General features: G+C 37.7%; 1 protein-coding gene and 1 long non-coding RNA gene across 2 annotated transcripts; both read left to right on the plus strand.

Moving 5' to 3' along the window:
* The first annotated feature begins 825 nt into the window (after nucleotides 1-825).
* KCTD8 (potassium channel tetramerization domain containing 8) lies at nucleotides 826-94,973 on the plus strand. The gene is made up of 2 exons (XM_039551539.1): nucleotides 826-1,719; nucleotides 93,656-94,973. The coding sequence occupies exons 1-2, from the start codon at nucleotides 876-878 to the stop codon at nucleotides 94,114-94,116; spliced, it is 1,305 nt and encodes a 434-aa protein (XP_039407473.1). The 5' UTR covers nucleotides 826-875; the 3' UTR covers nucleotides 94,117-94,973.
* On the plus strand, nucleotides 46,031-49,778 carry LOC120409948. The gene is made up of 2 exons (XR_005601839.1): nucleotides 46,031-46,205; nucleotides 47,922-49,778. It is a non-coding gene; the product is annotated as an uncharacterized LOC120409948 (long non-coding RNA).
* Nucleotides 94,974-144,179: the final 49,206 nt, after the last annotated feature.

Here is a 144,179-nt window from a genome sequence, read left to right on the forward strand (position 1 = left end):
TTCTCTGAAAATCAAGATCCCAGTGTGCCCTGCCACTGTAAAGCCTCACAACATCAAATACAGCATTTGTGTCCCACCAGGACCCATTACATTTGTGCCACCAACACAGCTGAACGCTGGTTTCTTCTGTGCCCTCAGTCAAAAGTCCTCTTCACTCATATTAAAGGCATGCTGATAGAAAGAAGATGGGGGAAAATGCTGTCATATGCATCCTGCTGGATGCTACTCTTGGAAGGACGACCATCATTCTAGCACTGCAAGTGTCGACCGGAGCGACAGTGTAAGAGAGGCAGAGGCATTTGGGGGAGGCTGGGAGATTTTCATGGGGGGGAAAAAAATAATTTCAAACCGAAGCCAGTCAGCCAAAGCGAGGGGAGGAGCCGGGCAGGGGCTTGGCTCTTCCCTGGGCCGAGCCTGGCAGCGCGGCAGCGCTTTGCCAAGTGGCAGCCGGCTCCGGCGGCCGCTCGGCCCCGAGGCCAGCGCGGCTGCGGGCCCCGCGCCCCGCCGGGCGGAGCAGGCAGGGCCGGGGGGCGCTCGGGTCGGGTCGCGCCGGGCCGGGCCAGCCCAGAGCCCAGCCCAGCCCAGCCCGTCCCGCCGCCGGGGCAGCGAGGGGACGCCCGGGCCGGGGTCCTGCCGCCCGCTGCCGCGCCGGAGGGCGGCGGAGCAGCGGCTCCGTCCAGGCGCTTCCGGGCGCGCCGGGCGGCGGGGAAGCAGGAGAAGGAGGAGAAGAAGGAGGAGGAGGAGGAGGAGGAGGAGGAGGAGGAGGAGGAGGAGGAGGAGGAGGAGGAGGAGGGAGGGAGGGAGGGAAGGAGGGGTGGAGGGAGGCCGGCTTTTTTAGGAGGGAGACCCTCCTTCGCGGCCGCCCGCTCGCAGCCATGGCTTTGAAGGAGGCGGGCGGCAGCATCCTGCCCATCAGCGATATGGTATCGGGGCCGTCGGGCTCGCCGTTCCCCGAGGTGGTGGAGCTGAATGTGGGGGGCCAGGTGTACGTGACGAGGCACTCCACGCTGCTCAGCGTCCCGGACAGCACGCTGGCCACCATGTTCTCCCCGTGCCGGGGCGGCCCGGCAGCGGCCCGGCAGCTGCCCAGGGACAGCCGGGCTCGCTTCTTCATCGACCGCGACGGCTTCCTCTTCAGGTACGTGCTGGATTACCTGCGGGACAAGCAGCTGGCGCTGCCCGAGCACTTCCCCGAGAAGGAACGGCTCCTGCGGGAGGCCGAGTACTTCCAGCTGGGCGACCTGGTGAAGCTGCTGTCGCCCAAGGTCACCAAGCAGAGCTCGCTCAACGACGAGGGCTGCCAGAGCGACCTGGAGGATAGCAACTCGCAGGGCAGCAGCGACCGGCTTCAGCGGGCGGCGCTGGACAAGCGCTCGGGCTTCCTCACCGTGGGCTACCGCGGCTCCTACACCACGGTGCGGGACAACCAGGCGGACGCCAAGTTCCGCCGCGTCGCCCGCATCATGGTGTGCGGTAGGATCGCCCTGGCCAAGGAGGTCTTCGGAGAGACCCTCAACGAGAGCCGTGACCCCGACCGGCCCCCCGAGAAGTACACCTCCCGCTTTTACCTCAAATTCACCTACCTGGAACAAGCCTTCGACCGGCTCTCCGAGGCGGGCTTCCACATGGTGGCTTGCAACTCCACCGGCACCGCCGCCTTCATCAATCAGTACAGGGATGACAAGATCTGGAGCAGCTACACCGAATACATCTTCTTCAGTAAGTGCTGCCCGCACCCCGGTGTCGTCCCCCTCGTCCCCGTCCCCGGCGGGTGCATGGCGGTGTACCCTTAAGTACAGCCGCAACCCTCAGCCCTTGCTGTCCCAAAGCAACATGTAGCTGGAGAGAGTTGGGGGCTGCCCCCTTTCCTCTCACTCCGCTCTGGCACCGCCATAGGTCAAATTTCATTTTGCGCGTTGTGGGGGAGGGACAGGACTGCCTAAAATGCCCCGTCCGGAGCTCGGCGTGGGAGTATTTCCCCACACACACTCCGTGGGGCAGCCTGGGCTGCTCCCGCCTTTCAGTGCCGAGGGGAGAGCCAGCCCCCATGTGTCGGGGTGTCCCGGGGAAAGTGTCGCTGGTTACGGATCGGGGGGCTACGGTCCCAGGGGGTGTCCCTGCCCCTGGGCGGGCGCGGTGCGCGGTGCGGGGCGGGCGCGGCTCCGGCTCCCTCGCGGAGGGTCGCGGTGCTCCCCGCTAGCGAGGCGGCGCAGAGATCCCCGAGCAAGGAAGGGCTTTAATATTTTATCGCTGCGTTTCCTTCAAGTGAGCGCACTGCGCCTGGGCACGGTCCCCGTGAGGGAAGGGGCAGCGAGGGCACAGCCAACTTCCCAAGGAGCAAGAAAGAGTCTGGCTCCAAGGCAGACGAAAATTGGAAAAGAGAAAATAAACCACTCCGTAGCCAGTACACAGCTCCTAAGCAACTTCACTGGTCGGCTGTGGGTAGCCTTAAAGGTTTCGGGTCACTCGCAGATAGGAAAACCGAGCGATGACGAATGAGTTTCAATCTGGCAAAGTATGTAGTGCTATGTAGGGCACTGGCTGAGCAGCGGGTTCGGGTCATGAAACCGCAGCTGGATGGAGAACACCATCCCCTGGCAGAGATTTGTCTTTGAAAGGCAGAGGCAGCCTTAAACATTACAGATGTGTTTGAGAGTCGAGCGAGCCGCTGGAAGAGAGAGGTGTTCTGTATTCACTTCTTTCTTCTCCTGCCTCTGTGCGGTCTCGAGCTCCCTGAGCAAAGAAGGGATGAACTGGCAGAGCATCTGCCTGCCTCTGTGGTGAGGTGGGAGATACAGCCTCTAACTAACTTCACTAGGAAGGCAGCTCAACAGAAGCAACCTGTTTGCCCAGCAAAACTGAACTTAGGCACAGTATTTAATAGAGGAGGGAAAGATGAATGGTTTTCTACTGGGAGGAGAAATTCATTAGTTTACATTGATGTGTATTGTATAGGTGGTGACTGCCCTTTGCTGAGCAGACTTGAGTACTCAGATCAATCTTTGAAACTGGATTAAAACAGTGTTTGAAGATTCATTGCATAACTTATCACTGGTCATATTTCAATAGGATATGTGGAAACTGAGCTCTAGAGGAGCTTCACATTCTCCTGGATGGAATTCTATCAAGTATTTTACATAATTATGAAACCTTCTTTCTCAGAAAATTTAGCATAATTATTTTCTAAATAGTAAAAATTCCTTATTGAAATAGTATGTACTGTTTGCTTAGAAATAGATTTGAAAGTGCGTAATTTTTTCTGTGCATTTGTGATGCTCATAATGTTTTGGTTATTTTTTTGTGTGTATGTTGTGATGAGGTTGCTGTATAGAACAGTCCTCTAATTCACATCAGTGTTGTAAATTAATCCCCAGTGTAATACCACTGATTTATGTGGAATAATGCCAGGGAGGAACTGGATGTTGTATGTCATGATTTTTGGTTTGGTTTTTAGTCTTCAAGCTTCTGATGTTGTGAAAAGTAAAACAGTTAGTTAATTATTTAAATTGATACAGTTAACTAAAATTTATGGTTTTGCTTAATTTTTTGGGTGAGGTTTTGTTTTGTTTTACTTCTGAATGCAAAACAATGGCTAAGATAAAAGTAGGCTGAAAACATGTTAAGCATATTTTCATTTTGGTTGCTTGTTATGCATTTAGAAACCTTTTCATATAATGACTTTATACATCGTTGTATGATCAGATACATTTCTCTGAAATATAGCAAGATGGAAACAACACTTAAGAAATCACTGAAATGGGAACAGAAACATGTGAAACAGTGCCTGAAGTAAATGCTTTAGTTTTTTTGTTGTCTTTTTTTTAGTCTGACTAGATGTCCAATTGATGGAGACTGTTGATAAAATAACACTTTGTTATAATAATAATTATGATATGCCCTGGATGGATTGTGTGTGTGCTGTTGCCTTGCCTGACAGCTGCACAAGAATCCAGCAAAGGGAGAGCAAACCTTCAAAGCCTTAATGCTCTGCACCAGGAGTGGGAAGAGGGATCAGGGCTGGTGGTTGTAGGCTCTCCAACAGCATTAGCAAGGGCCGTGTTCCTTCCTTGCTCACAAGCAGAGCTTAATACACAAAGAAAAGAGCAGTTGCTTTTCAATTTATTCCTTGCCAAATGTCCCATGAACCCCAAAAAGGAAGCAGTTTTAGATGGGAAGTTGCTGATTTCAAGAGCTCATGTCCAACCCAGCACTGTGTCTTACAGGCAAAAAAATATCAAGACAAAAGACTTTAGGGAGCCTATTCCAGTTTTGGACAGTGCCTGAGACTTAATTTGGTGCTGGCAAAGAAGAAACCTAGTTTTATATCCCACTGGAAAAAACTATACCTGCATTTGCATTTGTTATTCACAGCATGAGCATCTGCAACCAACAGCAACTGTATTAAAATCCATAGCAGTCACATAAACTTCTTTTTCACCGTTTCTCCTGAGGACTGTGGACAATTCTGTTTCCTAGTAATGGTAGATAGGAAAATGATTGGAAACATACATGAGGATATATTCATTCTGTCCATTTTCTTAGATCATAAGTAGTTGAATGAGTTTCTCCCCAGGACCTACTAAAGAAAGACAAAGGTTAATCTGTGGCTTGTGAAATATATTTCAGGTCTGTTTCTAGAATCTTTCAAAATCTGGTAGGTTTTTTGAGTTGAAATGATTATCACTTTTCTAACAAATTGTAAATTACTTTATATTCTTAAACATTCTGGAAGATCAAATTCACCTGGAATATTGCATACGTATTTAACTCATTTATGAGCTGCTTAATATCTAGGGATGGATGAGTTGTTGCAGACTAATTCTGATTGGAGAACCAGAGGTTGTTTGAAACTGCTTACCAGGAAATAATGCTTCAGCCTTTGGCAACGTGTCATGACAAATACAAAACCAGACTTTCCTTCTTAGTATGTATACATCCTATAAAAGAAATATTAAGTTCTCTGCCCCCAGTAGGGCTATTGAGCTATCATGTATGCAATGACAGATTAATTTGTCTACACAGTTAGTACATGGCCAGAATTTAGCCTGTACCTTGCACTGGTGGCTTAGTCCTGAAAAGTGCTCATAGACTTGTTACACATGTCCATTAAAAATCCTGTCTCTGTCTCTTAATGGTCAGTTAAAGGAGTAAACTTCTATGTGGTAGTGAAAAGGCTCTATCAGAGAGTACCACAAACTTTTTTCTTTTTGTTTTTGTTTTTGGTTTTTTTTTTTTGGCTCCATGCTATTAACACTCTCACCTTAGTACACGAGGATGACTTGGTTAGTGTAACATGAAATGCATTTGCAATTTGGGAAGGATGCTCAAACTCCTCTGCTGCTTAGTTTCTCACTGCCATAGAGGATTAATTAATTACCTGTTGATATGCAATAGGTTATGGCCTTCACAAAAGTTCCTTTTAACTGGAGACAGGAGACCTTGCTTCTTCCTGTGGCTGCAAGCACTGTAACATGTCTTCTGTTAGCTGACATCTTGGAGAGAAAAGGGTGAAATTTACATGTTTAATGTTTTTTGGGGGATTTTTTTTTTGGTGGTTCATGGTATCTCTCAGTACTGTTGTGTAATGCAAGACTGCCTGTGCATGCTATCACTAGTTTTTTTCTTCTGTAGAATCTAATTGGTCCTAATGGATTTTACATTTAACATCTGCTATGCAATGTGACTTAGGGGTGTTGAGAGTATTGTGCTCAACTGAAAGCTTACTGTGCTGAACTGACATCTTTATTATAAGAAGAATACAGTAATATTTCCTGAAAACTTGACGTGCTTTCTTATGTTGACACTCCTGTTTCACCTATGACAGTTTCTGTTTTCCTTTTCTCTTGTTTTTGTTTTGTCACAGGTGACATTAGCATGGATTTATGGTGCTTATTTTCCACTTGAAATCACAGCACTCTGAGATTACATTGGGTGCTGTGGAAATTGTCATAATCAAGTGATAATAATTTTGTAATCAGATGGGGAATAAGCAGTTGGAAGCAATGAAGTTTTAGGAGACAATGTGGTATTTTGACAAAACAAAACCCCAAACTCAAACAAAATGAGACCAGTAACCCCCCCAAAAAACCCCACCCAACAACAACAATGAAACCTAACCAACATTGTTTGTGTCACTGCATGTAAAATACTTTGAGGTGTTAGTTGCTCTGTAAGTGCCAAATCCAGTTCAGTATCCTACTGGGATAGTGAGGGGTTGGGGGGTCAGCAGATAACCCTAATCTGCTCTTTCGAGGGTAGAGTGGTGTGAGAGCCATCCTGCAAGTGGTTACTGTGACCGTGTCAAGCTGTTCTCCATGAATGGCTGCATCTTTTGTGGAGTTTTTAATATGTGGAGTGTATTTGTGCTATATTTTTTAATCTGGATTAAATATATGTAAGACATTGAGGAGAAAAAGGAGACCAAGATAAAAAAGAGAAGGGTATTACTTCTCCATGACACATGGACATAAATTTGGACAATTTACTTTGAACCTGAACTAGTGCCTCAAAGAGTACAGGTGGGGCAGGATGATGTGAAGGATTAAATCAGTATCACAAGCACTGTGTAGAAAAGCTTCAGACTTCTAACAGTATCACGATCTAGAAATGTTGTTTCTGACAGGACTATTGAGCAAAGCCCTTTAAAGAGATATTTTGTTGGCAGTCCTTTGGCTTTGGAAAACTGATGCAGAACTTTAGGATATTCTTTCTTATGATTCCAGCTCAACTCTTAATGCAGCTTAAAAATAAATAAATAATAGACTGATCCTTATCTTGTCATTCTTCCAAAATATATGTTCCTGAATGCAAAGGGACGAACCAAAGTGTGCAGTCATAATTACTAATATGAGACTATTATTCTTATGCTGCCACTTGATATAACATGTGATAATCTAGTCTATTGAAACTGGTATTCTGATGTTAGTCATCATTTCAACCAATAGACTTTATTTCAGGATTATTTTAAAATATGAGATTAAAAAGAACTTTGAAAAAATTTGACTTTTTAATAAATAATGAAAATAACCTGCATTCCTCTAAAAATGGTATTAAGACACTGCTGCAGTGAAAAACTATGCCAGGAACCTCTTGATTTTTTTACACTTCAATCAAAATAAGCATAACTCAATACAATGATTTGTGATCACATTCTATTAATTGTCTCCAGTTTCTGGTCTTACTACAGTAAAATCATATTTTTAAGTATTGTGGAGCCTTTTTAATATTTAGAGCTGAGTGTTAAAAATTTTGTGTGGGATTTTAAAAATATAATCAGAGATTAACCAAGAAAATCAAGTATCCTGGATATTATATACTAGGATCAATGCCAGATAAGGAATAAGAATTGATGGAAGCAGCTCTTATTTCTGATGTCAGGAAATGGAAACACATTGGTTTTGATACTATCCCAGATTGGTACTTCTTGTGGATTACTTGGGGAAAAAAGTGACAGTGTTAGAAAAGCTGACTTTGCTGGAACTGTAGTATTTTGCAGGAAAACCGCTCCTTGGTGTCAGATCATTTCATAGATTTTCAAGGATTTATGACAGTAGTTGCAGGGAAATGTTTATTTTTCCACAGTAAGATGAGCAAATCATATTTTATTTTTTCTTTAGTGTCAACATGAAATTCTAGTTATCCACTGTTCAAGCACAGAAGTTATGCATACAAAAGCTTTCCTTTGAATATTGTTCCAGGCAGATGATTTAAAATTAAAATATTACTGCTAATAAAATATATTTTGCAATATGTTTGCTCTCTCACTATGATATGGCTGGTATTTCACTATGGCTGGTCTTCTCCTTTGTTGCAAATACCACATTCATTATACTCTGGTGAGAATTTGTGTGGCAAACAAAAATTCACAAAGATTTGCACCAAGAGGGAGTTTATTGATTGTCACATTATCCCATTTCCTGCCATAGTTCCACATTTTAACACAGGTCTCCAGAAAAAACTCCTCAGGCAGTTCTCTTGGAGGTCAAAAGCAAGATTCTGTGGGTGCGAGGAGAGAAGAGGCACAGGAGAGGCTCTTCCTGGTCCACCTGAACACCAGCATGGCCTGGACAACGCGGCCAGAAGCAATCAGTCATCTTCTGGTGTGTTCCCAGTTTAAGGGCAAGCTCTGAATACCCAGATGGGTCGAGAAGGAAAGTGCACGGGGTGGTGTGCATCCATCTCGCCCCGCTGGGGTCCTGAGCAGCTCGAGGCTGCTGTGGTGCTTAGTGGAGCTTGCAGCCAGCTCAGCATTGCCCTACATTGTCTCAGCAACTCGGCAGATCCTGAGTGTCACACACTGCAGGAGAGGCGAACGGCGCAGCTCTGCTCTGCATTTGCTCTCAGATTTTTCTTCAGATTTTCTGTCTCCAGTTTTGGAGTACTTTACTGCTAGAGTCATGTAAGAAGTCTGTAACAGAGTTAAGCTGGCCAGGGTCATGTTTGCACGGCTTTTTCACACTCCAGACTGGTTATTTGGTTGGTGGTTATTTGACTATGATTGAAGAAAGTTGGAGGCACAATACCAGCTAAGATCCTAACCCAACAAACTGATGTTATTTTCATATCTAAGGATGATTTTCTTTCATTTCTCCTTACAAGACCTTTATTTCTTAAAGCATGTGGAGTAGTAATGCCAGTCAAATCATAGCTCTTTTATAAACTGAGCCACTGGAAGTCCAGTGGAAAATTCTTAAAAAAAATTACTAGGCAAATTTCATTTTGCTTTAGCAAATCAAATGCTTCATGATGGATTTCCTGGGGAGGTTGTTCACTCCAGCTTGATCAAACTGCATGTTCTTTTTCAGAAGAAGTAATTTATACTCTACTTAAAACTCATATTGAATAAACGTTAGGAGAAAAAAGTGCTATGTGTAAAATATTATCAGCAGAGATGAAGTACTTTCATTTAAAATCAAATGTATTATTTTTATTTTTTATTTTTAAGCCAATAATGGCCATTGCAAATTTAGCTTTTACCTCACATAAATTCAAGAATATTCAGTGAATTAATTCCTTTTTCTTTTTTTTTCTTTGACCTAAATGGGACTAATCATGTATATAAGGACTAACAGTGTGTGAAACTCAGAATCAAGTTCCATTCAAAATTGCAACTTCAGTGGGACTGAAGCAACAAATAGTCTTGTGCTAGTCCCTCACATAAAAGTGAAATTCAAACTACATGAATAGTAGTCACCAAACACTTATTTGGTTTCATAACTGTTTTTAATACACAAAATCCTGTCAAGAGTTAAGCAGTGATGAGTTGTAATTTTTATGGCAACTTTAGAAACTAATGCCATCTATTTTGGTTGCATTTTATCAGATTGTAGTAGCTAAACTTGTCATGTTTGTTACATTTTGACAGTGTAGCTTCAGAAGACATACTTAAATTAAAGAGTGCATCTTGCTGCAAGGTGCAACGCCATTCATATCATCACATCTCTAAATATTTTGGGAACTTCACCAGTAAAAACCACAGTGGTGTTAATGAGCTTCACGTTTCTAGCAACAAGCATTGAATACAATGCTTTAAAAACTTTTGTTCAAATATTATTTCTTTGTGAAATTACTTATATCTTGTCTTTCCCAGAGTTGCACAAAAGAGGAGATATGGCTTCAAAGATATGGTACACAGTGTTTGCCCATTCTTTGTGCTATGAGGTCTGCCTGGCCTTAAGCAGTGTGAAGACTGCTCTCAGTTACCACTGGTGCAATGATTCCTTCATCAATATCTTGCAGCTGAGAGTAGCTAGGTCAAAATGTAGTTGTGCCCTTTCTCATTGTTCCCAATATGCCGGAACCCTGTAGCAGAGGCTCTGAGCAAAAGAGGTACAGAGACAGGAGCTGCTGCCTCTGGGGACTGCCACCGCCTCTGGGTTGGCTTTGTACTGCTCCAGTCACATACCCTGTACCTGACCTGTTTGCTGTCCCAATGACATGCACTTAGCAAATAAAGAAAACTAGAACAGCTTGTAGAATAAAAAATAATAGTACCTTCTTTTGAAGGGAATGGTACAACACTTTTTTAAAAAAATGCTGTGAATAACTCAGTCCAGAGGCAACAATTCAATTACAAGTGCAACTACATGTGGCAACCAGTGCACTGAAATAGGTATTCTGTGCACCTCTTCAGGGGTAGAAGGTGTGGGCTGGGAAACTGAGGGGAAAAATCAACATCATCATTGACTTTTACAAATGAAAGTAAATATTCCAAGTTTTCCCCTAGCATACATTCAGTTGTATTGTATTTAATATTTGCAGAGATGTTCTCTTTACATTAGCAGAAAGATATTATTCAGAAACTAAATCAGTCAGTATATTTTATTTTTTAGATAAGCAAACAACAATAACCTTCAGATGCATTTGTATCTTTTCTCTTTCATCCTTGCTGGGTTTTACTCTTTAGTATTAACAAATATTCCCAAAGAGAGAAGTGTTAGTGCTCAGGGACTCCTGTCACATTTTGTTGTAAACATTCTCCTGCAACTTAAGTTAATAGTGAAATTGTTCTATATTTTATTGAGTGTAGATGTATAGAGGTTCTTTTAAGGATTACAACTCTGTCACTGTATTCCACAGAAGTTATTAAAAGTGTACTATCATTCCAAAAGCTTTGTATCAGTGAATATTTTATATATGTCACAGGGATCTGTGAAACTCATTTTATTTAATGATAGGAGCAAAAAGGCCCAGAATTGCATATATTCATGATTACACAAATAATTTTTCTGCAAAAGGGTTACCTTCATAACCTCTTACTAACAGTTTAATTAAATTAGATTCCCCCTCTTTTGTTACTCAAATCATCTTTAAAACCACCATACCTGCAAAACTATGACAGCAATGACAAATGTTCATTTTGTGTATACAGAAGTGTTATTCTTTAACACTCTCGTTCTTATTCCAAGCTTTTTCATTCTCATTGAAACTCATGAATACAAAATAATATGAAAATCAACTACAGAAGGGCTGGAAGGCAGATAAAATATATCAGTAAAATTGAGTGCCAACAATTTAATCAGTGTAATGTGTAGATAATACAGTAGAGAAAGATTAAAACTAAACAACACTTTTTGCTAGTTTTTCTTAGTAAACACATTTTCTTTCCCTTTCTTCTCACAGTCACCCTTTTATAGGCAGTCACTTCTCAGTATTGTCCTTTTCAGACAGCTGTTACTATTTCTGTTGTTAATGCCTGCTGTGGCTTTTGAGCAGATCTGAAACAAAGCAGAGGCATGGCTACTCTTGCCTTTCCATCTATTTTTGTCTCTTTCTAGTGTTTGGTAATAAAAATATCACTCATTCTGTCCTTCTAAAAATACCATTACACAGCTTTATAGAAGTGTGATCAATATTGCTGAAGCCACATGGACTTCAGGGAGAAAAAAGCAAGAACAAAATAATTTAGCTATTTATGATGCAAGATAGAATGTGACTGTTGTTAAAGCAAGGTTGTTTTTGTCCTCTTTTGATTTCAGAATTTTGGCATCAAATCCCACACCTGCCTTTCTGCCTGATTTACCCATTTGAAGTACCCCTTCTTTGGAGCAGGAATTTTCAGAATCTGTATGTGTAGTTAAGCCTTATCATATTTAAAGAGTGAAACAAAACTCTTTAAGGAATGGAGCTAAGACCACTGTAATTAGCAATCCTGCTTGGAATTTTTACTTTCCCAGGACCCACAGACTTTAATTTTCTCTGTTACCAATCCCTCAGAAAGCTGTGCTTGTTCCCCTATCTTAATGTTGTCATAGCTTGCAAACATAAATTTCTCATCTTCACACTGTCAATTTGTTTCTGGGGATGCAGGAAATGAATATAACCTCTCCAAATCTTATAGACAGAGCTAGACACAGTCTCTGTGGTTTTGTACCCCACAAAACATATGGAGTAGCAGATAATGATATCCTTTGGCTTCAAAATAACCCTGTAATTCTTTAGGATAGAAGGGACGAACTTTTCAGAAATGCTTATTTAGATATTCGAAGATTATTGGAATTTTTGAAGTTTTACCTCATAACCTGCTAAGTTTATGTCTTCATATGACTTTTAGCTGTCTAGTATTTCAGCCTCTAGTCATAACAACACTCACATTTTTATTCCTCTACTTTCAGTATTTATTTTTCCACCTGTAGCTGAAGTAGTTTGGTGTCTAAATTGGTGGAATTATGCCCCTAAGTAATTGCATCTGTGATCACATTTGATTACAGGAAGCAGAATGTGCTTGTGGCAGAGGAGATTAGGTTAAATGCTGTCTGTCTAATCAGATCCCCAGTGACTGTCTTCTGGCAGCATTTCCTTCCTAAATCCCATTTCTAGGGATGCCATGAATAAAAGCTGCATGGCCTGTGCAAGTCCATATCTTCAGAAGATGGGTTTGCTTTTCTGATTTGAGGGGTCTGACATGGACTTAGGAGCAAGGCTGAACACTGGTCACCCTTGCCAAAAGCATGTGTGGGGCTCATGGTGCTTTTGGGTGGGCTTGGCAAGGTGGGTGTAAGGCCATGGGGAACTGGAAAGTGTCTGTGCCTAGGCGTTTGCCATCCCAAGTGGGACATCTGGAATGGCTTCTGGGCGGGTTGGGGAAACCCAGTGGGTCTGTCAAGGCTCATGCAGCCCTGGGGGTGTCCCTGGGGGCCATGTCTGCACTCTGTGAATACCAGCAAATAAGCCAAGAGCTGCATCCTCCAAGGACCTCTGGCCAGGCACCATAATCACAGGTCTGCTTCAGTGCCAGAGCAGTGAGTCGGGGTGGGGTATTAACACAATTTCAAAAACTTGTTATAGTGGAAAACACACAAGAAATAACTCATTGAGTTATTTTTATGCAGGAAAACCAAAGGGTTCTTGGTCAAAGGCACCAGTAAGACCAGTGTTGCATCTAACTAATATTTATGCAGTGGTATGGCACACTGTTTCTGTTCCTGCAACCATGCTGCTGAAGCAGCTTAAATCCTATAGTAACCTCAAACTTAATATAGTTAATCTAAATATTCTTTATTTGTCTGCAAACTATGGAAGGACAAAAGCAGCTGTTATAAGAAATTGATAACCTGGGATAAAAAAAAAATGGAAAAAATTATTTGCTTTTTAGACTATGGCAAAATGTTTCATTTATAATTAATATTAATGATGTATGCAAGACTTAAAGGTATGAAGGAACCTGGGGTGGTTGCTTAGCTGCATTTTCTGAACACAGTAAAAATATTCTGAACTTTGAGAAGATATCCTTTGTTTTTTGAAGATATTTTAATACATGATTTTGGAATCAGGATTATCCTTTGTCATCATAGTGAGATTACTAGCAAAAATAGTTAACCTTTTTAATGAACCATATAATGAATCACATTTGAGAATAATATGAGACTAAAATGACCTCCAAATCAATGCTTTCAATCTTGAATGTATTTTCAGAAAATCCAGTCAAGTTCACTGAAAATTTCCATCTGCACTTTGAGAACTAGGCAAGCAGCAGGGATAGACAAATTTGAATTTAGACTGCTGGTTTGGAAAATTTAGTTTTTCTTATCACCTCTGTGACTGGCAATAAACCTCACTTATTTCTTTCCTTCCTTATCCTGTGGTTATAGCGTAGGTATAGCAATCCAGAAATTGACATTTACCGAAGTTCACCTTGATTTCTAGCAATGGTTAGCTCTCATTCATTAATTAGCTTAATTAAGTCAGTTTGTAACAGTGAAAGCAATACTAGTAAAAGCTATTTACTCTATTATCAAGCAGTCATATAGCACGAGTGTTGCAAATTACGAGATAATTCCTGCTGGTCCAGAGCATGTTGCCATAATTTCTCTACAAAAAGGTATATGGTTTTAGACTGTGGATCAGGAAATTAAGAGTGTTAAATGTCACATGTGGTAGGCACATAACACTCAGCTTTCAAGCTTCTTAATAGACTTAAAAGTTCCTTGATAAATGGCAAAACATTTCCTCCATCATGGCAGTCAGGTGTTGGAACAGGCTGTGCAGTGATGCTGTGCATGTTGCATCCTTTGAGGCTTTCAGGACTTGTCTGGATCAAGCCCTGCTAAGTGTGGGTGCTTAAGTGACCGTGCTTTTGAGCAGGGGGTTGGACTACTCCTAAGTTATCCCGTGGTTCTCTTCTCTGATGTGATTTACATTGGCATTGGCTATTTGAAAACACTTCTCAGGAAAGGAGAAGTGAACTGCAGCAGGTCAATTAAGTAGATGCTAGAAAGCTATAAATTCTGATTATTCTCAAAGTCAAAAACTTCAAAGCTTTAGCTTTATGTTGTCTTTTCACTTACATCTGTGTGTCCTATCAGAATGGAAACAATTGCTTCAGGATAAAGTTTCTTATAGGATCTTCTGGCCCAAATTCAAAACCACAGAATGTTAATTAGGCCACAGTTAAGAAAGTACCTGAAAAAAATCATCAAACTGCACGTGAATAGCACTGTGGTTTTTGGTCACACATTGCTTGAAGAAAGGACTCTCACAAATTTAGCAAATCACCACTGTTTAAACCTTTAATCATTTTTATTGTCATTCTTCAGAGGGATTCTGGTGCTATCTCTCACAAAGGTGACAGACTGCCTTGGATTTCTTTGGGTTTCTCTCCATTTTGATGGTTTTAATCAGTGTTGAGTCCCCTTATTGTGACATATTTTTTGCTGCTGTTTTTCAGCCTCTGTATTTGTCCCCTAGCATAGCTTGAATCAGTTTATGTAGCAACTGCAAAAATGCTGAAGAGGATTATTTTGGTAGCCTGGAAAACTTAAAAAAAAAAAAAAATAAAGGAAATATGAACGATACAGAGTTACTTGTTAGAAATGCATTGCTGAATGGATGCATAGCATGAATACAAGCTAGTAAATTATTAGAATATTTCAACAGTTTGAATTTTTTCCTTCTTGAAATTTTAATGTAAGAATAGAACATGAGGCACTAGTAACTAGGATTATAAAAAAAAAATGTTGGATATTCCTCTTCCTTTTCCCCCATTACTGAAGAGATTGGTGAAGTGATGTAGCTGGAGGTTCTTTGTGCTGTTAAAAATTCCCTTATGTCAACAAACTAAAACAGAAGTATTGCTTGCTTTGACTGACACCTCATAGATAAATATAGGTACATGGTCATAGAGAAGCAGCATAATAAAAAGATCTTAAGTGAGTTCTTTTGTCAGTTGTAGGTTGTCAAACACTTTAATATGAATGAAATTGTGTCAGTTATGCCTAGTAATATGTTTCCTTCTCAAAAGTTATTCTTCTAGGTGGGACATATATTGTTAAGGTACAGTGTATTGCCATCACTATTTATTTTGATGGAGGGATTGGGCAGATTGGTACAGATGCCCTTGTTACGAGCTCACCTACATCCACTTAGAGAACATTTGGATGTCTTGATGGCATCAGCTAGTCCGTCCCTCTATGTCCACATTAAATATAAGTCAAAACTTAGGTGACACGATATTTAAAGCTCTTTGGCTTGGCTGTGTTTTGCTTGGTGGAGATGGCTTCCCTAGAGAGGCGACGAAGGGATGCTGAGGAACAGCAGCCACAGGGTTTCAGTGTGTCTCTTCTCTTCCGGATTGCTGCAGTGGCCTCTAAGCAGTGGCTTGTGGAGCTTGCTCCCTCAGGGATTTTCATGGGCAGCCTCATTACTTCAGGACTTCTCAGGTTCATCTTTCATCTTTTAATTAGTCTCTTACATTTGCTTATGTCTGCATCATGAGCTACAAACTTTGCATCACAATCTTGAGCACCAGATAACTGCTTTATATTTCTAAAGTTAAAGTCTGAAACTCATACATGATCATGTGAATCAGTAGCCTAGTGTGTACTGCGCTAAGTTTCATTATCTTTTTAGTGCCCTCTTTCCACCCTTACTTGTAGACTAACATTGGAACTATGATAGTAATGCAGCAATAAAGTATTCCCAGATATTTTCTTAAATCTAAGATATCAATCTTAAATCTATGCATCACATATAAATCTCTCTGTATGTAACAGTTTAAATATTTAAAGAAAAGACCACTAGATTGCGATATCCTGGCTAAATATTGTAACTAAGTTATATTATGGGGGCTTAGGGGACATATAACTAAGTTCTTTGTGGAAAGTATAATGTTATATATGTTATTATATAATGTTATTGACAGGCTGAATAATTGGCAGGATACCTTATTTCTTTTTACAACCTGCATGAAATAGAAGGTGTTACCAGTATAGCTCAGAATCACATTGGCATATGATATATAATTGTTGTCAATTTGTAGATTTTACAAAAGTTAAATTAATACCTCCTTGATCCGTGGTGAGTATTAGAATGTTTTTAGTGTTGCAATGTCTGTTTTGCTGTATGGCTTGCTATATGAAAGAATTCCTAAATTATTTTATACAAACTTGTGTTGTGTGAACTTTCAGTCATTGATAGAGCTTGTATTCTAAAGAGGGTTTTGTTCAGGATGATACAGAAGATCTGCACCAGCCAAACATAAAACCGTCTTGCTACAGTTCTGGAAAGAAGTAGACAATAGTGTTAACTCAAGTGTTTAAAATTCTTGATCATCACAGTAGTAATATAGAGATAACAACAAGTTGTAGAAATATTAAATAATACATAGGTGTATATAATCACTGGGCTTTATGAAGGCTCTGCAACTTTTGCAAATTTATCCTATCTATGCTCCATTGGCTCATGTCGTGTGTACTTAACTTCATCTGTACAAAGCTGGTCCAAGTGAAACAGGTCAAATCCTTTGCATGTTCACTGAACAATTGTAGGTAATTTCACAGGACACAAAACAGAGGAAACTGGGGCTGCATGGACAGGAATGTTTGGAAGGCAAGAGAAAATCTTCAGCTAGTACACAAAGGGGCAAAATCCAGAAATTTCTGATTTTCTGGTCTTGCAGATTGCCATGTTGCAATGATTTCCATATAATGTGATTTAGAGGATCAAGTCTTGAAACTGTAAATTTGCAGTAAAATATGTGGCCATTAAGAAAAAGCTCTTTTTTACCAAGAGATTCCTACCACTAAATACTGTAGAATTTTAGTTTCACAGAGTTACACCAAATGAGGCTACTGGGACTAAGGGCTCTGCTGGGTTTGTCTGACATGACACAGAACCATCTAATGGAATCCATTGCAGCCTATCAGGTCAGGGGTTTTCCTTAAAAGGGAGGGATTATGTGATTTTCCGTAAAGTGAAATGATGAATTTTGTGAATATCATGTGTGGGTATTCAAAATTGATGGAAGCCAATAGAATTTCATCTGCCTTTTTGTAAATGCTCTTTATCTGGTTTTTTGGTCTTTTTTCCTTTCTTTGTTATATTGATTTTCCACACTAGATGGCAGTGCCTTAGCACTAGTGCATGACAGGGGAATTGATTTAACTTATCCGGGGGGCGGGGGGGGGAATCCTTCTGTTTCATGTTTCCTTCTACATACATAGCTTAAAGAATTGCAGGTGGGAGACTGGATTTTGATGAGCCACATATGGATGGGCAAAGAAAAATGCTTTTTTTTCCCCTTTTTCTTTGTACAAATGGAAGTCTATTCAAGCTGATTGAACCAGGCTTGCATTGGCTGGATGTGAGATGAACTGGGGCTGTCTTTCAGTGCTGTCCCCAAGGAACTGCATTCATAGAAACTTCAAGTGAAAAGCTGTATTGAGTTAGAACTGAGAGTGCAGCCAGACTCTGAGCAGATTGCCTCACAGTTTTGAGCCATATGTTGTCTATACTGAGAAGTCAGTGAGAGAAAACACAGCTTCCTTCTCTTTCCAAGAAAACCAAGTGCTGGAGAGCTGGGAGGTGCTGGGGTGCACTTAGATATTGCTGGTTTAGTGCTGGAATACAGCTGGGGCTCATACATCCACCTATGAGCTGGGAAGCAATCCTGGATTGCATGTGAGTTGAAAGACTGGAAGTTTGCTGACTTGAAGTATTTTAACTAAAAGGTCTGTGGAATGAGGACTGAGGGGAGACCATGATTAGAAACAAATGGGCTCTGGAGGAGTAAATGTGGCAGTAATAGGTGAAAGCTAAAAGCTGGAAGTTTGTAGTTCGAGTTCAACTTAAAATTAGGAAACAATGTTCAATATTTCTGGATGAGGTCCTTGTAAACAGAGGGTTATTAAAACAAGCAGGTGTCTCTGTTGTTCATATTTTCAACCTTCTTGAAAGAAAACCTTCAGTTAATCCTCTGAAAGGAAGAGACAGGAGTTTTTAAAACAATAAATACCAATTGATTCTGCAGTGAAGACGAAAGAAATAGACATGTCATTATTGGGAGAAATTAAATACCTTAAAGTACAAGTAATAGTAGGGAAAAAAAGAAAGAGACCTGACATAAGATTGATTGACTGTATGAGAAATAGCTGAAAGATGAAGGTATAAAAGCACCTGGAAAAAACCCCAAAAAATCAGAAAGTCAAGAGTCGTCAAAGACATTTTCTCTTCGTAAAATTTATCAAGAGTATTCTCATTGTGTGGTTTGTTCAAAAATAAGATGGTTTCAAGTTTCAGTCCAACTTATACTTCACAAATGTAAATTTGATGCAATACCTTCACTTTTTCCATTGGAGTTCAACATTTAAGAATCTGTAAGGCTCTGTCTTGAGGCTGGGAAGCATACTGCCATGAATACATTTTCTTAAAGAAAATTTAACTTAACTTGGTGTCTCCTGGGACCTCGTTGCATGCAGCTTCTGCCTTATTTATTCAGTTTTATTTTTTGCTACATCCCTCCTGAATGAGCTGGATAAAACCAAATTGAAATACAGGAAAACAAATTTTCCCTTACTTTTTTACTGGATCTGCCATAGCAGCTGAAATTTCATTAATACTGCTGGAAGGAAGGCAGGCCAAATAGATGTTTATCTGTCTTCTACTGCAGCATTCACAGAAACAGAGTATTTTTTCAAAATATGCTGCTATTTGCTGTCATTTTTTGCATGTCACAGCAAGTGATAGTCCTTTATAATTTATTACATAACTCTGCCAGAGAAGAAGATGCAGATGGCTTACTATTAAAATGCAATTCAAATTATATTTGATAGTACTGCTTAGACAAGTCCTTACTAGTTAGGGGAAGCAACAAATGGTTCTAAGTTGGAATTCAGTGCTGGAAAAGGAGCCTCAGTCTTGGGGCAGTTATGTGGGAGGTAGAAGTTGCCAGTTCTTTAAATCAGAGAGAACAAATAATTGAGTGCAGACTTCCCACCTCCGAGATGAGTTTTCTAATTGCCAGGTCAGATTGTCAAGGGATGTACCTATTCATTTTGCAACACTAATTTTTTTTCTTTCTGAACTTGAATATAAATATCTTCCCTTAGAGATTTTCATAAAATGGAAACTTGCCTTCCAATTATGCTTCTTCACATCAATGGAAAGAATGACACAGAGTTATTTGAGAAAAAGTTATTTATATGGACAGTATTGCACAGAAATTTGAACTTGGGGATGTTACTTGTTGATTGTTTTTGTGTTCGGTTGTGGTTTGGTTCTCTTTCATCTGGTGATAGATGGTAAAAACATCATTTTCCCTTGGTACAAGGAGTTTCAGTGTTGCAGAGCATGCAGTTTTCCAGACTGGATTATAGAGAGTATTCAGAGATAGGGAGGCTTACTGGATACCTGTAGCCATTCTGTAGCCATTTTCCCTTTTTTTTAATCAGCCATGCCCAGCACTTTGCAAAACTAAAGGAACCCTCTTTTTTTTTGTTCATGCAACCTGAGAGAAGTTCACTATAATAGAAGATTCTTATCTTGCTCATGTGTTCTGATTGAATCTGAAGAACAAATGAATGCCAGGGTACTTCAAACCACCCAAATGATTTTTCTTTACTCATATAGATGATTTAATTGAGAGCAGGAGGTTTGTCTTCAAGAATTGGATTTTGTAAGCATAAGGATTACCCTTGTTTGTTAAATGTAAACACCTCTAATTCAAACTTCTATTCCCTAAAAAAACCATTGTGCTCTTCTAGATTGTTTTCTTGGCTTTACTCTGGCTGTGTTCCTGAAAAACACACCCAAACAAAATGCCAAGTCTGTCCAGTTTTGATAATCTAGCCTTCATGAGGTAAACATTCAAGGTGTTACCTTTAGCTAGTGCTGCTTACGGGTTTGTACTGCTGCTTCCCCTCCCCACTATTTTGTTGGCCTCCTGATTCTAAAAATGTAACTTCACCACAGGGACAAGAGAGCTGCCGCTCTTGCCAAGTTAATGTTAGCACTCCTCATTGCAGCTTTTATGCCATCCTCTTGGTCAAGTTCTGTAGCTTGCACTTGAATTACTCCAACCATTGCCTGGAAGATATCCTTCTGACTCACTGTACTTTGGAAAAGCATCTTAATCATAAATTCAATCTTGAATGGCTTTTCTTGTCAGATATTCTTGCAAAATACTCATTAAGTACTCCACTGTCTTCCTGATTTTGCCTCCTCTCCCTTACTTGGATATATACGGCTTCTTTTCTTCTCTTGCCATCACAGAACAATTTGCATTGAAAGTGACCTTAATGGGCAGGGACACCTTTCACTAGACCAGATTGCTCTAAGTCCCATCCAGTCTGGTCTTGAACACCTCCAGTGGTGGGGCATCCACAGCTTCTCTGGGCAGCCTGTTCCAGTGCCTCACCATCCACACAGTGAAAAAGTTCTCCTCAGTATCTCCCTCTTTTAGTTTAAAGCCATTCCCCCCAGTCCTATCACTACATGTTCTTGTAGAAAGTCCCTCTCCAGCTTTCCTGCTTGAAGTGCTAGAAGGTTCTCCCTGGAGCCTTCTCTTCTCCAGGCTGAATAACCCCAACTTTCTCAGCCTGTCCTCCCAGGAGAGGTGCTCCAGCCCTGTGACCAACTTGGTTCTGGGATTGTTCCAACAGGCAGTAAGGCCACTAAAACCTCACTTGATGAGACACTTAAAAGGGCTTACTTTTCTTTAAGTACTCTTGAGTTAGACTCATGGGAGAAATACCAACAGGATATTCTCAAGAGGTCAAAACAACAACAAAAAAACCCCTTTACTGGAAACTTAGAAAATCAGAGTCTTTTGACCAACATTCAATCAGCTTAAAACATTCCACAGAGCATTAGATTAGCCCATTCAACTTAGCAAACTCCATGCCCATCTGACTTTAAGTTTCTCAAAATACTGAGAAGAACAATTTAGAAGAAGAAAGACAGAAAAAATACAAAAAAGAACAAACATTACTACTACTGCTGGTTCCAGTGGTGTTCAGCTGATAGAAATTCCAAGAGGAGGAAGGGTCAAGATGTACTTACCTCATGTCCTGCATTAAATACCATTTGGCTTTCCTGTGCCCCACCCCCAGGTGGGACTTCTGGTCATCTGGCCACTTACAAGCTGGGTTAGGGGCCCCAGAGGTGGGGAGTGGAGCATTGCCTTGCTGGGCCAGTGATTGGCAGCTACTGCTGGGTTGGGATACAGGCTCTAGGGAAGGGGGGTGTAGAGTAGGACTTAGCCTCAGCAAAGGCAAGGCCTAACCTGCTCCTTTCCCTCACACAGACACGGACATGGACACATGCACACACCTGAAATGTTTTGAGCCAATAATCTCTTCGAGTCTCTCACACAGGCCCACATCCTTCTCATGCTGGGGACCCCAGTGCTGGATGCAGTGTTCCAGGTGGTGTCTCACAAGGGCAGAGTAGGAGGGGAGAGTCTCCTCCCTCAGTCTGCTGACCATGCTGCTTTTGATGCAGCTCAGAATCAGGTTGGCTTTCTGGGCTGTGAATGTGCATTGCTGGATCACGTTGGTCATACTCCTCTTCAGAGGTTTATACATTAATTCATTATGCTTTCCATTGTGATGCTGTTTTTCTTTTACATTTGGGGTTTTTTTGTGTACATTTTGGTGGTTTTGTTACTGTTAATTAAAAAATCTGTTTCCTCATACAATTTCTTCTAACTGGAATACATTGTTCTACCAGCAGTTGAAGACTGTGTACTCATGTGGGATTTTCGCATTGAGTCCACTCTATCACATTTTATTTCATTTATAGCAAAGTTAAAACCTTTAGAAGACATCAGCTTTGGTTGTTTCTTAATTGTTTTTTTTTTTCTCATTTCCATCATGCCATGCATATGGAAAACAGCTAGTTCCCTTGTTGGCATTCCTTAACTGTTACTTCCTATTCCTTAACTGTTACTTCCTTAGTTACATGCTGTTGTAACTAAATGCAAGTTCTTTGGGTGGCACAATAGAAACAAGAGATTGGTATTTTCTTTATAGAAGGCTATGCTTCCTTCTTTTTCTTTCAATTCATAGTTGTTTTTTTTTTTTAAATAGGGGCTGAATTATGTAATTTCACTGTTTATGCTTTCTTAATTTACTGATTTATGAGTAAAATTCTGCAGCATACTCAAAACCATTTACTACTCTTGTTGGCTGCTGTAGATACAAATCCTCAGTCCAGCTAAAAAAACTGAGTTGTTTGCTAGAGAGAAGGTTCAGATGCAAATGCAGAAGTGCAAAACTTCTGCTATAGTCTGCAGAGCTCTGTGACTGTTCTGCTAGGGGATCTACAACAATAGCCAGACTAGCAGTTTTCAAGCTGTCATTTCAACTGCCCTAGGTTGTTCTTAGTCAGTACACTTGGTTGGCAGCTTGTGCAGGTCCCTCGCTGATGGGTAAGGACAGTTTCTCATTGGATGTAGCCACTTTTCTAAAAAATTTAAAAGGGAGTTTATGGGCAGCAAGATGCCTTGGGATGTCCAAGTTCCCACCAACCCAGCTCTCTGGTGAATGTTTTCCTGCTGTACAGGCAGATGCCTGCACCAGCTACATCAAGGCAAGTATTTGGCCCTCCAGTTTCCCATGAGTGCTGTGGCTACTATTGAAATCTATGTGTAGGGGTCTTTTGGTTATTTAGCAAATGCCTGTTTACTTCAGATGTAGAGCAGTTGTTCACTTTCTTAATTGAAGACCTGAGGATTGACATGACATACTACTCAAAGGTTGGTGCATGTGTTAAATTGTGGCTGGCCTTGCAGTGCACAAGTAATAAATAGCTTTATGCATTTTTATTTTTTAAGACAGACGCACATACGAAAAATAGGCAAATGATTAAATAACAGCTAATAAGATATTGGAATCTCTATTTTGGTCCATTTTTTTTTTGTTGTTTTTTTGCAGTTTTTAAACTTTCTGCCTCATTTCAGAAATTCACCAGAATTTATGTAAGTGTAGTGTCTAATGGTAAGAGCAAAGGTACTGAGGTAGATGTCCTTCCCACTGTTAGAGGCAATAACTTACAAAACAGAAATGTAATAATATCTGTGCTAATATTGCTACATCATTATGTAGTGAGTTTTCTTATCTTTTAAAAAGTTTCTAAGAAATTAAAGGGAAGATGGCCAATTTTACTCAACTTGAAAGTTATTCTCTTAAAAGAATTTTAAAAGCTATCCTAAAAATTAAATATCCATTGGCTATTTCTGTTACTCGTACTGTATCCTGTGGACTTGGTTTTCCAGTTTTAGGTGTGTAATTTTAGCATTGCCTCATTGTCATTTTAGCTTTGTGAAATTTTATATTGAAGTGAGTGTTTGTGGAAAATACGCTTCTCTACAAAGATGACAAGAGAATCATGAAGCATTAAAATTCAAGAGGAGTTGTCTGACGGGGAAGGGAACATCATATTCAATCATGCTATTTCTTAAGAAGTCAACAACAAAAGACACAGGATATTTAGCTGAAATTATCACAGCAGTGTATAGAGACAGAAGGCAAAAACAGATCTGGCATTTTAATTTAAATATCCAAAATGGCTGGTCCTGTGGAATTTGGTTACCACTATTAAAATTATTCCTTTTCTTCCTTTGGAAGCTTGTTACAGTTTGGGATGGTGAATGTTGGCATTGGCTGTGCAGTTCCCCACTTCTCCATTTCTGTCATTTAGATACAGTGGGTAACCTGGGGTGGTGCTGTTTCTCCTGGCACTGGGATGGGCAAAGCGAGCTAGTGTCCAAGGAGGGGATGTGAGATACTTCCTGGAGACAAAAAGTCAGGGCAGACATAGAAGGCAGAAAACAAGAGCAGGGCAAGGTGAGAGAAAGTGTGTTCATTTTCTAAATGGCTAAGAATTATTTCATTGATCAACTGCTCATAAAAAACCCAGAACACAGTGGAGTGACAAGTACATTCCTGTTGGACTTTGATGGACATGCCTAATATTTATCATTTGGGGTCTTAGTGTACTCAGTTTCCTCTTTGACATTCAAAATATCAGTGGAATTAAATCTTGTAAAATGAAATATCCACCCTAAAGCATTCTCTTCCATTAGCTCTAATCTATACCTTTTAGTACCAGTCACTATTTATTTACTGTATCAGAGAGAACAATTAAAAATCTTAAAAACAGTGAGAAGATTTGTTTGACACAATGAAGAGACAAAATCCCAATTTCTGCATGTTTTTGCCAAATCACATTATAGATTTCCCTTCATTCTTAAACCACATATCATGTATTTTTCCTCTTTTTCGTTTGCATTTTAAAAATCATTTAAGTTGGGGATGGTGTTAATTTTTATTTGAAGCATTTGCCAAAAATCCTTAGGCACAGGTTGCTGGATTTGTACTCTGAGTAAGTAAATCTCTTTTCCCTGTCTAGAGGGTGGAACTTCTTTCTCAGTATGATGGTTTTTAGGAAAATAAATAATGAATGTTACCTCACGCCTCCTTCCAGCTTACAAAAGATTTTGAATCTTCCTGGAAGACTTGCCTCAGTGGTGGATTTGGCAGTGTCAGGTTAACTTTATGATCTTAAAGGTCTTTTCCAACCTAAATAATCAAGTGTTTTTATGACATTGTTTGATTTTCTAGCAAATGAAAACGTGTGAAAAGAAAAAGGAAGGAAAAAAAGAACTGCTTATTAAGTTTCCATAGTAACATGTATAGAATATTTGCAAAAGTTTGATTTTATTACATGCTTCTGTTGTCTGGTATGAATAGATCAGTCTGGCATAATGAATTTTGCTTCACATTTTACTGGGTTCTGACTCGTCATAGCAATATAGGCAGCAGTCAGTGTGACATGCAGATGAAGGCAATTTAACTTCTCTTTGTCACAGTTTTATTCATCTACTGTATTTATTTAATGGAAGAGCCTAGTGAAGAAAGCTGCAACCTTTAGCTTCATGTTGTTACAGTTCTCTTATGAAAAACATAGAATAATATGGAAGGTTTGAAAACCTATTTCTTTACCTTAACTATTGGTGTTGTATAGCTTTGTGTTTCAAAATTGCTAATATTTGTTGCCCATTTGGTGACGTAAGGATGCTCCTTATTCTGTTCTCTGAAAGTGCAATGGGGCTGGTCTCTGGAGCTGGTACAATTCCTGCAAATACAGCAGTGAGCCACAAACCCACACATTCATGATTGCTTGAGTAGCTCTGCTGAGAAGGACTATGAATGATTAGCTCCAAATGAGGTCTGCCAGGGAATCAGTCTCAGTCTGATTGATTTTTTACTTTAAAGAGTATGTAAATTAATGGGATACCGTAATAATTTTATTTCTGTGAGCTAAAATAAAATTGATCATATCATTATAATGTGGTCTGCAAAGATCAGAGATTCTCAGGTCTTTCTAGTGCGGCTGTGTGGGAGTGGAGTGATAGATACTCCTCTTATCACAGGATAGGTCTTCCTTTCTGCAGGTTGGCAGTGAATCTTACTTTTATATATAATACTGCATCTCCTTTTATAGGGAAACAATAAATTATCATACAGAATTGGATGACGTGGATTATTTCCTCTCTCAATCCTCATTTAGGAATACATTCCGTATCTTAAGACGAAGATAAAATAACAGATGTCCTCTAGTAACCCACTGAGAGACCTTTAGCTTTGTCTTTTACTGTTCTCTCTGTGTAACTTCCAGCTTTACTAGGTGGCTTGTAGGAAAGTAGGATGCAAGTGTGGGAGCGATGTTCTAGATGCTAAAGAGCTAATATTTTGCATTAGTAAGTAAATGTACATCATCCTATATCAATTTAAATGTGTATCTGCATGAATTTAAGAACTATCACTTCGTTCCCTATCACTACTTTTGTTGGTTAGAAAAGACTTTAAAATGTCCAGCCTTTGCTTTAGTCAGTCAATTTATTCTTTTTAAGTGCTGCTACTGCTTCAGTTTACATAGGTCTTCTTCCACTAAAAGAACAATCAGATATTTTATGTGTTTTGTTTTGCTAGGATGCACAAGATACGATTTTGTCATGTGCTGCTATTTGATTCCTCTGATCTGTAGTAGATTTATTTTCTGCATCTGATTCTGTTTAACTGTTCATTTTCTGAAGACAGAATTGTTTAGATTACATTTAATGAGTTTTTATTGCTGCTATGGCTTTTACACATTTTAGGATAACATTCATTATTTTCACAAAGCCAAGTCATTCAGACATTATTTAACCTGATTAAGATAGTTATGTCTTTCACATGCCTTGTTTTCTTCAGATGAGAAATTTCTTGTCATTAGTACAGCAATCAGTTTACTTGGTAGTAGCACTACATTTTATCCCATTACATTTCACACTGCTTTGATTCTTTCATGATCTTCTGGTCCTGCGTTACTGACTTGTCTGAACCCTCTGTTGTTGGGAAGGTTTTTATTGATCTCTTCTGTTTCTGGGTGTTTTTTCTTGTCTATAAGCTACTGTGTCTTTTTACCACCATGTTGTAACCATGCTGCAGCTCTCACAACCTAGAGAATACAGGACAGTGTGGCCAGAATAAATGCAAGGCTACTCTCCTTGTATTTTAAATATAAAATTCACACAATCACAGCATCATTTAAGTTGTAAAAGACCTCCAAGATCTTTGAATCTAACCTTTGACTGACCACTACTTTATTAACTAGACCATGGCACTAAGTGCCACATCCAGTCATTTCTTGAACACCTGCAGGGATGGTGACTCCACCATGTCCATGGGCAGTCCATTCCGATCCTTAACAACCCTTTTTGTGAAGAAATTTCTCCTGATGTCCAAACTGAACCTCCCCTGGCTCAGCTTGAGGCCATGTCATCTCATCCTGTTGCTGTCTGTGTGGGAGACCAGTTGCCACCTGGCTACAACCTCCTTTCAGGCAGTTGTAGCGAGCGATAAAAAAAGCCTCCTTTTCTCCAGGCCAAAAAACCCCAGCTCCCTCAGCTCACAAGCCTTGTGCTCCTGACCATTCCCCAGCTCCACTGCCCTTCTCTGGACTCTCTGTAGCACCTCAGTGTCCTTCTTGTACTGAGGGGCCCAGAACTGGACACAGGATTTGAGGTGTGGACTCACCAATGCCAAGTATAGCGGGACAGTCACTGCCCTGGTCCTGCTGGCCACACTATTGCTGACACAGGCCAGGTGCCATTGGCCTTCTTGGCCACCTGGGCACAGCTGGCTCATGTTCAGCTGCTGTCACCAGCACCCCCAGGTCCTTTCCTGGTGAGTAGCTTTCCAGCCACTCATCCCCCAGCCTGCACTGCAGGGGGTTGCTGTGACCCATGTGCAGGACCCAGCACTTCCCTTCCTATAAACTATTTTTTTAACACATGGTTTCAGTGGCTACTTGACTGGGGTAGTCCAGATACTTTTTCATATTGCTTTAGATCCACTGTTGTTTGTCATACTGTGCAGATGTTTTGACAGTCAGTCTTCATTGGGGATTTTTTTCATTATTTTTATAAGAACGTGAACCTGTATTTTTTAAAAAAATATAGGTTTAGTGTTGGGGAACACATTTAAGAATAAATTTTGGACATCATATATATACGTATATATATATACATCTATATACGTGTGTGTGTGTGTGTGTGCGCAGGTATACATATATATATATATCTGATCTCAACACCTAAGATTACTAAAGAAATTTGGGAAGAAGGAGTCTGTGAAAGGCAACAGAAAGTCACTGACTGATGTTTTTTGGTTGTGCAGCAAAACATCAATATGTTATAATGCACAGGCTCTACTTTTGGTGTTGTGTTTATTCTGTCAGCGTATAACACTGACAGGTGGGACAGCTGACATTCTCATTAATCTCACTTTATTTTATGTAGAATTAAAAGGAAATATAGATAAGAGCTGCTGACTGTGGGATTTCAGAAGTTTCTTTTTGACTGTTCTGGTGCATAAACTGCTGAGCACTCTGTAGTTATAAAATCTCCTTGCTCTTTGAAATTGCCAAAGCTACTATAGGAACAATGTAAGACACTTAGAAAAAAACCAAAAAACCCCAAACAACTAAATACTATAAAAGAAAATTCCTTACAATATGATTGTCATAAACATCAAATGCAAAACAAATATTTTTCAAATTTTGAGTGCAGTTTTGTTTTTCCGTGGGAAACATAGTTTTCTACTTTGATTTTTTTTTCATTAGACCAAACCCCTCAAGTGTTAACAGAAGGTACAAGAAGCCATGATGAATGCCAGAATGAACTGTGGGTAAGATTAAGCTGAGAATAAGGAACAGCAGAACACTTACTGTCATTTATCACAACTTCCTAATTGGCAGTTATGTTAGTTATGGAAATCTTATGATAAGTATAGTTTTGTGGGGGTTTTTTTCGAGATAATTCCTTGGTTGTACGATTTGGAATAATCTCTTAACTGAGCACAGTGTCCTACTATGCATCTGTGTTATATTTGATTTTTTGAGTCTGTTACCAAATAATGTGTTTTTTGTCAAAAAGAAAGCCTCTTGTCTTTGTGCATACCAAAAGGTGTCGAATGGTTATGTTGGGATTAGTGGTGCTCAAAGTGGAAGAGATAGCTGTGTCAGGCTTTTGCCCTTTTCTAGTCAAAACAGTGGTTTTTGTGTTCTAAGACTCTAGAAAGTGCTTAATAATGTCACTGATACTTTTTTTTTAAAGAGGCATCTCTTTTTTTTTTTTTTTTTTTTTAAAAGGATGGATTATAGAATCATAGAATAGTTTGGGTTGGAAAGGATCTTTTAAAGGACATCTGCTCCAACCCACTTGCAATGAGCAGGGACATCTTCAACCAAATCAGATTACTCAGAGCCTGTCCAACCAGACCTTGAGTGTTTCCAGGGAACTGAGCATCTACCACCTCTCTGGGCAACCTCTTCCAGTGTTTCACCACCCTCATTGTAAAAAAACCTCTTTCTTATCTCTAATCTAATTTGACCCTTCTTCAGTGTAAAACAATTACACCCTGTCCTATCAAAACAGGCCCTCCTTAAAGTTGATCTATGACGCCATAAGAAATCATGTAGTTTGACTTGGAATCTCAGTATAACCTGAACACAGACACAAGGGTTTCCCCAGGTATTTGGGTTTTTTCAATTTTTAGATGCTTATTTTTCTATTATTGGTAACTAAGAGTCTTTAATCATACCATTAAAACGTGGCTTGAATAATTTGTAACATTCATGCTTTTCATGATTTAATATTTGCTGCTCTGTGGATTATTTTGTCCCTTTGCTTAATATGAAATTACTTTAATTATATCTTGAACTCTACTTGTTCCTCTTACTTGGTGCTAAAGATATCCATTAGAAAGGGATGCTACAATTCTGACAAAAATTAAGCAACAAATTTGATACCTGCTGTGAGTGTTCAGAGAACTGCTCCCAGCTGTGATATTAATATTGCATTGTTTATCAGGAAGGTAACTTGCAGAGTTATTTCAAGTTAAAGGCCAGGGTTATCTCCCACTGAGATAACAGCAGCATATTTCTTTGTACAAAATTATTGGTCTAATTATGTTTTTAACTGTGCTTTTAACTATGGTAGCCATATAGCTACATGCATTAGGGTTAAAATGACCCTAAATTTTCCTGGATTGAAAATATATTTTTAAGTTTTTACATAGTAGCCTGTTGCCTTGGTTTTGGATATTGTTGTTACTGAAAGTACTGAATGTTACTTTAATGTTGTGATTCAGGAAAATTAACTGCATAGAATTCTTGAACATTTGAATGTTTTAAAAGCAAAGTATGCTTTTTTGGTTGATTAAAGAATGGTACTAATTATATTATTTTTTAAACATTAGAAATTTTAAGGGGAAGTTATAAATTTAGCATGTGTTAGAGGGAAGTGAGCACTCTAGGTTGTAGTCTGTCAGAATTCTAAATTTCCCAGGAGTAAATAAAAACAACATTAAAAGAATATTTAGTCAAATTGGCAGAAACTTCAGCAGCAGTCTTCAGTCATATTGTGTGTTTTCATAGTGGCTCCCAAAGTTTGTAGTAAAAATGTTTCTAGACCCTTTGACTGAAGCTAAACAGGTAGGCTGGCAGCAGCATCTGTCACCAGAGGCAATGGTATGAGAAGGTAAAAGCCAGCAATGTCTTATTTCTCTTGGTGAGTATTAGTAATAATATTTTCAGACATGTTTAGTCTCTCACAGTTGAAGATTTTAATGCACTTTAAATATATAATTTAGTGCTCATGTCATCTCCAGAACGTGTGGGATTACCATTTCCTTTAAATAAAGTGTAATAATGCAATCAGAGAATAAAATACAAATCTGCAAGGCATTTTTAAGGGCTACACTAAGCATGTGAGAAACTGGAAACTGTACTGCTTTTCAGAATCAAAACACAGATGAGGAATTACATGAATAAATTTAAGTGTTTGAAATAGAAAGAAAAGGAAAGAAGAAAAATACTTTTAGTCTTTTCAGTGCAAATTAGTTCTCCATTCTGAGCTTATGTAAAAAATCAAAAACTAACAGTATCGAGATGACAGGCTAAAGCAACATCCATAATACTGGGTAAAGTCATTATGAGAAGTGTTATCTCAGCTGAATAAGCAGCTAATGCACTGAAGATTTCGAGCATTTGAACCTCATTCAGTAAACAGCATATGGCAAGACATAACTTCCCTTTGCTTGCTGTAGCCACTGTTACAGGTGACGTGTTTAATAAATGGACTCAGCTCATCCAGATACAGTCGACTCTTGATTATCCAAGGATAAACCTTTCACACTCAGGGTTCAGTGTGCCGTTGATGCAGAGACACCAGAGCTGGCTCTGCATGAGCTGGTTTCATTTCAGGAGGAGTGCAGGCATGCCCAGGCTGAGTGCACAATGTGTTCTTGGCTGCTTGCCGGGTGCCAGCTGGGGGATTTCCCCGCTCCACACTCATCAGCAACGCTGACCTTTCCCCACTGCACCATTGCAGTGTGTTCTTATGACCAAGTTTTACATTTGTCTTGTGTCATATGTGAGCTTAAGTTATCCAGGTTATCTGGCCCCTTCAGAGTCTGAGAGTGTATAATGAGGACCTGATGGTTGCCTGCTGTTTTCTCTTTACATTTTTTATGTACCAATATTCCTACCAAAAGTAGGAATGAAATAAAAAATGCTAATTTCAAAGTTATAACTTACATGTGACTTCAAAATTAGGCTTGCTGCTGTGTTTTAGTAATAGAATTCATTTTCTCTTCTGGAGTCAAAAAGACATTCCTACTACTATTTACTTAGACCTTTTTTTGCCTTGGGCTTTTGGTACACAGTGAATTTAAAGCATTCCTGCAATGTAGTTCTTCTGCACAAAATTCATGACTGTCCACTTCAAAACTTTGAGTGGAATAGATGCACTCTGAAATAAATAGGAAGTAGTGTGAGATTTAAATTTCATATGGTTTTATTTCAGCTCTTTTTCACAACAAGTATTAAGTTCCATTTTATGGTATTTCCACATCTATATTCAGGATTTAAAAATTCTCATCAGTTGTTTTCAGTGCTTCACCATAACATGACATGCATTTTGGAGTGCCAATTGTACACCTACATTCAAATATGTAATTTTTGGCTGTGAACTATATTTATTTCTAACAGAAGGCATCATTGGCACTGTCAGACCAATTGATTCTCAACCACAAAATCCAGTCTGTGTCTTGTGAGTTGGCTTTCTATTTATAGATTATAATAGAAAAAATCATTTGGGAGTAGTCTAATGGAAATCTATTTATGAGAGGCACTTATGTTGCTATTAAATGAAATTGTATATTTTACCAATAATATGTAGGTTTTGAACTACCTTTTTTCTAAGGCAAACACTTCAAATGCTTAGCATGAGCATTTATGTTTGAGTTATAGTACAGCATGTAAGATCTAACCAACTTTATCTAAAAAGCTTTTGATTACTTTCATGATGGAAAGTGTGTCAAAACAATGCACAGGATGACTTTACCTACAAGGTTAAAACTTTGGAGTCATTGATACTCTTTCTGCGAAATGTCTATAACAGAATTCTTGGTCAATCAAAGACATGATATCTCTAATCATACGATGCCATTTGTTTCATCAATACCATCAACTGCCTCACGGAGAAATATGAAAGTGTAGTATTACAATCAGTGAAATCATGTGAAGTACATATCTGAAAGGTTAAAATCTACATTTTCACTATTTCTTCCAGGGAGTAGCTGAGCAAGAAAAAAAAAAAAAAGACTGAGCATTTTGAAAAGTAATCTTTTCCTCTGGCCTTTCGTTCCTCACAATATGCTACAATGATAGCTGCTTTTGAAATACCAAGCACATTTTTCTTTGAAAGATTTCCAACTTTTTCATCTAATATGTAATATCAAGCTCCTGTTGAAATGGAAATGAGCTGGTATCAGTATTTTTGCTTATTAGTCCACGTGTACTTCAACCCACCTGCATATGTCCCTCTGGAATTGGCTATAATATGCAAGCTGGTCATTTTGTTACAAGGCCAGGGCATTTTCTTATTAATTTATGTAACTGTACTTGTGATATATTCCCAAAGGCTTTTAAAAGCCTTCCTCTGTGTCTTTGAGCCAAATGGAAAATGTAATACTTCCAGAAAAATTTCAAAAGCTTTGATGTTGCTAATAGCACCATAGGTAGGATTTGTTTTTGAAACATACGGCAATAAAGATAAGTAGGTGTTTCATATTTAAATCGTCAGTTTTCAAGATTCCTCATTAGCAGCACACAACCACCAATAAAGTTTCTGCCTTTATAATGAACTATTTGTCTTTGATTTCCTAGATATTTCAGTCACAATCTTTAGCAAATTACTATATATAAAAAGGAGAATTGAGTGAAGATACAGATACTTCTGTTGTGAGAGCACTTCCCTGGTAATTCTCACTCATACAACTGCTCAGATTTTAGTTTTCTGACTGCTTCACAGCAGAATGTGCTCTGCTCATTTTTCCCATGCTACTTTAGGCTGTTGCAGTTATGACCTATTTTCACACTTGTTTCAAGCAACTTTGGCATAAATAATAAGTTCTCTTTGGCTATGTGTTCACAAAGATTGTCTCTTGCTGAGTAGGACTGAGTTATTGAATCATCATCCTTCCCAGGGACAACCAGCTGCCTTTTATCTATGCCCATTTATTTAATCTGCCTTTTCTCTTCCATCCCTATTTACAGTCTGTCAGCATTAGTGACTACTCTTCTAGCTTCAGCCTTTCCATTCCCATGTGTTGTTGGTAAAAATTATTTTGCTATGTTTTGCACCTTCCTGTGCTCTTCCCTCCTGTTGAGATCAATTTCCAAGCACTGTCCTCAACAGTACCCATCCAGCATGAGTATTTGCAACTTTTTGTTGTCTGAATACGTCTCTATGTCGTAAGATGGAAAATGAGGTGTCTAAGATGCAATTAAACACCACACAAGCTAAGTGCTACATTTGATCATCATGCAGCTGCTTCAGACCAGGCCAGACAGGCTAATTTCACTGTACACAAGATACTTGAGAGACCAAGGCATCCATCTCGAGTAATACCTCATCCTTTAGGAGCACCAAAATGCAGAAGCCGCTAGGAGCCTGTAAAGTGGGCACAAAACACATGGAAAGCAAGGGTGCAGCTCTCTGTCTCAGCAATTATGTAGTGAGGGTTGGGCTGTGTTCTCACTGATAAAGCTTCACCTTACAGACACTGCCCTAGCAGACTGGTGAGCTCCACAGCACGAAGATGTCACCAGAAGTGTACAAAACATGGCCAAGCTGATAGGAATAGGAGAAACAGAAAGAGGAGGACAGAGAAAGAGGAGGGACAAGGCAGGGTTGGAATAGGAGCTCTAAGGACCATGAACTGTTTTCCCAGTCTTTAGAAGCAGCCCATATAGAATTAATGGAGATATAAATTTTACCAAAAGCTGCCATCAGTGGCAAACCTTCCAAACAATACTTTTGTTCCTTATTTCTTGTGCTCACTCTCTGTACTCATATCTTCACCTTTAGTTGCAACTCCTCAAGCCTGCTACAGGGTTCTGCACAGATGACTTGATTTGTGATTGCTGTTTCCGTCTACTTAGGCGTGCAATAATCCTCTGCCTGCCAACAGCTGGTGAAGAGGGATGCATTCAACTCTGCTCATCCCTCCCGGCTCTGAAACTATATGGGGCTGAAAACTGTATTTCTCACCAGAGCATGTTTGGCAGAGGCCCCTTACTGAAAGAAAAGCATGTGGAACTAGGAAGAGACAACATTCTCTCCATCCTTGCTTCAAGTATTCCCACACTCGACGCAAATACAGAAGAAGAAGGATACAAATCATCTGGACAGTGTTTCATTCCTCTAAACCAAATTATGTGCAGAAATAAAGTTTCCTAAAATTCTTGCCCTGTGCTCCCAGATTCTTTGAAACTTGCAGTGCGCATGCTGATAGGTTTCCTGCAGTAGTGAGAATAAAATCTCCCCATCTCTAGCCTGTCCCTCTTAGCCAGGACCATGTCCATTGATGACAGAGTGTCTCCGCAGCAGATCCATAGAGCTGTTTTACTGGAGCAGCTTGATGGTTAACCCACACACAGTGAAGCTCAAATATCTACACAGGGTAATTCCATGCTCTCCACCACCACTGCAATTACCAATTACTCACAGCATGAAAAAATATACATACCAGGTATATATAACTTCCCATTTCCTGCCTCTACTGCCTGGTCTATCTTTGAGGTTTCTGGGACAATCTTTAAATCCAGATTTTACTCTTTCATCTGTATTTTTATTACCTCCCTACAAGCTGTGTAAACTTTCATTTTATTCACCAAAATTGTAGTCTCTCTTGTAAATACACATTTTTTCTCTTTATATGAAATACTCATTTCTTCAACATGCACATGTAGCACATATCTGCAATACATCTACCTCCCTCAGCTGGGCAAGTTTTCTGGGAGTCTGCAAGTCCCCCTGTACTGCAAGCACAGCAGCACTGTGTCTTTCTTGAGTAACAAGAGTAAGGAGAGTTGGGCTGTAAATCAGGACTGCTTGGTGGTGGAATAAAATCCCACACATTCAACAGAGACATAGGTGCAGTCTGTGTTCTCGTACTGCTGCTCAGAGATTGTCTTTGCCCAGCTGTGGATGTGACCTGCTACTTGTCAGGGATCTGACAAGTCTCACTGGCTGGTCTTCCTTGGCAGTTCTTTATAAGGCACTTTTAACTGTCTGCATCATTTATTCAGCCTGATCATTTGATGGTGTTAGCTTAAATGAGTGAGATTCCTAGCAAAGTCCTCAGATTCATTAGAAATGACGGTCTGTTGCTAGATATGACAGGACCTGGTAACTCATTAGTCACACCAGACAAAGAGCAGAAATTGCTGCAGTAGTTGTTTGTGATCTTGACTCATTTCAAGTAAGAGTCTGCCAGAGTCTGGGTGTTCTTTTTTGAAAAACACGGAAGCATCAATAAAGATTCGAAACAACAGCTTCTTGGATAGCATCTCACGTGTCACACAGAGTAATCAGTGAGTGATTCACTCATTTAATACTTTCCCCTGGATATGCTTTGAAATGCAGAATTTTTGGGGTATGCTGTAACATGGCTAATGTTGCTCAACTACTGTCTCTTCAAGAATATAGTGACATGATTTTTCTTCCAAATAATTTTTCAAACAGTTTTTTTCTCTTAATATTCAGGAAGAACCTGTTCTGGTGGTGGCTATGTGGTGGTCATTTCTAGGACTTGACTAGCCAAGGAGGGAAATGCATATCCAGACTTGCTACAGGGGGAATGGCAAAATCCTGCAGCATTTTGCAGTGGCAAATCACAAGGATGGTGATTGAAGCACTGCACAGAGGAAGTGCAGAACCACAACATGTGGTTGAAGGAATGGCCAATGTTGCAGCATTCAGAGATTCCTCGGACCTCAGCAGTGGAGGCAGAAGTACCTTTATCAGTTTGCTGAATTTTTGGAACTGAAATATCCAGTCAATAACAGAGGATGTAGGCAGAAATGTCTCAACAGAAAACTGGCTATGATTTCATCTTATATCTTCTTCCATACATCAGGTGCAATAAGTGCCTATAATGGCAAACATGGCCAGTTGAAAGAACAGCATGTTTTGTTTTGGGAACAATCTCTCGTTTCAAAATTATTCTTGAATTCAGAGAATTCTGAAATCAAATTCCATGATGCATAAGCACTTACATTGAGTTGCTCAATGCATCTCAGGTGTGCTGATCCAATTTCCAAGCACTCTATTTCAGTGACTGGAGCAGCTCTTTATGCTATGAGTGCTTGCTGCATGTTCTCAGGATGACTGCTGCTTCCTTGTCCAAGGAGCAGTGCCACACTCCTGCTGGTTCTGCTCATTCTTCTGCAGGATTACACACTTCCTATCAGAGCCCCAGAGCTGTCTGTGGAGTGGGACATGTCTTGGTGAAGAAGCAAGCAGCAAACGAGCGTGACTTCTGGTGGTTTGTAGTATGGACAAAGTTGCCTTCACAGGGAGGAGCTGTGTGTGATAGAGTGTCTTCATGGGCCAGAAACAATATTTTGCGGATGCAGTAATGGCATCTTTCCTGGATGTTTATACCCCATATAATTTATGCATACATAAATTTTTCTGCCTCCTGCTTTCAGTTTCATGATTGTGTAGGAGTCTGGTGTCTTTTTCAGAGAGAAAATCAACAAGTCCAACATGACCACTATTGCTGTTGCCTCTTTCTTTGCATTTGTCAATATCAAGATTTTTGTTAAGCTTGCTTTCTTTATTCATTGCATCTCTTTAGAAACCAAACTGACAGCCTGACATGGCAAGTGCTGACTTAGATTGTTATTTTCTCTTCAATTACCTTGTTGCCGGCTATCAGCCTGTCTGTTTTTATGACCATATGTAATTTCTTTGCAGTTTTGGCATTTCTGGCACTGAAGAGAGAGATTGTTTGCAATAGATAAATTGGCTGCTTACTAATTGCCTCTTGTAATTCTTGAAACTTTACAATATGTTTATAAATTTATGAAAAAACATTAATATTAATGTAACTGCTTTTTTTAGATGCTTAGCTAAAAACACCAGTAGGTCATTGCTATAGCTGGACACATGCTCTGCATGAAAAGTAACACTACAGAATTAAACAATATACAAAATACACCTAAGGTAGTACACGTCACCTTAAGTATATCACAAACAGTGATCCTTATAATAAATTATGCAGATGTCAAGTCTTGCCGTTTGTGTTTCAAAACCATCACTGCTCCTAAACTTCCTATAAGATGAACTACTCTGTTCCTAAATAACAGTATTTTGGGAAGACATTGCAATGCTTTGTTGTATTGTTGCTACAGAAAGCTGATTATTCCACCTGGGGATCACGTATTTGTGAAATAAATTTATCACGTATTTGGAAATGCTCCGAAATAAACTCAGTGGCCTTTTCCTTTTAGAAGACTAATTTCAAGGTACTTGACTGATTTTACTTGTTTTTATATGAAATGACAGTCCTAGTTGGGAATAGCTAATGGTTTCTGTTTCCAAGAGGTCTATAATAAATAAAAACGTTCTTGTATGGAAAGTATGAGATACCTAGGGGAAATTTGAAAAACATCAGGGCTCAGATGACTCAAAAATTAATTTAACTGATGGTTTAGAAAACTTGAATAACAAGGCTGTTCAGTACTATAGTAGCTTCAGGTTTGAGATGTAAGGTCTAGTGATAATAGTGTCACTAAAAACCAGTTTACTAAATTGTTTTAGCAAGAGTTTCTGTTGCCTTCATAAATGGTGTTTATAAAGATTTACTTTTAATTCTATTTATTTCAATACTGTATTGTTTTAGTGCTGCTATGGCTCTCTTTTTCACTTGTGACCATTTTTGCTATATTTTTCAAAATGTAAGTGTGAACCAGCAGAATAGGGAGAAAAATAGAAAGTACAAAGGAAATCTAAAGTTCAAAGCTTTCACTGGATGCCTTAAGGTTCTTGAAGTCTTTCAAGTAAAAAGTATGAGGAAAATTAATTACTTTCTGGTAACAAAACATAATTAAGAAATAATAATGCATAGCACAATATACAAAATATAAACAAAAGTCATAATATATTATTAATATCTAAAATATTTATCTAGAAGCAATTTTTCAACCACACCCCAATAGTTTGTTTTTTAGGCACACAGATACAATTTTAATGAATCAAAAAAAAGGTTTCCAAGTGAAAATTGATGTCTTTGGAGCTATGATATTCTTGCATTTAGATCACATTTCACATAAGACCTTCTTCACTTGTAATTTAAAGCCATCTCCAGGAGCAAATGGCTTCCTCACACATAATGGTAACTTGGGAAGACAAATGCTATCACTCCAAACATCCCCCTTCCTCCTCCTTCCCCCCACTTTATACAGTGAGCATGATGTCACGTGGTCTGGAATATCCCTTTGGTTGGTTCTGGTCACCTGTCCTGGCTGTGTCTCCTCCCAGCCTCCCACATACCCCCAGTTCCCTCACTGGTGTGGCTGTATGAAAAGCAGAAAAGGCCTTGGCTCTGTGTAAGCCCTGCTCAGCAGTAACAAAAACATCTCTGTGTTGTCAACCCTGTGTTCAGCACAAATCCAAAACACAGGGCCCACACCAGTCACTGTGAGGAAAATTAACTCTACCCCAGCCAAAACCAGCCCAATCTATTTTAAGATAATGACATGACCTCCTTTAGTGTTAACTTGATTTCAGCTGGGGCTAAATTCATGCTCCCAAAACTAAAACTTCATCTGAATAAAGCTGTAATTTTTTAACAGGTCTAAAATTTTTTTAAGAGGTGATACAAACCTAATTATAATGTTGCAATACCAAATGAGATGTTTAACCATTCCTAAGAAACAGAGTTTGAAAGTATCAAAATTAAGATCTGCTGGCAGAAGGTGTCCTGTAGTAAAGTGAAGTATACATGGCCTTAAGGCTTATGCTACGAAAGAGAGAGTCATGAGGAATAGGTAAGACCAATGTCAAATAGCAAATGCCCAGAAAGGTGTATGAATTCTGATGACCCCATAGTGGTACTTCCTCTACTTGTATATAAAGGTGTAAAAATATTTGGCTGTTAATATTTGAAATGTAGATGCTGGTGCACCAAAACATGAGACCTGAAAATAGATGTCTGGATACACTTTGGGAAATAATTTTGCTAACTATGTATTTTCCTTAGAACTTAATACATCTTGCCCCAAAAAAAACTTGACCAGGAAAAGGTAGACAATTTTGTTGGCAAATGATAAAACTATTCATTTTAAAGTCAACATTAAACTTTACCTATCTAAAATACTTTTGAAATAACTATTATTCACAGATCCTTTGTAATATCTTTATGACTTGATCATTAAATTTTAAAATATGATAATGTTTTATGTCTAAAGCAGAGGAAACTTGGAGACACCAAAGAACGTCACTTGGTGTCCTGAAAAAGAGCTGAGAAAATAATTCATAATTTATCTGCAGGATTTCATCTTTTTTTTCTCTCCTTCATGAATACTTCACATAGAACACTTTCTGAGTATCAAAATTCAGGTGTTGGTAATTGGGTTAGGTTTAAGTTCATAATTTTGAGCCAGTATGCTTTTCTTTTGTTAACCATTTTTGAATTTACAAATGCTTGACATGTTTGGACTGATAGGATATTTTTGGCCCTTAGTTGTGACTCTCTACACCCCTCTTCTAGAAGAAATAAGAATAAATAACAATTTTTTTTGTGGATGTTAGCATCTCAGTCTTCAGTTGTCTCTGTAATTTTCTGTCTGAAGTTCTAAGGACCCCTGATACTGAAATTCTTTCATTGGAGAATGCTCATGTAAAATAGAATATATTATTGTTTTATCCTTAAAAATGAAATACTATAAGGTTTGTGACAATGAAAAGAAGTGTTAAGTGTACATGTTTATAAACTTAGAATAAGTTTGTTTATTGGTGAATTACAACATGAAAAGTAGAAGAGAAAAAATAATACTCAAAGGATGGAGATAGAAATGCTTTTATAGAATGCAAGAGAGATGGAATTTTCCACCCTTAGGTTTTCTTCATCTTATGAAAGATAATCCATTGTCTAAGATATTTATTCTTAAAGAGCAATGGTGCTGATTAAAGTCTTGGTTGTAGGTAAGCATCTGACCCTGAAAATGAGAAATAGTCTCCAAGTTCTAAATAGTGTTGCTATGTAGTTCAGGTTTTAAATGGCACTAAGATGGTGAAGGACATTAACATAATTTTCAATAAAAAAAATTTATAACCCTTTCTGCATTTGATTGTAGAAATATTTGTCTAGTCTTATATATGTAGTTATGTAAATCTCTTTTCAGACACCTACTTTTACTTAGAAATCTAGGCATAGTGTTTGCTCCTGTCCTGTGTTTCCACTAGCACCGAGTATCTCTTTCTTCACTCCCAATCAAAGATTGTTTTTTATTTGTTTGATTCTTTGATTTATTTGTTTGCTCAGGGGCAAAGTGGAAAATAATTTTATCTTGCTTCAGCTAGCTGAAAATCCCTGCCTTCAGGGAAAGCTCATCTGTGCTGGAAGGCTTGCCCAGACCAGTAGTTTGCACTTTATGCTTTAATGATGATTGCAGCAGCAGCTCTTGCAAGGACCATTGTAATGTAATCTAACCCTAGCGTTCTTCAACATGTTGACCTTAAAACATAAAATATGCTGTACTACTGGTAATCTGAAATAATAGTAACATGCAGGGCATTTCCTCCTTTGTGAAATACCCTTCACTGAAAACAAAATCTTTTTTAAAAAAGCCAGCTCTGGAAATAGAAGACAAAGTGACTTTTGCTGTATGAAGCAAATAAAGCAAGGTTTCCCCTCTCACAGTTTAAAAGACATTCGCCTGTGAAAAGTGTATACCTTGGCAACTGGATTCAAATGAGAAGATACTAAAATGCAGAATCATAGAATGTTAAGGTGTTGGAATGAGCCTTAAAGATCATCCACTCTCTTCCTCCCTTTGCAGATACAGGTAAAGAAGTTAAGTTACTTTTGGGTAGATAGCTGAAAAAGCTGAAGTTGCTCTTTCTGCTATTTATTCTTGCTATGGTTGTGCTTAAGAGAGTGTGATGAAGATGGTACCAGTGTTTTATCCCAGCTCTCTGGTTACCAGCAGTTCCTTTGGGATCTCGGAGTTCTCTTGTGCTACAGCCAGCTGTGGAGTGGTATCACGCAAACATTAGTATGAGGTGCTTCAACTGACAGAAACGTCTCTGGGCTCTCATTCAGTACTGAGCACAGTTAGTTTCACAGCTGGTTTAAACGAACAAGAGAAATAAAAACTTATGATTGAAGTTTACGGGTTTGAAATATGCCTGATATTACTATAGTAGAGTATTTACCAAGCTGCTGTGCATGCATATTTGCCCTGCTATTGAAAATTTGTTGTCTCTGAATACTTAGCTCATGAGATTGCATGCAAAAGCCCCATTTATGACTCTGATTCTTTTGTTCTTTGCACCACTGTAACTTTACATTTGTTTTGTTTATTTCTTTGTTTGCATGAGGTGCTTAATATTGTCAGAACAATGCATTTTTTACCCAAATATTTTCTTTGATGTAGGTGACAGGTTATTCCATCACTTATATACCTTCTGTTTTCAGCTGCCTGTTTTTGCTATGCCTGCTGTAACTAAAATCATGATGTTGTCAGCCTAATTATTCCATATACCTTTTTCCATTTGCTCTAATTTTTAAATTAAAGCACACGAAAACTTTGCTTTTCTAGGATTTCGCAACACCTCATTTCTTGTCCTGAGAGCCAAATTCTCACTGTGAATAAGCTTATCTGCCAATAATGAATTGCCTGTCTTTCTGTCTTGACTGTTTTCTGGCTTAATTGCTGTGAGTCAGCAGTAGGAAATTAGAAACATGCTCCATAATGAATGGAAGCTGTTTATGAATATAGCCTTTTTCCAGTTCAGAGTCTTTGCAAGTATAAGCTAATTTTTATGCTTTATTTTATAGGACCATGCTTCCTTTCAATTTTTTTTTTCATTTTCAGAACTTAATGGCTTGTCATATGTGAGAGGTCAAAACTAGGCAAGAGTTGTAATCTTTAAATAATCAACCAAATGATCTTATATTTTGAAGTCTCTAAGATTTGTAAACATGAGCTGTAAATCTGAAAATTCTGATTATTTTCATGTCCAGCTTTTCCCAAGTGAAGTGTTCTTGTGCAGTTTTGGAAATGTTGCCTTGTTAGCCCATGTAGTCAGAGTGAGCTTCCCAGGCAAAGTTCCTATTCCAAAAATAATGAGAGCGATACATTTCTTTATATGGTGACACACTGTTTTATATCACAAGGATTAAATGGATGACTCAGACGTGATCCTGAAGATTTATGCACACAGTAAACTTTAAGCATTGTAGTAAATTTAAGTTTGCACATAAGTCTTCCCAGGATTAAATCATAAAATTTAGGAGCTGATTGCCAAATATTTGCACTAAATAGTGACAAAAGTGTTCTACTTGGTAAACCATGTCTCCTTGATTTTTTCCCATCGTTAGGGCAAAGACAGTGTTATTACCTTGAAATCATCCTTTCTTCTTTTCTCTTTTTATACTTTGCCTTTACTTAATTTTTTGGATGTCAGAGAGTCAAAGCAATTAGAATTTATTTGGTGTGTTTTCACTCTAATTGAAGACCTGGAAGCTTTACATATTCAGAAAGACAATATGAACAGGTATTTATATTTAGATCAGATCTGAAGCTTGCAGGAAATGGTTCTTATCATGTGGTTATGCTAAGCATAGAAACAAGATTTTTAGAAAAAAATGGATGAGAAAATTGCACAATACTACACAATAAGCTGCATTTTGTTCAGCTTGGACATTTTATTGTCTACAAGTAAAATGTGTAAATGTAGAAATGCCTCTTTTGGGATATTGTTGGGTAAGGATCCTTCTGATTTTTGAGCTATAAGGTCAATACAAGGGGTTTTCTGGCGGCTGCCTTTGTCTGATGGTTTCAGTCCTTTGTGTCACAGTTTTTCCATCTGTAAAGTAGCTGTTTCACCTGATAATTCAGAATTGAAGCTTTGTTTGTTGCTGTTGTTGTTATTACTATTATTACTATTATTACTATTATTATTTTTAAAGTGGTTACTGGCTTTTGTAAATTAGAAATAAATGATTGACAAGTGTACCTTGGTAGCATGAAATGAAGACAACAAATCCTTTTCCGCTCTTCCTTTCAAGACTTTAAAGCCAATGTCAAGATTGTGGGCTTATCTTTTGTATTTAAATGCTTGGAATGAGTATTATTTGTTTAAAAATTCTTTGTCTCCCTAGAATAGCCATTAATTACAGTTCACCCTTGCGGACTTATGTCTCCTTATGTTTCACAAATGAGACAGAGCCAGAAAGTTCAGCTATTAAGTCCATCTGTTAAAATATATTAGAATAGCTAAATCATTTATGGAGACTGTATGGAGAATTGAAATATTCCATAATGTTTTCATAACCCACAATGGCCGAACCACCATGGAAGAACAGTAGTTATTAGGAAGTAGATGCACCTTTAGGGAGAAACTCTTCCAGTTTACTAGAACAGATGAGGAGGCATGTGTTCAGTGATGTGTCTCATTCTGCAGAATTGGCAAACTCTGTCTTAAGTTGCAAGAAAAGTAGTAAAAATTCAGAGCTGTTTTTTGTTTCTGAAGAGTTATCAGGTTATTAACCTTTCTTAGTGCTACAGTTCTGTGGCTTTCAGCCTTCCCCCTGCTTTTTTGGCCATGTAGTGAGCTGTGAGTGATACCAGCTACTTGTCACCCACTGAAAACCTTGGTGAAATTATGCTAAGTTGCTTGAAAGCAACAAGAGGTAAAATTTAGCTGCAGGCATCCTTTTCTCTTTTATGTCTCTGTTGTCTCTTTTTGCTTCTGGCTCTCCCCACTAAGGGGGTGGAGAACCTACCTGTAGTTTAGTATTTATCCAAGACGCCAGCACTGGAAAGTTCAAGCAGCCTGCCCCAAGCTGAAACAGTAAAACCTGCTGTGAATTTTTAAAATTTTTATTGAACTGAAAAGTACTTGAAAAGCAACCATGTCCATATGGCTTCTGCAACATAGGAGTTTCAGGAAGGCCTGCATGCACATGGAAACAGAATTGGATATAGAGAGAGAAGAGAATGGTATAAAGAAGAGTTCTTGGAAAGGAAATCTAAAACTTAAAAAATGGCATTCCAGAAACCCTACTCAAAATCAAGGCCATTACACACAATCCTATAAAAGAGCACAGAGGAACTCAAGTTGTCACAAACTCCTGTGATGGGTGAAAAATGCAGAAAAACAATCAGGTTCTGAAGTCAAAATAGGACTTTTCCAAATTAATTAAAAATTTTTTTAATGTTCTGTTAATGTCACAGGATCAGCTCATTTTATTCCAGAAACAGATGTGAAAATAAACCAGAATCTCCAACTGACACAATGGTGATCCTCCCATTTTTACCAAGGTGAATGGAAGCCAGTCGCCTTCTCTTGGCAACTTTATTACCAGATTCAGCGCATTGTAAGGAGGTCTCATAATATGTATCCTATTACTCCAGCTGAGCTTCAGATCAGAGCATTTACTCTCACTGTTGGTCCTTGCCTATGACAAAATGTGTCCATCTGGTTCTCCTGCTCTTAATTGGTTCCTTTAACCTTCGGTTGCCTGCAAGTTCCACAAATTCAGCTTTTTATGGTGAACATGCAGAAGACCGAGGCATTAAAAGAAAAAGCTGGTTTCATTTGCTAGCAATTAATATTAGGTTATTCATGCATGTAATAAATTGCTCTTTTTTTCTTTTTCTGACTAATTATAAAGGTCTATTTTAGCTTCAAATCTAGAGCGTCTTCGTAGTCACTGGGTTCCATCCTCACAGGCAGTGTTCAGCAGTGCTGAAGGAATGGTCTCAGGGCTTGCCTTGAACCTCTTGGAAGAGTAAATCTTTACTAGAAAGAGATTGTATATTCAGTTCCATTTCTGTGTAAGTATGTTTCTAACTTGAGAAGTAGTCAGCATACATCAGAGCTGAGTGATGAATACATGAATGAGAAATATATTAGTTTGGAAAGTTTTGCAGCCACTAAAAAGAATAAAGTTCCATCTGCTGTCTGCAGATAGCAGGCCTTTGGGAGTTATTTCAGAATAAAATACTAACATAATGGACAACAAAAATACAGCGTGTGTATCTAATGTATCGTAAAGAAGCATCATTCACTTCTTTAGAAAAATTATAGCAAAAGGAAATTGCTTTATTATAAAACTGTTAATAATAACAGTAAGTGTAGTAAGATTAAATGGGATATAAGATTTTTCATTTTTATTAATGAAATGTTTGGCTTGTGTTGAGGAGCTCTGCAGTAAGGTTGCTGTCATTGGGACATGATATAATAGGCATTACTGGCTGGTACTATTACATATAGTTTTTTAAATTTTGTTGTAATGTGCAAGTTTTCAGCCTGGTGGTTGCTGCTAAACTTTGCATCTTACAAATGGAACAGAAATCTGTTTCAATATAATGATTCATGTATAGGAAAATGTATGTTCTTTTTACAATCTTTCTCTGATGCATACTTGTAATTCAAGATCTGTGGAAATACTGCGAAGAACTTGTAACAACCCTTATTGAAAAGGGTGATTTTTGTAGCCATTTTAGATAGTCAAGGTATCCTACATACTAAGCTAAGGGTTCTCCTTAACAGAAATTCCCAATCTTATGGCAAGTTACAGTACAGGTAAAATTAAATTAAAAAATTGAATCTCAATTACAATAAAAAAGAGTTACATGTAAAATCATGTACTTCTTTCCTTGGTCATCACTTTTTTAGAATGCACTGCAAATTTTTTTTACAAGAGACTGCAAACAATCCTGTGTGCATGTACTTTTATGTCTTTTTAATTCAGCAGGTGTTTCCGCATGGATGTGGAGATGAGGAGGAACCAAGAAAAAGCTGATTTTGCAGTTTACTTTTCAGCATGGCCCACAGTCATTTTATCTTTCTTCACATAGTGAGTTCAGTTGTTTTTTTAGGTTGTAGTGAATTTGTAGTGTCTTGTATTCAGAATACTTTACTGTACAATTTCAGGGGAACAGAAAAATTGTAGAAAATCACCATTTCTGGGAAGGGAAGAAGGGAAAAGGTGGGAAAAATCCTACAGGAATGCTCAAATACTGGGATACAGCAGATGATTGAGACACTGTTCACTGAAGGTTGCACACAGGGAGCAGACAATTATCATAGTATCTTCAGAGTCTTGTGTTACAGTACAAAGCTTGTACATTAATTGGGATCACTAAATCTGCAGCCCAGATCCATGGTTGGACATTATCTCCAGTAGATGATATGACACATAAGGCATTTGTTAACTGAGCACTCATGTCTAGCACTGACATGAGCACTTTCTTATCTGCTATGGATGTCTAGATGTCTTGTTAGCGTCCTGAAATCCAGAAGATTGAACTGATTGAATTAAACGTGGATAGGTCAGTCAAAATATATGAATGATTATGCTTTTTAAACCAGTTTTGGTAGGAAACCAAATAGTTTTATTTGAAATTAATTGGAACAATGGTATTTGCTTGTTATATAACACACTATAAAACACACTCATACCTACTCTGGAACCTTGTAAACAAAATCTACTGATAAATGAATTACTGGGAAGTTACAGGTGCTCAGTAGCAGTATAACTGAGGCCAGAAAGTGGTCATTTTTTAAAAGATTGGGTATAATAATCTGTTAGTTTATCAGAGTAATAGAGTGTTGTCTTTGTAGCAGGAACTATTTCCACTTCACTGTTTACAGGACTCTCAGAAGAGTATGGCCTGAACTCTGGGGTTCAGAGCCATTACTCTTCAGTGCTGTAGCGGCATATTATCAGTTTAAGGCTGTTTTAGTGGCCATACAGGCATCATGCCTTCACAGCTGACAGAGTACCAGTCTAACACCACATCTGTACTTCTAACCTCAGGAGTGCTGAGGGCTTTCCTATACCTCATTAGCTGTGAATAATTTAAAGTTGCTGACAGCTATCATAATTTAGAGGGATGAACCCCATTCACACCAAAGCAAACACTGGGAGAGTTCATGGAAACCTTTGCAGATGCTCTGTAAAAGTTTAATTGAATTTCATGTATAGAATGAGAGACAAAATTTTATATTTGGTATTAGCTTCATGTCATTCTGTTGTAATTATGCAAAAGCTCTTTTGTATCAAAACATCGTTAAACTTTTAATCAGATGTAATAAGGTGTTCAAAACAAATCATGCTAGGAATGGAAGATGTTTCATCTGTATGGAAAAAAAGATCTGTAGAGAAAGCTTGATTGGATGGGAGAACATTGTACATTGTTACAAGTTGCTTGCATGAATAATTTTTAAGTCAGACTATATTTTGTTCTGCATCTCTGTGAATTCTGCATGAGAGCTCATGGGAGGCTTTTTGATTATAGAGTTTTCCTGTGGCAGAAGCAGCTCAGAAGCATTTTGTTTCGAGCAGTGCTGGCCTGTTGGGCAAACACACTGATGATATATCTGGGCACAGCCTCTCCTGAGACTTGGCAGTGTGCTTGTATCTGCTTCCCAGCATCTGTGGGCCCAGGGTGGATGATGAGTTTATTATGATTTAGTGAGATGGGAAAAAGGAAATACAGAAAGAATGTAATAAGAAGAAATATAAATACATACGAGAACCTCCTTATCTTTTACTTTTTTGCCTTCGTAGCTTCAAGTCACAGTATTTGATAACCTGCTGTGACATACACCATGGATTGGAGAAATGTTGAGCTGCTACAGAAAAGGAGACATACGCCAAGGGACATGTAAACACCTAGGCAGAGAAGGAAGTATTCAGCTGAAGGAAGTATTCAGAAGGAAGTATTCATTGTCTGCTGCAATGATTGCTTTTAATGGAATGTAAAACTAGTATTTCTTTATCCTGAAAAACAAAAAATAAGCCTGACTTTTAGGGACAAAGTGCACACAAAATATTTCATTTAAATGTCATTCAATTAAGTATGTTGATAGCAGAATTGCACATTAGCATCATAGTTTTAATTCCTCAGGTGCAATTAAGGGAAATTCATCTGCTCTGTATTTGACGGCAAGACAAATAAAACAACTTCGCTTTTAATAATTGATTTGGTATTGTTAAGGAAACGTTTTTCCCCATGTTTTGATCTCCAATGTATTAGAAGATAAAGAGAATATAAATACAAAACAACTGTTCTTAACAGGCAGAAAGGGAAAGAGAAGCCAGTTGGGCAGTCCCATTCACCACTGTATCACAATGGATTTAGTCCATGGAAGTAGGAGTTTTCCTGGTCATAGCCACATAGCAGTTACTCAGATTTAGAGATCCTTCACTAGAACTCTCTTTTAAGAATGCATTGCAGCTTTTCAGTTCATTATCTTCTTCATTCAACAATGGTGCTATGTATTTTTAATGGTACAGTATCAACCCATGTTGATCCAACTGACATGTGGAAATCCATCCAACTGACAGTGGAAATCTGTCTGGCACTGCACTGTGAATGCAAACGCACCAAAGCAATGTGGCCAGGGACTCAGCTGAAGGAAATTACTAAAATCACTGCCTATTCTTGAAAAAGAAGTGCACAGAATATGAAAGGGCAGCATTAACCTTTTTTGTAGTTCTTAGTAAATGAGAAGTGATTAAAAGGTGCTACATAGGTACCCTTGGGATGCACGGGGAATAGTTATGTGGTTAGAGATATAAGTAAATTTTAAAACACCACCATAAATTAAAACTTTACTGTTGTGATTTTTGTGTCAAAATATTCTTTATCTATGATTACACTGAAGATTTTCAGTCACATGAAAATTCCTGGGACTTAAGAATATTTTTTAGAATATTTGTTGTTTAAAATTCATATAAAAATAACATTACTTGTATCTGTTATTCACTATGCAAGGTCTATAGAGGGGAATATGCACATCTTAAACCTTAATTTCAGGGTGCGTTTTGGTAGGTACTTCTTGAAAACCATTCTCTGCTTTCTGCTCCTTTATTTCATTATTGAAAAATAATTTCAAGAATTATGCCAAAAATAAGGAGCAAAAACAGTCCAGGCAGGCTGTTCTTGTTTTTTTCCAGCAGAAGTTTATCCAGCTAAACTGTCTGAATCATGAAAAAAATGAACACGTTTGGAAAACATGCACCTGCAAATGGTTCATTGTTTCCAAAGAGGCTTACCTGCATTTGTAATGCATGTCTTTTCTAATGAGTATTTAGCTCTGTGGTTTCAGCCACCCGAAGTGTCAGGCTGCTCTGCCCATGACAATAAAAGCACAAGGTAGTATTTTTCCCTTGTCTCAGCCAGATGTGGCTGTGTTCATTCCCAACACAGGGTGTATGAACACATTTAGTTTGTTCGTTGTATGATTCAACCTACTATTGTTCTGAGGGCCTAAAGGAGATAATTTTGTAATCAGCTTATTATGCATTATTTTTTTCTCCATAGTACAATCTTCATTCATTCTTCCTTAACGTTTTTCCATAGCTGACAGATGCTATGTGATTGTGAGATTAATTAATAAAAACATTACCCTAAAATAGCATTCCAAAGTGCCTTGCTCTCCCTTTCCTGGCTGTATTACACTTCGCTTTATTTTCTCCTCCTCTTTAAATTCTTTCTATTCATTGTAAAAATTCATATAATCAAATTATTTTTGACATATGAAGATGATACAAATGCAAGAGTCCATTCAAAAGTAAATGAACATACATTGTTGCCTTTCTTAGAAAGGTTTGAATATTTTTGGGTTTTCACTCTAGTCCTGTATCAGGAGAAAAGCTGCCTATTACCAGCATCAGTAAATTTTTGATGAATCTTTTGTGTAGGCAGTCCCAGAACCTCTGTCCTAAAAATGCCAAACCTGTTTTTACTGGTTGCTGTGGGAGGGTTTTTTTGTCAATCTGAGCTGTCTCATTTGCCTTGAGGGTAAATACTATGCTAATATTTAGAAGTGGTGAATTCCCCTTTATTTCAGTTAGTCAAAAACCAAACAATTGCCTCTTTCCTCATCTTCCAAATTTCCTTTCCCTGTTTTAGTGTACCTGGGAATTTATTTTTCTCTCTGATTCCTTTACAGAGAAACCAGCTAAAGGGGAAGGTCAGGCATATTTACACTTGACTGTTACAAGAAACAGTATTTTAACAAACCAAGCGTACCAGTTTACTTCCCTTTTTTTCTTTAGATGCCTTCGGAAAAATCCATGTCCTTTCAGTGACCTCAGAAAGGCACAGTGTGCAGATAATATGCACCTTAAGGAACATCTGTTGAAAGAGATCAGAAAATTCACTTCCTTCTGCCTTCCCAAGTATTTTCCGAGCAGTCCAGAAACTTCTCTCAGGGCAAAAATGCAGAAAGAACAGCTGTGTTATTCAGTGTCAGAGCTGCTGTTCTTCCCAGGTGGGTGCCCAAGAGAATCTAGGAGGATTTATTCCCTTCTGCAGCTCTATGCAGCTAGGCACCATCTGACCCATAACTGCTTTTTGAAACATATATCTAATGCAGATTTCTAAGCTGCCACATTTTTATTTGAAATGTTCATGTGTGTCTCCTGAAAGATTTGAAAGCAACAGGCAATACAAGTCTGCACTAAAAGAAAAGAAAAATCTAGAAGCATTAAAATGGTGTCATCATCAATGCATCTTTCCCCCACTAATTTTCTGATGACTTGTAATGACTAGCAGGTCAGTCAGGCAGACTTGGCCCCCGATTGTTCACAGTTCTTAGAAAAGGAGGAATCTTTCTTACCTATATATATAAAATTATTCACTTGATGAATAATTTCTTGAATCCACTTTCCATTTTATCTCACCATAGATAAGTCATATTTTCTGCTTCAGAAGTAGGGAGAAGGTTGTAGAATTGAACAGAGGAGACCTTGCCAGATTAAAAATGTAGAATACACCCAATAGGTGGCTACAGTTTTAAAAATTAGTGGAGTTACAGGTATTTATTATTTAAATAAATACTGTAAACAGCATGACAAAGCTGTTTCTTAAGTAGGCATCAGTATGGTAGCATCACTTATAGCTGCAAATAATTTTATCCTGTCATCTTAACTTCCTGGCATTTCACGTGCTCCCAACCCTCTCCAAATACCTATTTGTTAATCCATTCAAGAAGAACAGGGAAACTTTGTTACTTTACAGCATTTTAGAAGGGCTGACAAAACATAAATTCATAAAAATTATAAAGATTGCTCTGAGGTGAGCTTTCCTAGGTGTTTGTGACAAATATTGGCAGGGACAAAACGTGACTATGAATAACTATATAATTCACAGGTTCCAAAAATAGCTTTATGTGAAGAATTACTATAGCTTAAAGGTTTCTTTTTTGTCTCTACTTTATGAGTACTTCTACCCTATTAGGAATTGTAGTTTGCATAAACAGAGTAATCATAGCTACTTTCTTCTATTATATCATTGGCATATTAAAAGTCCATGAACATCCAATCAATCTCAGACATTATGACATTGAAATCTAACTTTCCAAAATTTGGGATGTTACATAATTACACATCAATTTCTAGTGGGTATGAGGTATTTATTGGCAGTTTTATTTATGGAAAGATAATAGTTTCAGAGATTCTTTTGACAGTACTTGTTTTGTAAAGAATTTTCTAAGTAGATAACAGAAAAGGATATTAGTAGATTTAAATCAAGCGAATTGTAGGCAAAAGCATCCCTTGCAGACTTGATGTGTGATCATGTTTCTGAAGATTTCCTTCCTGACTAATATTGTACCATACATTTTTGACTCTTCTCTTGAACAAAGATTTCTGTAAGAGCTACAGAAGAGATAATCCTTTGTTATTTAAATTCAAGTAGTTGTTCCTTGAATAGATTCTGAATTTTCTACAAGTTCAGGTCTCTGAAGTGGCATAAAATAGTAATTTTTGTAGCTCTGCTGTTAGGTTCCTTCCTGTCCCATAAGACTATGATATGACTTGAATGTTTCTTCCATTTTTATTTTTAAATCAATAGGACAGTCAGAACAGTGGTTTATAATTGATGCTTATGTCCTGAAGACTTCACTCTATCCAAAATCAGGACTGGTATTTTAATATTTAAAAAAACTCTCCAACAAACTGATTGATCAAAATGGCAGAACTAACGTTTAAATATAACTACACCAGAAATACCAATACTGTAAACAAATACATTTAAATGCCTGTCATGGTAATTTCGAAACCAAGTTCAAACTTAAAATGTAATTGCAGTTGCATCTTTTGGCTATATATTAATTTTTAAATTAGTTTTAAATGACTTTTCTTATTATTACAATGTTTATTCCTAAGAATTATTTTCATGAAAAAAAAAGTTTAAGCTTATATATTACTGTTTAAATCTTTTAATACTTTTCCTATATATATGAGGTGAAAGAATTTTTTTTTTTAATTCTCATTTATGTTGCTAGATATGTAATATGGTTCAGGCATGACATTTTACTCATCTGATAGAACATAAGATTTACATTTCATTAAAATATTATTCATAAGCAAATTGACTGAATCCCTTATTGGCCTTCCCTTTAATTTTGAGATTTCAGAAGCTTTAAGAGTTGCAGCTCATTCTTATCTTTCAAGGTCAGACATATCTGACCTTTATTCTGTTTCACATCACTTTTAATTCTTTGACTCAAAGAATCCCTTATAGTGAAATACTGCTTTAACTTTTACATCCCATCAGTCAAAGGTAATATCTGCGAACTATATTGATAAGAAAGCAAGGTCATTCCACAAAATTAATTTGTTCATGTTCATATTGTTAATATGTTAAGATGCTCCAGTGCAGTGCTTCTATATTCTGCTTATGCAGAATGAAGTGGGGTTTGAAATAACTGTGTCCTGAAATAACCTGAGATCTAAGAGTTGCTTTATCATACTTTATGTTGCTAAGACAGTCCAACATCAGATTACTGATGTTATTTTTTCAAATTACTACCCACAGTTGAATTCCTTGATTTTTTCTAGAGCATGATGAGTTCTGACACAGTATTTTGTTAAATCCTCATTTGAAAACTATGATTTACTGCATTACAGCAAAGCCCATTCCAAAGTCTTCCATTTCCTCTGTAGCTTTTGACAAGAACCAAATCATCCAATTTTGTGTAAGTATTTGCTCTTCTACCTTTCCTTGTTAGCAGTAAAAAAGTGGGTAATACAGATTGAATAAAAGAAATTGGGATGCATTAATTTCACTGCAGGTACCACTTCTGCTGCTGTCTGTTGCACTAACTTTGAGTGAATCTGCACTTACTTGTACCTCTGATAAGCCTTTATTCTTAGCAACTCCTTGTTATTCCTAGTGGTTAGCATTAGTTCAGTTCTCATTCTGCATTACAATTTTTTTCCATGCACAGAGCAAAATTTTGGTTCCAGGTTAGAAAAAAAAGTATCTTTTCAAACTCCTCTCCTCTGACTGTGTATCTCTAACCACTCATTCAAAGCATTCTAGCAGGACAATCACATCATTATTGTTATTGTCTTTTGATGAAATACAAAACCAGTACTCATTTCCCTATGGCTGCTTGCTCTTCCTCAGGCATCCTCAATCTGTCACAGCTATGTGTTACTGAGAAGGGGAAGTGGAAAACCAGTCTGCTGCAGGGCATTGAGCCTAAAATCCAGCAGATAAAGTCTTCTAGGGTGCTAAAATAAAACATAGTCCAATTCAGTATTTAGTTATTGTGACAGGTATTTAGTTCAGCCTCATTCAGTTTTGTGCATGACAAGAGGCAGTCTTACTTGGGTCTTGAGTCTGAACTCAGAATAGTGACCTTAGGAATATTCAGTTGCCAGAGAGAATTTTTGGGATGAAGCTTTGGGTGGAAATACTTCTACTCTGCTCAAGTCCCATTCTAGATGTCCATTTTCATGGGATAGAAAAACTCCTGAAGCCAGTCCAGCTCAATCATTGTGCATGTATAAACACACATTAAAACATTCTATTTGCAAGTGAGAAACAAGTATAAACAATTGGCAGCTCACTGGAAACATGGAAATGGCAAACAGCAGAACCAGGTGTATTAGGGATTTCTGAGAGTGGTCATTGGGATTGTCCTGCAAGCCTACACATCTGAATATATTTCTAGAATATAGAGCAGCAGTGTCATCAGGTTTGTTCCTGAACATCCTGAAGGTGTACCTTGGTATTGCTATTTCTGCAGGTGAGATTGGATCCCTCCTAACTTCTTGCAGAAGCTAACTTGCTGTGGTAGATGAAGTTTGTCTAGGTAGTGGCCATTTGTGATGGTAGCCCAAATGAATCTGATTATGGGCTGCCTTCTCAACATGCCCTTACCATACTGTCTGTTTCTAGAGATTGTTGATTCTAGTATCCATTTAGCTACACATCAAATCAGGAGTGGAAAAGGATTAACTCTGGAAAGCCATTTCAGTTCACATGTAACCTTATTTCAGCAGCGGCGCTTTTGGGACCTAGCCCTTGCAGAAATAGGTTTAAAAATTACTCAAGGGAAAGCCATGGAATTGTTTATAAAACAGATATCTGCAAATCATCTGCTTTGTTTTAGGAGCAGAGTTGCTGATTTTTTTTAATTCTTTGAAATTCAGCCTGATGGTTCCTGGAATTACTTGCAAATGAATTCCACTGTGGTTTAGTATCATCAGTGGGAAGAAGAGTGTGAAGCTGAGCAAATCTCTTGCCATCTGGAATGTAACCCAAGCACCTGATAGTTCCATTCTGAGTCCCCTCAGGAAGCTTACAATTATATAAAATGTTTAATCAAAGCTGTTATGCCAAGTATAACTGCAAAGCTGACATCAACATAGGAAAAGAAAAGTTAAATGGCTCCATATGAGCTGTTCTTTTCACTAGAACTTTTAAGACAGGAAGAAAAGATAATGCCAACTTAGCTTCCTTTATCTGTGAGTTACCAAAACCGCCCTTTTAGTAAATAGTATCCTTTGACTCTACAATGTTATTGTCACTTTTTTTAATTACAGAATTAATGACAGTAGATACACGGCTTTGTGTCATAAAAACTGAATGTTTTTTCAGTTGCTTAAGACATGCTAATTTCTCTATTCTAGCAGTTAATCAGGCAAAGGTGCCTTAAACCCAACTGGCTTAATGTGCATATTTTGATTTTTTATTTCAATTCTTTAACAGAAAAGATTGACTCATTAGAAGCAGTGATTAAAAAATGAACACATCTGATGAGCAATCTTCATGTAATCTGTATTTTAATAGAAAAATGATGTTCGGGTATTAGAAATATTTTATCAGATTTGGGAGATGAGAAAAAATCCGATTTGATAAAAAAGTTCTAGGTAAAACATACTTTAAAAGTATTTTGTAAAATTTTTTTTTTTAATTTTTGTCCGTGTAAGGTGAATTTGCATTTATAAAACTGTTGGAATGTAGGTCTCGGGAACATCATTTTTTTCATAACAACAAGTGATATTTTCAATAAACTTGGTTGGAAAATTGTTTGCATAAACAGCCTTTCAATAAAGCTCAGTTTGAAAATTACTCATTCAAAAGAATAAACTAAAAAATATTTTTGAACTTCACTTTTTTTTCAAAAAAAAGAAGTAATTGTAGATTTCCAAAGCAAAATATAAATTAGTGAAGAAAAATACCACCATAAGAGATTTTGGGGCTTATTGTTCTTTATGAAATGGAATTTTATGAAACATTTAACTTCACAACATATTAGCTACTTCAGGATATTTTAAAAATACTACCGCTTAAAATGCTTCAAGAAAAATCTGAATCTTTTAAATACTTGCTGAAATAATTGTGAAATATAGTATATGTTTTCTGCATTTTCCTTATTTTTGTGTTTGCAATGTATGTCACAAAATCTTATGGTGTTGAAGACTTGATCCACCAGAGCAAGACTGAAAGTGCTGAAAAGCTTTAATGTTCAGTAATATAGATAAATTTCAGCTAGGCTAGTCAAAGAACTTATTATTTATATAGCTGTTAATTGCCTTTATGCAAATTTAAAATAGTGATAAATATTCTGTCAAATGGTGGTGTTGTGTTATCAGCTGAGGCTTTGGCTGCTGTATTACCTCAAGTAATTGTTAAAATATGGATATGAGAAATTCCAATTCAGGATAATGAAGCTTCTCTGGTACTTTTTTGCACTGTAACATTGGCATTGGCAATGGTTTTAAAAATGTGAGAATGGAGTATAGATCTCATGTTGTCAAAGTCACTAAAGAAGCTACAGATTCCTTAAAGCTAAAGCTTTATTATGCTAACAAAGTTAATAGACCATTTTGACTGTTTGAAGAATATCAGGACATGCTTAAAGGACCTAGTTAGAGATAAATTCATCATCCCACAGGTCCCACAGATAAAGAGCAGATTCAAATACCTCTGTACCATCTGACAGTTCTACAGATACAGTTCTTGCTGCCTGAAGGCATCCAGCTTGGCCTTTATAAGTGTACAGTGCTCACTGAATGCTGTAAGGTTGGCAGGAACCCCCAAGGTCATAGAGTTCAACCTGCTGCCTGAAGCTGGACAGTCACTGACCTCACAGAAGGTCAGCCAGCTTTGTTTAGCTGTCTTGAACACTGTAAAGGAAATTGCTTCACAGCTTCTCTGAGCGGTGTGTGCGGTGTAAATATTTCTCCCAATGTCCAGCCTGAATCTCCCAACATGTTGCTGTGAGATTACATCATGTTATTATGTTATCTATCTCTATCAAGGAAGAGTTTAGTTCCATCACATGGATACCTAACCACCAACTCACTCTGGGGTTAATTAATCTCTACAGGTGTTGGACGAGATGGCAGGTATTGCTAAAATCCTTTCTCTCCACTAACTAACAGTAAAGGCATAGCACCATGACTGACTTTTACAATTTCTCATAGGAAGGCAGGGAAAGAATCCATACAGAATGAGGAGGAGATGCAGTAGTGACTCAGTGACTCTGGTTTGTGGAATGTCCTTTTTTTTTTGTATCAGGAAAGCTTCACTTGTCCTGGGCAGCAAGGAAATCTTCACCTTTGTCGAGAGGCACTTTGGTTCAAGGGGGAAGGAGCTTGGCTAGATCCCCACCATGTGGTGGGTGAGGTGTACCATCTCAGCTAATTTTGAACAGGAGGTTGACTTGAAATTTTCTAATCCTCTGCAGCTCCCTGGGTAATTACATTGGCCTAATTAGAGGTATACCAGATCTTCAGTTACCACTACGTCTTTTTACCTACCCCCATTTCTTTAATAAGGAGGCTGAAATTGCTGTTAAGCTAGTGTAATAGCAGGCTTATCCTGCTGCTTTAAAGGTTACTTGTATTTCAGTCAGTGTGAACTCTGAAGACAAATGAACAACTTTCAGAGCACCTGAAGAAAGTACATTAGGTACATCTGTGCTAAAAAGGAAAAGGGCTGCATTAACAGTCTTTCAAAGAAGCCTATACACACTGAAGGTATGTAAGCACTCACCTTCATGAAGCTATATTTGAGAGGTACCAGTATTAATAGAAGCTTTTAACTGCTAAGAATTTGAAACATTAAACTAGTTAATCAGAAAAAACAGAACAAAACAAAAAATCCGTGTGAAAGCTTGTGCAGGAAAAGTGAAATATCTCAAAAAACTTGAGTGGTGCTCTCTGTTATTTTCTTAAATGTAAAGCACCTGATTGCCATGCCAGTAAACATCTATTAAATTATGCAGAGAGTAAATGCTATTATTTCTCCCTTTCAAGTCTCTATGCCCTTTCAAAAAGCCTCCAAAGACTTGTGAAGTGACCCATTCATCTTAATGAGATACTGCCAGGCAATGAGAGCATTTCAGGGATGTGGATACAGATAGAAACCATCCCTGGGATATCTCATTGCTTCATTTCAGTGGGTCTTCTCATTTTCCCTACTTTAATTTCATCTCTTATGAAGCTTGCTGGTAATTAGAGCATAAAGCTTTATATATAGATAAACAATTTTGCAGTAACACATTATTTCTTCTGCTTTTTTAATCTTTTATAAGACTTCTCTATGTGCATGCATTGGAGACAGGAAAAAGAATTTGATTTATTTACCATTAAAAAATCAAATAAAACACCTGAGACAATGTTCCTCAGTATTGCACAAAAAATCCTAAGATTAGTGGGAAATTCAGACTTTGAGCTACTCCCTTCTCAGTTGCATGGTATCTTTATACATCTTTTTGCTGACATTTACACAAGACTATGTGAGCTGTGTAAGATCATCTAAATGTTTTCATTAGAAAGAAAACTTCAATCACTAAAAGCACCTCAACTTACGACTGAAGTGTGTTTGCAGGCTGCCCTATCTTATTTACTAAGTGTTATGGTTCTTCAAGTTTCTGTCTTTCCTTTCTCTTTTGTTTTATGCTGTTAATAACTATTTAATTGCCTAATTGGCAATTATTTTTTATTTGTAAAGTACTAGAAATATGCTAGGCAATCACTAAAGTGATTTTACATCTGTCTCTAACTGCTTTCATTTCCAGTGCCCTTTCTTTTAACTATGATTTTAATCTTTCTCATTTAGCTCTACCACCTGCAATTGATTCCTTGAATTCTATTCAATTTACTTCATAGCCTTGTCATATTCATTGACGGTCCTTTGTATAAAACATGCTGTCATTTAAATTATGAATGCGTCTATTGCTTCTTTGTAGCACTTTTCTGAGTTTTACAGGGTACACCTTCAGGTAAAATAAGTTTGACCTTGTTTCATGTGATCAAAGAGCAAGCAAGACTTTAACTGGAATTAAGATCAGCTTCATCTCTAGTGCTGCCAACAGCAAGGTTACACTGTCTGGATTGTTCCTTACAAAATAAGGTCAAAGAAGTCAGCTTCTGAGCCCAACATTGAAACCTCCTATTTTCTAAAGAGCAGAGGTGATCGTAGCAATTATAAATAATTATTTGGTTTTTTATATATGTTTAAGGAAATAATATCAAACAAACTAAACATCTCTGCCAGGCATTCATTTTCACCTAATCCCACTGATTGATGGTGGCAGGAGTTGAATCAGCTTTTTTAGACATGCTGGATTCAGTCCTGCAAAGACCCATAACTGAGGTCATAGATCAGTTCAGGTTTTTAAGCACTTAAACCCTCTCATTATCTGAATTGGTCATGTACCTATTTGATTCATGATTAGCACACCACAGCCATTTGTTTCAAGAGATGCAGGGACTTGATACAGCAGTTCCTAGCTAAGCAAGCAGTTTTTAATTGCTATTCACTTTATTTGGTTAGTATAACAGGACTTGTAAATTTGGGTTTATTTATGAGGATTTTGCTGTCATGAACTTCAGACCCTGATAAGAACTTGAATCCATCTAAAACTTCCTTGGAAGTTTTTGGAAATCCAGAGCCATATGGTATGGATTAAAAACCTTGAAAATCTTTAGACCATGATTTTCAAGCAATATATAGCTTTCTTTAAAAAAATTACAGTTCTATTCCATTATATTAAGGATCAATTACCTCTCCCAAGCTTGTTCCAAGCTGGACATAGAAAACAGTGGTCCTGTTTTATCTTTTGTCTCCATCCATTGTGTACATTTGTCAGGGAAAATCCCAAATTTCTGAGAATGCATCATGAAATAGTTTGCAATTTTAATATGGCATCACCAAATGGAAGAGGTTAAAAAGAAATTATATAGGAAATCTTTCCAAAAAGGAAATGCAGTTTTAACAAAGGCTATCAGAGGTGGGGCTTTTTAAATACAATTAAGTATTGTTAGACCTCATATTGCAGAGAAAATATTTTAAGTGTTCTCCCACTTTAGAATACAAATATTTGAAAATACATTACAGCCTACACTGAACACTGTGTAAAGAAAAACATCAGAAATAGTTAACACGTTAAAAATATAACTCTTTAGTCCAAAAACTAAAGAAACTCTGGGGTTTTTTTCTATTTTAAGGATTAAGAGATTTTTCATTGCATGGAAAAATCTTATTTCAGGCCTTCTGCCCCTATTGCTTTTTTGGGTTTGATTTGGCATTAGACTAGTATCTGCTCCTGTAATTAGGATTTGAAAATCTACTGGTTCCAGTAGATAAAGATAGAATTTTTCTGAAAATGACACTATTTTTTCAAGGGTGCTAATAAATCTTATAAAATTAAGAGAAGAATATTAAGACTTTAGTGAAATAAAGCGTATGAAGAATTTAGGGTTAGCCTCTTGATCTCCATCTATAGCTTTTGCTGCTGTTCAGTTGGACTTTTTCTTAACCTTCTATGAAGAAATACTCACATAACTGCTCTGACAGAAAAATCTTTACCACTGTGTATTTTGGTTTTGAAAATTGTACAGGTAGAGGTGCTGATTTTCAGAAGCTGTTCAAAGGCAGATGGTGGCGACTCTGGGCTACTTGAGGTGAGTAGGAGCTTGAGGCCCCTGCAAGATGCATTAAAGCACCTCTAGTCTGCACATCCTATCGCAGGTGGTCTCTCTACCAGGGTAATTTCCTCTCTGAGGCCAGAGGAGGTAGATTTCAGGCTAATGCAGATGAAACCAGCCCAAGTTTTGAGCAAGCTCTGATCCAAACATTGCTCAGAGTTTGGCATTGCAACACGTGCTGAGCCTGGTTTGACAGGAATGCACACTCTCAGCAAAACTCATTGTCTGGGACATGTGTTCCTCTCATGTCACAGTTTCCCACCTGGTTTTGTCTCAAATTCAGGTGACAAGTGCTCTGTGTGCATGTGTGTGTATCAGTAGGAAAATTCTGTCTATCTTTAGTTGTTGTTGATCTCTTACAGGGAGGCTTCACATGAGAAAATTGGCAAAGTCATATAGGGCATTGGAAATCAATATCTAATGGTGTATTTCTGTATTTGGTGAATTGAGAGTGCTTTGTCTTTGCTGGAGGCCTGTTTACTATACGTCGTTCAAGTTTAGCCAACAATTTAATGAGATACCAATAGATTTTTTTTTTTTTTTTGCCTTCTTTACAGGCAATGAACTCCAGAATCATCCATTGAAGAGTTATGAATATAATCCTGTCTAAGTTTCACTTAATGCCTGTTTTATTTTCGTGGTTTGAGGCTTTTGTTGGAGTTTTTGTTCTTTCTCTTTGGGAAATTCTTTCCTTGTGTGTATGTATTACTCCTTTAAAATGTTTTTGCATCTCATGCTACAGCAGAGGATGTGGAATATTTCTCATTCCGCTTACAATAAAAATCGTTTTCAGACAGAATTTATAGACCCACCGGTTCTAACAAAATCATGCATTCTGTTAATCTTCCTCCTTAGAATGAAGTTCCTAAAAAATTAACAGAGTATTATTTGGTGAGAGATAAAAAGAGCTATTATTAATTGAGCTCTATGATTACAGTACCTGTAACCATCGGGGCTTTTAGCTGTATAAATAAAAAATGGCAAGCCTTTCTGAAGTTTGCCCCTTAATTCCTTTTTCTATACCTTCTTTAAAGAAAATTATGATAATAATAAAAATAATAATAATATAGAAAGAAATAAAATACATTTCTTGAGCTGGAAAATAACATAACTGCTTGATTATGTGAATATTCTGACTTAGAATTCAGATTATTTTTATATAGTTTGAATATGTATTGACTGTATTCTTAAAGTGGAAGTGACAGCAGCAGTCATTCATGAAGACTGGCTTAGGAGAGAAAACGTGTTGGTGACCTGAAAGACTGTTCTGTGTTTGGGATTGAGGTACAGTGAAGATCAGGAAAATGAAGTTGAGAGAGACCCTGGAAACACTGTTTCAGAGCTGTCTGCCAAGTACTTGATCATTTGGTCTATAAATTATATGTAATAATTTCCTTATTTAGAATATTATGTAGAAAAAAAATATTCAATTTGTCATTTGCTCTTCAAAACCTGCCCATACAAACTGAAACTAATGAATTTTTTTTTTTTTTCAAAAGAAAGTTGATTGTACTGCCTGATCTGAGAGGATGCTTCCTTATTGCTTGAATAATAAGAGCCAATTTCAGCAGTACTGGGTTGGAGTGGACAAATAACTATTCTTCCTGAATGAATTCTCAGGAGAAAGACGGCCTGAAGCATTAGTGAAAGTGAATTATTCAACTTTTATGGTTTTTATTTACTTATGATAATTTAAGCATTCTTTATCTATCAGTTTTCACCCCTAAAGTGTAAATCTGTTTTGAATTAGTGTGTTTTGATAAGAACATAAAACTTAATGTACCATCCTACCAAACACTGCTTCTTGAGAGTTAAATCTCTCTGACAGCTCTTTTGCTTCTGACTGCAATACAAGTTGGAATTTACTTCAGAAAGTATAATTTCTGAGACTTCAACCTAACTACTCCTTCATTTATCATCTCTCTTAAGTCAATGGCTGTCCATTCTGTCTCTTACACACCAAAAAGAGGAATAGGATGAAATTCGGGGTGAATTAATTTTTTTTTCCTGCCTCCCAAACTGAAGATGTTGAGATGATGCTGCAAGATTTATATCTCTCTTCATTGCTCTAGTAAACTTAACACCTTCATTGCCTTCTTCCAGGAATAGGATTCATTTCTTTTGCAGTCTTTGCTGTTGCTTGCCCTGGCTGCAAGACAGGTTTGTAGCTGTGTTCACAGCATTGTTCAAGGAACACTTTGGTGTGAGATTTGGCTCAGCTCTACTAATGTAATTAAATGTCTAGTGGAATAGGATCTTGGTAGCTTTAGGTTAACTAAGCTAAATTGTGCTTCTACACCACAGTGCAGTCATCACTGACTTTGGTATTGATCTCTAATAGTGGCTTTCCCATAACCCTGCAGTGTTTAGCATCAGCTGCTGTATGTTAGGTGAAATTGCCTGGGTCAGCCTGACAGCTCAGTCTGTAGGTCACATTTGCTATTAGGTTACATCAGGTAGAAAGGTGGGGATTTTTTTGTTTGGTTGGTTTTTTTGTTCACATGGATGTATATTTGCAAATATAGCTAGAGAAGCATGTGTTCTCCTGTTCTGGAGAGATTGTTCCATTACTGGAGCCCATGGGATTCAAAGAATATGGAATTTAGAATCTGAAGCTACATGCAGAAAATTCAAACTCTCTTTTAGGTACTGCATTAGTAACGATTTTGAGGAAGGCAAAGTACCTTTTACTCTCACTTGCAGGAGCTCTTCAGGAAGAGATTCAGTACTTGTTTTCCTATTTGTGTTCTTTTTTTTTTTTTTTGACAGCTTACTTGCGGAGTGGACTCTGGCAACTGGTAGAATAGTGGGGAGAAATGGAACTAAGCATTTTGGTGACTCCAAAAAGCATAAGATTATTGAGCTTAATTTCCCCATCACTGCAGTGGTCTAGAAAGTGACTGATGTTCTCTGACTCTTCATTAATAAAACATGTTGTGTCCATGTGCTATCAAGGACAAGCATATGGACAATTGTATTTCTTTTTCTTGAGAGGTTGATAAAGCTTCACCTCTGTTGGGATGACATGGTTGTCAGGTGAGGAAAGGGTTGTATTTCACACAATCTCATCATATAGGCTGAAAATACTTCTGCATCTAAACGGAAACAGAAAAAATCTGATTGCTGCTGCTGATTACTGGCACAATATAGTGGCAGGAATGAAATAGGTAAGTGTATATAAGTGAGATCATTTGAAAAGAATTTTTAATTGCTTTGTTTTATATAAAAGTGAAAGTAATTATTTCCAAAATATGCCTTTAGGATATGCTGGTGCTTCTCATGCTACTGAGTTCAGCTGTTATAATAAAGGACTTAGCATTTTTGCCCTTCAGTCCAATTAAATGTTATTATTTTGCTATTTTCAGCATCCAGAATATAACTGTAGTAACTGTAAAATTCATGAGGAGGAGGGCAAATTATTATTACTAGACACTAGATTTTTTTGTCATAGATAGTATCCACTGTAAAGTTCAGTAATTTAAGCTCACTAGGATTCATTCTATAAGTTTTATTATCAGATGGTTTATTAGCCTCTTACAGGAGATTTAGTTATTAAGTATTGTTTTTTCTTGGTCTGTGCTGTGGGGGAATGGAGATTTCCTACTTCTTCCACTTAGCAGCTTTCTAAGCAAAGACTGTAGCAGAGATCTAAGGACTACCTCTGGGGTATGGCCCTACTCATCACAATTGGGAAGGACTTCATCTGGCTCAATAAACAATTATAATTAATTTTCTGGAAGTATCTATAAGCATTATTTGTGTAATACATTTTCAGTTTTCAAAAGTTAGGATGTTTAGGCAGAACATAGCCTATACAATTTTATTGATAGAGCAAATCTTTTAGCTGTTTGACTTTGGATAATCAAAAGAGGTTTATCCATAGCAGAGAAATTCCAGCTCACTTTCTTTCCACACAATTGAGTAAATAATGAACCAACCTGTCTATGGATAATTAGTAAAGTAGAAATAAACACCCATTTCACCAAAAATTTACTCATTTTGTGGTGTTTATCCTGCACTAGTTGTTGATAAAACTTGAATTGAAACTAGAAATCTAATATTTGTATGTGCAGTGAAGGGCAAAGAATCTGGTGAAGGGTCTGGAGCACAAGTCTTAGGAGCTGGAGTTGTTAAGTCTGGAGAAAATGGAGGGTCAGGGGGAACCTTATTTCTCTCTACAACTACCTGAAAGGAAGTTGTAGCCAGGTGTGAGTTGGTCTCTTCTCCCAGGAACAAGTGATGAGACCAGAGAAAGTGATCTCCACTTGTGCCAGGGGAGGTTTAGATTGGATATTGGAAAAAATTTCTTCATCAAAAGGGTGAGCAAGCACTAAAATGGGCTACCCAGAGATGTATAAAAGATGTGTAGATGTGGCACTTAGGGATATGGTTTTGTGGACTTGGCAGTGCTGGGTTTATGGGTGTACTTCATCAATTTAAGAGGTCTTTTGCAACCTAAGTGATTCTATGAAATTATTTTATCATTAACCTTGTTGCTCTTTTTTCCTGTAACTTTCTTGATAAAATTCAGTCTACTACATCTAGGAAAATATATCTTGATTGCATGTTTGTTCTTAAATGTTTTCTCATTTATTTAAAAGACATGAGAAATCAAGACTTTTGTATTTGATGAACAGATTAAATGAAAATAGCCCCAAATTATAATGATTTATCATCAAAGAATATAGCTATCAAATTTTTTTGCTCATATGTATTTGCGTGACTCAAAATGTTTAAAAGATTGAAAGCAGAAAAGCGAATCTCAAGGATTTCAAAATATTACTCTGTATCTTTTTTATGACTTGATTAGTGAGAGTTGCCTCTGCCCAAATTAAGGTGCAAATGAGACCATATGCTGAAGTCAGTAATATAGGTTTATTTAATGGTAACTGTGAAGTAGCGAGATGGAAGGAAATGTGGGTGGGGAGGGACAGAGGGCAGAAGATAGTCACCACCAGCAGACCCATTGGTCCTTCCTCACCCTGGGCTTGTCAGTGGTGGGGGTCCCAAAGTTGTTCTTTGGGGGGTACTGCCTTTATACAGTCCAAGTTCTGGGTGTCCATGCATGAGGCGGTTGCTGGTGTTTCCGTAGCTTGGGGTGGCATGTGTGTAAGCAGTTGCTTTCTTTCCCACAGTTCTCCACTGTGGGAATTTTTTGACTGGATGCATTAACCAGGATGTGCTAACCAGACCTCACAACTGTTAGGCCTGGAATTAGCGCCTTCCTGCTGAAAATTTCTCCCATCTGTGCTTATCTCAAGTTCCTGCTGTCGTGGCTTATCTTATGGCAAGTTCCTCTTGTGGCCTTGGCAGTGTTTTGAGACAGGCAGCTGTGATTTTTAAGTACTTACAACTTTGTATAAAGAACTTTGAAGTCATGGTCCGCAGCCTGATTAATATCATCCAGCCTAAAAAAACTCCTTCAGGTTTCCTGTGCCCTACCATTTTTTAAAAACAATTTCTTTAAGCTTTAAAATCTTCTGAACTTCAGAAAGTACTAACCTTCACAATTCTTTAGCTTCTTGTAGAAGGATCACTGCTGGGAAATTGATGTCCCATATCTGCAAAACTCACTTCAGTATTCAGTCACAAATCACAAACTTTATACCACACATGGTTAGTATCAATTTCTCATCATGGAATTTGTCTGGATGCTGATACTAGTTAGGTAGAACAAATGAATGAGTATACACCCCAAAGGAAAAGCATTTTCCTTCTGAACACTTACAGGTATTAAATTTAGCTTCATTAGAACATATTCATATTATCTGGCTGAATAGTCAGTGAATAAAAGAAATTAACTGCTGTGTGTAACATTCAAAATATTTCCAATAGGCACTGAATTCAGAGTCACTTATTTTCCATTTTCTAAACAGATGTTTATTGCCCACGTTCCTCTGTTAGTAAATAAACCACTTTTCTTTACAGTCTAGTAGTAATGTCATATAGGCAGTGATGCAGTGACGCATGGTATGATACATAGCAAAAAAGATACCTAAACCAGGGATACTTTGAATTCTTTTCTGAAGCACAAATTTCTGATGAAACACAGAAATGTAGGGGTAGGAAAATACAGAATCTTCCTCATCTTTGTATTTATCAGGCATGGCTGTTACAAATGGTTTAATATTTTGATACAAATGACAATTCGAAAGAAGTTTTCCTTCTTTATAACTATTAGTTATTAGAAGTATCAATGCATTTTACTTCTTCATCTGAAGGAAAGTTTAAGGAAAGATGATGGGGAGTATACTAATAGAAGTACAGAAAACTTTGAAGTAGACGCAGCAACTCTGACCCAATATATGAAGTTGTAAAATTCTTGAGGTAAAAAATGTAATAACCTATTAGAACACTTCTATATCTTCTGCCCTTTCCCATGTTCTGTACTAGAAATGGAGACTAAAATAACCTGCTTCTCCCTGGTCTCTCCAAAAGTAACATACATTATTTGTAAATTTTGATAAATTTCCAGCCGCCCAGCAAATGATAAGAAGCAGCTGTGTTCGTGGCCAACTATGTTGTGAATCTCCAGGAGAAAGTAGTCAGTAAAGCTCTTGTTTCTTTCCCCTGTCCAAGCTCTTACGCTGATGCCAGCTTTGGGTGCCTCTTCTGCACTGGAAATGCAAAGGCTCTGTGTCTATGCGCCTGCTGTCTGTGAAGGGTGGCCCCGATCCGATGCTGACTGGAAGCCAGTATATGCCACTAGATTTCACTGCAAGCCTGTAGCAAGGCTAGAGCTGAGGCAGTAATCCTCACTGGTCCAGAAGGTGAGACTAGACACAGGGGCACTGTGCACCGTCTGCTCACAGAGCTCTTTCTAAAAAGAAACTCAATAAGTCACATTCTAACCCAGGAGGTGATTAGGAGGCTTTAACTCTGATTATGTGACTCAGGTGTTACCTGGGTGGCTTTGACAGCTCTTCCTTGAGGAAGTGCTTTAGTACTGCCAGAAGGCTATGCTCTAATAAGTAAATTACATTCTAAAAGGTAATAATAAAAAAAAAAAAATCCAACAAATAAACTTACATGGAGATTTAAACCTTTCTCAAATATTTATCCAATAGGGAAACCCCACCAATTTTACCAGGAAATTTATTGAAAAATAGACGTTTAGGTGACCTTACTTATCAGAAAATGGCAGGGAAAGGCTCGAGTCTTCCAAAACCCACACAATACCAAAGAAATCATTCAGCAAATTACCCCTTGCTGTGTGGACTCATTGGATGTTGTCATACTAATAGTGCATTTAAACACGGGAAACGTGCAGAGGTCACATGGGTATGCTACCATTTCTGAAAATTGAAAATAAAGAGGACATCTCCAAATTAATAAAAACAAAATTAAGAAGAATGAGCTGCTGAAGGCATACTGGAGCTTGGACGCTCTTTACCTCCCACAGGACAGGTCTACACAGAGCAGTAGAGCACATCTCCAGCAAGTGCTGATGAAGCTTGTCTGATGCCAGAAGTGATACACTTGATGCATGTTAGTACTGCCCTGGTGCTCAGGTGTAGCGTTGAAAATATGCCGTGGATAATTCTTGATGTAATGTGTTATCTGTCAGTAACTTAGTCTCAAACTGAAGAGTAGCACAGAGCCAGTGAGTGTTTTGTACCTAAATTAAGAAAATAAATCCCTACTCCTGGCTACCTACCTCCCTACCACTGAGCTTATTTCATAGAATATTAATATACAGTTAAAAATGGCAAACACAAAGTAATGGTTAAATCTAGAAACGCTTGGAGAACTTTGCCTCTCTCTTCCTTTCCACTGTGAAATTTCACAAGGACAGATTAGGAGCAGAAGTTTAAAAAAATATGGAATTTTTTTCTTGAAATCCAAAAATCATAGAAACTTGGTCTTCAACCTTCCCTTCTCATGACGCTCATTCTATTTGTCATATGCAAACTAAATGCCTGTCTCAGGACATAATGCAAACTGTCATAGCATCACTTTTGAATAAAAGAAGACTATTTATTGCTCCTTACACATGACTAGAGGAAGTCTGTCCTGTGGGAAATGGCACTTTGTGTCAGTTCTATCCAAGTTTCTTCAGATCCATTTTAAATAAGCTGAATTGACAACTATTGTGATTAGGTTGCAAAAAACGAAACAAAACAATTAAAAAAATCACTTTTTACTTTCTGAGAAAATCTGAAAATATGTTTTCTTGTATCCTCTTACTCCTATTACACCTTGGCGTCCACCAAAAAGTAACCTTTCTTTTGCTTCATGTGCTCTGTATTTCACGTGTTTTTAAAGTTTTTTAAAATGTCACATACTCTTTGCAGACATCTTTTTAATGAAGAACTGAGAAGAGCCATGGAAAAAAATAAAATTCTATTGTTGATCTCAGCAAAAAACCATAGTTTTCATTCTGGCAGATGCATTAAATTCTGTTGTATTTTTGCTCTTCAGTGCTACAAGAACTACTGTTTGTGTTTTCTCATCATCATCTCCCCGTTTTCTGTTTGGTTTTGTGTGCTCAGCCAGCACGTGTTGGACTTGCTGCTCTTCTGCTCTGATTCTGCAAATGTGACCACCAATTCATTTGCATTTCATTTTCCATGCACACCCTGTGAACTGTAGGTTTTAATCCAGTTGATAAAATGTAGAGGCAGCTCCATGGTGCCCTGCTGAATACAGGGTGAAGCTGCAGTGTCCACCTGCTGCACAATAATCATCACCAGTTTTCAGAATAGGGCTCTGTGTAAGCGGCCCAGTTTTCCGGTCTAGTGCTTCCCTTCATTTGAGTCTTTCTTAATACTTTTTTATGATATCAATAAATGAGATCATAATTAAAACTTGAGTAGATCAACAGTGCCTTTGTGTGATCTCTTAATCCTGTACTAATATTAGACATTGCTCTTTTTTTCAAATCTTCTGTTTAATATGTCTGGGCTAGTTATTAATTTATTCTAAAGATTAGCCTTGGTACACCAACCTATGAGTGTTTCCCAGCAGTCAGTTGACTTTCTCAATTCGTCTTTTACATGATTTATTGCTTGCTGAGAGAGCCTAATTAAATCTAATGGACTGCTGGTGTACATCTATTGGAATATTGACATTTTACCACCAATTAGGCTGTATTCCTTATCTTACTGTGCTCTTAGCTGGCTTTATATCACTTTATAGGATTAGGAAATTCTTCTTCCTCTGTTTTTCAACATATTTGTTTTCAATTAAGGTGTTGAGGTGTTTTATTTGGAAAATAGAAGCTTTACATGTCAGAAGATAAGTACAGGGCATAAAGATGTATGTAATTGGAAGGCATAATCATCTTAAATATGCTTCTCCTTTGCTTCGTTTGTATTCTCTCTTTTTCCAAAATACATCCCACAGTTTGATAAATTAAGCTCCTGTATGCAAATCTGCTTTCAAACTAGAATTGCTTTCTTTGTTCTAAACCATTTTTCAACAAGCAACTCCTAATCATTTCAACTGTAATATCTTGCTAAACTTTAATGCACATGTGTTTCATTTGGAGATACCGCTGGAGAAATGACTGTCCCCTCACTTCATGTCCTGAGTGTCTTGTACCAGTGGGTATCTTTAGACTTCAGAACAGTGACTCTGCAGCTCACTGCAGCACTGAAGGTGTGGGGGGCTGTTGTGGAAAGCTTAACCCAGTGTCAGAGCTACTGTGGGCTTACATAATGCCTGTTAGCTCTCCATCTCTGCAGCTGGTCATTAGAGAAGAACAGCGGCAAAGCAGATACAAGCAGATGTGCTTGTACAACATCAGTTAGATTATTGTATGTTTTGGATCCCTTGTGAACTGTTTCTTAGGCTTCTCAGCAAAGGAATAGAAGAAAGCTAAGCAGAAGTGAGTGCTAAGTCAATTTTGGCCATCTGTACTGTGTTCTTTGTACCAACTTAAAAAAACCCAAACTGTTTCTGAGACAAAAGGTCCCCATTTATACACTAAACATCTCTTCACCCGAAACAGTGTGGCCGTGTGCAACTGACCTTGTGAGGACAGACCCTGACCCACACTCTTTAAAGCTGTGCCCAAACACTGTCTGAAAAAGAGCTTGTTGGTGTTGTATATCACTGTTCAGGGAAGACTGCCAAAAGATACACTATCTGGCCAATCCTTGACCAGTAGAGTTTTCCATGAGTTTTCTTATATTTATTAATATATATTTATCTGTAGAGGTTTTCTTTGCACAGGTCTACAATTCAAAGATTCCACTGTATTCCATTAATTTAGGTTGTAGGGTGAAGAAGATCACCACTGGAATGTCTATGCAGAGTAGTGAAAGTGGGACTGGGCTGCATAAAATTCTGAAAAAGAAAAATAAGTTCAAATTGATATTTTCAACAGTTATAACTTTACTGATATCAGTAAAATCAATGAAAACTGTTTTACGTGGGCACCATCTTGTATACTATATCTAGTGTCCTTATACAAGTCATCATAGATAATCTTCACAATAGCTTTCCATAGTATATGGTATGCTGCATTTACACAGTGTTTTTTGCACACGCTGTCATGCTAATTAATTAGGAGCTATACCTATCTACATTTTCTCTTAATTTTCAGTAAGTGTTAATGATGAAATTATAAAGAATATAAAGTCATAATAGTAAATATATTCTGTTATGGGTAGCGTATTTGCTACACATCAGAAAACCTGCTCACCAAGAATATTATCTATGGACTACAGGATTATTGAGCAAAACAGCTTCTAAAATATAAATTAAAAGGCTGCACTGTTGTTTACATTAGAATTACATGGTATCTCAGTGATAAAAGGAACATCCCTGATCTACAATGTCAGAACCAAACAAAAGTGATATTTTTTAATGCAACACTGAAATGTTATTTTATTAATATTTTTTTTTAATTATTATTTTTTTATTAATAGATTTGGTTGTCTGGCTGTCAATTGAGGCACCAGAGGTGCAAGCATATTATTTTCTTTACTGTTTCAGGGGGCAATAACCTCTTCCAAAGGTGCAAAGAGAACAAGAGAGAAAGAGAGTTTAAACTTTAGATCTCTTGTCCCCCTTCAGCAAAATCCATGAGAAGATGTCTGCCCTTGCTGCTTATATATGTCCCTTGATTTCTACTTTTGTTGACAACCACTTGGTTGGTGTATGCCAGGTATCTGCCTTATAAATATATTACAAAAAAGATAAATTTCTTTGGCTTCCAACAGGATTTTAAGTCTTAAGTTTCCCCCCTGGAATCGTAGCACAGGTGTATAAATATAAATGTAGGTTTTTCAAGATGAATATGGAAGAAACCTTAAAGGTTCCTCTTCCATGGACTGATATTTAGGGTCCAGTGGCAGCTAATATTCTATTCAGTTGCTGCTGAGACCTTCAAAGGAGAAAAGTATGTTACATGTTGTCCCAAAAGTAAATATAGTATACTATTTTTTCTAAACACAGTAATTGATCCTTAATGCAGATAAACTAAGGAAACAGGTTATTAACATAACCCCAAAAGACCTACCTTTCTGAAACAAGAAAGGTTTTCATATGTGTATGAATTTACTTCATAACCTATAGCACTAATGACTCCAGATTATAATTATTTGTTTTTGTTCAAGACTTATAGGTAGCTCTATGCAAATTGTAGTGATGATGGAAATTAAATATACATTAAAAATACCATTACTGAATAATTCTAGCATAATAAGTAGCCTGCTTCATAATACATTATTATTCTCATAATGGTTGAGCAACTTGTATCACAGATGCATTCAACGAAGTAGCAACAGCAGTGGAGATAGCAGCATAAACATCATGCTCCACTGCCTGCCCTGTGCTAAAGAAATTACAGTGTGGGAGGAAGGAACATAACACTGCAATTGCTGAGACTGACAGCCAAGGAAGTGGTGAAGTCTTATGAAATCAACAGCATGTTGGGTATATACTCTCCAATTATGATGACAGGGTTTCACTAAAAGGTGGACCTGCTATCATTACACACAAACAGAGTTGTTAAGACAGTTTCCAAAATATCAAGAGCAGCATATATAGTTTTAAATAGATAGTAAAAGTTGTTTGAATCCAGCAGATCTTCTAACACAGTCTCATCCTGTCTCCTACCAGTATAAAGTTTGTGAAATATCCTTTTTAGTTTGGATTATTATTCTCATCTGCCTTCAAAATATTTTGCAGCCCTTTCTTGTCAGAATGGCATGCTGTCTTGATTCCACATGCTCTACTGAGAGCTTGGCTGTTAACCACCATGTTCATAGCACCGTGTGTACAATGCATGTGCTACTTCCAACTGTAGAGCAAATTCCTGGGAACACCTGTTGGGTAGGGTTTCTTGTTTGTTTTTCTGGGCAGAATGCAGGATTTATAAAATTTTGGGGTTTGTATGACTGACCAGCTTCATTGTGAGGCATGACAGAAAGCAGGTTGCATTTATTTTTCTGTAAGCTGGTGTGCTGCACTGCTATGCAGGCTGGGCAAAGGGAGGAAAGACTGCTTCTGCTGGGTGCCCTCACTGGGTGTACTGAGAGTGGACATGAGCTGCAAAGCTGCTAAGTGTGCAACTCCCAGAAAAATTTTTGTTGGTCTACAGCACAAGCAATTCAAGGAAAACATGTTTTTTATTTTGTTCTTCATTTTCACCTTAATTTATCAAAAACCCTTGAGAAGTACCTATAAGGAAATTGTCTATGCAGATCCAACCCAAAGGTGTAGCTAATTTGGGGATCTCATCATCGATGTGGCTGGAAGGCAATTCCCAGTTTACTGAATTTATACTTTCACAAGGAACCACATGTGTATAAACTTATCAAACTGAAAAACCTTCTTGTTCTGGCTTCTTAGAAAGCTTCTGAACTCATAATTGGTTAAAATCAACCTATTTTGTACCAACAGTCTGTTTGCATTGCTTTTTCTTCTTTTGGGCTTTCAAATAAAAAAAAATATATTAAAAGAAGAAAGAGGAAAAAAGCTAGAAGCACTTTCTTTAATTTGAATTGTCTTTCACAAGCGTGGGAAGGCATAATTAAACACAGTATTCTGGGTCAGGTTTTACCTGTACCTTGCAGAGTGGTACAGTATTTCCTTCTGGGTATTCCTCACTTGTTATGTTCTGGAATTGCATATGACTTCTTCTTTAATGACTGCATTACTTTGTTCGGAGGAACTATGATCAATTAGCACAACCAATTCTTTGCTCTCCTTTTGTTTCCACTCAGACACTTAAAGAAGAAATTTTTGTTGATAATGTCCAGGATGCATTTTTGTACCATTATCTTTCATCCTGTTTCTGGTATTTAGGTCTTCAGCATCACCTCATTTTTCCAGTATGATATTTCCTCGGTAATATCTTAGAACTTTTTGTTGCCACATTTTTGCAGCATGCTTCTTTGAGAAGGTCATTACTACAGATATTAAATGAGACTCATCTCAAGTATCATTCTGAACAAAAGAACCCACGTTTCTCTAGTTCAATGATTCAATTTTCAGTGCATCTTCACCTCCCATGTAGTCAAGTCTGTGGCCACCTTTGTATTCCTGTATCAGCCCTCTACTTGTCTGGCTTTTTGCAGGTCATTACTGCACAAGTTTCACAATACTTTTCAAATGAGTGACAAATTGTACTGATATGCTAGAAAAATATTTATTGCTCAATATACATCTTTTCATGCAGCTGCAGATTCTATTCCTATCAAAGTATTTATAGCACATCCATCACCAAAGTCCAAGAAACTGGTGGCCAGCAGAAAAATACACATTTACATATAAACCCCTTTAGAGGACTACTGCATTTAAACACTGAATGTTTTTCCTTCATGTATGTAGTTTTGCAAAGCACTTACAGATTCTTCATACAAAAATGCCCAGAAATGTAAGTGATTATTTATATTAAGTCTTGCATAAAACAGAAAGAAAATGCAATTAAATAATGGAATATCTCAAGTAATTTTGTTTAATGCTTGTTTATACCAAGCCACACGTAGGGTAGTATTCATTTTTTGACCAGAGTTGAAATAAGTTCTTTAGAAGAACATTTCAATAATAACATAAAAGCAAAATGAAGAGCGTTTAAATTTTTTGGTCTATCTAGAATTTTTAGGCTCCATGACAAAATCTGCTGTACCCTTTTACAACATAGATAATAACTCTGCACTGTACACTGTTTTCTGTACAGTCCCAACTGAGAAGCAGCTTTTTTCTCCTTTACATGGTGACATCTTCTTTTTGATTATTAAAAATAGAAAAGGACAGCTGCATACTTAGATGTGCATTAACTTCATAAATTGTTAATCCTGAAAAGACATGCTGCTCACAGAGGGGGTGAATTTAATGCTGCAGACAGCTCTTCAGTGACTATCACTGTTTCTTACAGTTGAAGTCATGCACATCAGAAAATACTTGCTTTTCTGTAAGTTGAGCTCATTCTCAGGGTGCCCCTTAATACACGCAAGAATTTCATTTATTTCTGAAAAAATGCTCAAGTAAAAACAGTAAGCTTAACTGACATGGTTGTCTAGCTTGTGTCCCTGAGCAGAAGGGAGTGGGAAGCAGGTTTGCAGCATGTCTTGAAGTTCAGCACGGATGCTTCTCTGTAGAGAGCATTAGCTCCCCTCTTTTCCCTGAGGGCTCTTGCCGTGAGTGAGGCTGTCCTGACACATCCAGCCGTGTGTCGAACATGAGCAGGATGTCTGGCCCCACCACCCTCGTGGTCAGCACTGCAGTTGATCTCTTTGCAGGAAGCAGGTGTCCATTCTCCTACATGGATGCTCATCAAAGCAGGGTTGGACAGGCACCCCCCAGTGGCATTAGGAGCCTGCAGTGGCAGGCAGGGCAGAAAAGGAGCTTGGCACATTCTTGTGGATACTTATGTCCCAGTTAAAGAAGGATCTTTGTATGGATTTCATCCAGTGTTATTTTTGTTAGCTTTGTCTCTGATCAGCTGCTGCATATACCGTTTCCAAACCTCTTTCACTTCCCAGCCATAAGCTTTTGCTCGTACTTTATCATTAAACTGAAATGTTTGATGTGCTTAGTAAAGCCTTTATCAAAGAAACATGAGGGGGATAAACCTTGAAATTTTCATTGCTTACACGACAGGAGAGTGGCAAATATCTCTAAGCTGTATTCCAGCTAAGGTAAAACTGAAATCCACATCAGAAAGAGAAGATTTAGGTATATGTGGTTAAACTTAGATAGCTAAGTGCAGCATGTCATCCAAAGAAACTCAGCTCGGCTATCACTTCACTCTGGAAACACTTGAAATCACTAGCAGAGTTTCCCAGTTTCCAGGCTTTTAGCTGTCCATATGTGTGTGCCTGGACCGCCTACTGAGGTTGTTCCACAAGGCAGAAAATAATTCATCATTTAAAAATGATGAATCCTTTTCTAACAGCTATGTTTTAAAAACCCGTATCTAAATAAAGAAACTATAAAAAATTAACTGCAAAGGCAACACAATAGTTAGAATACAGCATATAATCCTAATAGAATTTTTCAATGATGACCGTGAAAACATTTCCAAGTTTTTGGAAAGCAGGAGGTTTTAGCAGATGCTAAGAGGGAGCTGAAAACCTGCAGGTCCAGCTGTAACATTGCTGAATAAAGGAGCATGTCTGTCTTGCACATATTCAGGTTAATGTATAGGAATAGAAGAGACAACAGAACCTGACTTCTGTCCTTATGTGAGCACCGTGAAAGACCAGAGCTCCTTCATCTGAACCACTGGTGTGAAGCTGGATTCACAGCAGTGTAACTGTGTTCAGAATCTGAGCCATGATATAAGAAGTGTAACCATATGAATACCAGAATTGAAATTCTCATTACTGAGTGCAACAATAGCAGTAGGAAGCAAAGGAGGTGATGACTGTGAAATAATTGCCTGACTCTACCTGCTGAGGAAATAAGTGTCATTTTTTTGTTATATGGATATATTATATAATGTTTTGCCATTAGTAGAAATGTATTTCTGTATCTGTACTTCTAGTACTGCATCTGTATTAACCATAGATGCTGCATAATCTGGAGATTTCCTTATTCTAACTACCTTACCATACACATTAAAATTACTCCAATTTTTTGTCCCTTTCTGCCTTCCCTTCTTTCATATAAAGACATTAAAGCATCATAAAAGGGATCTGTGTAATTACTGGTTCAGTTGTGTCACAGACTACTGTAAAGTGATGTAAGATGTGGAAAATATATTTAAAGCACTGGCCATGTTCACAAAAAAATGCTGAAATATTTTTTCAGTGAAAAACGTGTTTCATCAAAAGCTAAAATATTTTAAGTACATAGATTTATTTTTTTTTCTTAAAAAAGAAAGGTAGTTTTAAGAAAAACAGGTGATTTCCAAAAGTGTTGAAAGTTATTACATAACTGATTCTTGTTTTTTCTTTTAACTTATGTGGATTTCCCCACTTATTTTACATTATTTTATAAAAATACAAGCATCTCACTACTATAATTAGGAAGAACACACACAGGTAGAGCAACAGAATAACAACATAATGCAGGCACCATTCCCACTTAGTGGATCCCTTCAGCTTGGTTGTGGGAAAATAAAAGGATATATCAATGTTTTTCTTCTGTCACTAAAAGTCCCTGCCATTGTGAATCTCCCACCTGTGACCTTGCCTGGAATACAGGCAGCTCTAGAGCTCTGCCATTTGTGCACACTAAGCATGACACAAAAGCTAGGTCTGAAACATGCAAGTTACAGTATCTTGTGAGAAGAATGTAGGACTCTATATCACCATATTTTTTTTTTCCTTTTATCGACATTTGTTTACACATTTTACGGCTAATTTAAAAAAAGATAGGACGGGACAATTTAATAAACTTTTGACTGTAGAGTGAAAATCAGACAAAATCAATCAGAAGCATCCTGAAGAACTGAACGTGTAACCCTGGGTTTTCATTCATCTTTTCCACTAGAGGCTTTGATTTCCTTTGTTCTCCTGAATTTGTCAATCCATATGTGACATACCACACACATTAGCAGACCAGAAATAGTAGTAAGAATATAAAAGAGGGATGTCTTCTACAGTCACATGAGATAAAACTGTTACCTAGTTTATGATTTGGATTTTAATTTCGCTTGGCCCAGCTGTACTTTAATCTGTAACCCCAAAATAAATTTGGAATTTATTTTGTAAGAAATCAGCGCAATTTAATCTAATAAATTATTAGTATCCAGTTGTTATATAGTATTTTCAGCAGCAGGTCTTGAAGCTTCTTACAGAAGGGACAACTTACATTTTACAGATGGACAAACTCGGGCACTGAGACGGAAGAACCCTGACTTTAATATTGACATTGAAAAGCAAAAGAAAATTACATTTTCAGGCAAAAAACCAATTTGTTCAGTGTAACTGCCTTGAATTTGAAAACTCAATGTACAGCTGAATAGGAAAGATACACTATCATTGGTAAAGCTTGGTTAAATTAATTTAGCTTATAAGGCAATCAAAATAGAGGGAAAAAAAGTATGTAGGAAGCAAAATATTACACTACAGGAAACCTGAGGACAGTGTAGCAAGAGAGGAGTATTTTGATCCTGGGTTCCTTTCTGGGGAATACTAAAAATGAGAAGGGCTCAGATAGCCCTCTCCCTGATTAATCACTGTACAGATTGCACTTGGAAATCTGAGTCACTGAAGTTACATTGTTCGCCCCTGCCAATCCTAATGCACATACAGTGGTCTTTTTGGTCACCTCTGGATGGTGACAGAAAAGAAGCACCACCTCAACTGTTATCACAAACAGATTTCAGTTTGGTTGGCTGTGTTGTTTCACTGTTTTTCAAGGAGAATTCATTTAATTAATTCAGCCTCTAGAATTTTTATCTGTTCCTGGGTTTATGTCATATAGTCACAATACTATATGTATGCATATATAATATTTCACCATACAAATGATTTAGAATCTATTTTGCTTTTTGCAGAGGAAAAATGAGGTGTTTTGTGCAGAGTGAATTCATTACCCCTTACATATTGAGTAATTTTTTAAAATTTAAATATATACCATATAAATAATTTTTGTTTTTTGCATGTATGTTCATATTTTCTGTAGCTATTTACTTTGAGTGAATGCTTTGAATTATTCCATTAGGGTGATCTAGGAATTTGAATCTAAAAAAAGTGAGTTGTTGTTATTATTGGCATGTGTTTACATGGTTTAGAATGGAATGCCCCATACATTTAATTTTGCATTACTTTATTTTTCATGTACCACACCTTAATGATAAAATAGGTGAATGACACTGCTATAGTTGAAATGTAAGTCTGAAATATGCTTCATGCTGCACACACTGAAGTGAGAAAGATCTCACTGATAACCAGCATTGTTACTTACAAGTAAGAAAGCTTTCAGCGAACGTTTCTGATCTTTTCACAGAATTCTTGCAGATTGAGAACTTTCTGTTATCCCAGGGACCAGCAAGGAAAGGCATAAACTATACAAATATGATCTTGAGTGTATTCTGAATTGCTTTGCTTTTAGTGCTTGAACCCTTAGGGTAGTTGACTTTGGACTCTTGCCCAGTTCATATATTCACTGCTAGTTCTTGGTAACCGAAGGTTACTGAGTATGCATTTGCCATTGTTTTGCACTTGCTTATTGCCTGTTATCATTCAGTATCAGGTAAGCCTTCCAAGGTGGCTGATGTCTGAAATATTTCTTTAACATGAGACTTTCTCTAAGGCCAAAGCCAGTGCATGGTATTTTGACAACTTTCTACAAGCATGTCGTATACACATTATGTAAAGTCACATTAACATTAATTTATTTTGTATGCCAGTAGGAAAGAAGAAATTTGAAAGAGCTGGAAGGAAGAAATTAAAATTTCCTATTTTCTTTAAAGCAACTTGCAGACTTTTTAATTGACAAAGAAAAGTCATCTGAGATGATACTAGACAAAAGCAAAGAAAAATTATCGAGGACAAATGTTAGTGTAGTATTTGAAATTGAATGGGGAAGCAAGCCACAAAGGTGATGGTTGATCCTGTCTTTTTTTATTGTTTGTTTTTTTTCCTCTTGCTCATGCTGTTAGAACAAAGCAACTGAGCCCACTGACAATCCCCAAAGAGGAGAGTTTTTACCAATAATTTATGAATAAACTGTCCTTCAAAGAAACTATCAAAGCAAATATTCCTGAAGCTCCATGTTAGTCACTCTCCCTCTGCTTTAACTCATGCTGGAACTTGTAAGAGAGAAGCAGTGATTTTGGAAGTGACTGAATTCCTGAAGTTCCACTGAAATATGTTTCTGACTGGTAGACCTTATTTGAGATGGCAATTTTTACATTCCATGTATCCTTTTATTGAAAGTAAACTGTATTTGATGAGGGCATTATTAAGTCGATATATTTAACGTGTGTGTGTGTCAGAAGAAGGCGAGTAAGTGCTTCATGCATGTTTCAAATTGCCGTAAGCCATCACTGAGAAGTGCACTCCTTTCCCTTGAATACGTTTTCCCATCCCTCACTCCAGTGTCTGCTGTTCTGGCATAAACATTTATGTGGCCACAAAGGGAGCCACATCTGACAGCTGAGAATTTAAAATGGATTTAGGAAAAAAGAAATGTGAGTGTTTCAAAGAAGGGTGTTGCTTATCTGAGTGGAAAGTGATTCAGCTTCACGTTGCCTAGAAGTCTGATAAGGGCTTTGCCAAACACAGACCTGGTGGCTAAAAGACTATTTCACACTTGAGCAGATGCCCAACCAATATTAATATTTACAAAGCAGAATGCAGCAGCCAGTAATGTGGTTGACTGCAGACTGAAATGCCTGATTGACTAACAGATAAATATGTTCTTAGAAGAAAGGGGAAGGTGAGAAAGGGGAATGATAATAATGGGCAACCTCAGAGGGACCCCCAGGGAATGGGGGGCTGTATCAGGGATAAACAGGGATATAGAAGTCGGTATCCTTCCCCAGCCCAGCAGCTACTTTCTCTGAATGTTATCTGAGGATACCAAATAGAATAGGAAATAGAACTGAGACTTAACCCACAGGTTAAGCATTTATAGTCTGTCCTGTGAATCATGGTAGGGAGATGCATTTGGGATGTGTTTCTGTAATGTGAAGATGGAGTGATTGTCTTTCTTTTTTGTCACTTCTGCCCTTATAGAGCTTTTGCAAGTATGCTATTAGCTTTTAATCTTTTTTTTTTTTTTTTTCATTTTTATAACACAAGCCTGCATTTGAGGTGATTTCAAGAAAATGTTTAAAAAAGAACAGCTTAAAAACACTGAACGTTCTGGACATATTGATTCTCTGGTACTGTCCAGTGTCCTGGGTGTTGAAAGACTATGAAGGTACCTCTGCTTTTAGTTACAAGGGCTAGAGTAGAAGCTGGAAGATGGATCTGTGATAAGGAACTCTCTTCCAGTGCTCAGCATTAATGAAGTAAACTTTCTGCCAGCACTAGTTAGGGGAAAGAAGCACCATAGTCTTGAGGGAGTTTCCAAGGGCAATATGATCAAATATCCTGCCTTTGATCATTCCCCTAACTCCTTTTTGGGATATATTGAGAGTATCACTAGGTAAGTCTTACTGACTTTCAAAGGCCAAATTTATAATTTGGTGGAGTTTAATATCAATTAACTATTTCTTTTAGGGAAAATACTGCATCTAATAGGTAACTAATAAGCATTTTTCATGGTCAGAACAAAATATTTTAGCTCTTAACTGAGAACCACTCAAAAATAATGAGTCAAAAAAAGACAAGATCAGAGCTGAGCATGAACCAACTCTACAGTTTATAAATGAATGACAAGCACATCTGCCAGATGTTGCCAAGATGTTACTGAAATAAAGCAATTGGGGCTATTCACTGTAACAAGTAAAGTTATGAAAGAAGCATGCTTTTTATAAAAGCTGTACTCATTTGTCATGTATACAAATGCATTCAGTTCTGAGATTCCCCTTCAAGCATCAAAATTATTTTAAGTACCTACATTTTCAGATTTTGAGCAAGGTAAAAATATTTCTATAGGTGGAGAGAGAAAAAAATCAACCATTCTACATGTAAAATATTTTTAGATCAAATTACTTTCATTTTGAAATGACAAAATCACTCAGTCATACTGCTACAAGTATAATGTTTTTATTTTATTGCTATTACTCTGCTGTTAGAGGAGAATGATATAGCACATGGCTACCACTGAAGAATGTGATGATTTACCGAGAACTTAACATGGAGAGTGTGAAGCATCTGGTTGATTCTGGAAGTTTGTGTTGCCTGCTGGGAAATTGTCAGGTGACTTTACAGTATTCCTTTAGCTGGGATAGACTTTTAAATGTTGCTTCTAGGATTTTGCAGAAGATTGTGCAATCTGATTGTTAAACAGTGCTCTCTTCAGGGGTAAACAGGAGCTTTGACATCTTTGGCTGCAAAATATTGACCTAGTGATATAACCCAGAAATGGATAAATCTGTCATGCATAATACTTGGTGGGTGGATATTGGCAGTATTGGTGGTTTTCTGACTGAATCTTTTGCTACAGATTCAGCTTGTATCTTATCTATTCCAAACTTTTCTATTCCAAACTTTTCATTTTCTTCTATGTCCAGCAGTGCATTAATGTCATAGCCATCTCTAACTTCACAAAGAAAAATACCATCTTCAGTATTGGACTCTGCAGCTGGATATGAAAAGTAGTGGTCCTTCCTGTCATCTTTAGCTTATCTGCCTAGAAAAGACCAGAATTTTCAGATTAATATATTTAATAAAAAGCTGTGGTCACTTCATTGGTTTTACTGGAATCCAATTGCCTATGTCAGAATTTCCCTGTCTCTCTCCTATTTAAGTACTGTTTGGCCTAGCACAAAACTCAGCTGGAAAAGTAACATATGAAAGAATGTGGGTTGGTAATTTGTTCAAAACAAGATTCAGGTGAAATATCAAATGAATTCAAGCTGGGCACAGATGATTTATTATTCACAGATGATTATATGTCATTCCATATAACAAAAATAGTTCCCTATGTATATATATAAATTAGTCTTTTAATGTCATGAATAATGTTAGTATTTAAAATACAGCTTGACTGGAAAAGAGCAATGAAATTTTCCTCATTGATTTATGTCACTCATTCTACTGCACCCTTTCTAGAAGTTAGTTTAACATCAGGTGGAAGTAAATGTGACAGTAAAATATTTTTATGTTGTTGTGTTCTTTTTTGTCTTTTGAGACAAAGCACTTCTCACTTACAAGCATGTGGCCCTAATCTGAAAGATGAATTGGTTCATTCACTTCAAGTACCACATAACCATTCACACACCATCAAGCTTAACACCATTAAAGGGTAATTTCCCCTGTGGGAACTATGCCCAATATAGATGCCATCACTACACAGTGTCTTTTTATCTTTCCATGGCAGGTAAGGAGATTTAAATAAGTCTTCATCAAGAGTGCAATCACAGACATATTCTTCCTATTGAAATATCCATGAAATAGAAAATAAACACTCCTAATAATCTTAGTACTCCAAAATATTACCAAGAAGACTTCAGTGTACAGTTTCACACTTTGAAATTTTGTGTTGAAATCAAAGCATGTGAGATGCCTCATGGGCTTGGCAGTAGAGGGCAGGAAATATTGTGGGATAATTTGCATGTCCTATTAAATTCTGAATGTAGTAAAACAGTTCCAAGTAATCAAGGAGTATATTTTGCCTTCATCTCTTATAATCATCATTTCTTTTTCATTTTCTCATAATTTCTTTAGTTTATTATTATGGGTTCTATATTCTATCAAACTTGATAATTAAGTCTGTGGTGAGATTTTCTTTAGAACATAATATTCAAGTGTTTTTCCTCAAATATTTGGGGACTAAAGTTTTATCTGCAGTAATTTTGCCTGGTTTCTTCTAAAGATGAATTGTCTAGGGATGCCAATAAAAATATGCTTTCTGGGTAAAGTACTGAAAAGTTATCGAAATCTTTTTTTAAATTTTTTCTTTAAGAACAGACGGTATTTTTTAACCTTATTTTCACCATTAAATTGCTTTTCCTCTTAGGTCTTATTTTCATTCTGACTAGAATGAACAGGATTTATTTTTTAATTAATTTTTTGTAACTTAAGGTCACAGACCATGTTGTCTTTGACTTAAATGGGGTCAACATTTATGTCTAAAACTTTTAAAAAAATTGTTTTCAGGTTTGGACTCACAGCTCAGAATCATCTTATTAGTGAAGCCAAACCAATTTACGTGCCCTGTAGATATGAAGTTTTTCCAGAGCATAGGGCATGTTTACAAAAGTGTTTTGATAAAATATGAGTAACCTAAGTGCCATTCATGTCAGGGAAGCCCTGCTGAGATTTGCAAGCCCCTCTGTGGCAGTCACGTTTGCAAGCCAACATGCTTGGCTTTCTTAAATCACATAAAATTCAGGTTCTGCTCAAAGTATGGAAGTTGACATGTCAACAATGCTGGCCTTTTACCCCAGAGTTCAGGACTTAGCACAGTAATAAGTCAAAGCCTCACAGATACTAATTCTCCCTTATGCCTGCGGGAAGTTACCTTACTTCTTCCAAATGAATATTTTACCCTGAAGAAATTGAAAGTGAAAGGGACATTTTTTGGGGGTTTTTTGAAGCTATTCTAATTTGCATTGACTATGGTCAAGGCTCAGCTGGGTCAAAAAACATGAAAGTGTGAGCATTTGGCTATCCATAGCAATGCATTACTCATCCCAAAGGAGGAAGAAAATAGGAAAGGCTGAATTTCAGTCCTCCTTTCTCAAAAATACTCTGCTATTATATACTAAGCATTCTTTGGATCAAGACTTTAATTCAAGAAGTGGTTTGAAATTTTGTACCAGATGAAACCCAAATTGGAAACTGAATGGCTTTTTTTTTTTTACTTGAAGCAATTTGAAGCCACATAGCACAAGGACTCCTACACAAAATTTTATTCCACAGAAATATCTGTGCTGAACTCTTCAGTTTTTCCCATAAGTGCAAGCTGTCTAGAGCAGAGCTTGTCAAGAGCACTTAGATATTTCTCACATTATATACTCAGTTATTAGTGTTGTTTGTTTGGTATGTTCATAATGGAAGAAATTCATCCATGGCCAGAGGGACAGCCATGGACTTCACTCCACTTAATTCACGTGTAGGCCTGCATATTAGCCTTAAAATTGACATTTAATGGGACATGACCTTCCTTCTCCCCTCCTCTTCCATCCCCCAGAACTAATTTAGATGTAAATTTTGATAACTAAAATTAGTAGTAAAGTTTCCTTGACAAACTGTATGGAGTTAAATCCGCATAAACTCTCACTGCTAGGTCCAAGCAATTGATTTTGTACTGCATTAAATAGGATGGAGTGCAGCAGTCAGGAAGCACCTTGTGAATTTGCCAGCCATAAAGGTACAGTTTTAAGCCACAGCTCTAGTGGTAAGAGTCAAGCTGAATCCTGTGCAGGTATTGAAGCGAATTCATGTGTCAAGCTGAGCTCTTAAGAACAGGATTTTCTTCTAAAACTGGAAATACCATTAATATGCCACTGAAAATGTCAGGGGTTTAAAGCTATCCTTTCAGATCTCTTAAAAGTAATCTTTTTTATAAATAAAGTGAAATTAGACATAAAAGGTAATCATTTACCGTTGAAGTGTGATATTAAGTACTCAAACTTATGGTAATGAAAGTGTTCCCACAGTAGCCGTAATCTGTCATCAGATTTCACAGGTGACTTTTCTCTAAGATTTCAGTTTAGTGTAATACTTCCAGTCTTGGTGAAAGGTAATAAAAAACCTAGATATATTAGATGAGTACGTCATCAGTGTGAGATTTGATGAGTACTTTTTTCTGTGATTGCATATTAATTATAGTTAATTTTACTTAGATTCTAAAGATTAAATCATAAAACGCAATATGTTTCATCTTACTTTCACTCTGTCTTTGAGGTAATTTTGAGATAGCAGGTGGAGGAGAAGTTCATTCAGGATTTTAACCTATCTGTGTTCCAGACTAAAGGTCCTGTGTAGCCCCTAAAAATAAGGACTTTTCACTATGTGAAAGAGTGTGGAAAAAATTGCTTTTAAGTAAAGTCAAGGACAAATCACAAATTGCAAAAATTATGAATCAAACTGCAAATAATATTGTTGAATTAGATGTAATTCTTTGTGCAGATACAAATAAAAATAACTTTTGTTCTCATTGCTGTTATGTTCCTGAGCCATCCAATATAGTATCAGTTTAAAACCCTCCTGTTTTCATTTTATATTAAATCAACTAGAAAAATGAAATTTATTTAGTTTCAGTACTTGACATCATAATTTTGTTAACAAATTTGCTTCAATTTTTTGAAGATGTTTTTGAAAGAAAAAATGTTTTTAAAGATGTTTGTTGAAGTTCTCAATAAATATAAAGTATTTACAAAAAGTTTTTTGTTTATGCAAGAGTTAGTTTTGTTTATGGCTATATAATTTCAAAGGAATTGATTTAATTAATTGCGTTATTTCATTAATTCAATAGACTGTATCAAGAAGATCTGAGTTTAAGTACATTTGAAGAAATAGGAAAGTATGAAGATAAAATACCCTGAAGAACTTTGTTTTCACTAAAATTACATCACCGAAAGACTCAAGATTTTGGGTTTGTTGGCTTGATATTTTAATTGGTTTAAGTTTTTACTTAAATCAGCAAACAGGCTTTATTTTATAGTGCTAGCAAGGGAATTGATAAAACTCAAATCAGTTCACTTCTTTTATGCATATGTTATGAAACAACAGTACAAGATAGCATCTTTTCAGCAGATTTCATCTTTCTTGATTGAGATGGTACATACTGAACACATATAAAGTGTTGGTTATGGTTTTTTCCCAAATGCCTGTTTTTATATCAGCTTCAACTCTTATCTACATGTGTTGCATCCAGCTATAGCCGTTGTACTCCAGAGCTAAGATTTTCCATTATTCATTTCAACACAGTAGTTACTAAAATAGCTAACTGCAGCAATCTATGCATATGTTCACAACTTCTTTTACATTCTGCAGTAAAAATAAACTGAATTATAAACAAAAAAAATTATCTTTGAAATGCTGTAGGAAAAAAGTAGCTGAGTGAGGAAGTTAATTCATGCATCTCACATGTGCATACAGGAAACCAGGTATTTGACCGAAGAAAGAGGAGAATCATAAAGAATGATTTGGGTTGAGAGGGACCTTTAAAGGCCATCTAGTCCAAGCCCACCCTGCAATGAGCAGTGACATCTTCAACTACATAAAATTGCTCAGAGTCCCATCTAGCCTGACCTTGAATGTTTCCAAGGATGGGCATGGAGAGGTGGTGCAATTCAAAATTATACAAGGTAGAAAAGGGTTACAACCATCGCAGGTCACTGGGCCTGATGGTGTTCCTGTAAAAGGCAGTATATATGCAAAAAATCGTAGTCATGTTAGATGGTATCTCCATTGTAAGCCCCCCCTACAGTCTCCCTTTCCTAATCCCACCTTTCCCTTTTATCCTATATCCTATTACCCCCAGTGTATTCCCAATCCGTTTTTTCATCCATGGTTCCCTCACAAAACCATGCTTTTGCCAATTGTTTCCCCAAAAATCCCTTTCCAATGCCGAGTGGGGGATGAAAAGGGGGAGGGAAGAAGTTAAACCCTCTCCTGCCTCGGTTTCCCCACAAAGCATGCTCAGAGTTCTGTCTCCCTTCTGTCAGCCCTAAGATGTTCCACAGAATCTGATTGGACATTTAAAGGCTCAGGAGGGTGGCTTGTTTTGTTTTGAAACTGTTCTTGTTATGTTTATCCAGTTGTTTTCATTCTCCTTTTATTAAAATAAAACGGGTGAGGTGTTGGGGTCTCCTCTCCCCGCCGTGTAGCCCTGGGAGAGGGGCCCTGAGGGCACAGACACGGGGCTTCCCTGCCTCTGCTCAGCCTCGTTCCCATGGGTTGGTTTGTGTTCCCTGCGCGGGCAGAAGGACCCTTGGTCCCGTGACTGGAACAGTTCCTGGGCAGAGCCCCGGCCATGCGGCTGGAGAAATAAACATCTCTGAAACAGCTATCAAGAATCTGTCTGTCCATACATATTTGCTTTCCACGGGACTCCTGGTTTGATATATGCGTGTTGCAGGATCCCCACTGCAACAGGGGCATCCACCACCTCTCTGGGCAGCCTGTTCCAGTGCCGTATCACCCTCATTGCAAAAAACTTTCTTCCTTATATCTAGTCCAAATTTACCCTCTTTTAGTTTAAAATAGTTATTCCTTGTCCTATTGCAACAGGCCCTGCTAAAAAGCCTCTTCTCATCTTTCTTGTAGTTCCTTTTGGACTGGAAGGCTGCAGAACCTTCAGTTCTCTAGACTGAACTAACTCCCTCAGCCTGACTTCCTAGGAGAGGTGCTCCATCCCTCTGATCATCCTTGAGCCCTCCTCTGGACTTGCTCTAACAGGTCAATGTTCTTCCTGTGCTGGGGACCCCAGAGCTGGATGCAGCACTGCAGGTGGGGTCTCACCAGAGCAGAGCAGAGGGGCAGAATCCCCTCCCTGGCCTTGCTGCCCACGGTGCTCTGGATGCAGCCCAGGATACGATTGACTTTCTGAGCTACAAGCATGTTAAGATCCAATGAGAGATGCCTCTGCCTGAGTTAAGATGCACATGAGTCCATACCAAAGTCAATAATACAGATTTTATTTAACAGTAAATGTGAGGTAGAGAGATAGAAATAAATAGAAGAGAGATGGGGAGGAGAGAGAGAGATCAAGCAGAAGATAGTCACCACCCATGGATCCAGCATCATCCTGTTGGTCCTTCTTCAACCTGGACTTCTTGGTGGTGAGGGTCCCAAGGTGGTTAAAAACTTTTTAGTGTCACAGCAGCAGGAACAGTAACACAAGTAATCATACAGCATCCAGTAGCTATCCCAACCCGTAAAATGTAAATCCAATTGCAATCAGAGCGCACATTGCCAGGTCATGTCCAGCCTCTCATCCACCAGCATCCCCAAGTCCTTCTCAGCAGAGCTGGTTGTGATCTGTTCATCCTCCATCCTGTGTTGGTACTGGAGGTTGCCCAGACCCAGGTGGAGCACCTTGCACTTGACCTTGTTAAACTTCATGGGATTTCCATGGGCCCTCCTCTAGGACTTGTCCAGGTCCCTGAGGATGGTGTCCCATCCCTCAGGCATGTCAGCTGCAGCACTCAGCTTGGTGCCATCTGCAAATTTGCTGAGAGTGCACTCGATTAATCTATGAATCTTCTGTTTCATCTTCATCTGTGTCATTGATGAAGACATTAAACAGGTCTGGTCCCAGTAGACCCTAGAGGGACACCACTTGTCACTGATGCCCATCTGAATATTGAACAATTGACCCCCACCTCTTCACCCTCTGGATGGAACCATCCAACCAATGCCTTATCCATCAAACAGTCCACCCATCAAATCCATCTCTCTCCAATTTAGAGGGAAGGATGCTGTGAAAAACCATGTCAAAGGCCTAAGAGAACTCCAGATAGGTGACATCCATGGCTCTTACCATGTCCACTGATATAGTCACTGCACCATAAAAGGCCCCTAGGTTTGCGAGGCAGGATTTGCTCTTGGTGCAGCCAAGTTATGGAGCACTCAGGTTAATTGGATTTGAATATGATTTCTTTTGTTTTAAGGCTGTTGTACTAATATTTAAGAAAATAAGTGTATACAAAAATTCAAATATAGACAAGTAGAATATCATTATTTTTTGCTTTTAATGTTTCCAGTGTAGTATTTTTCTCTGATGCAGGAGGTAGAGCTAAAAGAATCTTCAAATAGTTATTCAGACTGTGCTTTATGAATATCTGCAGCAATTTATGTAAATACATGGTTACAATTTTCAGCCAACAGTTTGTGGTCACTGGATGGTTTGCCATGGTGTTTGTCATGTTCTTTCGCTGACTGGAGCTCTGTTGCTTTGTTATTGTTTGATCAGGAATTCAGAGAGAATTTGTTCTGGTTTCTGCTTTGGTTGTCATGACTGATAAAAGCAATTTTCACTTCAGAGAATTAAGTTTATAAGTTTCTAGATAATTTTCCATGCATATTTTCTACTGATTGAAAGGGATTCTTTTAGTTGTCAGTTCTCTCTTGTTGGGTAAAATCTGTGCCAAGAGCAACACAGATGAGGAATAAGTACAGTCAAAGTAAATGTAATATGCCTTCCTGATTAGAGAAATATCTTTGACATATTCTTTCGAGTCTACTAGACTTGGGAGTCTAGTAGCCACCTGTGCTGGTTTTGGCTGGGGTAGAGCTAATTTTCCTCTCAGTGGCTTGAACTGTGTTTTGGATTTGTGCTTTGTTATCAACAGGGTTGATAACACAGAGATGTTTTTGTTATTGCTGAGCAGGGCTTACACAGAGCCAAGGCCTTTTCTGCTTTTCATGCAGCCAGGCTGCTGAGGAACTTGGGTTGCATAGGAGACTAGGAGGAGACACAGCCAAGACAGGTGACCCCAACTGACCAAACAGATATTCCAGACCATGTGACATCATGCTCTGTATATAAAGTGGGTGGAAGAAGGAGGAAGAGGGGGGACACTGGGAGTGATGGTGTTTGTCTTCCCAAGTCACTGTTACATGCAATGGGGTCCTGCTTTCCTGGAGATTCTTGAACACCTGCCTGCCCATAGGGAACAGGGAATTAATTCCTTGTTTTGCTTCACTTGTGTGTGCAGCTTTTGCTTTCCCTATTAAACTGCCTTTGTCTCAACCCATGAGTTCTCTGGCTTTTACCTTTCTGATTCTCTCCCGGATCCTGCTTGTGGGGGAGTGAGCAAGTGGCTACGTGGTACTTGATTGCTGGCTGGGGTTAAACCATGACACCACCATACTTAAGGTGATGAGTAAGCCCAGGTAAAGGGCTAGCTCACTTTCTATATTTCTATGAGAGTTGCAGCCACATAAGAGCATTAAAGGAAAAAGAATTTGGAAGTTCAATGTCTACTGGAACTGCCTGGTGGAGAAGTGCTACCTGGGGGCTATTTGGAGAGCTGGGCAGTGGAGAAGGCAACTGGCCATATCTTTGCAGAGGAAAATAATTTGGATAGGACCAAAATGCAGTGACTCACTTCAGCCTCTCTGAGCTGGGGAATCAGCAGGTGGTGGAGGTCCTAGAGCAGGCAGGAGCATGAGAGACCGGTTGTAAATCAGTGATGTTTTTTAGTGTTACATGTGGACTTGGCAGTGTCAGGTTAACAATTAGACTTGATGATCTTAAAGGTTTTTTCCAACCTAAATATGATTCTATGTGCACAGTGGAGCAAATATACTTTCTCTGAGTTTTTAAGAACTATTCTGCACTCCTGGAAAACAAGTAGTTTCATGTAGACTGAACTACTTAAATGTCTTTAAGGTATTCTGGAATGGCTGAGGAGGTACAGTGGAGAGTGTGGCAGCACAAAGGGCAATAAGGAGATGTTTTCTGAATTAGAAATTTAGCTAAATTTGTCTGATAATCCCTGATGTTGAAAATTAAACAAATATTTTGTAGATCTTTTTCTATATATTTCAAAATTCTACTGGGTTTCAGCAGGCAGAAAATACTGTAAGGAAAACCTCTCCTGTAGCAGAACTGTTGCATCTGTTAATAACATACTACTGAGAAAGCAGTGCAGAGGCATGTAAAGAATTCTTTGTGAGGGAGGATTTGTTAATTTGTAAAAGGAAAGGTGTGGGAGAAACTTGTGTTTCGATTAAAGTCATTGTGAATTTAGGCAATTCAGTGGAGCATACAGAACTCAGTGCTGTGAAGTACTGAACCTCAGGGCTGTAATCCAAAAAAGCATTTAAATATCTGCCTATTGTCATGCTCCTGAATAATCTTATAGCAGGAAATGGATCTTTTTATATTCTTGAAGGTGTATTTCAGTGGGATTTTTTGAAATAGATCCTTAGTACCTTGTGGGTTTGAGCCCATGAGAAGCAAGGAGTACCAATAAAGAGCTAAGTACAAAGTAACCAACAAGAAATAACATCTTGATATATGAAGTTGCAGCAAAAAAAATGGGCAGGAAAGAGACTTGAAGACTACTGAGTATTGCTAACAATAAGCTTTAGTTTCTTAGTCTTAGAGTGAGTTGTTATATTTGAAGAAGCCAAGATTGTAAACTAGATTAGATATTGATGTTAATCATGTTACTGAAAATCAGAGTAACAATACTGAAATCACTGTCTGATTAACTACTCAGTTTTCTAATTGCATGCTGCAAGGCCAGAGTAGTTCCATAATGCCAGCTGACTCTCAATTTAGCATATTCATATAATCATTTGAGGTATGAAATGAAATGCCAGATACAACAATAGAAGGAAGGCATGTAAATTTATTTAAGAAGGTGCTCATATTTCTGAAAGAGAAAGAGGAGGGAAATCGCTGCAGCCATGTGTTAAATATTTGGGTTGAATATAATGAAGTAGAAAATTGCTTGTGTTTTTCACTCTGCATAATGTAAGTACAAGCCTGTAGGATTGTTGTCTCTCTTTGGCTCTTGATTATTCATGGGTTTCTCTAGATGGACTATAGAAATAGGACACAGCATCCTGGGATGCTGGCTAAAACAAAAGAAAAGCATTGTTGAATGCTGCTTTTGTTAGACTAATCTTTATTTTCCTCTGTGTATTGCTTTGGTTTCCCCCCTCCCCCATCTCATAAAATATTGCAATCTTCTTAGGTTCCTTTGAGTCAAAGAACTGCACTGTCAAAAAGACCACTGGAGTGTTCATATTCCTTCTGCATTCTTTGTAATTGTAATTGCATTTCTAATTTGTAATTCTGAACAACACAATGCTAAGTGAATCAAAAATCTTACAACTCTGTCCCAATGACTCAAGGTAGAGCTGTCATACCCTGAGTTTTGTTACTGGCAAAGGCTGTTAACTGATGCTGGTGGTGTCTGGATAAACTGTAAAGATAATCTAGTTTTCATAAGATATTTAGATACCTAACCTGTTTGAACAATTTCAGGATTTGTAGCAAACACACAACTGCCACTGAATCCCCACTTTACATTTTCATTGAGATCCTTAAATATCGTTGAAATTTTTCGCTTTAGTCCAATCCAACATCCCTTGAGCTCCGTAGATATTTCTGTCATCTTTAGATAGTGTCCTAAATTAAGATTGTGGTGTTTGTATGATGTCAGCATAGTATCATTTCACTTCACAGCTGGAGTTTTGAAATAAGGCTTCAAAATTGAAAATGTTTGTACAGATTTAGTGGCTACCACTTAATTTTCACATTCATATTCTGCTTAAGACTTCAAAGCAAAAATGATATATGGAGGGAATAAGAGCCTAGATCTGATTTTCAGGCGTGTGAATTGCTGAGCAGTGACTGCCAAGAGGCTGATGGGCCTCTCCCCCTGCAATGGCAGAATGCCTCTTTACCCATAACTTCATAACCTCCTTTTCCCTGCCAGCCTGTGTGGTAGGAGGTGTACAGCTGAATTCTGAGCCTGCATCAAGGCAAGTCTGGGGTAACAACTGACAGTAAGAAGGGTGGTGAAATCACTACAGGATAAAAAAACCCAAAACTGTAAAGACTCTGTAGTGAGAAATCTCTCTGTTATCCTAGGTTTAATACTCCTTTTTCTGTCCAGGGCTTCTGCAGAATTGACATCTGCAGATGCCAATATCAGTAGACTGTTCAGGGAAGGTGAATTAAGAGCTTCCAAAAAAATTAAAATCTAAGCCCTGAAATATTTTTATTCAAGTGGAGAGCTTTCAAATTGTACAGTAGTATTTCCTTTATACAACAAAATCTTATTTATCATAATAAACTTCTTGCAGTGTAATAGCAAGCTAGCTCATTTAAACTTGCGTGCAAGGATTTGCAGTGCAGCTAATCTGTGAGCATTATGCATGTTTCCTTACCTGGATTCTCAGGCAGGCAGTGAAGTTACTCTTGCTGTAAACATATTTAGGAGTGGGAATTCTGAGGACCAGACCTTCAATTTGTGTACCAGTTGTGTATAGCTTTTTTGCCTACAAGGAAATGACACCAACTTTTGTCAGCTGAGACTATGAATCGCATTTTTCTAATGGTGTCTGATCAGTTTTCTGTGTAAAGCAGTGCTTGCTTAATACTTTTTCTCTCCTGCCTTATATTAGGGCCCCCCCAGCGAACTGTTTCCCCCAAACAAGACCATGAAGAAAGGAAGCACGACAAAGTCTTGGACAAGGGCAGTGAAAGTGGGACTTCCTGTAACGAGTTGTCCACCTCAAGCTGTGACAGCCACTCGGAAGCGAGCACCCCTCAAGAAAATGCCACCAGCACTCAGCCATCCACAGCTCACCAGCCAAATACTCTGACTTTGGATCGTCCGTCTAAGAAGGCCCCAGTGCAGTGGATGCCACCACCAGACAAACGCAGGAACAGTGAACTCTTTCAAACTCTCATTAGCAAGTCCAGAGAAACAAATCTTTCCAAAAAGAAGGTGTGTGAGAAGCTGAGTGTTGAGGAAGAAATGAGAAAATGTATTCAAGATTTTAAAAAAATCCACATTCCAGATTACTTTCCAGAGCGCAAACGTCCCTGGCAGTCTGAACTGTTACAGAAATATGGGTTATAGTAATCAACTCTTTCCTGACATATCTCTGGAGCATTTGATGTTTATTACATTGCCGCTAACTTACTGATGTCCTCCTCCTGGCCGACTCTGCCACCAGAGTATTCCTGCTGCTTATTTCTTTCTGTGAACAGTGGATGTTGGATAGTACATGTTTTTCTTTAAAAATATATATAAAAAGATAGAAACTTAAAAAATGCAAAAAGTGTCTCATCTAAACCACTTCATAATAGCAAAGAAAATAAGTGCATGGTCAAGAAAGATGGTTTTCAAACCTTAGTCAGTTGAGCTTCATTATTGTTTTGGAACTTAACAGATAAAAATCTCAATCATCAGTTAACACCTCATTTTATGTCACCATTAAAAATGACTCAGACTTGCTAAGGACAAAGAGAAACAGGGTTTAAAATTCAGTTGAACTGGTTTTGGAACTAATTCCCAACGTTCTCTCAATGTTAATGCAATAAAGCAAATACCTATTTTGCATGAGCACAATGTTACAAATAAATCACACAAGAACAAGAGGTTGTCTGTTGCTTGGAGAATTACTTGTTTGATACCGAGCCTATAAACGTAAAATGTCTAAGGGATTGAATTTACTTTGTTCTGGATCTGTGATTTTTTTGTGTGTACAGTGTTCTGTATGTAAGGATGGTGTAAATATGCCTTATATAGTTTTATTATTGCACCAACAACGTTCATCTATTAGTGCTTGTCAGGATTATTTCTGTGAAATGCAAATTTATGGCAGATTGTGAAAACTGGTTTGATGGTCTGAAAGTTTTTGTTATGTTAGTAGCTATAAATGGAGAAAAATAAAAGAGACTTTAATGTATTTATTAAAAGAACCATCTGGTAGATTTTCTTGGCTGTTGTTATCTCCTCTCCTTTTTAAATAGAATCAAGCAAGTTTTTACTTTTTGTTCAATATTTTCATAACTACTCTGCTGGAAAACAAAACAAAACAAAACAAAACAAAAAACATATTTGAAGAGTGGGAAGAAATATTCAGGGTAGTGCCATTTAATTGGAACTGCCATACAGACTCTAAGAGAAAGAGACTTACACTAAGAAGCAGCAGGGGATGAACTAAAAAATTGAGTGGTTTTACAAACAGAGCGGAAAGCAGTTCCAATTTGACAAGTTCACAAAAAGCAGCTTAGAAATAGAAGATTTAAAATACCACAGCAGAGTGTGCTACATTTACAAATGAAAAGTTTCTGTGAATAGTCAGCTCTGTATGGCAAACCTGTTATCTCAGCCCAGATACGGGAAAATAAATTCCTTTCTCATAACAGGAACACCAAGAAGACAACTGTGGTTCAGACAGCTATAGCTGAAATGGGTAAGGCCTGCTGGCATTCACAAAAGAGCTGCTGAGTTCTTACAGACTTGAAATTATTGCTGTGAGCGCACAAATGCACATGTACACATTTAGAAGGGTTAATCTCCATACATGTTCTGTAGCACTAACTGCACAGTTGTGTCAGACGAGATGTTTTACATTTTATGGTAGTTTTAACTGATTTAGCTAAAGAGGACTTCATGTATTATAATTTCCAGGGTGATTCCTGATACCTGTATTACTTTTTAGTCCTCTACAAAGCCACTTTAAAAAACTTGTAATAGTAGCTCAGCAACTTCATTCACCAATTTTTTTCTTAACCTGTCTAGAACTGGTTGTTCTCCTATTCAGTTAATCACCTGGCTTCAACATCTTTTTACAACATTTTAATAACCTGAAAGAGTGTTCCCTGGATAAGTCTAGTCTGAAGTGATGCAGACCAGTATGAAATCACTTGGCTTCTCAGGTTTGCCTTTATGTTCCTTGCTTGCTTTTTCCTGGTCCAAAAGATCTGTTCTTTCTTTTGAAAGTTTAATGCTTCTTAGACGAGTTTAGTATTTACTTTCTATCTTTTCTAATCTTTGGCTTCCTAGTCTTTACCTGATGAAATTCCAACTGTTTAACCATTAATCCTCTGGTGGGTACAATTCTAGTTTTACTTAGTCCAAAGTTAGACTAATACTGAGAGCTTTGTTTCCATCTGGGATTATACATTTTAGATGCAGATAGCATCTTGAGCGTTCCCAGTAAACCTTTCTGTTGAGCTTGGAGGTTTGTTTTGCCTTCCTAGTTATTCTCAGTACTCCAGGAAGTAACTGCCTGAGGTATGCTTAGGTGATTTTTTGACCTGTCTATTGGTTTTAATTTGTCAGTATATAAATATTTTTATGAGGTTTTTATCTTTTATTATACTGCCTAAAATTCCTCAAAACATATTGATTTGTTCTTGAGGAGACCAGAGTATTGTGATAATATGTATCTTGATACATGTGTAACATAAGATTTTTGATAACCTTAACCACTTTCCATGTGTTCATGAGGCATGTGAGTGATGTGGCAGATGAATGACATTACTGTTACTTGGTAACCACAGTGGCATCTTAAGACAAAGTGTTTTGGTTTTGGAATTACACTCTCCTTCTTTCAGAGTGAAAAATTCCAGTGTGTTGTAGTCAGAGAGAGAGGGGACCAGCCACAGGTCACGTGAATCCCTCAGTCATATTCTAATTCCGTCACACTTTGCTTCCAGTTCACCCAGTTAGAGCTCCAACCCTATCTGTACAGTTATTATCTTACAGTTTTCAGACAACTAGGGAGAACACAAGCTGAAACATTCAGTGGAAAGGGGAAGCTTGTGGGTGTTTAGGTGGCTACGGTTGGTTGGAAGCTCCCAGGTGTTACAAGAGAATTGTATATCAGAAGTCCTTATCTTACTCGTAACTAGTCTGAATCTGCCCTCTTATTTTAAAACCATTAACACTTTCCCTTTCACAACAGGTCCTACTAAATGTTTGTTTGCGTCTTTCTTATAATCTTATATTTTCTTATTATCATATCTGTGTCTCTCCAGTTCAGAGGGGAGGATGTTGTGGGGACTGTGTCAAAGGCCTTACATAAGTACAGATAGATCTGTAGCTTGTCCCTTGTCCACTGATGCAGTCACTCCATCATGGAAGGACACTGGATTGTTCAGGCAGGACTTTCCCTTGGTGAAGCTGTGCTGCCTGTCTGCCATAGCACAGTTTCTAAGAGGATCTGTTCCATGACCTTCCCAGACACAGAGGTGAGGCTGACAGGCTGGTAGTTCCCAGGGTCCTCCTTTCCCTCCTTTTCAAAGATGGGTGCAAATTCCATTTAATGTAATTAAAGACTAGGTAGGTTTTAGTCATCATTATTATAATAAAACATAAGTGATAATTTCTTTGATAAAATTTATTTTAAAGATTAAATAAGGAAAAAATACAAAGATAATTTAACATGTAAATTAAGTCTATTTCTGGAAGGAAAGCAATTCTTAAAATATGGAATTCTTGCTTTTGCAGATTTTCTTTCTAAATCAACACAATTCCTTACATTACAGTCTTATTGGGAATTCAACATGAAATACATATCCCATTATGTTTTTCCAATGAGTTTAATTCTTAATATTAACATGTTCAGAAATATAGAATGGCATAGTCTAGATTAAAGATTTGAAACTGATAAGAATAAAATCTTCCTTTTTAAGTAATCTCCCAGTTAAGCTAATATTTCATGAGAGTAATTAATTAGAATCCGTTGCCAAAGTAATGTTATTATTGCCCATGTTTATTCACTAGAGAAGTGAATTTTAAGCCCTCATCATAAATGTTACATGCACTAGTTTTTATGGTTCTAACTGAATGTTGGGGAACGGAGTTTTGCCATACAGTGATATTTACACTTTAAAATGTGTTAACAAAGATCAGAATGACATGTTGGAGAAGTCTATTACTGAAGGATTATTCCATTAACAAGAATTTTTAAGTCTTAGAATAATTGAAATGAATTTTATTAAAATAGAATTTTAGAATTAAATTAATTAAAATTAAAATTATTGAAATAGAATTTTAGAATTCACTTTGATTTCCTTTGAATGAATAAAAAAATGATAAATTGCATAAAATGAATAATTTTATGGCCTCCTGTAAAAAAAATAGTGCTTATGCAAAATCGTTTGACTTGCTAATGCTGTCTTTGTTCAAGTAATGGTATTTAAAAATACACTTCCTGCTGGAGGTGGAAAACCCAAATTAGTAACAAGAGGGCAATGTTGGGTTTCTTTTACAAGTGACTCATGTCCTGAACCAGGCTCTTTGTAATGCCCAGAAATTATCAAGAAATCTTTAGGTTTTTGCAGGATTGCACCACTTGTGTGGCTCATCATAAAAATAGCATTCACACATTACTTCAGCTTATATATTACAGGCCAGCAAGTAGTTTCTTGTTTTCCAGGATCTGTTATCTAGAAGAGGTTTTCAGCCTGCTTCATATTTTCCGCTCTGCCCCTCTCTTTTTCATTATTATTATGGACATCCATGCAGTAACTTTTATTTAAGAGCTTATCCTTTCCTTTTCTGAGGACATATATTTAAATTCAGAAGAGACTAAACTACACTGGAAAGCAATGGGGGAAGCTGGACACACTGGCAGTGTTACTGGTTTGAATAACTTCAGCACTGCTGGCACGAAGATGCCATAAAGCTGGAAGGCAAAGTCACATTGCCCTACAGCTTGGGCTCTGTTTCAGACTGTCAGGTGTTACATCCCTTTAGCAAAGGCTAGTCCTCCAGTGAAACAAGCCACAAAGACATTATTTGCTGATAAATGAACCACTGATGCTGTCAGCACCCTGTTGGCCACCTACAGCTGCTGTGTGTTGGAACTGCAGCTAAATCAGACACCCCAGTTCAGAGATGATGGTGCTGGGCTGCACGAGGCTGGTTCAGGTAAGAGCTGTGAGAGCTCCTCCTCACACCCTACACCCTTTCATGGGGATACACAACTTGTTGCAGGCTGCTGCAGTGGGTACTTGCCTTCATACCAGAACACCTCGCATCACTATCTGAACTGGGGTTCTTGTTTTATTCTGCTGGATCATTACTGTTTGCACAGAAAACAGCCCTTCAGTGGGACTAAATCCCAGCACTCTTATGTGTAGAACCATAGCAGAAGATGGCAATCTCTTCCTTCTTTGAAATGGGGCTTGTGACAGTATGAAATGGGGTGCTGAGGAAACACAGTAAAAATGGTGCCCAGAAGAGAAACTCAGCAGCAACTGTGTTCCCATCTGTTTGGAGCCTGGCACCCTTGCAATCCTCAGCTGCAGGTATTAAATTGTGTAAGGCACATTGGGGAAAAGCACAAATGGACTCAATACAGTTAGTGATGAATATAACAGAAGTATTTGAGAATTTTCTCCTCCCCTAAGGACTCTTCCTCTTCTTACTGGGCCATCTCTTCTCCTCAGATAATAAGGAAAAGGAATTGTGAAAAACAATAACAGACCAGATGGATATAGTGGGAATATCCATGTCTCTATGTTGTATTGCCTTTTAAAATTTCTCTGTTTTTTCACAATGTTAATGTTGTTTTATGTTCCTTCATATACTTTATATTTCCTTTATAAAAAGGAAATGTAGAAATAGCTTGATGGAATTAGTTCTAAGACCCTAGTTCATATAATCCTTCATAGACATATTAGATGAAGTTCTATCACTGAGCATGTTAAGTATTTCAATTACAGTGCAGGGTAATTTTTAGCAAGCAGTCACCCCAGAACAGATGAGTACCAGGAACAAGAAGTTAATTAAATTTATGTAAAAGGAATGGAAATCATAAATAGGCAATAAATAATCTTTACAGATTCCAAAGCAACATTTAATTCTGAAATACTATCACTTTGCCTGTTATCTGTTTAACATGCATGCAATTCATTAATTTAATACCAATCAATTTATAATGTGCTCCAAACTTAGATTCCTCTGGATACATTGCTGAAAAATTATTTTCTTCATAAATATATACTGTACATAGTAAATGTAAAGTTTTGACTGCAGGCAACACCTAATAGAATATTTTTCATCCCTACTGGATTGCTAGTTTGGCCTAGGAGGAATAGTGAAAACTATCAATCAATAACCCTTAAAAACTTTTTTCCCTGTTTCTCTTCCTATTTAGGTGAATTGTGTGTTTCATATGGTGTCATTTTTCGGTTGAAGGTAGCCTTTGATTCAATGCAGCACAAAATAGTCACTGGCACTGTGGCCCTGAATTGTTCTGATTTATACCTACCCCTGATTTAAATTACATTAGTAAGCTTCTGACATGAGCAGTTTAGGTGACTGCTGAGTGATTGAACACCTGCCATACAGTCAAGAATGAGCTTAAACAAGACAGGGATAAAAGTAGTCCTCCATGCCACTGTGGATTTGGAGGCATCCCAAAGGATTGAAAGCCCCAGCCCCTCCAGGACATCATGTGATGCTTCCATCTCTGGACAGGGAGGGATGAGGAGCCCTTGTGTATCCTTTGCCAAGGGCAAGCTTGCTTTCACCATCTTGCAGAACTAAGACCAGTCTTCGGGAAAAAAGTTGCTCTTTCACAGGTTTTATGATGCCAGTCCTGAATGTCCTCATGGAAAAATTAAAAACCACCTTCTTGTTCTCTGATAAAAAAGTAGGCTTGACTTCTATTTTCGTTACTACAGTCACTAAATTTATGTGAACAATTACCTGAAGCTTCCCTGGCAATTTAAGGACTGTTGTTTCAAATACATCTCATGACTCTTCTTGAACTTCTTCCAGCTGTTCAATGGTGTTTTGGGAAAGAAGATGCACATATTCTAGTTTTGGTCAGTAACAGAACGACAGAGATAAGAAAAAAAGATTTCCTTCCTGCACTGTGATGGGATATTTCCATTTGCAGAATTAATTATTAATTGTTTTTATATCGCAAATTATGTCAATTTTTTCTTTCTTTTTTTTTCCCCCCAATACTTTTTCCTGTGAATATATAGCCCAGATTTTCAATTATTTCTAACCAGGCCGCTTTCTTCAAATGTTCGTAAAATATTTTACTTTTCTCTATATTTCTAATTACTTTTGAATCTATCTTTGTTTTGTTGGTTTTTTTTTTAAATTGAATTTCTTGAACATTCCACTTACTTTAACTTTGAGAAGATGCCAAACAAAATATGCAAAAGAGACCTTCACAAGCACACAGAGGTCCCAAATTCCCTGTGGCATTTACTGAGACTTGGGCATGTAACTCTTTTTTTCTTTACTGTTTCTGGAAAATTCATGTTATCTCTGCAGTGATCCCTATGCCCTTCCCCTCATCTCAGTAAGACCTATCATCACGTTTAACAACAGATTCTTACTTCCACTCCAAATCAATTTGAATTAATTTTACAAGTAAGGTTTCTTGACATTGAAATCAGGAATTATTATGCTGTCCCATTCCTTTCATCCACTAATTCTGTAGTGCGTTTGAAAGGAATAATCAATCAAGTTTGTCTGACAAGAGCTGTTTTTTAGTACTCGTCGTGAGTCTGTCTTATTCCCACACAGTGGTAAACAGCAATTGTCTGAGCCAATCTGTGATAGGCATCTCAGCAGGAGGCAAGTAATGACGCTGCTCTGTTGGATACAGAAATGAGAAGAACTATTACACATACAAGCTTTCAATAAATTAGCTCTGCATCAGTGTTTCTGAAAAGCTGCAGAAGTTTTCCAAAGTCTTCTGTGTCCTGCTGTAAGTCTTCACACACAGTGAAACTGTCATGGGGAAAAGAGAGGGAAAATAAGAAGGAACAGGACAAAAAAAGTTCTCCATGGCTTTGATGAAAGTGATTTGAGTGGTTTCCTCCCATCTTCAAGTACCTGGGGAGCAATGCAATCTTTATGTGCTTTAAATGCATCATCCCCACATGACTACCTTGATGATCTGCCGATGGACATCCTGTGGACTGAGGCTCCCAGATCACTGAATAGTTCCCAGCTGGTGCTCAGGAGCTGACATCCTGCTTGCATTCATAGCAGCCATCAAGGTCCTCATCTCCTGAATGCCCCACCATGTCAATGCCAATCTTAGGAAGCATAGATGTAAGTTCCTAGATTATGCCTTAACAATGGTGCAAGTGCAATATATTATTCCCACAAATATGTTTTTTGGGTATGTGCTACATCCCATCATGGTCTTGACTGCAGAAAATTTCAGCAAAATTGCAATATTATGCAGGACCAGTGTCCAGAATTATCATATCTTGTATTTACTGTAACCATTAAATGGTCAAAGGATTCTTTTCAGCTGGTAAGATAAAAGGGTCTTGAGCTGTCACATGCTTACACGATTATCTGGTTGATGCTTTCTCACAGGTTTGAAGATGTGTCATTTTCTTCAGGTTCCCCCATCACCCACAGATATTCAATGACTGTTTATGCAGTAGGTGTGTGCTGATTTACTTAATATCCCAGAATGCCTGTCATGCTTCACTTCTATATTTATTTTGCATGAGCTGCATGTTTAATGCTGTACAGTTAAGCATAAAGACTTGTCTCCTGCCCCAAGACAATTGAAAATGGCAAAACAAGAACTGAGACCATTGAAATGAATGTAACTTAAATGCAAAGAGATTGTAATTCCTGTTAGTAGTCCTTAAAATGGTTCTTTTTAAATTTTATTAGAGTGTGGGGTATAATCACAATCTCTTCATATTCTTTTGTTTTTACATCAATGAAACCCCCTGTGAATTAAGTCATGTCTAGAGCATGCTTCTTCTTCACAAATCCTCCTAGTTACCCGTCTTCCTTTTTGACACCTTCATATTTGTAAGACTTATCAAATTACTAGGCATTATTGTTTGCTCATCAACTGTGTGATCAACTAACTTAGAAATCATATCATGAGAATGCAAAATAGAAAAAAAATGTCCTCATGTATGACCTATTCCCCTACTGAAGGTTCTGGTTGGTGTGTGATAGCTGAGAAGTTTTATCACGCACCACTAAGCAGGAAAGCTCCTGAATGGCTGAGGGTGTTTCCGCATAGGCCTTGGCCCTGCGGCCTAATGTTTAAGTAAGACCCTCTGCTTTGTCAAATGTCTGTTCATATGAATGGGGTTCTTGTCCATGGGTATCCAGTTACAGGATTAATGCCTCAAAACTGACTCCTTACATTTACCATCTGTTCAAGTGCTAGCAGTGCAGAGCAATATTCTGATGCAGCTGGTAGCCAGGGAATCTTACCTCATGGAAGATGGGTAGATGGAAGAGCACCATGTTCCTCAGAAAGACTGGTTAAACAATTTTAAAAAGGAGCACAAAAGCTCAGCTACCTGTAATAATGGAGATCCAGACCTTTCCAGAGGTTCAAGGCAGAGTCTCTCTATCTCAATACCACATAGCTGAATTTTCCAAGTCCATCCACCAGGCAGAGGTACTGGGGTGGGTGTCTGAAGGTGCACTTTTCTGCTCTTTGCAGCAGATGTTCCACCCAAAATTTCTCAAAGGAAAACCTGAAAAGGGGCTGCCCAGACTCTGTAGAAGGCACTTGTCTGAAACAATTTGTTGACCCATCACTGCCCTGAATTGTTTCAACACTTAACATTGCAAGTCCACTTAACATTACCCAAGGGCAATGCTGCATGGTAGAAAAGGTGCATTCTCCTCTTTGGAGAATAACCCTGTCTGTACCTTCTGTGCTGTGCTGTTCAGTATGCAATTCAGGTGGGAAAACAGGCTACGTTTTTTGAAAGTTTTTTGAAAGAAAGAACCATTTCTGGCAGTAGGGATATTTTCTGTCAGTGGCAAAGTGTATTTTCTCTAAGCCATCACAGCAAATTCCTATTTTCTTTCTCCTTTGCCAGGCTCTAACTCCTGCAATGCACAGCATTGCTAAAGGCATTGCTCCCACCTGGGATTCTCAGTGTATTGGCCACTACTGGAGGAGAGAGAGCAACTACTGCTGCTCTCCCCATCATAGGAGAAAGTACTTACAGCCTTTACCTCCCCTCAGTCTCCAATGTCTTATAAGGCTGAATGAAGCCAACTGCATAGTCTGCAGATTCAGCACAGAATTTGGGTTATTTGTTTACTGGTTTGTGTTTTTTTTCCCTCTGTAAGCTTTCTTCTAGAGACACCAGCTGCAAATCTGGGCTAGAAGCCAACTTTGTCTCTCCTTGAATAAAAATAAGACAGAGCTAGTGGTAAGTGTGGAGAGGGAAGCGGAAGAGCACACAGGAATTTATGTCAACCATGCGGTGAACCCCCGAGATGCAGCAAGCTGTGAGGTGCTGCCCCAGAGGAGGAGCCTGAAACAACACCCATGCAGTCACATGCACCTGCCAAGCAGAGCCCAGGTGGTGATGGCAGTAAACTGATCTTGGCTTTTCCTGAACTTGCAGGGAACAGAGCTGCAGGACGAGAGGGCTTACAGCCCCTACCCCAGCTGGGTCTGGGCTCTCCCTGCCTGCCACAATGCCTGCATGACACAGTGGCTGAGGAGGATCCTGGAGGGAGCAGAAACAGGCACAATGTGCTCAGACACCATGATTTTTCTAGGCTGAGGTGGCGATCATCAGTATATTCACCATGGGGAAGCCGGAAGCACCTCTGAGCCATTTGTGAGAGGTTGTGAAAAGGAGCTTGAGACTGGAGTCAAGGCCATGAAAATAAGCAGTGACTGCTCAGTAAGGCGATGATAAGAGTGGAATGGGAAACAGTGATTTCTTCCCTTACATGCTGTGGAGGACAGAAATATGCCTTCCAAGTGAAATAATATTGAATAGTAGGGAAAGGAAGAGAGGCATTTCTGAGTTCTGCCAGCCTTGTCTGGTCCAGAAAACTTCCTCCCTTATTAATCCACCCTTTCACAGAACTGATAGCTGCTTCCCAGCACAGACCTTGCCTTTCCCCTCCTTTCCCAGATGCTCATGATGCTTTCTTCACCAGCTGCCTTTTGGACAATTGCATTGTAATTGGACACAGATTCATGATGGGGAATGGCTGCTCAGCTCTAGCATCACTAACTGAGCCATCCCTGGCAGCAAGATAGCTCTGTCACTCACCTCATTAAAAAGAAAAATAGGAAAATTAGGCTTTCAGGGAAATCCAGAGCAGCAAAATAGTTCCAGGACATGACAGATGTGACTTTCCAGATGTTCTGCTGGATGAGCTGAGGACTGTTCCCGTCTACAGGACCTGGGATGTAGCTTTGGTGTGTACTGAGGTTGCAACATTTGGGTAGGTAGGTGATGATGGATGGACCTGAAGGTTTAGGCAGCAGGTGAGTTACAGTTTAACAGAAGTTTAGGATGCCTGGATTGTAAGCAAAGCTGACAGTCTGTCCCTTTATAAATCCCCCTCCATGGGCTGATGTCCTGGCCTATGTCCATCTTCATCCCCAGAGAGGTACTCACTCCTCAGGGCTGGGGCCCTGTGCCCTGGTTGCTCTGCTCTCTGGCTGGGATTCTGGGACAAGTCCTGGCTGCCCATTCCTGCACTGCTGTTCCCCAGGGAGCCACCATGGTTCCTGACAATGGGTATGCATACAGCAGCTGTTCAACTAGATATATTCTTAGGAAGGAAAATAAGATTGGAATACTAAGACCGTAAAAAATTATAAAGGAGTATTCACAAAAATGCAGGGAACAGCAATGATGTCTCTGTCATTACAGTTGTGGCCGATTTAAAGTAATCCCTTTCCTGTAAGTTTTCTATATTTTTCAGGTGAAGGAACAGAAACTGTGCAAATGCCTGCCTTGGACAGTTCTGCTTACTGCTCATTTCTACTTCCTTGCATTTGAAACAGCTAATAATAATTTCATTTGGGACAAAAAGGTTAAACTAATACAGGACAGCAATGAAGCTCTAACTCTGTGTATTGGAAGCAATCACCCACAAAATATAGCCCTTCTTCGAGAATACAATTGTCCAGAGGATGATGAAATGTCAGCGTGCTTCTGGAAATACCTGTTTGTCAGAGAAACAAAAAAAAACCCCACTTCTCTGCCCCCTCCCCTTCAATTTGTGTAACTGCTAAGACTGACTTTTAAAAGCAATGGAGCTGGTAGAAGAAAAAATACAGGCCTTAAAAAGTCTTATCAACAGGGAGAGCATTAGGCATGTCCCTAGGGTTATGGAGAGAAAACTTATTCTTATTGTAATAAATGAACAGTTTAGCAAACAAAAAATAGTGTATATGTATATGTGATGAGTTCTAAATCCTAGAACTAGCATTTGTCTTTCATTGTCCATTTGCTTTTCTACTGACAAAATCTTAGATCTTTGCTCATTTAGACACTGTCAGAACAGCTGTCCATTCCATCAGTAGAGAGAGGTTTTTAAAACTGGAGACAAAGCATCTTACACACCTATTAGGCATCTTTTACTGTCATTCCTTGTGAAGAGCCTTAGTGCAAATGAGAATCTGGCACCTTTCTCTTCATAAACACTGACATTTATTAGCAGGTTAAGATAGGAGAAGAGGAGTCCTTTTGATGAGTAGCATAGAAGATAATTAATTAGAGTTGTAATTCAGCAGAAAAGTGTTAAATTTAAACTTCAGAAGAATTATAAAACTTAAGGAATTGACCTGGAATGTGCTGAAATTTCTAGCAACTTCCTAATTGCCCTAAATTAAATGACCTAAAATCATGATCAGACTTTTAAAAACTTGAATTTGTTGACCTGACCTGTGAGCAGGCAGTAAATAACAAACTGTGGAAGGATTGATAATAGATGTGTATTCTGAGTGAAAGAATATGCCTATCTGTGGAAAATATAAATAACTTATTTAATAATTCCTAGCTAATGAAGATTGACATTTTAAATCTATTTCCATTCATTTGTAGGAAGACCCAGGGGCTTCAACAGGGGATCATCAAATAATATTTCGAATGAAGGAGTTCCCAATATAAGCTTATAAATCAGGAGATGCCAAATAGGCAGCTTTCTTTCTGCTGCTCTGCTTTCCTGCCTCACTTAACTCCTGTCTCCTTTGTGCTGCGTGTGCTGGCCTAACAAGCAGTCAGTCAGGTGTCACAGGTGTTTAAAGACATGGACTGATGAACATGCTCCATGTAGAGTGTTTCTGATCCTCAGATTTTAATACATTTTCTAGATACTCATCAGAGTTCCCTAACCTTACACCACATCTCTAAAAGCAGGGACATTCAGCATAATGGACTATGAAGCTGGTATAGCTGAACTTGAGAGCACACACAAAAGTCTTATGCAAGGTTCTTAAAACCAAAGAAATTCCCTAAATTAAAAAAAGCTTATTAAAACAGAACCACAAACAGAAAGAAAAAGATGTTCTGCAGCTCAGCTTTGAGCCCAACTTCACTCCCCATTTACAGCTATAAACTCTGACAGATACCACTGGGCAGCAGAAGGGAATTTGGAACAGAGTGTTAAGTGCTGTGGAAGGCTTAACCATTCCATATGTTTGCTCATTTTATCAATTCCTCACCCACATATGGCTAAAGCGCAATATTCAGGCTTTACAGGAGGCAAAAAGAGCCGCATCCACAGCATCCCTGTAGCTGCCATTCACACTGGATATAATGCAAGATGTTGATTTAAACACCGTCCCCAATACCCACACAAGGTGTCCTGTAGCCAGTCATGAACTATTCTGGGAAGGTTCTCAACCTTTTCTACCTGAAACTTCAGAAGATATCTGAAACTTTAGAGGATATGCTGAAATAATTTTCATTAGTGTCTAAAACATCGTGTTTCCTCACACTGATTGAAAGTAAGTGGGCTGCTCCCAAAATGCCAGCATTTTTCTTTTTCATTGCCATTCTCACTCTGCTGAAATCATGACGTGTTCACCACAGCAGTGAGTGCTGCCAAATGGCATAAGATCACGGACACTACAGGAATAAAACTGTACACAAATCTAAGGGATTGAAAAAGATGCTCAGAGGCTCAAGTGGCTTTATTCAATAAAAGCTAAAGCAAACAGATCCTGCAATACTGCTTGGTAGGGACCTGGGCATCCTAGGGCAGAAATGCTGCAGACACTCTGAGTCAGTGCTGAAGTTCTGGGCAAGTATCAGTATTTGTCAGAATCAGAAAGTCATCTGCCTAATTAAGAATTGATTCTAAACTTTTACTTCCCCTTCATTATTATGCACTGCCAGAGCATACTACAAACATTAGCATCCTGTTATTGGTTCCTAATGTGGTGCCATTACTTGTCCCAGCTGAAATTACCACTGAAATGGCTGTTGGCTTCCAATAACCTACCCCAATGTGAGATTCCACAAGGGAGACACAGTTTATGTGAGGTACCACTAAAAATGTCCCGTAATATGCATAAAAGACCAAATTGTGCATAAAAGATTGAACACCATCCGAATTCAGAGCCTTTGCGCTCTCTGCAACAGATGTTTTCTTTTATGCTGCCCAGAAAGGATATGTCTTGGGGATTGTTTTAACACAAATATATATAATTTTCTCTATAAACATTTGTTGGTGCCACGTGTGGTCTCTACTTCCACATTGACTTCTCTTTAGTTTAGTCTGGGATCTGAATACATGGAAAAATACAGGACTCACCCTTTAGAATGCAAAGACGTAGATATCGTCTGTGGAGCTGCTTCCAACTCTCCTGTCACATGCTATTGATCAGTATGATCTCAGTTACCTGTATGCAATTAAATTCAGTACCTGTTGCCTGCAGTGTCTTCTCAGTCTGACACCAACATATTGGAGTTCCCTCCTGTCCAGTGGTCACATCAGTCCTTACAACAGATATGCTCTGCTAAATAAACACCACACACACTCCATTTCCCATCCAGCTCCTCTAAGGCTATCATTATTTATTTGGAACTTGGCCTTTTTTTGAAGTGTTTTAATTATAATTCTCTGTTCCTATTTTTCTCTCTTTGCAGTTGTCATCATGCTTTAACTAAACTTTGATTGAATAATCCTAAAATATATCCTGAGGAGTAAGCTGCATTTTAAAGCAAAAGATAACATATCGCTCTAACAGGGACATGCAATTCAGACTAACACTTCTTTTCACACACTATTTATTTATTCATATGTAGAATATAGGCAAGTAGCCAATCTATCAGGGGAAAATCTCAATTTATTTTTTCTTTTATCCCTCTTCCTCAGTGATCTGCATCTCACAGTCAATAACTCTTTTACTCCTGCCTCATATGGCCTGTCAGCTTTCTTTCCTATGATTTTTAATGAAAAGGCTGACTTCTTTTTTAAATCCATGCATGATTTTTCATATTTGTTGATGCAAAAACCTACAGCATTTTTTATTTTGCTTTTCAGAAAACTACTTCCCTCTCATGAAAAATCCACTTCTTTGCCATTCGTCATATTAAAAAACTTGCATACTTCGTAGCATTAAGTAATACCTTTTCCATTAACAGCAGTAACCTGCAGGGAGAAGTTCTCTGCTTTTTGTTGCTCATTCCTATATGAGGAAAGATTGAAAATTACGCTACCAAAAAGCTCTGATAATGATTGGGGATCCTTCCACTAATACCCTGATGATAAAGTTCTAACCTTTGACTAAAAGTTAGGCTGTGGACACACGAATTAAGGAGTATAAAGAGCCTACTAATGCAAATTGTGTTCTCCCTTTCTTAAAGGAGTATTAAGAATTTCCTATGAGCGCATTCTGACACACTGACATTAGCAAGTACTTTAACAATTACTCTTCTTGAGTTTTAATTACCATGGAGACTCTAGCAGATAGACATATCTAAGATATTTGTGTGGAAGTTATTGGTTTTCCCTTCTTTAGCAATAATATCTGAATTTGGTGATGCTCTTACTTGCCAGTTTTAACATTATCAAAATTACATGTCCTTATTTCTTTGGCAGATTTCTAATAATGTGATATGAAAAATTGCTATGAAGTAAAGATTTTTTTTATTGCATTCAGGAAGTGCTGGGGAAAGGGAGATGCCTATTTCCACAAAGTATTTAAAAGGTTTTAATTTTTTCATACATAGGGCAAGTGGGCTCTCTGACTGGAATAGTGATTTGTGTTTCAGTGAACAATCAGCTAGCTTGTGCCATAGTAAAATCAGAAGAAAATAAATGGAATATGAATGTAGCAGAATCACATTTACCATAGCAAAATCATGTCATTGTCTTACAGGAACTTTGATCTCAAATCATATTAAGTTAGAATTCAATTATATTTCTTATGAGCTTGAACAGATTTATGTTAGAAATTACTTAACTTTCAAAGGGTCTCTGGAAGAAAGAAAAATGGTTGAGGAAATATATTTCTTTTTTCTTGCTTTGTGATTAACAGTTATTAATAACACAGAATCAATCTGATTAATGAGGCATTGTCTTTGCAAATTTGTTTTTTGTCCTATAAGGAAAAGACTGAGGAAGAAAGGTTATTAAGACAGCACAAGCTTCAATAATGAGACTAAGCAAACTCTATGTAACTTCTGATACAACAAATGAACAAGAGGCATAACAACTCTTTGTAAAGACAATTTACCAAAAAAAAAGGCTGTAGACTAAAATTTCAAACTAAGACCTTTAGGAATGAAGTCTCACCTTAAGGTATCATATGTGACTCAGAGATCCCAAGATTAATGATCTGTACCTTTCAAATTACAAGTTTAGCCAAATGGTTTCTAAGTTAAATTTTTTTTGCAGCCGATTGAAATTAGTGGGGAAAAGCACAGTAACCTTAGTATGTTTTATATCAGATCTTTGCCTTCTAATAAGACTTTGCTGATTTAGATAACAAGTACTGGTGAAACAACTATAGCTTTAGATGGGAACAACCTATCTTCTACTTTGAAAAAATAACTTGCAACACAAAGCTAGCTGAGCTTCTCTCTTTATTAATTCATACTAAGGCCAATAGAAACTAGCATCCTGATTTGATATGACAGTATTTGAGCTCTCATTTTCTCTGCAGGACTCAGAATACTCTGAAATCAAAATAAAGGAATCATTAGTACAGAGGATCTGCATGGTACTGGTAGCTCCAATTAGCTGGAAAAATAGCTGGGTCTTCACAGCTAAGACTGTGACCAGGGCCCCGTTAACTCTACCGATTTCCATTTACTTGAGGTTTGAAAAATCAGTTACTGAAACTGGGCATCTTCAAGAATGGAGTCTGTTATCAGCTTTTTGAAATTCTTTATCTTCTGCCCAAGCCCTCCTTTTCTGTCCTAGGACCAATTTTATTTCATAAGAAGCATTTTATTATAATCTGTTATTTCTGAGAGATGCATAAGAATATATATTTCACCTCAGCTGGCCCTACTGAATTTTATCTAAAATTATTCACCTGCCATGATATAAGAAAAACTTGACTTCAAGTGTTCTACTGCACATGATGAACATCTTCTCTGTTGTCAGCCATTTCCTGTATTAGATACTCAAATACATTTAAATTCAAGATAGTAATTTTTTTTGATTGTTAATACTGGCAAAAGCTATGAAGTGCTGGGGTTTTTTAAACACTGGAAAAGAATTAAACTGAAAGTAAAAAATATAATGATTTTAAGACACATTAAATTCTACTGACTAAACAATGCAGGAACTAAACAATAGGAAAACTAGCACAAACAAGCAGGAATTCTGTAGACGAAAGCAATTATAGACCTGGCTGTTTTGTGTTTTGCCACAAGAGATTCTTCCCCAACCTTCCATAAACCATTTGCCTAGGATGTCAGAAAGTTGCTTAGATTGCATCACTGAGCATTCAAAACTCAAGTATTTCTGCAAGACTTGAAAACCCCATGTGTTCTTTCTATTCTTTTTATTTTTTCCTATCTTATAAAAGATTACAATAAAATCCTTACTTATCTAGGGAGCCTACAGTGCATTAGGAAAATTCATCTGCAGGTAAAAGCCTCTCTTTTCTTAACCTGAATGAGAGTTAAGATAGCATTACTAAAAAAAAAAGGGGGAGGGGGGAAGAAATAAACACATTAGATGTGTCATTCTTAATGCTTTGAACTTTTTCTGATGTAAACTCGCATGCTTTTGAGCCAAAACTAGAAACTGCTTATGTTCCTGGTTTTATGAGGTCAACCTATAATGGTTTCAGCATGGATATGTGAGCAAAATGAGCTGATCATAAGCCAACAGCAAAAAAGTTTCAGTTTCATGATCTGTCAGTGGAAGAAAAACTTCACCTATTCAAGTTTAAAGCCAGAGAAAATAATTCAAAATAGAACATTTTAGGTAATGCTGTTAAGGTAAAGAAAAATAGCATGAAGCCGCTAAAATTAAAGTATATAAAACAAGACGCAACTTTTTTGCTTAAAGGTATAAGGCTGATCTTATTCTAGATTAGTTTGCCTATAATACTCTATCGTATTATTTTATTATTATTCTTTAATTTACAGTAGAGAGCTCTCAGTTTGAACAGCTGGTGAATTCTACAATATAAATATTTTTCAATTACAATTTTTCTAATATGGATATTTTATCTTAGCATAAAAGGATTTATTTGTGAAATACCTTTTTTGAAGCACTTAGTTGCATATTTTGTTGGTTTTAATTCTTTGGTGTATCTAATACTATACTTAACTCTTACCCAAAGAAGAGGAAAGAAAGTGAGAAATGCAACAATAATATTGGAAGAAAATTGAGATGGTGGTTTGTGTAAAAACTTGTCTTTCTTATGCAATCAATTCACTCAACAACTCTGGGAGTAGACTTTAGTAAAAGCAATTATAAGGTAAATAAATAATATCAAAATAAAATAAACTAAAAAATGAACCCAAAATATTATAAAAATGTAGGCTTAAAATTCTGTTCCAGAAGCCTATTGAGAACATACCACAGAACTCACCTATTACATTATCTATCAAAGTGGTTACATTGGAAGAATGTTATTGAAAGTTTCAAAGTCAGTCAGTGCAAAGCTAGCAATTTTCAGTTACACCTGGCATTTAAAAAATATATAAACACCTTTGATAGTCTTATCTGTATGCTTACTGGTTTTTCTTGGGATTGGCGTCACATCCAGGTCATTAAATAAATTTTTTTAAACTTGCATTTTTTTAGTAAATATTCATTATGGCTGAAGTTTTGAAATTTTGAACAGAAAATCTTTTTTTAGATAGGAGCTTTCTTGCTTTTGAGCTGAGAATGTGGGTCCCAGAAATATCTGTCTTTTCCCCGTCTTCCCAACTCCCTCTTCATCATGCACACATACATGCACTAGTTCTCTCACAAAACAGCAGTAGAACTGCACCCGACATAAGATTTTCTTTTTATACCTCCTGAAAAAACATTTGAAATGTACTATATATAAATTTCTGAATGCTTTTCGTTGTCACTTGAATTCACCCTGATAGCTATGTTTTTAATTATTATTATTTATGTCTTCACAAGTAATAACAGAAGCTAAATCACTTCCAAGAGCTCTGAGTTCCCTGGTGCAGAATGTAATGTACTGCTTAAATACTGTTTTAAAGCAAATGCTTTGACCACATAACGTTTAGGAAAACAGGCTGAAACCATCCAAAACTAAGATTGATTAAGAGCTTGAGGACATGAAACGGTGGTCTAAACAAAGAAAAGGGTTTCCAAGGTCTCAAGGTGATGACCACAGGCAAAGTCATCCACATCCATGCTGACACACCTGAAGTTGCTCTCAGTCCCCAAGAAGCAAGGCATTTTTTGTGGGAGATGCTTTAGGAGCCCGTGGAAGGACTGGATACCGTTAATTTGCAGGTACCCATTTGAGTGCACTCGTTATTCATACTGAGATGCTGGCCTGTTTGAATCAGGAATGCTTCCAACTGGAAGGATTGCTCAAGACATGGGGTGCAGTCCACAAATGATATTGTGGTAGGGATGCAGAGCAACCAGGAAACTGCCACCGGCCTTTGTGCTCCACCCAAGTGAGCAACAGAGAGCAAGCCTTGCTCCCTCAGAAGTGTCAAAACAGAGGAAGGGGCAAGAGGATGCATTCTCCCCTGTGACATTTTCTGAATGCTCATCAGCTCTGAACTGAGAGAAAAACCTTTCTGATTATACTTGTAGAAGCTGACATGCAGAGTTAATTTGCTGTTATTCTTTTGCTTCTCTGCACCTAACTGACAAATCAACACTGATGCAGATGCTGGCAGATGTACAAGGGTCAGCAGGTTTTCAGCAGAGGAATGTTCTGGTTGAAGTTGAAGTACCTTTATTACCTCAGGTCTTTCCTAGGAAATGAAGGAGCAGGTATAGTGATCTGCTTGAGTCAAGAGCTCCTGGAAGCAACTGCATGCTTTTTTGAACCCACAAAACCTAAGGTGGGGTATAAGACATTCTGAGGAATAAATAATCTTGTTATAATTGGCCAGCCCTTTCTATGGGTAAGATAGAGGCTTTCCAGAAAGAGTTCTGTTGAAACCTTCTTTGAAGGACAGTTTTGGGCTTTGGCTGCTTGTGACATCAGTGGATCTCTTCAGGACAGTGCCTTGTCATTTGGGGACACCTTTGCACACCCCTGCAGAGATTAGAAAGCCTCTCTACTGAAAATCCTGGTTTAGAGCTATTCCAAGAAAGACACAAGAGAATAAATTTGAATTTTATATATACATCTGTTGTTTATTTATTTATATTAAACCATATATGTCAGTTTTGTGTCAGCCATATGCCTCAGTCATTCACAGTGCTATTCTTTGATATCAGGACCCCCAAAATATCCCTCTTTTTGTGCCATTCTCCTCTAGGATGACCACCATGTGCCAACCCACGCACTTGGACCTCCTCCTTGCCATGCCCTCACCTGCTTGCTGAAAAGGGAAAGGGAAATATCTATTTGGGAGCTGGAAGAGAGGTGCTCTCAGCCGGGCAGTGAAGGCTTCCTTAACCATATGTAACCTTTTGTTTTAGACAGTTAATGTGTTACTAGAGGTCTCTTAAATTCTGTGTGTCTGTGTCTGCCCTGCCAAAAGCGGTTTTTTGGAAATCTTCCTGGGGAGGACTCTCATCCACTACATAGATTTTTGAAAGATGAAACACATTTTTTCCCCATTTCTGTTACTAGTTTGAACAAATCTTGTATTCTGGGACTCAAGAGGTCAACCAGAACAAGAACACTCCCTGATCACTATTGCTGCAACATATTTATTTTAAAAACAGCAGCCTAGCATTTGCGAGCGATGAGATACATGGCTATTGGGAATGCCCTCATTTTTGGAATGGCTCTGACATTATAACAACAATAATATGGTGTGAACCAGAACCATTAAGATGTCAAGAAACTAACTGTCTTTGGAGGGCTGTGAGGGTAGATTTATTTTATAGGTTTTCCACACAACAGATCAGAGGAAACAAAAATCCACCAGCTCTAGGAAGATTCATGGGACAAACATGGCTCAGAGTACTTGCAGAATTCCTAGTATTGTCAAAAAAATTTAAAGCCTTTAAAGAGTATTTTTTGGGCGGCATAAATATTTAAAACCTTAATATCCACAGTTCATGGCTTAATATTTGTAGTTAAAATGTGCAGAAATACACACACGTACGCATATATGTTAAACATGCATATGTTTAACTTTAGTGACCATTATTGTAGATTTCTGATATAACTAATCTAAGCTTTTTAATGTACAGTTCACTGAGATAGAAAAGATTATATTAAGTCCTAAAAAAATCGGTTAAATAAAAAATTTGTTATCTAAAAAATTGCTGTTAATTGTGCCCTTTGCTCCAGGATAGTATTTATGACAAAAATATAATATCCTCAGTGCTGACAATTTTCCTTTTAGATATATATTATTATAACTTCTTTTTAACATATTCTGGCACCTTGAGTATCTTAAATCAAGAGGTGTCTTAGTCTAAACCATGTATGAAGAGCTCAGCAGGATCACAACTAAAGCTATCCAGCCTGATGCCCAGTGCTGGAAAGTGGTTAGAAATTGGTGCCTCAGGAAACAATGCAGGAAACAGAGCATCCTCATCCTCACACCCCTTGGCCACTCTGGGATTCCCTGGCCTAAGTGAGGGATCATTATAGACGCTCATACATCTATTTTCCAAGACAGCCCATTAACCAGCTCAGATATATGTAGTGCTGCAGCATCCTATAGCAACACACTTCCAAACATCGAAAAGTTAATTTGTCATCTAGAAGCTGGATCCATGGCCCTGATTTAGGCACCTTGGCTCCCTTTTGCAAAATGAAAAAAAGTTTAAGGGATAGGCCCTCTTTTGCATGCAGGATTTCTATGCACTTCTTTGCCTTCTATCAAATGGGAAGGTTGCAATTCCTCTCCCGAGCCCTGAGGACTTAGGACAACAGGAAGGGAGAAGCATCTAAACACCTTAGGCTAGTAGGTGGCTAATATCCTTCCAGATTTACAAGATTATGAGGGGTCTCGTGACAGTTTTGTTACAATAGACAACTCTCTGAGGCCCTAACACCAAACCACTGGCATCTGGAACGAGCAGAGGCAGAAAGAAGATGACTGTAAAAAAAGGGAGCATGCTGTGACCATAAAAAACCAAGAAGACCATGCTGTGTGGAAAGGGCCAAGCCATGGAGCAAGTCCAGAGAAGTGCCACCAAGATGATTAGAGGGATGGAGCTCCTCTCCTACCAGGAAAGGCTGAGAGAATTGGGATTGTTCATCCTGGAGAAGAGAAGGCTCCAGGGTGACTTAATGGCAGCCTTGCCTACAAGGAAGATGGAGAGGGACTATTTACAAAAATATGTAGTGACAGGCCAAGGGGGAATGGATTCAAACTGAAAGACAGTAGGTTTAGATTAGGTATTAGGAAAAAATTCTTTATTGTGAGTGTAGTAAGGCACCAGAACAGGTTGCCCATAGAAGCTGTGAATGCCTCATCCCTGGAAATGTTCAAGACCAGGTTGGAAGGAACTCTGAGCAACCTGGTCTAGTGCAAGGTGTCCCTGCTCACCACAGGTGGGTTGGATATTTAAAGTCCTTCCAGGACAAACCATTCTATGATTCTGTGTAACAGATTTGACTATTGGAGACAGCATGCAGTTGGAGAACATTATCAGCACTAAGTGGATGAAGGCATTTATCTAGGCAAGTCAGGGCAGAAAAGAGGCTTCTCGAGTCTGGGGCAACAGTAACATGCACTAGAGCAGCTCGAATTCTTTGACAGCAAAAGTGAGGTCTATGCACAGGTCTTTCTCTTTCTAAAAGCTGAGAAAGATTGGTTCACTGTCCCTTATTTCTTATAAATTCAAAGAATTGGTTAAATGAGGAATATGACCATATATTCTGGTGGACCACTTGCACAGCTGATACAGTATTGTACTCAAAATGGCTGTGTGCAAATTGGTTTATATAATCTGAACAAGAGATAGATAAAGGCACAATTAGGTAGGTGATATAAAGTATGAATGAAAGTGGGCAAAACTAAGAGTTAGACGTGCAGCATTGTGTTAGTAAAGAAAGAAAACAAATCTATGCAAGTTATGAAAAGGTATAATAATTTTGCAAATTCATTAGACTGCACTGGGGGAAGGGATTGCTCCAGTAATGGGGGGTTTGGCTGCTTTTTTTTTGTCTTTTTTTTTGAAGAAGTTGGTACATTTGTTTTAGTTCATGACTTGCTTTGAAATTTGTATTTATAGTAAGCCTTTTCCATTCAGTTTTTTGGGGTTTTCTTTTGCTTTTTTCTGTCTATGATTTTAATTGGACATGCAATAGTATAAAATACAACATAAATTATTGGAAAAGGTGTGAAGGGCTAAAGTAGAACCAGCTAAAATACGCGGTAGCTTCAATACTTCCCTAAAAGCAGTGGGGTGTATTCTCTATAATGAGTCTTCCAGTATCAGTGACAAGTCTGCATCTCAACTAGAAAGTAAAAATAGATCACTTAGTGTTCATCTTTCTTCTCATCAAGTTTCACATAAACAAACAACAAAACAACAGTTGAATCCATTGTAAATCTTATATAGAATCTGAACCTTTTTTAAGCATGCTACAAAGGAAAATAATTAAATTTAAGATAAGTTTAAGGAAAGTAATTAATTTGAAGATGCAGCTTCTAATTAGGATGTATAGTATATTAGTGACTTAATTTCTCAGGTTATTAATTGCTATAAAATAAATGTCTATATGACTCAACCTTTCAAGCTTCTGGTTTTAATGGCAATTCAAAGCCCTTGACATTTCTATAATGTGCTCAGTGCTACGAAGGATCAAGTTCCTAAAAGAAAAGGAAGCATTTTTTCCATTTTACTTAAGGTCAAAGTAATAAACATCCAACTTCTCAGAGACATGTCAAATGTACATATGGATGCATAAAACCATAATATGATCTTCCACTACAATTAAACCAATGATGGCAAAAAAAATCCCTGTAGATTCCTACTGCTTTGGATTCAGTTTTGTGTCCATTAGTCTATGTAAGTAATCCTGCAGAAATTAGAATGTTTGTTTTGAAGACCAAGAAGTACTGAATCAGGTAATGCTCCATGTGAGTGTTTTATATCTTAGTTTTAATCTAATTTTAGTGGACCCAATCTGGTTTTATATATCAATGTAATTGGGAGCAGCTCCAATGATGTTGACAGTTACACCTTTAAAAATTTGGCATAAAAGATACTGGAATCTGGACTACGTATCTTTATGCTGTATGACTTTCTCTCTGAATTTCTTGCGGCTAAAACTTGCCTCTGAAAATTAATGTACACTTTCAAATTACTTCAGCTGGAGCAGGATTGGACCATTGAAAAACTGTGTTAGTACACTCCCCAATGATGTTCATACTCCAGTAAACTCCGTTAGTAAAACTAATTTTATTCTAAACACTTATAACACAGCATTTAGGTAGGAAAAAGCACCATCAATCACTTGGTGTTATCCCACAGACAACACTACACACATCAGTGATGTGCTCAGAAGGCAAGAAGACCCAGATGAATTGGTAGTTTGTCAGGTTTTTTCACTTTATAAACTAAAGTGTTGCAGAGTTTTAAAACGCTGTGTAGCTATCATTTCTACTGTTAAACTCAGGCATATAAAATGACCTTTAATGAAAACAGCAAGATTAAACAACAAAGGAAAAATTTCAATAATTGTACAGGAAAATGTATGCAACCAGCCTTAAAAGAATAAAAGTTTAGTGTGATAGATTTATGATTAACAGCCAGGCATTAAACCTGAATTTACGTGTTCTGTCTATAGACTGATGTTGGTAATGAATTTTTTCTTGTATAAAATAGAAAGAACTCTATTTACCTCATCACAAGATTTGGGTTTTTAGTAACAGAAATGGAGTGACTCAAGGTTCTAAAAGAAACATGCTAAAGGGAATATAATTGATACTACCTCTTAATATATTGACTCTCCTGAGAAGGGTGAGTAGCCTTGGCTACCTAATTTTCTGAATTCATAAGACATATCTAACAATCAAGAACCATCTTTAAAATATCTGAAAATTATCAGAAAACAATTATTTTCTGAATTATTCTCAGCAAACAGAATGGCCATTGGCCATTCAGATACCATCTGTCAAGTAATACAGATTATGAGAAGTTCTGAAGAAATGGCTGAAAATGGAAATCATGCAAGATAGTGTATAATAATAAACATAACAAAATTTACTGAATGAAAACCACATTTTAGAAGTTAAAAATCACAGTACAAGGTTCAGTTTAGTATGTTAATTGTTTTCTTCCTAGCTTCTAAAATAATTAAAATTATATTTCTTCTATTTCACATTATTTATCTTGACATAGTAGGCTGACTGAACTGTTTATTAATATAATGTCCTGAGAGGTAATATTATTAGATACTAAAGCTAGAAGAGATGGGTACATCTTTTTTTGTAACCAATGCCATAGAATTTTAACAAGCAGTTCTTGCATCCAGCTCAAGAAGTTGCTATTATTATCTACAGAAAGACTTAACACCAGTTTAGGAACTCAAAGTAATGATAAAGCCATGTTATTCCTTGCAACAATGTTATTAGTTAGGGTAGGAGAAAGCTTTTTTTTTTTAATGAAAGAGAAAAAATTCTTATTAATATGTATGCAGCTGAGGGCTATTTAAGCCATTCTTATAAGCAGAGACATTTAAAGACTAGAGATGATCATTATTGTTGAACTTGTTGAACAGAATGTAGTAATTTTCATTTTCTCTTATAATAGCATCAAGTCTAAATAGGTCTGCTATCTATATTACATTGCATTACTCTGGAAATTATTCTCATTTGTGCCCAGTGAACTTGATAAGGTAATATGGACAGAATTTCATTCTGTTCAGTTGGCATTCATGTCATAAAAGAGAATCAATCCACCAGAATCAGTTCACCTACATTTTTTCCTTCAGAGCAGTAAGCCTTGCTGAGGCAGGTGTAGGTAAAAGGAAATTAAGGTCTTCTTTCACTTCAGTCTTTTAAAATACTTTTTCCAACATGTTTTTGTTACATTCAGCCACAGCCAATGAGAATTTTCTTCAGCAGCTCTGAAGAAAACAACAGAAATGTCTTTATGACTCCAGCAAAATTATTCTTTTTATGCAATAAAATAGCACCCCACTTCCTTTCTTCTCTTCAGGCCTTGTTTATTTACAATTTAATGTCAGTAACTGCAATAACTTAACCTTTGGCGGGGCTCTAATGGACTTGAAATTAAACAGCAAGGTTTTAATTGGCCTCTGAGAGGAGTAGTGCTGGGTGCTGCACAGCTGAGCTGCTGGGCAGCGTGTGTAGGAGAAAGGCATGCCATTTGGATGTTCGCAACAACCCACTGCGGGCTGCGCGTCTGCAATGCATTATTGATCAAACAGTTGTCATAAATAGGAGCATCGAGTTGTGCTACCAGCACCAGCTCTCAGATCTCTGAAAGCTGAGATGCCATTAATGTATTCATATAGAAAACATAAACTAAGAGTAGGAAACTGCCCAGAAAAAACAGTGTAAGAAAAAAATAAAAATCACCAAGATAAAACTCATTAAGAATTATAGTACGTATTAGATTAGATAGCTTTCATGACCTGTGTGCTTCTCCCCAACTTGCCCTTCTTCTGACAGCATTCAAAACCGCATTACAATTTTGCCAAAACAAGTCAGTTCTCAGTTTGATTAGAGAAAGAAAATCATATGATTCCACTAAATCTTCTGACAGTTCTGCTGTCATGGCCATCAAGGCTGGGTTACATACTTTACAGTAAATGAAGCAGAATATAGTAGTATAGAAGGGCCTGTAAGGGTGTCTTCACAATAATTATTTATTTTTTTTATGCTTTAAGTATGCATTTGAGCTGTCAGATGATGCAAGGTTATTGCTGTTTCTTATTATTTTTTCCTGGTAGTGTTACCATCATGCCTTGAAGTAGCCATGGACTATGATCTAATTGTTCTTGCTGCCACACACACTATTCTGCCAAGGAACCTATAACTGAGACTGTTTAGAGAGCTATCAAAGGCAGGGCTGCAGCACTTTACTCACTCTCGTGTGGGTGCCAGGAGCAGTGAAGTCACCATAACCAGCACTGTGGCTGCCTCAGTCCATTCCCCATAGGATCTTAGGATCTTATTCCTTTTCAGTCTTATGCTGCTCCCACTTCAGTCCGTGCTACAATAGTGATGGGGGTGCTGGCCAAGACAGGCAGTTTGATGATTGCACAGCAACGTGACAGAGATGCTACAGGACAAAGTGAAGGTGAGATAGGCAGGCAGGCAGGCAGGAGGGAGCAGTGAGGCCCGGTATGACCTGCACAGTGGTCAAAGGACACCAGCTGCCCATCTGGTAATGCTTTCATTTGAGTTGTCATGGGAAAAGGAGGAGATTTTGCAAAGAAGTAGTTATGCTTTCAGAGTTCTGCAAATGGAGAAAATCAAACTGTACTCACTAAACAAAGGCATCAAATTGGGTCAGCAAGAGGGAAAAGCTTTTGAAAAGAACAGAAGACCAAGCCAGAGATGTGAGAAACTAAGGATGATCTATCCAAAGAAATGGGCCAGCACTATGAGCTTTTCAAAAACTGCAGTAACTTTACATAAGAAAGAAGAGAGCAATGACAAAAGTTACCATTGGAACCCAGCCTATTTCCAATATTTTTTTTTTCTACTGAACATCTTAGGTGGATAATGTGTCCATTTTCTGGAAAACTAAATCGCAGCCTCTGTTTTATGGTTATGAAGGACAAGAAAGAGGATAGACTAATTTTTATCCGTGAAAGAGCTAAACTTCTTTGCCTCTTTATTCTGCACATTTGCAGAGACACTGACTTTTGGGCAAGACAGAAGTCTCTCAGACCCTTGCTGCAGAACAGTAAGATACACAGGAATATCAAATATAAGCAAGTGAAAAGGAAATATTAGACTTGCAATACTTTTACCTTAGTATTGGAAAAATTATTTCTGCCTTAGGAAGTATTTATACTTAGTATACAAATACCTGCATAGGCCTATTATAGTTACTGGTAATTTTTCCTTCCAAGCAGTCATTATAATATCAAAAGTAAAGCTTTTTTTTTTAGGTGACCTTCCTTGATGAGGGCTAAATTGCTATTAATATTCTATAAATATATTCAAAATAACAGAAGACTGAATTAAAAAGAAACAAAAGATCTAATTCTAAAATGGCTGTTTGAAAGAAATTGAGCATTTTGTCCATGTATCCATGGATATCCACTTTGAAAAATTAAATTAACGAAATCTGGCAAATACAGAAGAAAAACAAGCAGGGAAGGGGAAAAGATCTTTAGATAAAGTAGTAAGAAATGTTTTGTTACTATATTATACTACATATTAGTGAATCTGTTTAACAACTTGAAAAGTCATTTTCTTCAATAGGGAAACTTCAGGACCAGCTGAAAAGATGTGCAAGATAGAGCGATTGGAAAACCTCCTGCGTTCTGCATATTGTAATGATATGTGGAAAGTAAAGGAGATAGGAATACCTGGGCACGAGGACATCTGTCTTGTGAGGATAAACTGCTAATGTAAAAGAAAAAAAATCATGTGAAAATAATAATACATATTAACACAGAACACATTAATACATAGAAATAATTAATAATAATAATAATAAATACCCAGGTACACTAGTGATCCAGAGATAACACATGATAACAAAATATGTATCCCTCAGGTCAGTGACTGACAGGACCTTGGAGGAACCTCTCAAGCACAGCTTGGAAGATTTTTGGCCAGACTTTGTAAGTGATAAGAAAAGGGAAAACTATTGTGGGTCTTATGGGAATGAGACACTAAAGTCCCTCTAAGGAAGTCTCTCCCATCTTTATTTATTTTTGGACAAGCTTCAAAGTATACTATACTACACTAAGAGAAATTCTGACTTCAAAGAAACATTATTTGGTTTGTTTCTTTGGTAAGGCAGAAGGTCTGTATAACACAGCATTTATAACAAGTAAACCCAATAGGCTGAAACTAGAAACAATTTCACTGATCCAACAGTGGTTGTCTTTTCTGAGAACACTATTGTTTCATTATAAATCATAATATGTAAGGCTTTTTGTAATTAAAGAACATTCTTATTTTCCTGGATTGGTGACTTGATGGAAAAGTTGTACTCTCTTAAGGGAATTATCTGCTTTAGGGAATGCCTTTAAATATATCAAAATGGAGGGATCATTACCTTGTCTGCGGCTCATTTGCAATATAATCTCATTTTGGCTCCAACCATCACTGAATGGTAATGGATATTGATCAGTTGTTTTAGCAGTGGAATAACAGCTTCAATTTAATGACTATGTAATAACATTATAGTGGCTGAGACTGTGAGCAGAAAATGTTCATTATTTCACAAGCCATACAAGGCAGCATTAGAGTTTTTAATGGTTTCTTGTATGATTTAATTGTGCACCAGGTTGTACTTTCATACATGCAACAACAATAGTACACAGAGGATTACAGGGAGTTTTTTAATGTAAAATATGTACAACTTATGCAAATAGAGCTGATGACATTTCCATTTTTACTTCTAGAAACCTGCCTACTTTTAAATAAACTTAAAGCATTTAATTTTCTTTCAATGTTACAAGGTATTATAAATGTAATCTCAGCAAAAGCAAATGTAAGTGGCTGTGTCCTTTCAATTGGCATGCCTGCTGCCAGCCAAAGCTGGGCTAACCACTGGATTAGAAAAAAGTAAAGAGAACTATCAGACATGTTAAAAATCAGTCTCCAAATTTACCAGATCAGACAAGCTGGCATAAAGTGGAAGTCTTTTTTTAGTGCACTAATGTACCAAGCTTCATTAATCACAATTTGCAGCTGTGCTACAAAACACCTTCTCATGCTTCTTTTTCGTTTTTTCCCTTATATTTTTCACAAGATTTCTTTAATTACATTCTTTCCTAGTTGCGCTTCTTGGAACTATATCCCATCTATCTTTCACCTCTGAAAAATGCCAGCATTTTCGAAGAGGTTTTAAATTCAGTTATTACCTTGACACCATGTAAATTACTACTTCAGTGAAATAATTTTCTGGGTTTTTTGAGTGTAATGTCACACTTTTTAAAAAATTTCCATTCAACTTTGGAACAGAAAATATTGAATTGTTGTCTATTCAACTAGAATAGTGACAAATAAACAATTTTGAATTTATACCCAATATTAATTTCCATTATTCATATATTTGGAGAAAAACATTTTGCTTCATTTAGAAAGATCAAAAGTAAATCTTATCTTCAAAAAAGCCAAAATACTACCATGTAGTATTATTTGAAAAAAAATTTGCTGAAATGGAGCTGTGGAAATTATTTGGGTCTCATGTAATCTTTAAAACATTACCCTGAAAAAGTATGAAAAAGCTAACAAATTTTTATAGTTGAATAAGCAAATGTAGTTTATTCTTAGAGTTACTCAAATATTTGAGGAAATCTGCACCTTTTTGAGAATGAAAAATGTTTGGAACTCATGATGAGGTGAAGTGAGATTCCTCAGTCTAACCTGAGAAATAACTGCTTTATTTTCTGTTAGATGATTTAATCACAAATCTGTCTTGTTTTAGTGAGGTAATAACTGCTCTGACCTACAAAACTGCAGGGTAGTATTCCTGTTCGGTAGTTCTAAACCTCTGAAATGGTTTTCATCAGTTTCAGAAGGTACTGAGCTTGAGTGTGTCTCCCAGCTCCCTGGCAGATTTTATGGAGGCACATAGCTCCACCTTCATACATCTAATTGTAGGCTTAGGACCATGGTTTTAAACTTATGTGACCATTTTAAAATTATTTATGGTTTTAAATTTATCATAATTTTAAAGCAAAATAATTTTCTAGGAAAATATCTACATCTAAATTTTTACTTTTCTCACAACTTTATTCCTTAACATGTTCTGCTTGTCAAACACTCATGGAACAGCTCAGAAGAGAAAGCAAGAGCACATTTTAGAAGAATTTTGAGGATGAAAAGACCAAGCTTATCTTATTTGTTTCATTAGCATGTGCACATAATACTTTCTAGCCAGTGCTATAAAATATGCTATCAAAGCCCACCACCTCTCTGTTCTGAAAGTGGAGTAGATATACTATCAATCACATCAGACATTAGTATGCTAATATCCCATCTCCTGCAAAATTGGTTTGACATACACAATTATCTGTCTAGATGCATTGAGTGTGCCAGAACCTTCCATTATCAGAAATAAGGCTACTTTCCTTTTGCTTTCCTACAAGTGCCCTGTATATGGATTAAATCTTTCTTGGTTGCTTTGAGTTTCCAGAGAATTGCAGGTCTAACAGAGAATTTATCTTTAGTATTCTTCCATGCTATTATTATTCTTCATTTGATTTTACTCCTAACTCTATGTGTTGCTCTGTTGCTCTGTTGCAGTTTGGGCTCTCTTTGAGCCCAAACTGCAAGAAATTGATCCAGTTTATTTTGGAGCATGAGACTAATTTAACAGGTTATATCAACTTTTTACATATTCCAGAATAGCTTGTTTTGAACAGCTAAAGCACTTGCATTCTTAGCACATAGGCATCAGAAAGTACACATGGAACTTTTCATTTCAATAACTTAAGCAGAAAAATACCGTTTATTTGTAAACCATATCTATAGCTTGAAATATTAGCTTTAAATTGTGTATCTTTAACACTAAAAACTGAGGTTTTGCAATTCTGCTTTTCATGCTTAAAGATATGATTTTATACTATTCATCCCAGCTAAGCACCATTAGCTGTCTGTATTTAGTAACTTGTTGATATTTGCCCCACCTCACTAAATTCCAGCCAGTGTTTGCTTGCAGCCATTCTGATTTCAGATGTCAGTGTAGTAGTAACAGCTCATTTTAGCAGGTGGCACAGCGCTCCTTAAATGTATTCAGGATCCCTGGAATAATTTATTCCTAAATTAACTCTATGAACCTTGCTTTCACATACTGATCAGTTCATATTTTAATTTCACACATTGATGAGCACTGCATGAGTAAGTGTGAAACACTTCTAAAAATAGGTAGGGAGGATATAATAGGACAGGAAGGCATCCTGTTAACTTCAAGTAAAGACCAAACTCACCACAGCTGGGAATCTGGTGTCTGTCTGGTAAAAACAACGTATTAGATGCAGCCAATAGTACTTCAGTACTTCTGTAATTTCTGGTTTTGATCAGTCTGATGTACTGTGAATGATCACACCGTTGTGATAATGAATCAGTGAAGATGTCTTTGAACAGATGGAGTATATTTTCTGATCTCTATTGTTATTATTTAATATTATATGTTCTCATTGTTTGAGCTCTTTGATTTGCTCTCAACTATGGCTGTATTGCTTAGTAATCTTATATATAGCTGTGTAGTAATTGGTTGTGTTATTAATATATTTAGGAGCCAATGATCAGCACTATGACTAGTCAATAGCATTTAATATATCTATTTTTGCCAAAATATAATAAACACAGGCTATTGCTGTAAGTTAAAAACAGGACTACAGCCTTTGCCTCCCTGGGCAGCTGAGCAGGTCACTTTTTCCATGGACAGCTGCATCATCTAAACTCAGAATAATCAGTCAGTGCTGAGCTGCATGAGCAGTAAAAGCCTAACCCTCACAGAATAGCGGCAATTTGTCTTACAAACAAACAAGCAAGCAAAAGAAACCCAAATAGCCAAATAGAACAACACAATGTAATATCTGGAAGAAAAATTTCAGGTAGAAAATAAACTGGTGGTCCAAGTATGTTGCTGGCTTTTAGAGAGAATAGCTAAATAAATCCAGCCTTTGCAGGTATAGCCTTCATCATGATGCTATTATTTTATATTATGTAGTAAATAACTTTTAGATGTATATGAAAACAGTAATGAAGAAAAGGGGGGAAACTTGTCACTAGGTAAGTGATAACCTTATATTTACCGTTTTAAACTTACTTTTCTTAGTGTAAAGAATTTTCTATTTGGCTTTCTCATGGGAACAAATAGACAAAATATATTCAGAATTGTGCCTCTTTTTTTTTTTTACTTTAAGTCTAACCTGTACTCTCTGTTCACTCCAGTTCCTGGGTTTAATTTCTGGAGGAAAATTATTCACCACTGTGTCAGGTTCTCATTTTGCTCAAAAAACATGGTTTCAACACACTGGTTTTTAAAAGCTGTATTAAAAACAAAGCTCAGCTTTTAAATTGAGCAGATACATGTGAATCTAGAAAGTTTCATTCTCTGAATTTATTTATCATTCTGTATAATAGGACCAGTATTAAACAGAAAAGCAACTTCATGTGGAGCTTTCCACTGTAGCATGTTGATGCCAAGCCTGGGACGTGCTGGGAGCCACAGAGGAGGAAGTTATCTTTAATTGGTTTTGCTTCATATACTTCACCTTAATTTCCACTAAAGCTAATGGAAAATCTTTCATATTGTAAGGGAACATAAGATCCTTGATCACTTTGGCAGTTTTGAAAATGTTAGAAATTGTGTCTCTGGTTATTTTTGTTATTTTTCTCCTAGTCTTGCTAGCAGGTAGAGTTACTGGCTATCTAATGTTTTGTCTTGAGATTTTGAGCAGGGTTTTACTTTCAAATATAAATGTGAAAATTGTAGTTACCCTTTCTTAAAAAGTAGACCTTCATGTTTAGTCTTATTTTCTTTTTTCCACATAAAATTAAAGTTACCTTCTTAATTTGGTTCCAGAAATGCTTATGTTTTCTCCCTTCTCCAAGCAGCTGTAATCCAATTTTCCTTTCCCTTTGGAAAAACAAAGAAAAGTCTTAAAAATCAGAAGGTGATCACCAAATTCGTAATTATTTTGTATAGGTTATTAGGACATAGAGTTAGCTGTTGGACTGAGGCCAGAAGAGGCCAGCAAGATGACCAGAGGGCTGGTGCACCTCTCCTGAGAGGAAAGGTTGGGAGATTTGGAACTGTTCAGCCCGGAAAAGAGAAGGCTCTGGGGAAACCTCATTGCAGCCCTTCAATGCTAAAATGGGGTTTACAAGAAAGATGGGAACAGACTTTTTAGCAGGGCCTCTTGCAATACAAGGGGCAATGGTTTTAAACTGACGGAAGGTCAATTTAGATTAGACGCAAGAAAAAGTTTTTTGCATGTTTCACAAGCATGAGGTTTCTAGGAACAGTTAGCTTGGAGAGGTGGAAACATTCCATCCCTGGAAACATCCAAGGTTATGTTGGAGGGGGCTCTGAGCAATCCAATTTAGCTGAAGATGTCCCAGCCCATGGCAGGGGACTAGGACCAGATGACCTTTAAAGGTCCCTTCCAATTTAAACTATTCTATGAAGATTATATTATAATTATAAAGTTATTATAAAGTATATTGCATTATGAAGTTATAATTATTGCTTCAGGATTCACAATCCTATTCTGCCATTTTGATGGTCTCTCCAGCCTGACTCCTTCTCATGTTACTCATCTGTTTATCTCCTCTCAATGAAGATGGGGGACATGTTGTGTGATTTATGAGCGACAATTGAATTAGAAAGTACAACACACAGCAGAAAATATAAATATTTGAGTTGAATTTTTTTTGGCTTTCGAATAAAGTATTTCATATTCTCATACAAAATTTCAAATGTTTCATTTCTCAGTTACTTGATTTTCTAACATAATATCAAAACATCTTTTTTTTTTTTTTTTTTTGCCAGAAAATGTGGTTTTGTATTGGGAAAGAAATTTAACAGGATTCTATTGACCAGCCTGGATTATTAACTATTATAAATGCATGTCTTATGTATAATAAGACTGAAGGGAAGTGATATCCTTTTCTTCTGCTTCAAATTGTCTATCTTTTTGTTTTGTTCTTGTTTTTTAAGAATCAAAATTCTCAGAGAAATCTATGAAATTTTACATGCTAAACTGGAGAAAAAAGCAGCTCCAAATATCTGCTTAAATAGTTCTCTGCTTCACACAGCAGAGGGAAGTTCAATTTATTAATGTCAAACTACTGTGCCTGTTTAAAGCACTGGTTTAAACATTCTTCATGGATTCCAAAATGTACTATAAAATAGCTCAGCTTTCCTTTCAGTGATGGAGCTCAGCTCCTGGTGCTTGGGTATCTTTATTCCCTCCCCTTTTCGACTTTCATGCTTCTACTCTTCAGCAGTTCTCTATCTGACTGGCTGCTATAAAGCCACTGCCACTTATCTTCTGCTTTCTCAGGTGAACAAGGAGAACAGAAAGTTGAGGGGTGCCTTTAATTGCGACACTTAGTCAATGCCTCTGGTTGCAGTAAAAAAAGAGCAATGCAATGAAACCTCCCTTGATGCAAAAGAAAATAATGCACTGTGCCTCCTTGGTACTGTCTTTATCCCAAGTGAAGCCACAGTGGATGAATGTTTTGTTCAGGAACCAGAGGGACTCTAATAGGCACTTGCTTAGGAAAACAGGTGATCATCTTGAAAAAGAACTGAAAACTAAAGTGCTAAAGCTGCTCTCTTTGTTCCTGTGAGGTACATGTACCTGTACTGAAAACAAGTACTTATATCAAACAAATAGGACGTATTTTGATTTAACAGTGTTTGTTTTTCTCTAATGCAAAATTTTAGTCAGCAGTCTAATTATTGTGCTTCTCAGTCTTTTAGAAATTTTTTAGACACTGTATAATTTGCTTGTTTTACAAAAAGACAAGTGTTACAGCAAAATAAGAAAAAAAATACAGTTGTGTATATAGGAGCATGTGAGGGGCTCCCACAGTAGCTGTTACATATAGGCTGTCTTTTATAGCCTTAATTATATCGTCACTGGAAAATCAGTTGCTGTGTATCTAAATTCATTTGCACACATTATGTTTTTCACCCCTGAGGAGTAATATGGCATATAACTACATGTGAAAACTAAACTAGTGAAATTTATGTTATGCCGGTGTTTATTTTGTTGTAAAATTGACTTTCAACAAGCAATCCAATATCCAGTAAAGGGCTCTGATCAGGCAGGCTTATAATGTCATTAAACACTGCATTTGTTAATGGCTGCAAATATTTTCTTTCCTTCTACTTAAGGATGTCAAAAAGCTTCTTCATGGCCATAGAAATGAGCTACAAATGAGTGCATACATATGGTAGTGAAGTAATTCAGCCATTGCACTTCCTCTTTAAACTGAAAGAAAAATGTCAGCAAGGACAAAAATGACAGAGAGATCACAGACACCCCCCAGCCTGGTGGGCATCAGTCTCTGGAATAATTTTCTGAAGGAACTGATGGAAGTTGAATTTTCGAACCATTGGAAACATAATATGTTGAAGTAGTGAAGAACAAAGCAGTCTTGACTTCCCATGGACAGTGATTCTGAGGCTTAGATCTAAGTTCCAGAAGGCATTCCTCAGACACTGCTGACCTTCCCCATATTGATCAGGTGTTAACTAAGTGCTGGTAACTTCCCACACAGAAACAACCCAGTGTTAAATTTCTGTATTAAACCACTGTGTTAAACCCAGAGTTAAACTACTGTGGGACTGTGTCCGTTCCCTCTTGACCGACTGCAATTCTCTGTCTTAGTAAGAAAGGAGATGGTTTTCAGCTCCTTCAGGTGTGTTGCTCTTTGTTGTCTGTTTTCCTGTCTGGAACTAGTTCAACACTGTTCTTCAGCTGCAGCACAAAGGAGGTGATTCCTTATGGAAAGAAATCTGTTTCCAGCAACCCCCACTGAGAGAGAAGGTGAAGATGCTTTGTTACAACAGTACCTCTTGGGACCAAAGGTGCAGAAATCAACCAAATGAGCTTCAGACTGTGATTCAAATAGCAGCATTTGAATATTCCCTATGATATAACAGGATCAGCACCTTGTTTTAATATCTTTATACTTTAAGCCATAGCATTGCTCAAGAAAAGTGGAAAAAAGCCACATAGCCTTTTGAAGGAAAAAGCTTATGGAGGATGTGTGAGTGAAACAAAGGTCAGGATTTGTTAGCTGTGCAGTTGCAAAAGGAGTCCAGCTGTCATTTTGCCTGCCAGGAGGCCACCCTGACTAACACTAACTGCTGCTGGGAACTTCTATTGCAGGTTTAGAGAGTTTTGCACCACTGCAAAGCCAATGAAGCCCATAATCTTCCTTTACACATTTTTCTTTAATATGGGAATATATTCTGAGGTAAATTAGAAGTAAAATCTATCTCCATCTTCTGAGATACTACCTGCAAAATCAATGCTAAAAGCAACACTGGAAGGATACAAATTTCATTGTAGAGTCCAAATTTTTCGTACTTTTTGATCCTTTGACAACAATTTGCTTATTGTTCCTGGATCTTAACAAAGAGATGTAAATTTCTGCTCTTTATAGTATGTTTTCCCAAATTCTATCATGACCTATTGCTAATTTATGCATAGACCAGATGAGAGATAACTAAGACCAACTGAGTTGAAAAAAATATGTAGAAGACAAGGGAATTAATTTCAAATCTGTGAAAGTGCAAACTCTGTCAGATACCCAACTAGTCACAAACAGCTTGCTGTCAAAAGCAAAGGAGTCTCTATCGTGAAGTGCAGAACTCCAGTATGGATTAATATTTTAATTAGTGTTATTGTAGAAATAAATTAATCTTACAGAGACCAGAATCTGTCCATTTGAAAAGATACCAAAATTACTGTAAGAGAAAGTTAATGAAATGATAAAAATTTGGATAGGAGTTAATTTGATGTTTCTTGAATCAAATACTTGGGGCTAGTCTTATCTCAACCATAGAAAATTACAAGTATATTTCTTCAATTACTCTGGGTTTGATGGTTTTTGAAGGGACTTAAGCCCTTCCCATAGCCTAAATCTTTCTGATTCTGTAGCCATATAAGAGTCAGTACTGGCTGCAGAGACCCAAAAAAGGATGAACTGAGGTGGTCCTGCTCAGCTTCTATACCTATTTGCTGTGGATTTTTACAGTACTTATTTTTCTTGCAAGGAGCAGTCAGATTACACAACCATTTTAAGCAAACTGGAGCAGAGGCGGATCTGGATGAATGTCATGGGGCAGGTAGGGAAAATACAAAAAGAGCATAGCCACTAATAACAAAGCTGTTTGGGGTGTGGAAAGTGGATTTCTGGGCATTTAGGTTTTGGGTATTTTGTTTTTATTTTCTTTGTGGCTTGGTTTGGTTTTCTTGATAGTTTTATTTGTTTGTTTTTAATTATTGAATGGTTTGCCTCAGGCATCAGACACCTATCTATCAGATAAGGCATAGAAAAGATAAGAACATATGAGGAAAAATATTAGTGAAAAAAATGTGGCACAAACAGGTGAAAGAGAAAAGTATAAGAGGGTGGAAGTAGGGCAGAGGCAGTTTTATTTCTTGACAATTAGATATGAAAATCCTAGGTATAAACGTAACAAAAATTAAAATGGTCTTGAAGCCCACACTAGAAGGAATTACATTAGGAAATGTTTTTGATGTTTTTGAAATTTGACAGTTTTTTCTTGTCAAAGTGCAGAAGTCTCTACACAGCACTATTTATCCTCTTATTATAAAAGGAAACATCCTTAATGGATTTCTGTCTTCTCAGAGCATGAACTTGAGCAGTGATTTATTTATGCTTGGATGGTTACCTAAAAATAAGAAATGAAAATGCAGATGTTTGCATTTGTAAATGTTAATATGACAAGTTAGAGAAGTCCCTGTCTCATCCTGAGGTGTGCAGTCAAATGGAGAGGACAAAATAGACTGGGCTTTCACACACAGAGGGGGAGCAAGTAGCAAAAGTGTAAAAAGACCATGAAGAGTTTAGAAGTAGAGAAGGTGATTTTGAATTCTGTCCTTGATAGAACAGAAATAAAGCAAGGGAAAAGGAGGTGAGATAATTACAGGTTCCTGCAACTTACTTGGTAAAAAGCTTAGTAGGTCTGAGAATTATTACAAGGTTACTGACAGTGGCTCTCTTTACTTTGTAATATTTATAGTGATTATCTTACCATTAGACTGACACTACGGATATTTAATCTGCAATCAAATGACAAAATCTACCATGAAATGTGGTAAAGAGAAGAAATATGGCAACAGTGATTTTCAACTTTATTCATTACCAAAATAATAATTACGATGTAACTTAGGGCATTTCTGACTCAAGAATGGTTTTTAGAATGGTCTATGTGCAAATAACAGACCAAAATAAAGTTATTTCTTCCAATGAGATATTTACTCTGATGTTATTTTTGGATACCTTCCATCAAGCTTGGACAAGCTCCCACTTCTATAAGGAGCGTGGGATAATTCCACTGCAGTAAAGCACTGAGGAGACAGGATTATTGTCTCCTCAGACCTCCTCCCTTAATAGGAAGACAGAGGAAGAGGCATATCTAAAGGAAGACTGTGAAGTCTGATGAGCTAAAATGTAGTCTAGAGGTATTTATTTTTTCCATTGACTCTTAAAGGAGCCTAGGATGGTCATAATCCTAATATAGGCAACAATTCTAATTGCATGAAATTAGATAAATAGCACTCAAGCCTGAATTAAAAAGCCAAATAGATTAAAAAAAAATTCACCAGAGCCCTGCCTGAAAAGATCAGGCTCTGATTGGAATATCTTCTGTGTATGCCACATGTTTGTAAAATTATTTCCATGCCCACTCAGCCTCAGTATAAATATCATTATCAATAAATATCATTATCACTTTCATTGCCTTCATGTCTTTTACATTTTATCCTACAAATTCTGAAATCATTGATTTCAGAGGTAAATGTAATCAGTGTAGCTTATACTAAAGTACCTACTAGCAATGTGTCTTCAACAAATTTGAATTTGGACCATTACTTTTGATTATATGATAAGCATATCAAAAATAAAGAGGATAGATATTAAGATAATAACACAGCTTCAACAAGTGAAGTACATCAGAGTTACTGAAGATGAAATTATAACTTGCAAACTAGTTTCTAGTGAGCTAAAGTCTTTGCTCAAAAAAATTCAAATGACCATGAAATAAGTCAAAAGAAAATCTATTTGTGAAGTGGATCCTTAGATCCTCATTTCAATAAATATTTAATGAAAAGCTAAGAGGTAAACAAGAAAAAAAGGACAAATGTTTATCCTTTCCAAAATTTATAGAAAAATATATCCACTGAGGATATACACCTCAGCTTCACAGAACAATGAATGAATTCACAAATATATTTGCATATGCCTCACATCCAAGATTTCTATTCCCTTGCTCCTGGACACTATTTTTGGAAAAGCAGAGGAGGGTCCCTTGTTTCATTCCTCTCTTTGAAAAGGCTTCAAATATGAGAATACAATCTGAAAGAAAGTGAATCTAAATCAGTAGAAGAGTGGCAGAATGAAAGACCTGACAGAATGCCTCCCATCCCTTGAAAAAAATATGTGATGACAAACTGTTGGTCTAAATTTATGTATCTTTGTTCTCATCCTAAATGGATGACAATGATGTATTAAGGTTGGTAAAAAATGACAACATTGACAAAGCATTGATTTCATATTTCCTATTTTTTTGTACAATAATAAAATTATTATGGCCACTCAATTACTTTTTTTTCCATTTCATATAATGAATACAGATATTCTGACTATCAAATCTTCCTCATAACAAAAAACCTCATTGAAGACTATCTAATTTTTATGATCCAGCCTTCATTCTTTTTGCTTGATTCAGGAAATCACAGGTTATTTGCTGCACCTGTACAGAGAAAATCTATTCACTGGTATTCTGCAAGCAATTCTAGCTTTTACAGGTAAAAAAGTTAATTTCGAAGTACTGTCTTACTTTGTACAGCTTTACCCATATTTTTAGCATGGTACAGTCAGAGTCAGCCTGTCTTTGTGCGGTGCAGAGATTTTTCTCTTCACTCTCATCTCTCCCCGTGGGCTGAGATGCTGTAAATTGTTTCTGGACAAGTTTCAGAGCTGCCTGTAGCACGCTTTTAATGTACGTTCTCAGAAGACTACTGGGAAACAAAGTTTAGCTTTTTCAGCCTTGTCTGACATACACCTTGTTCCCAGAATGTGTTTAATGTATGTCTTTCCACTCCTTTATTCACCCTATGTAAGGGCATCTATTCATAGCTGATTAGGAAGTGAGCAAGTGATCACTGCCAGCTCTGCTCCCAAGGTGCTATTCTTTGCTGGTTCTCCCTCCCACAGCAGGATACAGAGTTACATCAGGGGAACTTTGGTCTGGATTGCTTGGAGAATTCAGATGTCTGTACAATGGTGACACCTTGTCAGACTGACACTGAGGCTGTAGTTAGTAAAGCTAGAAGAGGCTTCTTCAATGGTTGGACTGCAGCCTCTAGAGCCTAGAAGAATAAAGCAGTGTAGTACCACCTCTGAAACCAGAGATGATATCATCAAGATAAGTCAGAATTTCCAGTCTTAAAGCTCAAGCCGAGTAGCAGAACTCTTCTGGATTAGAGGATATGGAAATCTCATTCCAGATATAAAAGGCAACTGAAAAGTCATAGACGGTAAATTTTATCTCCTTTTGTTATCTCCTGACAAAGTCAGGTGTGCTTCATGGAAAATTGCAAAAGCAATTGGGAAACTCTGGCTTCTGGCCTTCTTGCTGCAAACAAATATATGTTTTGAATTATTCATGGCATTTTGAGCAGTGGTTTCATAACCTCCAACAATTAGACCCAGAATTCACTTGGGCAAGACAAGGCAGAATTCTCTGTATAGCATAGGGAGGACCCAGTCATTGATTGACACTTTTTTGTAATTAAATATTAAACCCTAAAAGTGATTAGTGCTTTCTAATAAGGTAAGCATCCTGATTTACCTTTTACTGTTTGAAATCCTGCCTCTGGTGGTGCTACTGGCAGGATGCTCCGCTCCTATTAACATTCTTTAGAGCTCAACCTACACAGTGGCTTTCCCAAACACAATTTAACTTCCTGCTTTTCACTGAAGAAGAAAGGATTATAAAACATTTATAGGGTTGGCTTGCAGTAATAAGAGAAGTGCCAGTAGAACACCATGCCACAGGACAGTAGTTTGAAGGATTCATCCTTATATATAGCCACAGTAGAAATTAATATACAACATGCAGAGAATGTAGGTACGGGACAAACCTCTGTCTCTGTTGAAATTATTTATCTGGTAAAAAAGGTAACTCCGTATATTTTCACAATTCAAATTGGTTATGCTGTCCAAAGACACTTAGAAAAATCTGTTGTCTGTCTAAACACCAAAAAATGTGTGTGATACCTCTTTGCCCTTTTTATCTGCTGTCTTTTTAGCAGTGGATCTGCTACAACATATTTGCATAATTAGTTCCATCCCAGTTAAAACTGGCTTTGTTAGAAATAGAGAACTTTAAACCTCTCTGCATTTATATTTTCTCATCCTAATGATAACAGTGTGAGTTAAGGTGAAGGGAGGCTTCTTCTGGAGTGCTGTGTCGAGCTGGGGGCTCCTCAGTACAAAAGAGACATGTAGCTCCTGGAGTGAGTCCAGAGGAGGGCCACAAAGATGATTAAGGGACTGGAGCACGTCTATTACAAGAACAGGCTGGGTGAGCTGGGTCTGTTCAGCCTTGAGGGGAGACAACTGAGATGGAACCTCATCAATGGCTATAAGTATCTGAAAGGAAGGTGTTAAGAGGATGGAGCCAGGCTCTTCTAAGTGATGCGAAGTAATAGGACATGAGGCAACAGGCAGAAACTGATGCACAGGAAATTCCACCCGAACATGAGGAAGAACTTTATTGTGTGGGTGACCACACACTGGAACAGATTTCTCAGAGAGGGGTTAGAGTCTCCCTCACCAGAGATATTCAAGAACCATCTGGACACAATCCTGTGCTGGGTGCTCTGGGATGACCCTGCTTGAACATGGAGGCTGGACCAGATGACCCACTGTGGTCCCTTCCAACCTGACCCATCCTGTGATTCTGTGAAATAAATAATTGAAGACTGTAAAATTGTTTTCCAAACAAGAAATATTGTTTCAGAAAACAGTGCAATTTATGTATATTTCCGAATGTATTTGAACACCAATAGAAAGGAAAAGCTTTCAATAGTATGGAATGGTTCCTTTCTATTCATATAGAAGAGATTCTATAATAACCAATTCATTGTGAAGCAATTTCTGTCTCTTTGAAAGCAGACTTCTGAATAACATTTTCCCACTTCTGTTGGCAGGAAGGAACACTTTAAGACACAATTCTGAGCTATATAGGCAAAATCCTTGTGTCATTGGACTTAACAGAAACTTACCATTTACTTATATTAAATAGAAACTTAGCTCTGTGCTAGATAAAAACAAACTCAGATAGACTTTGATGCTTTCTTTGGCTATGTCCTTGCCTCCTGGAAGAAGTCCAAGAGGTTCTTTCAGGTTCATGAAACTCATAAGAAACTGTAGCTCCTGCCTATATTAAGGGAAGTTGGGAAAAAAGAAATCAAACTTCTTTGTGATAAGAGGCTCCTCATAAAATAAATTGTTGTCCTGGTGCTTTGCTTTGAATTTGATACCAAAGCAATACTGATTCTAGGGCACTGGGAATGGGCTAAATTGTGCAGAACTCTTGAGTGCAGATTTAAGGCAAATTTACAGGAGAATGCTTTCTCCAGTGTATTAAATTGTGGAAGAATCAAATACTATATGTTGGCGGGAAAAGATGAGATAAGGAAATTGAGAAAATATAGCTAAGGTGGAATCTTACAGAAGAAATTAAAACTATAAGTGACAGCTCCTGAATGGAGGTATCTCCACTGAACTCAATGCAACAGCAAAATTTGTAAGCACTGCTCAGATGAGCAAAACAAAGCACAAAAGTGTTAAACTTTGCATCATCCGGCAGGCCAAAAAAAAGGACAGACGACTCCTGAATTCCAGCCCACAAGTCAGTGTTTCAGAGGCAGAGAACTCCGCTTTTACTACATTCACACACTTGAGCTTGACATGGTACTTCTGTTATTTCAGTGGGTGACAATCAACATGCAAAAATGTAAATCAAATCTTTAAAGCTGTTCACCTTTGAGAATGACAAGACAAAGTACTAAGGTGGGTGTGGAAGAGAAGGAAAAGGTACACATCCTGTTTCTATTCTCCTCCCATCCCATCCTTTATCCTATTTTCTTTCCCAAATTACAAAGAAAGCCAATCTGAAGCATTGCTCACATATCCCGAGGCTGTCCCTTGTAAGGTACCACACAGTCCTTCCTTCTTTCCTTTGAAACCTCTATGTGAGACATGCAGTGCAAATAAAAATACCAATGGCTTGCCGCTGTGTTGCTCTAAGTAGGACAACCAGCTTCCCTCTCTCTTTAATTATATCTAATTACGGATGATCTTGACCTTTCTCAAGGTCTGTCCAGGCTCAGTGAGGCATCTGTAAATTAAACCAGATAAGGATGAAATTATGTCAGAAAAGCATGCTTAAGTTCTCAAGGAAAAGCAGTAACTCTTTCATTTGTGACACCTTATAGGCTGAATATATCTGGGGAGTCTTGCTGAATCCTTCAATGTTAATGAAGTATGGAAGCACTAGCCATAATGAAAAGTGTCAGGATCTGGCCTGCCTTAAAAACATATTTGTGCAAATGATCCTCTCTCCTTTAGAGTGAACAAAATTTTGCTTGCACAACTGGGATGCCTTACAAGTTCAAAATCATTGAAACAAGGGTAGTTCAACGTGTGATCAAGAACTGGAATGGGCTGCCCAGGGAAGTGGTGGACTCACAATCCTTGGAGAGATTTAAAAGATGTGTAGATGTGGAACTTAGGGATATGGTTCAGTGGTGGGCTTGGCAGTGTTGGGTTAAGAGTTGGACTTGGTAATCTTAAAGTTCTTTTCCAACATAAATTATCCTATCACCAAATTACAATTATAGTTGCATTCTTTGTTTATACTTGTTCCAGCAGTACAAATTGAACTGAACACAAATGGGGAAATTACCGGCAAATTTTCACTGTTGGTTTTCCCTAAAACGACTGAAAAATATGGTCCATGGATCTATTCTTACTATGACGGGATGGTATTCTGGGTTTTGCATTAGAGCCAGTCATACATTAATGTCAAAGTGCCCTTGAGCACAAAGGAGAACAGTCACTGTGGTGATACTTGTAAATACAGCTTCATGTTTGACAAAGCAGCAAACTCCTCATTGTGCCACAGGGGTCAAGCATCTTCCACGTGACTGGTTACACAGGTAATGCTTCTAACTCCTGCACTTCCAACCACAGACTGTTCCGTGTAGCGTTAAGTGACAAAATCTATATTTAGGATGGAATCTATCTCTGTTAACTTTAGCCACCAAACAGACTGTCTAATTTAAGTTAGCCATCAGTGACCTAAGTAGATTCCCTCAGTCAATGGAGATAGGTCTTATCATAATTGCATAGCTATCTTTATCACCTGAGCCATTTGTTTATCATCTGAAGCAATTTCTGTCTCTCTGTCATTTTCTTTCTCTCCCCCACTCCTCTTTTTCTATTCCTTTCTATCTCTCTGTCCCTCTGCCTCACATTTACTTTTAAATAGAATTCATACTGTTGACTTCTGCCTATGGTCTCGTTTGCACTTTAATTCAAGCAGAGACATCTCTCTAATAATATTAATAACTGGATCTTTAAAGTTTGCTGAGGACAATTATATCCATTCCTGGCAAGAAGGCATTCTGCAGAAATACCATTTCTTTGACAAACACATTACTTGGCCTTAGTTTTGCTCAAGTTCATACGTATTGACAAGTCTTCAAGACAGAAAAGGACAAGTGAGGAATTTAAGAAGAGATTAAATACTATGTCAGGGTATCCTGGTAGATGGTGATTTTTTTCCTTCTTGATGAGTTTTGTCACCCAGAGCAGAAAGAAGATGGAGAAAGCATTGAACCATAACATTGTGGATGTGTTTGTGTGCATGTAATCAGAAGTCCATTGTTCAGTATGTCAGTATGTAGATCAACTTGGTTTTGCTGTTGTATTCCATATTTTAAAAATCTCTTTTTTCTATGAGACTGTAATAAGTGCTATAAATTCTAATAATTTATTATTTCTTTAATCTTTGTTCATGGTCTCCTAAGAAGGAAATAACTGTTTCTAAAGTTCAAAGCTTCCTGACTACTTTTGAAGTTATGACAGCACTGTTCTTGGGGAGGATTGTGATCTAGGCAGCTGTCCCCCAGGAATAAAAGTAAATTAATGGGGAAAAAAATCATAGAGATATAAAACGGTGCTTTCATCAATAGTTCTTTTCAGTTTTGCTTTATGATATGTCATCTGGTGCAGGAGGGGAAACAAAGTTGCCTGCACTTTGAAGTGGTAGCATGTTCTGAAGCAGTCATTAATGCAGTTCATACCTCTTCTTATGTACCTGATTCAATGAAATGCTCTGTGCTGTCAGGATACCTTGCAAAACCCAGGCCTGCACAAGCAACCTGGAGGGCAAAAATCTGACAAAGAAAACTATTAACTGGAGAGCTTTGGTGTTGAAAACATAAAATATTTTTCAGTTAAGATGTTATAATTTTCTAGCTTTTTACAGAGATCTTACAGCTAGCCTAGCTTTCAGAAAAGTGCCTTACATTCAATTATTCAAAACTAAGAAAAGTAGATTTCTCTTAACTTCTTTTAATCTCAAGTTGAAAAGTTAGATCATAGGCTGCACTCCTTTTTCTTCATATTTAAATTATTAAGACAAAAAAATCTTTTCACATTATATTACAAATACATGAGTACATCCCTATAATTTTTATCAGTCTGCACACACTTTCATAATGTGTTAATGCCTGTCTCATACAGTTATTTCTAATCTTAACAGGGAATTTTAATGTCTTCTTCCATGGCATAAGCATCCCCTTAGTCATTTGATGCATAATTAACACAGCGTCTCTTGTGTGATAAAAACCAGTTATTTCCTTTACTGCGTGCATATCATGCAGCTTCCATTAAATTTCCTTTCTCTGAAGGGTCAAAGAAAGCAGAGGTCACTACAGAACTGTCAATTCTTGTGATAGATTGTACCTAATTACTTAATTATGTTGGTTGACTGTGAGAGATTGAAATGGTTAATGGCTTAAACACAATTAAAATAATCTGAGGACTTTTGCCCATTGTAGTGAACTGCAAAGAAGCAGCTGTCCATCCCATCAACACCCACCTGTCACTGAATATGCCCCCTAACTAGAATTTGGACTGTGCCGAGAACTTGAGATAAGATAAAGATGGTTCTGTTTTTCAGTTATCCCAGGTCTGGAGAGAAGAATGTATCCACAAGTGATACTGGAAGAGAGACTGGAATGCTGGTGGCTCAAGCACTGAGGGGGTGAGCTGCCGATGTGCAAAGTACCTGCCCAGGTGGGGAGGGTGAGCACACCCCTGCAGGCTGCAGCTGGGTGTTGAATGAGATAAAGGAAAGGGGCAAACCTTGCGAGGCGGGTACTGTCTCTGTCCTCAGTCAAGAGAACTCAGCTGTCATAACTCCCCTGCCGGGGATGTAACAGGCAGCTGTAACATCTTAGAAGGTGTCAAAGACTCCTGAAGTGTCATTTCATCATTCAGATGCCTCATGATCCACCGCATTCAGTGTGAAACTCCCCCCCACAGGGGAGGCACCTGGGGGTTCCCACCTGAACCTTGGTAAATATAAACCCATCTTTTCCCAAGAACTTGATAGATTATTCAGTCTACAGTTGCCACTTTGACCAACAGACATCAAAATTTCAAGCCTTGTCAAGGACTCCAATTGGTGGTGACTCTATACCTTTCCACTCTTATTCCTTCTCTTTCTTTTCCTTATTTCTTTCTGTCTCCACCTCACCTTTACTGTTAATAAAAATCTGTACCATTGACTTTGTCATATGGTCTCATTTGCACCTTAATTTGGGCAGAGGCATGTCTCAAATAATTTTAATAACCAGATCATGACATTGACCTATATGATAGTTATTGTATTGCATTATTTTAGCTGATAATGGATGGTGAAATTTAGCCAAAATAGAAAACTGCTTGGAAATAAGCTGAATATCTCCATATTTTATACCCTCTGGAAGGACACTATCTGAGGTCTACTAAAGACCTAAGAAATTAAAGTGTTTTGAGTTTTCCTTCTATGTTTTCTATCATAGATTTTGCTTTGAATTAAATTCCATTTAGGATTGGCCCTCACAGGTCAGAGTAATGCCTGTTTAGACACCCATATAGAATTCCCAAAGGAGACAATCAGAGCAGGCAATGCCAGTAGGTGACCTTTCACAGATGTTCTTCCTGCTTACAGTAATTTGTGGGTTAAATGATTCCTTAGAGAGTGTTATCTTGGTACTTAACAGATGGACTCTTCTTCCCTGTCTTTTACCAGTGATTTGTCAACCCTGTCATCTACTAGAAATCTACGACCCTGTGGCAGGGTAACTACAGGTTAGTTACAAATTGCAGAATAAATCCCTCACTTGCAGAAATACCTTTTAGATTCTATTGAAGCTTTTTTTTCCTTTTATTGGAGGAGACCACGAGCATCTGATCAGATTCGCTCTTCATTATTTGCTCTCATGTGCTATCCATTCTATTCAAATTACTTGATGATGTACAGAATTGTCTTACCTCTTTCCTCACATTCGGTTGTTTTCCATGGCATTCCCTGCTCTATAAATACACTTCTCATACCTAAGCCAGTTCACAACTTTAGTTATCCTAGATGTCCTTTGCTGAAAATCTTCCAATTCTACTAATTTGGTACATTGCACAGAGCAAATACTAAACAGATTTCTCACTTTATTGCTGCAGTAAAACATAGAAAACTGGACAGAAACAAAAAATTGTTATATTTCACTGCATTGAGTTTGTACGTCAAGGTTTTGGTAGTGGAAGAGGCTACAGGGGTGGCTTTTGTGAGAAGCTGCCAGAAGCTTCCCCCATGTCTAACAGAACCAATGCCAGCCAGCTCCAAGAGGGACCCACTGCTGGCCAAGGCTGAGTCCATCAGCAATAGAAGTAGCACTGCTATGGTAACATATATAAGAAGAGGAAAAAGTTGCTGCACAACCGAAGCCACAGAGACGAGTGAGAATATGTGAGGGAAACAGCTTTGCAAATACCAAGGTCAGCGGAGAAAAGGGGGAGAAGGGCCTCCAGGTGCCAGAGAAGAGATTCCCCTGCAGTCCATGGTGAGGCCTTTGTGTCCCTGCAGCCCATGGAGGTCCATGGTGGAGTAGAGATCCACCTGAACCCCTTGGAGGACCCCACACCAGATCAGGTGAATGCCCAAAGGAGACTGTGACCCTGTGGGAAGCCCACACCGGAGCAGGGTTCTGGCAGGACCTGTGGCTCCATGGAGAGTGTAGAATAGGTTTGCTGGCTGGATTCGTGACCCTGCGGAGAACCCTCACAGGCAGCCTGCGCCTGAAGGACTGCACACTGCAGAAAGGACCCGTGCTGGAGCAGTTCATGAAGAACAACAGCTCATGGGAAGGACTCAGATTGGAGAAGTTTGTGGAGGACTGTCTACTGTGGGAGGGTCCCCATGCTGTAGCAGGGGAAGTGTGTGAGGAGGAAGGACTGGCAGAGAAAAGGTGTGATTCTGTGACTGCAACCCCCATTGCTCTCCTCCTGTACCAACCACTGCAGGGAAGGAGGTAGAGAAAATCTGAAGTTGAGCCCAGGAAGAAGGAAAGGGAACGGGGGAAGGTGTTTTTTAAGATTTGTTTTTATACCTCATTACCCTATTCTGACTTGACTGGCAATAAATTAAAGTAATTTTCCCCAAGTCAAATCTGTTTTGCCCATGACAGTAATTGGTGAATGATCTCTCCCTGTCCATATCTCAACCCACCAGCCTTCTGTTAGACTTTTTCTCTCCCCTGTGCAGCTGAGGAGGGCAGTGATAAAAAGGCTTAGGTGGGCAGCTGGCATCCAGCCAGGGTCATCCCACTGCATACAGTTAGCTTCACTTTTGCTTCTACACGT

This window comes from Corvus cornix, chromosome 4 (assembly GCF_000738735.6).
Source record: "Corvus cornix cornix isolate S_Up_H32 chromosome 4, ASM73873v5, whole genome shotgun sequence".
NCBI lineage: Eukaryota > Metazoa > Chordata > Aves > Passeriformes > Corvidae > Corvus > Corvus cornix.

Bases quoted from the DNA above. Each gene is read 5' to 3' on its own strand.
- KCTD8 (XM_039551539.1), top strand. From the start codon at position 876: ATGGCTTTGAAGGAGGCGGGCGGCAGCATCCTGCCCATCAGCGATATG. The intron at 1,720-93,655 runs GTAAGTGCTGCC...GCCTTATATTAG, and splicing joins CACCGAATACATCTTCTTCA to GGCCCCCCCAGCGAACTGTT.